General features: G+C 42.8%; 2 protein-coding genes and 1 non-coding gene across 7 annotated transcripts; 1 reads left to right on the forward strand and 2 right to left on the reverse strand.

Moving 5' to 3' along the window:
- Positions 1-8,054: 8,054 nt before the first annotated feature.
- On the reverse strand, positions 8,055-84,254 carry ubap2a (ubiquitin associated protein 2a). Of its 4 annotated transcripts, none has more exons than XM_078431337.1 (28): positions 84,095-84,254; positions 68,003-68,126; positions 66,717-66,794; positions 66,250-66,360; positions 61,875-62,031; positions 61,715-61,786; positions 59,375-59,432; positions 58,196-58,290; positions 58,041-58,093; positions 55,627-55,697; positions 54,147-54,330; positions 48,003-48,183; positions 47,466-47,716; positions 42,645-42,811; positions 40,396-40,567; positions 39,967-40,006; positions 34,855-34,924; positions 33,275-33,344; positions 29,262-29,448; positions 28,172-28,263; positions 27,957-28,004; positions 26,566-26,647; positions 25,983-26,197; positions 24,020-24,116; positions 21,577-21,684; positions 19,463-19,527; positions 11,681-11,869; positions 8,055-9,596 (listed from the first exon to the last, which is right to left on the reverse strand). In XM_078431337.1, the coding sequence occupies exons 2-28, from the start codon at positions 68,090-68,092 to the stop codon at positions 9,501-9,503; spliced, it is 3,099 nt and encodes a 1,032-aa protein (XP_078287463.1). In that variant the 5' UTR covers positions 68,093-68,126; positions 84,095-84,254; the 3' UTR covers positions 8,055-9,500. The 4 variants fall into 4 exon arrangements, with proteins under 4 accessions (XP_078287463.1, XP_078287306.1, XP_078287226.1 ...); XM_078431180.1 differs by having other exon boundaries at positions 21,577-21,687; XM_078431100.1 differs by having other exon boundaries at positions 21,577-21,687; positions 55,627-55,700.
- LOC144601349 (small nucleolar RNA SNORD121A) lies at positions 46,934-47,014 on the reverse strand. Its single transcript, XR_013548300.1, has one exon. It is a non-coding gene; the product is annotated as a small nucleolar RNA SNORD121A (small nucleolar RNA).
- On the forward strand, positions 83,921-96,505 carry LOC144612005 (tigger transposable element-derived protein 7). 2 transcript variants are annotated; one of them, XM_078431476.1, is made up of 2 exons: positions 83,921-86,800; positions 90,972-91,032. In XM_078431476.1, the coding sequence occupies exons 1-2, from the start codon at positions 85,195-85,197 to the stop codon at positions 91,004-91,006; spliced, it is 1,641 nt and encodes a 546-aa protein (XP_078287602.1). In that variant the 5' UTR covers positions 83,921-85,194; the 3' UTR covers positions 91,007-91,032. The 2 variants fall into 2 exon arrangements, with proteins under 2 accessions (XP_078287602.1, XP_078287694.1); XM_078431568.1 differs by lacking the exon at positions 90,972-91,032 and adding an exon at positions 95,024-96,505 and having other exon boundaries at positions 83,922-86,800.
- Positions 96,506-116,716: the final 20,211 nt, after the last annotated feature.

A 116,716-nucleotide genomic window follows, 5' to 3' on the forward strand; every position in this document is an offset into this window, starting at 1 on the left:
AGGGCATTGTTGCACACCTGATGGCCATTTATTCTTAGCCCGTGAATTGCTTTCACAAGAATTATAGAATCATAGAGCTATTGTTACAAACTAATTAAAATGGTTTTTTTTAATTGCCTACATCAGCTGCAAAAACAAGAAACAAGCTTTTGGGTGTGATGAAACATTCCACATCCCCACTCCTTCCAAAAAAAATCAAACTGTCTGAAAATCACAGTTCCAAGTAACCTTTCAATTGTTCTTGTCTATGTGCTGCTTCACCAGAGCATAATAATTGAGAATAATAGGTCTGAATAATTTGAGAATTGGTCAGCTTGAGTGGAGACCGTTGGAATTTTTTTCGGCCAAGATAATTTTCTCTTTCACTTTTCACTTTTTACTTTTTAAAGATCTAGGCATAATTGGCAATGCCAACATTGATTGTCCACACCTAACTTTGTTTGTGAAGGATGATTTGCCACCTTGAAACACAGTCCTTCTGGTGAAGGTCCTCACTATGTTAGGTGCAAAGTGCTGGAGGGACTCAGCTGGTCAGGCAGCATCTCTGAAGAACATGGATAGGTGATGTTTCAGGTCAGAACCCTTCACTGATGGAGAAAGAGAAATCAAGGGGAGAGAAGTGCCAGCAAATTTGAGGACATGGTGGAAGTTGGTGGTAATGTTAATGAAACCAACGAGTTCTGCACAAGTGCAGGATGCAGCCATCAATGTAGCGGAGGAACAGTTGGAGGATGACGCCAGTATATGTTTGGAATAAGGAGTGTGTGTTGTAACCAAGAAAAAGGCAGGGACAGCTGAGGCCCATGACTACACCTTTAACATGAAGAAAGTGAGAGGAGTCAAAAAAGGTGTAGAGGGTGAGGACAAGTTCCAGCAGGCAGAGGAGAGTATTGCTAGATGAAAATTAATTGGGTCTCTGTTCAAGGACAAACCAGAAGGCCTTGAGACCTTTCTGGTGGAGGACGGCGGTATAAAGGGACTGGCCATCCATGATAAAGATGAGGGAATGGAGGCCTAGAAATGAAAAGATATTGAAGAGTTGAAGGGGTGTGTATGATGTCTCAGATGTAAGTCAGAGGTATTGGACAGGGGGGGGGGAATAGAATGGAATTAAGGTATTTGAAAACGTGTTCGTTGGGGCAGGAGCAGGCAGAAACAATGGGTCGACCAGGGCAGTCCTATTTGTGGATTTTGGAAAGGAGATAGAAGCAGTCAGTGCAGGGATAAGGAACAATAAGGTTGGAGGCTGTGGAAGGGAGCTGGCCAGAGGCAATGAGGTTGGAAAAAGTCCAGGAGATGATGGCCTGGTGTTCATCTGTGGGGTGATGGTCAAGGAGTAGGTATGAGGTGCCCAAGAGCTGGGGCCTGGCCTCAGCATGGTAGAATTCAGCCTGCCAGACAATGGCACCTCCCCATACCTACTCATTGTATGATCCCACAGATGAACAACAGGCCATCATCTCCCAGACTATTTTATGATCTCATCACCTCTGGCAATCTTCCCTCCGCAGCCTCCAACCTTACTGTTCACCTCCTCGTACATCCCCCTTGACCATATACAAACACCAGTTGTTGAGGGCGAGGAAAGTTCCTCTGCCTGGTGGAACTTGCCTTCTCCCTCAACTACTTCTCTTTTGACTTTATTTCACCATGTTCAAGCTGGGCTCTCACAAGGGCCCCAGTTGTGCCAGCATTTTTGTTGATAACATGGCACACTCCACATGTCTGCTTGCACCATCCCCCAATACTGTCTGCTACATCAACTAATGCATTGGGGCTGCTTCCCGCACCCACATACAACTCAGATTTTGTTAACTTAATCACTAACTTCCACCCAATCCCTCTTCGACTATCTCCTCTTTCTTCATCTCTCAATCTGTCCTATGATGGAAATAATGGATATATGTCTACTATAAACCCATAAACTCCCAGTTATCTGAACTACACCTCTTCCATCCCATCTCTTGCAAAGACACCATTCTCTATCTCAATTTCTCTGTCTCAGCCACATCTGCTCCCAAGATGAGGCTTTCTATTCGAGGATATCCAAGATCCTATATTTGTTCTGTGATCAGACCTAGAGTTGTCCTGGGGTTTACTGCCCCTCCCTTCACAAATCACTTTCCCAATTCATTTTTATCCAAATGATTTTTTTTTTAAATGCCTGAATCTACAAATAAAAGCAAAACCTAGAAATGTTCAAATTCTTTCAGAACACTTTAAATCACTCAATGTTTTAGGCTTTTAAAGTATTGCACCATTCCATATTCAAAATCAATTTTTTTAAAAAGGAATAAAAGCTATTTCCACAGTGACAAGAGACAGAATGGAAGCAAAATGCTGACAAGAACCATAGGGTATACTTGGAAGTTAAATTTGTATCTGGAACGCAAGGTCTAGAAGTAGATTCAATAAAATAATAGAATGGGATACAAACCAGAAAGGAAAATATTTTACAGTAATATGGAGAAAAAGCAGAAGAATTTAACAAGTTAGTACAATGTTGCACATTCCTCCTTTGAAATACTGATCTGGTTGCCTGTTCAAAGGCAGATTCAAATCTACCTCAACTATCAGGTAATTATTCACATATTACCCACACCCGTAAGAGATTTAGATTAGATTAGATTTTTGTCATACACATCAGTATGCAAGGAAATTCCTTGTTCACATGAAGCTGGCAGAAGAAACAGTGTACAGAGTAATTTTAAAAATATACTAGTTTCAAAACAGCAGAATGGTGCAAGATTGTAATGCAAAATCCATTTAGTTCAAAAGAATAAAGTACAATAACAGTTGTGCATGGCAAAGCCAGTAAAGTCGAGACAGGTAAGCGTACTGGGCAGCACAACGAAATCAGGTGAGAAAGAGGTGATTGGTTCAGGGAAAAAAGACAAAGTACTGGAGTAACTCAGCAGATCAGATGCAACTCTTGTGAACATAGATAGGCGGTGTTTTGGATCCAGAGCCTTCTTCAGACTCTTGCTTCAGAAGTTGGATAGCAGTGGAGAAAGCTGTTCCTACCTCTCGATGTTTGAGCTTTTAAGCTGCTGCATATTCTTCCGGAAGATAGAAGAGAAAAAAGGGAATGGTCAAGGTGATAGGCATCCTTGACAATACTTCCAGCCTTCCCAATGCAATGCCTCGCAACGATGGAAGAATGTGATGGGATGGGTAGCTCCATCCAAGACCGCAAAAAAATTGCAACAAATTGTGGACGCAGCCCAGACCATCACACAAACCAACCTCCTATTGATTCCATTTCTACCTCACGCTGCCCTGGCAAGGCCAACAGCATAATCAAGGCAAAAGGCATAGAAGTGTGAAAAGGCACGCCTCTAGATTCAATGAGTTTCTTCCCAGTTGTTATCAGGCAACTAAATCATCCTAACAACCAGAGCAGTACTAAACTACTATCTGCTTCTTTGGTGACCCTCAGACCCTTGATCGGACTTTGCTGGCTTTACCATGCACTAAAGGTTATTCCCTTATCATGTATATATACATTGTAAATGGCTCGATTGTAATCATGTATCATCTTACTGCTGACTGGATAGCAGGCAACAAAACCGTTTCACTGTACCTCGGTACACGTGACAATAAACTAAACTGAAAGTGACAAGCCGTGATGAACTGGGCTATGTTTACCATTCCCATCACATTCAGGTAGGCAAGGGCGGCACGGTAGCGCAGCGGTAGAGTTGCTGCTTTACAGCGAATGCAGCGTCGGAGACTCGGGTTCGATCCTGACTACGGGTGCTGTACTGTAAGGAGTTTGAACATTCTCCCCGTGACCTGCGTGGGTTTTCTCCGAGATCTTCGGTTTCCTCCCACACTCCAAAGACGTACAGGTATGTAGGTTAATTGACTGGGTAAATGTAAAAATTGTCCCTAGTGTGTGTAGGATAGTGTTAATGTGCGGGGATCACTGGGCGGTGCGGACTTGGTGGGTCGAAAAGGCCTGTTTCCGCGCTGTATCTGAAATATGAAAAATAAAATAAGAGTAGAGCAGTTGCCATATTAGGCTGTGACGCATCTCAGAATACTTTCTGTAGTGCCTCTAGAAGTTTGAGAAAATCGTAGACATGCTAAATCTTATCAGATGCCTAAGATAGTAAATACCTTACGTGTTTTCTTGATCACTGCATCAGTGTGATGGGCCTTGTATGTTGTAGAGCAGAGGGATCTGGGAATGTAGGTACATAGTTCCCTGAAATTGGCATTTACAGGTAGATAGATGTTGATGGTACATTGACCTTCATCAGTCAGGGTATTGAGTAAAGAAATTGTGATGTTATGTTACAGTTGTACAAAACCTTGGTGAGACCAGATTTGGATATTGCCTTCAGTTTAGGTTACCCTGCTATAGGAATGATATTGTTAATCTGGAAAGAACACAAGACAAGATTGATGAGGATGTTACCAGGACTTGAATTTTAGGGGGAGGTTGGGCAGGCTAGAACTTCATTCCTTGGAATCCACATGGTTGAGTGGTCATCTTATAGAGGTGTATAAAATCATGGGACGAATAGATAGGATGAATTCAGTGTCTTTTATGCAGAGTAGGGGGAATCAAGAACAGACAACAAATGTTTAAGGTGAGAGGGGGAAAGGCTTAATTGGAACCTGGGGGGCAACTTTTACATTTAGAGTGGTGGCTAAATAGAACAAGCGTCTCCATACGGTCGTCTACTTGTGGGTCTGCAGATGTCTGTAGAGGCCGATCTGTGATCCACACACCTCGGTGCAACGTGGGCGGGGAGACTGGTGGTGCTTGGTTGTGGTTGAGCCCCTTTCTCTCCTAGCGCTGCTGTCACTTTGTCTCTGCGGCACAGCAAAGTTCCGTTTCATGGCGTGCAGCTCCTTCCTGCACGGATTTCCTCCAGGACCGCCTGTCCAGTGCAATGTACTCCCTGTTGCTCGATGAGAAGTGAAATTTCTTGACTGTTCTTGAAGCGTTTCTTTGGCCCGCCGGGGGCTCACTGACCTTTCTTCAGTTGGGAGTACAGGATCTGTTTAGGGAGACGTGTGTTGGACATGCGGATGACAGGGCCTGTCCATCGGAGTTGGTGCTGCATTATTGTGGTGGTGGTCATGTTGGCTTCCTCCAGAACGCTGATGTTGGTGTGTTTGTGCTCCCAGCTGATCCTCAGAATTTTTCGTAAAGATCTTTGATGGTGTTGCTCTTGGCCTTTAACCTATTTTGGTTGAAGAGCCCACCGTCAGTTCTGTAGAGGATTGGGATCCCCGTGGCAGCTCTTCGCCAATGAGGTGGAGTATGGCAGCAATGAAGACGGCAAACAGGGTGGGTGCGATGCTGCATGCCTGTTTGACCCCCGTTTCCACAGTGAAGGGCTTGGTCTCAGAGCCGCTGTTCTGAGCACTGTGACAGACATGCCATCATGTAGAAGCCTCAATATTCTGATGTACTTGTCGTGGCAGCCATTCCTTGATAGTATGCTCCAAAGAGCCTGGCGGTCTAAGATGTCAAAGGTCTTTGTAAGGTCTATGAAGCCAGGTACAAAGACTGATTTTGTCCACGGCATTTTTCCTGGAGTTGGCGTGCTGAGAATATCATGTCTGCTGTACCTCTGGATGGGTGGAAGCCACACTGTGATTCTGGGAGTACTTCCTCAGTCAGTGATAGGAGTCGGTTTGCGAGGACACGAGCAAGGACTTTGCCTGTTGACAGGAGCGAGATCCCCCTGTAGTTTCCACATTCGGCCTTGTCCCCCTTCTTGAAAATGGTCACTATTAGAGCATCGCTGAGCTCTGAGGGAAGTTCTTTTTTTCCCCAGACCTTGAGGAGCAGGGCGTGGATGTGGTACAGGAGCTCTGGTCCACCTTCCTTTAAGGTCTCAGCTGCGATCCCATCTGGACCGGTGGCCTTGTCGTTCTTCAAGCTCTTGATGGCATATTGAACCTCTGTCATTGTGGGGTGTTCCTCCATGTCTTCTCTGATGGGACTCTGGGGGACGTGGCTGGTAATGTCTGGTTCAGTTGTGCTGTCACGGTTGAGGAGTTCCTGGAAGTGCTCCTTCCATCGGGCGTTAATGGACTCATTGTCCGTCAGCACTTCCTGCCCGTCCTTTGAGTGCAGGGGGTTTAAGCTGCAGTAGTTTGGACCATAGATGTCTTTAGTAGCGCTGAAAAAGCCTCTGGTGTCACCTGAGTCTACCAGTCTCCGAATTTCCAGAGCCTTTTCTGTCCACCAAGAGTTCTTAAGCTCCCTCACCCGGCTCTGGACATCCGCCTTGGCTCTGGACTGAGCTTCTCTTTTGGCCTTGCAGGTTACATCATTTTGCCAGGCACAAAAGGCTTTCCTTTTCTTGGAGATGAGCTGTCCTAGCTCTGTGTCGTTCTCGTCAAACCAGTCCTGGTGTTTTTTGGACTTGGACCCAAGGATGGTGGATTTGAGCAGGCTCCAGTGCTCTTCAATGTCATCAGGATATTACTGTTGGATGTTTTCCCCAAGAGTTTCATCCAGGCTTTCAAGGTTCAGTTTTGGCCGGATCTGCTTCTTTTGAATCCTCCTCTTCGAGTTTGATGGACATCATGGAGCGGATGAGGCGATGATCTGTCCAGCAATCATCTGCTTCGATCATGGCCCTTGTGATGTTCACGTCACGGCGCTTCCTGGCTCGTACAATGACATAGTCAATGAGATGCCACTGTTTGGAGCGGGGGTGTCTCCAAGATGCCTTAAGTTTATTTTTCAGGCGAAAGAGGGTGTTAGTGATGGTGAGGTCATGCTGAGCACATTTGCTGAGAAGCAGAACTCCATTGGAGTTGATGTTTCCGATGGTGCCCTGCCAGAGGTGTTGGTCCCGGCCGACCCTGGCGTTGATGTCTCCTAGGAGAATAATCTTATCCTCCCTGGGGAGTCTAGACAGTGTCTCCTCAAAGCAGGCATAGGTCTCTTTTACTTCCTCCTCAGAGTCTAAAGTAGGGACATAGGCACTCACAACTGTTGCCATCTGGAGGTAGTTGAGGCTGGTACTATAACAGCATTAAGAGACATTTGGACATGTACATGGTTAGGAAAAGTTTAGAGGGATATGGGCCATACACAGGCAGATGGGATAGCATAGATAGGGGGCATCTTAGTTGGCATGAGCAAGTTGGGCCAAAGGACTGTTTCCATGCTGCACGACTCTAACATCTAATATTCTGGTTGCTCCCTTACAGGAAGGATGGGGAGACTTTGGAAAGGGTGCACCGGATGTTTACTAGAATGATGCCTGGATTAGGGGGTAATAGCTACAGGGAGAGGTGGGACAGACTTGGATTGTTTTCTCTGGAACATCAGAGGTTGTGGGGAGACCTGAGAGGAGTACATAAAATTGAGAGGCAGAGATAGGGTAAACTGTCGGAATCTTTCCCCAGGATGGAAAGAAATTCAAATATCAGAGAGCACAACTTTAAGAGAGGGATAAAACAAAAATGATAACCCATACGAGGTGGTGGAGTGCCTGGAACGCACTGCTGGAGTTGGTGGTTGAGGCAGATACAATAGTGGTATTGAAGAGACTTTCAGATATGCAAATGATTATGATTTAAAATCCATACGATTATGCAGGAAATGGAGGGATATCGATTATGTGCAGGTACATAAGAATTGGGCTTGGCACAGGTATTGGTGTCAAACGTTATCGGGAGAAGGCAGGGGAATGGGGTCAAAAGGGACACAAAGATCAGCTATGATTGAATGGCAGAGTAAACTTGATGGGCCGAATGGCCTAATTCTTCTGCTATGACTTATGATATTGTTCGGCAGTTATTGTGGGGTGAAGTGCCTGCTCCTGTGCAGTACTGTTCTAAGTTTTATGACTCTTCTCCAAGTCATCTACAACCCTCATTATGTTCAGCATATCTATCAAAACTTTTCAAACTTCTCACCTATAAGGACAAGTCCGGCCTCTACTACCTTAAGTCTCTTGCTTCTGTAACTTGTTTGTCTTTTTGTGACACTTCCTTAAAATGTGGGGAGCGAGACTGGATCAAATACTTCACAGGATTCATCATACCTCAGTCGAGTATCATATACCTTCACTGATATCACACACGGGTGGGGATCACTGGTATGTGCAGCGAGTTTAAACTTTATATATGTATAAATAAGTTCAAAGTATGTGGACATAACCACTAATATCATTATTTCTAAACAAAATCAAAGTTTCAACCAATAAAAAGATTAACATCTCAGAGGCAAAAGGAGCAGCTGCCACATTTCAGAAGATTGCCATGAGAGCAGCCCCTCATGTCTGTATCGCCATTCAATGAGATCATGGCAGACGTGTAGGTTTGTAGGTTAATTGGCCTGTGTAAACTCCCCCTGGGGTGTAGAGAATGTGAAAATGGGATAGCATAAAATTAGTGTGAAGGGGTGATCGATGGTCGGCATGCACTGTGGGCCAAAGGGGCTGTTTTCATGCCATATCTCTAAACTAAGAGAACTTTTAAAATTGCATAACCTTTCAACCACTGATTTGTGGCCTTTCTTCATTTGATGGTTGGTTCCCAGTTTTCACCTCTCCACACTATTTTCATGATTATTTTAAAGTAATTTAACTTTTTCATACAGTTCCAGTTCAAGTTTTTTTGGCGTTTTTTCACCCACAGGAATATTCCCCTCATTCACTCCCAATTTATGGAGAATTAATCACCTTCTAACAATTAAAAACATGCATGAATAAATGTTCCACAAACTTATATTGCTCAGAGCTTTTATTAGGTTGTGCCGGGGCTAATTGTAAATTAAAGTAAAATATTCACCCTACCGTTTCAGGATGGTAAGATCCAAACTGCTGATTTGGGTATCAATTTTGAGGTGAAAATCTTTGAAATTACCAGCTCTGGTTATCATAGACAAGAAGGGAAAGATACCAAAGAAACATTCATGGTTCAGAATACTGGGGCCTGTGCACATTGAAATATTAAATAAATACTACTAAAGATAAATACGCAAGTTATCAGGACACCAAAATTTAAAAAAATGTTTCTGCTTATGAACAGCGTTTTGAAAATCATTCACAGAGTCAGATGGAAGGTAAATGAACAGACTGCCCAAATTTGATACAATTACAAAATTAATGAGGTATGGTCACGTAATGTTATGCACAGATTCTGGATTTCTACATTGGCTTTGCCCTTTTCTTGGGATTTTCCATAAAGTTCTAGCTAAATCAGAATGAAGGGGACCCTATTTTCAAGAATGCAAAACACAGTCCATTTATAAAGCCCACAGAGCTTAAACAAGTATGCACTGTTGCTGATGGAGTAATCGTCCCCTGTGAAGAAAGGCTTCAAGTGCAGAAACCACGTCAAAACTCTACTATTACATATACAAATACATACATAAATATATTACATACAATAGCAAATCAAAAGCGAGCAACCGTCACATTTACTGTATGTTCAGATTTTCTTTTGCCCCTGCAGACATTTGGCCAGAGTTTTCTTCCTTCTTGTTTTACAAAGAGCGGGCAACAGATTTCAATTTAATTCCCCCAGTATGGAGAACTACCATAGTTGGGTTTGTTAACCTGAGACTTCTGTGGCATGCTGTTCTGTTGATTACGCTGCCCAGAACCACCCTGCAAATCAAAATGCAGAAATTAGGAAAATGTGTGAAAGATGTTAACTTTGTTGTTTGTCTCAATTGTCCAATTCCCCTCTCACCCAAAGACACCACGTTCTATTGAGTAATCATTTTATGGGGTTTATCATCACCATCTACACAAAATGGTGAAGCAAGTAAGGATAGTTAAAATGGAAGGGTGCAACAAACCATCTTTGGTTTAAAGAAAGCACAGCAACACACCAATCTCAATTCCTATCTATGCAAGTGATTAATTAGCATGCAAAAGATCCCCAGCAAAAGTTTGCTCCTATCTTAGATTAACCCTTCAGCAACTGCTCCACCACCTATTGTCATCATAAACTAGGAATCAAATCTTTGGTTGAAGGGATAAATTTCAATTCACGAAGTACAATTACAATAAAACAATTTCAGATGAACAGTTCGGTCTTAAGATAAAAATTTAATGGCTCTAGTTTTGAATGTATGCCCCATTCCTGCCAATTTGTCCATGATAACCTCATCTCCACACTCAAGCAACTCAAAAGGGGCCAATGAATAGTAATCAGGAGTGGGAAGCTAGGCGAACTGACGTCTTTCTAGGTCAAATTGTTGTGCTTCTCATTATATTTGTGATCTGATTTGGAAGCAGTGACAGGATCGGTCAAGGTCAGCATGGATTTATGATGGGGAAATCATGCTTGACTAATCTAGAATTTTTCGTGGATGTTACAAGTCGAATGGATAAGGGAAAGCCAATGGATGTGGTGTATCTGGACTTTCAAAAAGCCTTTGACAAGGTCCCACACAAGCGATTAGTGTGCAAAATTACAGCACATGATATTGGGGGGGGGGGGGGGGGGTAGGATATTGACAAGGATAGAGAACTGGTTGGTAGATAGGAAGCAGAGAATAGGAATTATCAGGTCCTTTTTAGAATGGCAGGCAGTGACTAGTGGGGTGCTGGGGCGCAATTATTTACAATATATATTGACGATTTAGACAAAGGAATTAAATGTAACATCTCCAAGTTTGCAGATGACACAAAGCTGGGTGGCAGTGTAAGCTACGAGGAGGATGCCATGAGGCTGTAGGGTGTCTTGGATAGGTTAGGTGAGTGGGCAGAAGCAGAATAATGTGGATAAATGTGAGGTTATCCACTTTGGTGGCAGATTATTATCTGAAAAGTGTCAGATCGGGAAAAGGGGAGGTGCAACCAGACCTGGGTGTCCTTGTACATCAGTCACTGTAAGTAAGCATGCAGGTACAGTAGGCAGTGAAGAAAGCTAATGGCATGTTGGCATTCGTAGCGAGAGGATTTGAGTATAGGAGCAAGGAGGTCCTACTGCAGTTGTACCACACCCGGAATATTATGAGAAGTATAAGAAAATAACTGCAGATGCTGGTACAAATCGATTTATTCACAAAATGCTGCAGTAACTCAGCAGGTCAGGCAGCATCTCGTTTAAATGGAGGCACTGGGGGGTAGATCGCCAGAGATGATCATCGGAGACGTCACCCATTCCTTCTCTCCCGAGATGCTGCCTGACCTGCTGAGTTACCCCGGAGTATTATGTGCAGTTTTGGTCTCCTAATTTGAAAAAGGACATCATTGCGATTGAGGTTAATTCCCGGGATGGCAGGACTGACATATGATTAAAGAATGGATCGACTGCAGGGTTTCGACCCAAAACATCAAACATTCCTTTCCACCCACAGGTGTTGCTCAACCCATAATTCCTCCAGAAAACTTTTTCAGTCCAGAACCAGGGGCCACCGTTTAAGAATAAGGGGTAGGCCATTTAGAACTGAGATGAGGAAATTCTCTGATTACATTCAAGAAAGAGCTAGATAGAGCTCTTAAGGATAGCAGAGTCAGGGGGTATGGGGAGAAGCCAGGAATGGGGTACTGATTGAGAATGATCAGCCATGAATGGCGGTGCTGGCTCGAAGGGCCGAATGGCCTACTCCTGCACCTATTGTCTATAAAACGTATAACTTTCAAATCAAATCCACTTTCAAAAATGAGTTTCTTTAATGTATAGAAATTATGTGGTTTGCACTTTAAAATAATGTTTTTTAAAACACAAGGTCGTTTACCTGATTATCCTGCTGCAGGTGATGATGCAGCATTTGAGAGTGAGCCTGCTGGTGAGCTGACACAATGTGCAGAAAAGGTGGTGCAAACCCTGTAGCTGCACTAGGATTTAGAGCACCTGTTCCACCAAGAGCCGACGGCAGATTGAATGGAGGTGGTGTACCAGCGTGAAATCCCTGCTTATCAAAAGACTATGGAGAAAGGAAAAACAACTCTCAATTAAAGGTTTGTGGCAGTTCAAAGTAAGTGCAATATAATAAAAATTTAGAAATCAAAAATGTTGAATCCTGTGGTATTTTAAACCACCTTCAACAATATAAAATAAAGTTTGTTACATGCAAAGTATTCTGATTAAAAACTAGTCATGAACAGGAGTGACTGTTTCCACATTGCTTCAGGTGATCTCAAAACTGTTTTTATTTCTATCTTATGCAATCAAATACTAACAGGATAGAGAAAGCAGTTATACTTAACAGCCTATAAATGGCTGAGGAAAACAGACTCAATTTAAGAGCAACTAGACAGTAAATCATGGCCTTGCCAAAGATGCCCACAAATCAGTAAAAGTTAGTTTCTCTTATCAGTATGCTCCTTATTCTGGAAGTTTGAATCAGCAGTTAAGTGTCATAGTCATCGGGTCACAGTTATACAGCACGGAAACAGGTCCTTCAACCCACCTTGTCCTGGCCGACCAAGTTGGCATAGTGAGCCATGTTCATTTGCCTGCATTTAGACAATACCTCTCTAAACCATTCCTTTCCATATATCTGTCCAAATGTCTTTTGAAACTCAATTGTATTCACTTCCATAGCTTCCTCTGGCAGCTCATTCCAGATTTAGATGGCCCTTTGAGTGGAAAACTTTTCCTTAGATTCTCTTACATCTCTCCTATCTCAAGCTTACGCCCTCTGGTTTTAGAATCCTCTATTCTGGGGAAAAATCTAGGAGCATTCACAATATCCCTGTCCCTTATGAACTTCTACTCCTCAATAAGGTCACCCCTCAGTCTCTTAGCTCCAAAGCAAAAAATCCCAGCCTATCCAGCCTCTCCCTACAGTTCAGGTAACAATCTGGAAAATCTTTTCTGCACCCTTTCCAACTATAGCTGAGCGTCCAGAAGCACCCATGTAGTCTCACCAATGACTTGTATAGCTGCACCATGATGTCCCAACAGTTGTGCTCAATACTATAACCAATGAAGACAAGCATGCAAAATGCCTTCTTCACCATTCTGTCCATCTGACCCGCCACTTTCAGGAACCATGCACCTGTAACCCAGATGTTTTTGTTCTGAAACACTCTCCAAGGCTTCTCCATTTAATACACGTCCTACCTCATACCAACATACCAAAGTACAACACCTCATACTTGTCAGAGGTTATGGGGAGAAGACAAGAGAATGGGGTTGGGGGGAGAGATAGATCAGCCATGATAGAATGGTGGAGTAAAATTAATAGGCCAAATGGCCTAATTCTGCTCCTATCTCATGATCTTATGATGTAAATCAGTTGGGAAGGTTGGCCGAGGAATGGCAAATGGAATTTAACTTTGACAAGTATACGGCACATCACCAACTATAATAACAACACCAACTCTTCGACCAGCTGCAGTGCCTCATTGGTAGAGCAGCTCAACCACTTTTTTGGCCTCCATGAGGTGGAGAGAACAGCGACTGTCATGCCCACTGCTCCAGCTTCCAACAGTCAGACACTCATCAAACAGACTGCTGTCACACGCATGTCAACATACGGAAACCAGCTGGTCCGGACGGAGTTCCAGGACGGGTTCTCAGAGACTGTGCTGCTGAGTTAAGCTGACGTACTCACAAACATCTTCAATCTATCCCTGGCACAGTGCATTGTCACCACATGCCTAAAAACATCCACAATAGTGCCAGTTCTGAAGCAGCCAGCCATAACCTGCCTCAACAACTACAGGCTGGTCGCACTAACACCAATAATCATGAAGTGCCTGGAGAGACTGGTCCTTAAACACATCAAGGCTGTTCTCCCACCCACCCTGGATCCACACCAATATGCATACAGAGCCAACAGATGACGCTATTGCCACTGCCCTCCGTACTGTATTGCTCCACCTAGAACAATGAGGGGCATATGCGCGGCTGCTATTTGTTGATAACAGCTCTGCATTTAATACAATCATACCCAGCAGACTGGTCTCCAAGCTGTCCGACGTAGGCTTCGAACACAACATCTGCCTTCGGATAAAAGACTTCCTAACAGACCGGCAGTCAGTTAGGATGGGCCCCCACCACTCTCCCACTCTGTCACTCAGCACAGGGGTTCCACAAGGCTGTGTGCTGAGCCCCCTCCTCTACTCTCTCTATAGAGTGACTGCATGGCAAGCGAGGTCACGGCCCCTGACCCTACTGTTGCCACGCAACACCTACTGGAGGGCACGCCATGTACTGCAGTTCAATGTTGCGGCCGCACTTTGCTGCAGCTCGGCTTTCCACGGACCCCCCGGCTGGTCTTCTCCCATCAGCGCGTCTCCAGCTCCCTCCCGGTTCCCGCGATCCTCACTCTCTCACCCCGTTCCCGTGCTCCTCACTCCTCCAGGCTTGGCGCCCTGCTCCGCGCCTCGCTTCCTGCGGTTCTTCGGCCCCTCGCCGCTCCTGCTGGCCCGCCAGCCCTTCTCCCACTCGCCCTCTCCGTCAGCCGGGGTCCGCTTCCACTTGGCCGGCGCTCAACACCTCGTTGCTTGGGCTGCCGAGCAGAGCCGTGGCCTTGTCCTCCGCCTACCGCCTCGGCTCCCAGCGCCCAGCTCAGCTCTCGCTGCTGCTCGGCCTCTGCTGCCGATCGGTTTCTCCCCGGTCCTCTTCCTCCTCCTCTTCGGGCTCGACACTCCGCTCCTCATCTTCCACCGCCTCCTCCAAGGCCGTCAAGCGCGACTCCCTGGGCCCTTCGCCCTCAGGCCCCGGCGGGTCGCCAAATTCCAGCGCTCGCTGCTTCTGCCCCTGCAGACCCTCCAGGCCCCTTGGCTCGGGTTCTTCCCTCTGCTCCTCTCCCAGCTCGCTCAACCCAGTCCTTTCCTCCACCTCCTCTTCTTCTTCTGCCCCCGGTTGGCAGCCCTCTGCTTCTCGGCCTTGCTCTCCTGGCTCCCTTCCCAGCCGCGTTTCCTCTTCTCCCGCCGGCTGGCCAGACGTCTTCCCAGCTGCTTCTTGCATCCACGGGCTTGGCAGCAGTTCTGATTCCTCTTCCTCTGCCAGATCCTCCAGCATTTTTTACAGCACAAAAATTGGCCTTTTGGTGGCTTTTTAAAGGTAAGAATGTCTGTGTTGCATGTATTGGTAGTGTAAAATAATAATAGTAATGCATTTTATTTATATAGCGCTTTTCATATACTCAAAGACACTTTACAGAGATTTAGAGAACATAGGGAAATGAATAAATAGATAAATAAGTAAACGAACAGAGAAAGGAGACAGAAGGTGAGGTGACCTTCAGTGGTTGAAGGCAGTACTGAACAGGTGAGACTTCAGCGATGTTTTGAATGTGGTGAGTGTGGAGGAGTCTCTAACGGTTTGGGGTAGTGAGTTCCATAGGGTGGGAGCAGCGATGGAGAAAGCCCTGTCCCCCCAGGATCTGAGTTTGGTCCAGATGTGAGGGGATAGGAGATTGGCAGCAGCAGAGCGGAGGGTGCAGGTGGGAGTGTGCCTGTGGAGGAGGTCGGTCAGGTAGGATGGGGTAAGGTTATGGAGGGCTTTGTAGGTTATGAGGAGGATTTTGTACTGGATTCTCTGGGGGATGGGGAGCCAGTGGAGTTTGTAAAGGACGGGGGTGATATGGTCACGGATCGGGGTGTGGGTGAGTAGACGGGCAGCGGAGTTTTGAATGTATTGAAGTTTACTGATGATTTTTGAGGGTGCGCCATAGAGGAGGCTGTTGCAGTAGTCCAGACGGGAGGTGATGAAGGCGTGGATGAGGGTTTCTGCAGCTGTGGAGGAGAGGGATGGACGGAGACGGGCAATGTTTTTGAGGTGGAAGAAGGCTGTCTTTGTGATGTGTTTGATGTGTTTGTCGAAGGAGAGGGTTTGATCAAGGATGATTCCAAGATTCCGGATGTGAGGGGAGGTGGATACTGGGAGACCATCAATGTTGAGGATGAAGTTTTGGGTGGATTTGGTGAGCGTTTTTGGACCAATGATGATGATTTCAGATTTGTTGCAATTGAGTTTGAGGAAATTTGATTGAAGCCAAGATTTTATTTCAGTGATGCAGTTTGTCAGTGTAGAGTGTGTGGTGGGGGAGATTGACTTGGTGGAGATGAGGAGCTGGATATCATCGGCGAAGCAGTGGAAGTTGAGACCATGACGGCGGATTAATTGACCAAGGGGGAACAGGTAGAGGATGAAGAGGAGGGGGCCAAGGACTGAGCCTTGGGGGACACCTTGGGGGAGGGGAGCGGTGGGGGATTTACAGTTGTTAATGGAGATGAACTGGTGTCTGTCAGAGAGGTAAGATTTGAACCAGGATAGGGCTGTGCCGGTGATGTTAAGGGAGGTTTCAAGTCGGGTGAGGAGAATGGAGTGATTTATGGTGTCAAAGGCGGCGCTGAGGTCAAGTAGGATGAGGATGTTGAGGTTGCCAGCGTCGGAGGAGAGGAGAATGTCGTTTGTGATTTTGAGGAGCGCAGTTTCAGTACAGTGGTTTGAGCGGAATCCGGATTGGAAAGTTTCATACAGGTTATTGGTAGAGAGGTGGTATTTGAGTTGGGAAGCTACAGCACGTTCCAAAACTTTGGACAGAAAGGATAGGTTGGAGATTGGTCTGAAGTTGTTTGGGGTGTCAGGGTTTAGACCAGGTTTTTTCAGAATGGGGGTGACAGCAGCAATTTTGAGGGATGGCGGGACGATGCCAGTGGACAGGGAGGAGTTTATTGTTGCAGTGATAAGTGGAGAGAGAGCAGGAAGGCAGGCCTTGACAAAGCTGGAGGGGATGGGGTCCAGAGAGCAGGTGGCAGTTTTTATTCCTGTGAAGAGGTCAGAGAGGTCGGTGGTGGAGATTGGGGAGAACTGAGGCAGGGGCTGACAGGATAAGGGGGGGCAGGTGGTTTGAGGGGGAGCAGGTGCGTTGGTGGTTAAGGTGCTGTAGATGTTGTCTATTTTGCTTTGGAAGAATGAAAGGAAAGTGGTGCATTTGTCAACTGTGAATGATTGGGAGATGGTGTCCAGGGGGCTGAGGAGTTTGTTTATTGTAGAGAAGAGTGTTTTTGAGTTTCCGGAGCCAGAGTGAATTATTTGAGAGTAGTAGGTGGAGTGGGCGCGGGAAAGGGCATCTTTGTAGTGCTGCAGGTGGTCTTTGTAGGCTTGGGAGTGAATTGTGAGACCTGTTTTGTTGCGGAGTCTTTCAAGTTGGCGGGCATGAGTTTTCATCACGCGGAGTTCAGGGGTAAACCAGGGAGCAGAGTGGGTGAAGGAAACTGTTTTGGTTTTTATAGGTGCAAGCTGGTCGAGGCAGGAGGAGAGAGTGCGGTTGTAGTAGTCAGTGAGGTCAGAGGGGCTGTGGAGGTCAAGGAAGGGAGAGGCGGACATTATTTCAGAGAGGGAGGATGAGAGCGAGGTAGGTGAAACAGAGTTCAGCTTACGGAAGTTGATTTTGCGTTTTTGCTTTGGAGCTGGGGTGGGAATGTTGACAGACATGGTGATGGCTAAGTGATCAGAGAGGGTGGGGTCGGAGCCAGAGAGGTGATGTAGATTTAGTCCAGTGGAGCAGACAAGGTCCAGAATGTGCCCACGGTTATGGGTGGGAAAATTGACGTGTTGAGTGAGGTTAAAGCAGTTGAGTATTTCAGTGAAGTCAGCGGTTATTGTGGAGTCAGTGGAGTCCATATGGATGTTGAAATCACCGATTTATGCTGTAAGCTGCCATGTCCTCCAGTTGCCTTGAGCGACTCCGTGCGTCACGCACTTTAACCTTACGTGCAATCCCCTAATACCCATGACTGTATACCAACCCACAACACGAACACAATCATTAAACTTACAGACGACACGACATCACTGAGGCTGATCACTGAGGACGATGAGTCAGCTTACAGGGAGGAGGCACAGAGGCTAACAGGCTGGTGTTCACAAAACAACTTGGCACTCAATACCAAAAAAACAAAAGAGCTCATCATCGACTTCAAGAAGCAGGGTGACCATCCCCCACTGCACATATACGGAGAAAGAGTGGATAGTCTCCAGTTTCAAGCTCCTAGGCACCCACATCTCAGAAGATCCTCACGTGGTCAACCAACATAAACTCTGGTTAAGAAGGCACAACGGCTTCACTTCCTAAGAACACTCAGGAAAGTCAACCTGCCACAACAGTTGCTAGTGTCCTACCGCTGCTCCATTGAGTGTCCTGACACATGGGACCTTGGTGTGGTATGGCAACAGTTCTGTGGCTGACAAGCGCACCCCCCATAGACAATATTTATATTGTACAATACCTACCTCTGTGCAATACTAATATATTCATTTATAATATTTATTTTTATACTACTATTCTGTGCAATATCTTATATTCTGACAAGGTGCAATATCTTATATTCTGACAAGGTGCAATATCTTATCTTCTGATAAAAGTGCATACGTAGGCATAATGTGTATGTGTACCTGTGAGTGTGTGTCACAGTGTGTGCATGTGAGTGTATGAAGTTTTTATTTTCCTCACTCTTTTACTGTTTTGTTAAAAATCTTGTACATTTGAGCTCCGCTCAGGTAGTGCGCCTGAATTTCATTGTATGCACCACTACAATGACAATTAAGAAATTCTATCTATTCTATATTTCATTGTTTGACAAATAAAAGTAGTGCATTTCTTGAGGCACCGAGAATATCAATTCCAAGAAAGCAGGCCCACACAAAATGCAAAACACAATCTTCCTTAATTGTATGTAGGATTCACATTCGCAGGCTTGATTAAAAATTAACATGTTTTAAATGTACAGCCTCATTCTTACCCAATTATTCAACACAGCTCTAACCTTTTACCGTACAACTTTTTAAATACACTGCACTGGCACTCCATCAACTAAACTGTTGGTTACATCCTCTAAAACATATGTAAACCACGACCCTTTCATAAAATCGTTAATTCTGCGTGATATAATTCACCACACCAACTTGCAATAATTTCCTTGTTCTCCTTGGATTACCAATTTCTAATATATTCAAGCACCTTCTCGAAGAAAAAAACCAGTCCAAACAAATATGTGCTTGGCATCTTCTTTCTTCCCATCATCACTATTTCTACCACTAAGGAACATATTTTTGAGGAGACCGCCTACATTTTCATCCAAATTAATACATATTACAGAGGTCCCAGTACCATCTGATTAGCAAGTTTCCAGACAACAATTGGTAGAGTTGTGAATAGCGAGGTAAGTTTAAAAACAAAAGTAGGATGTAGATGAGCTGGTATTTTGGGTGTTGAAAAGCAGATATTATTTAGTCCGCACGAGCTCCAGGTCATGCATTTTGGGAGGTCAAGTGCAACAAAAAAATAAACTGTGGCATAACCCATAGGAACATTGATTGTAGTGGGATGTTGGTGTGCAAGTTGTTTAGTTTATTGTCACGTGTAGAATGCAAAGCTTTTGTTGCGTGCTATCCAAGTCCATGGCTCTTTGAGAAATTAGTGCCAATTCCAAATCACCTAATTTATGTCATAGATGAAGAGCTTCCCTCTAAATGAAAGCAAGTTTTTAACTTCCCAATGAAAAAAACAGCCAAAGGGCTGAGAAACCATGCAATAGAACAATCTTAAGTTATTTACCTGAGTCTTGTACACTGAGCCAGTCAGATCAGGCACACCAATGTTAGTGGAGTTCACTGAAATACCTGCAACATAAAATGCAGCCATAAGTGAAAACTGCAATCTTCACAGGACTAAATTGAAGCAAAATCATTAAATAATGTATTTTCATGTAGTTATCAAGTTAGTTGACAAAGATATATTTCAAAAGAAAAATCCTCTTCACAGTCTGTAAATAAGCCAAGAAATTATAAAGCACACATCTTATTACTATTTTTGCATTACAAAAATGATCATTAGAATAGGAAACTGTTGCCCATCTGCCTGTAAATGTTCATCTTCAGCACTCTCCCTACTTGAAGTCAGAAATCCTCTAAAGATCAGATGTCAGCATGTTGCTGGTCTCAGTTCGGTGGCAATGCTGCATTGTATTGATTCAAGGAATCGGATGCACTGATATCTGGCTCCCCAACAGCCCAATTTATTCAAAGGTTAGTGACCTCTTTAACCTGTTCACTGCCAAGTTTTTTTTCACTGTTGGCCATGACCCGTGTATACTCGGCGATGGCACTGAACAGGTTAAAATGGGACAATTACATTTTCAACCATAAGTACACGAACGAGTGCCCCAGAGAGTGAAAATTGCAAACATCACCTCATGAGCCAGATGCCAAACCAGGGAGATTTCTGAACTATTTGATAGCAGATTAATGGAGCTTTGTTCTTAAAACAGTGGAAAAACCTGAAGCCAGTGAGCTGCCAAAGGCCTACGGGGATGGTTTTGAGAGTTAGGTTTCACTACCAGAGACCCGCTTGGCATTTTACAGCTCTCTCCTACCTTGTGGCAGGGCCACGAAGTAGTGATCGTCAGTATAATGAATTCCATGAGGGCTGCAGTGAGTAAATGAGACCATGAGATTATTGGGGGCAGAGCTGGGATGTATATATGTTTGGAGAGAGGGCATGGGTTGGGTCAAGCACAACCCAACTCAATGTCATGTACGTGTGCAGATTAAAAAAAAAGGTTATGACAATGTGGAAATCAATATCCTACCTCAAACCATTAAAGGCAGTGTTGATTTCAGTTAAGTAAACTAGTCTGAGGAAGGGTCTCGACCCGAAGCGTCACCCATTCCTTCTCTCCCGAGATGCTGCCTGACCTGCTGAGTTACTCCAGCATTTTGTGAATAAGTAAACTAAGAGTTTGTCCATCCTACTGTACAACGTAGATTGCCACATGTTCCTTGAAGATTGGTGCTCTGCACAACTGTTCAATACTTGGTAAACAGAATAACTGACTCAAGAATAAACGAATATTTTCCTTCTCTTTCCATTATCTTTCTTTTTACACCTATTGAAAAAAATCTCTCACCACAGTACATTATCAAGGCAACGTAGGACACTACAATAGCCTTCTCTGCCATGATGTGATCTTCAACCAATTTTTAAATATCAGATCCGTAAGAATGGCCAGCTGAACCCCAATTAAGCCCCATGGCTTATTTTCCTTTTTCTTAGTCAACAGTTGCATTTTATACACTTTCCTTCCCCACAACTCCAAGCTGACTGCTGGCTATGATGAAATGTGGCACGCCTGATGTAGGTGGCACAGCCTAATGATACTGCATTAGTTGTCAGAGGCACATAAATAATCTTGGTTTTGACAAGAACTAGCATATAAAGATATGCTGAAAAGCAACATCAATTGGTCCTCACGTTCAAGTACATTTTGGGCTCCCAGAGCTTTATTCATGACAAAAGAATGTTAGTTTTGTTAACTAAAACCTAACTAAAATAGCAAATAACCTCAATATCACCTATTACTTCGGGATGCAGGGAATGGTGATGGCCAGGCCATTCTCTAATCATCAGAGCAAAACTATTCCCAAGGAGTGGAAAGTACCTGGAATGTACTGCTGGAGTCGCTAACATTTAAATTAGACAAGCACTGAAATTACCTTGGCACAGAATGCTATGGGCCTAGTGTGAGAAAATGAGATTAATATGGATGGGTGCCCACTGGTCAGTGTGGAAGAGGTGGGCCAAAAGGCCTGTACGACTCTGTGATGTATAGCACATTACTTAAGTATGAAGGAGCCTTACTACACTCAATGGAACTGACCCAAAGCTCTTACCTTTCCCTGGTCCAGCTGTGGATGATTTGGTTTGTGCTTGAGTAGACCCGCTATAGGCACCTTTGCTGTAATCTCCAGCTCCAGACCCTTGGTTTAATTCATCATAACCTGCTAGAACAAAGTTAGACTATAGAATCCCTGCTGTTACAGCCTTTCTTGCTGCGTTTCTATATATTTTTTGTTCTTCCCCTGTACATAGTACCACTGCAGATATATGGATGCCAAATATTCTCTAATCCCACATGCGTCCTTTTTTGAAAATGGACAATTCTGAAAATGTTATAAAAATAAACTTGAATTCAAGAATTAAACTACTTGTAAATGTTCAAACAACAGATACCGAGCAGAAGAAAAACGACCTTATTCATACACAAAACGACATTTTAACCGTTAGAATTTCAAGCAAAATCCAACACAAACACCACAGGAATAGATTTGAGTTTTGATCAGTCCATATATTCACTTAGCAATAATCAAATCAGGCTGAAGCTATGTTATGAAGCTCCCATGAACATTTTAATAATAACTAACAGGTCATGACGGTTAAATAAAGTAGAAAGATATTTTAATGTTGCCACTAAATTCAAATCTGCCTCATTTATTGTAATCACAGTTTTCCAGCTCCTTTATATTTGTTATAATATGCCATTATTTCCTAGATGACATTAAGCACTCCTTAACAAGGGCTAAAGTATATTAAATATAGGACATGGAAATATGCTGTCACTTAAATCAGATCTCACATTACAAAATGACAAACTGCTTTTAACAACATGGAGTCAACACGGCTTGGTCTAAAAATCTTCAAGTATCAAACTAAATCTCCTTTCATTATCCTCAGACTCAAATGGATTGTCCATTCCACTGAGTATATTGCTGTAGATGAGCTTTAGCTATTATCTTGTATTGTTTAAAACAAGATATCACAAAAGCTCAACCACCAGCGTTATACTTAGATTCCCAAAGTTACTTTGCCAAAAGTTAGTTCTGGAAAAAAAAGCCCACAAAATACTAATCCGATGGCAAGTGTGTAAAAACAATAAATGCTTCGGGTTTTCATATCAAATTTCCGCATCTTATCATGCACACTGAGGCAGCTGCCCAGCATCCTTTTGAAATCTATTTGGTTACAGCATAGAGGGGAGCTATTCCACCCAGTTCAATGCAAAACAATCCAGCTAGTTCCACCCCACTTACCATAGCCCAACAAATCCCATTTATAAATGTTTATCCAGCAACATCTCCAAAATTAATTCTGCCCCCACAAATGTGTGTGATGGTGCAATGGAACCTCTAATCACTCCCTTCCTACGCCAATCGTCATCATCCTGTATTATCATTATAGGTGCTGAGGTTTTTGATACCCCTGCCAATGAGAACAGTTCCTCCACAACATCCATAATTTTCAATTCTTCTATCAGATCCCTTCCATCCTCCTCTATTCCAAGGAGGTCAACTCCAGGTTCATCATTTACACAACTGAAGTTCCTCATCATTGCAGTAAATTTCACCTCTACTCCCTTTCCGATCTTTTCCAAAGCGTGGCACCAGAATTCAATAACAGTGATCAAAATAGGTGTTTATAAAGGCTCACCATGACTTCCTCGCCGCCATATTTACAAAGTTTTAAATATATGAATTCTATGCTCAAATTTATGATTATGCTCCTTTTGGAATGTGCTCTTGTTTACATTGTATCTTCTCACTCTTGCTACCAAAATGCAAGAGCCTACACTTTGCAGCATTAACTTTTACCTTCCATTTGTCTGCTCATCCTATCAGTCTGACCACATTATCATATCATCTATATTATTCTCCTCGCACTTCATTACACCGTTAGCAATTTCCTACGCTCTTCTGTCCTCCTGTACACCTGGCATATGCGTAAATATGATTTCACAAGCAGCATCTATCTATCCTCCAAAATCATGACCAAATGAATATTTTTCATGAGATAATGGGACATTAATAGAGAGAATGCCATTCCAATTATGAAGTATATTTAGCCTTACAAAATATGCTCTCAATTTTCACACCTTCAGAGCTACAGGACCAAAACTTTTTTTTCAAACATTTTAGAACTTCAGCCTCAGAACAGACCTGAAGCACAAGATCGAAAGGTAGAACACATGGAATATTCTCCAAATGCTCTATTGGATGAAACATTAAATAAGGATAGGCCTTACCCTCTCAGGTGGGTATAAAAGGTAATACTTTATGAAGCTCTACATTTCTGCGGGTGTACTTTCTAACATTTATCCTAAGATGACAAATTATCAGGTTATTTATCTCAATGCCATTGAGAAATGCAGTAGGAATAGGCTTCAATATTCTTGGTCAATAGAGAAAGTTGGGAAATTGGAGAATAGTGTGCAGCAATCATGCTGCTCCAGCTATGAGACCAAGTAATTTGTCTTCCATTAGTCTAAACATCTTGAATTACCTGTTCCATATCCATGCTGTCCATAGCTGGATGCTTGTTGAAAAGGCGCTGAAGCTGTGTTCATATTCATACTCTGTTTAGCCGATGCTGGAGGAACCTATGAAAGCATTTAAGACATTTTCAGTCCCTTAAATTAAAAATGCAACAGCAAGAGCTTTAACAATACTACAAAAGAAACACATTTTTAAGAAAATGTACAGAAACAAATTTGGTTATTTTTGTTACCTGAGAGAACTCAAATTACACTCGCCAAAAATATTAGTTTATTTATATCATTCGTTTAGGCTATCTTTTACAGTAACATTAATTCAATTTTACAAGTTAGGAGTACTCCAGAAAACGAGCAGGACCTTTCTAAAAATATAGCTTGTATTTGAAAAGCAACTCCATAGATTCCCAACAAAAAAATACTTTGCAGGTCTTCACAAGGGCCATTGATCTAAATGTAGCAAACTCATCTCAATGAATTTTATGTGACAATATTTACATGGACTGTGTCCTCTGTCTCCCTTACAGCAAAGAGGGGATTCCACCCAGACTGCTGGCTCTGGAGAGGTTTCAAGAATGATCACAGGAATGAGTGGGTTAACATATGATGAGCGTTTGGCAACACTGGGCCTGTACTCGCAGGAGTTTAGGTCATGGCCTCAGAATTAAAGGACGTTCCTGTAGGGAGGAGATGAGGAGGAATTTCTTTAGTCAGAAGGTGGTGAATGTGGAATTCTTTGCCACAGAAGGCTGTGGAAGCCAAGTCAATGGATATTTTTACGGCAGAGATAGATATTTTCTTGATTATGACGGGTGTCAGGAGTTATGGGGAGACAGCAGAATGGGGTTAGGAGGGAGAGATAGATCAGCCATGATTGAATGGCAGAGCACACTTGATGGGGCAAATGGCCTAATTCTGCTCCTATCACTTGACCGTATGAGCTCTTTTCAAAAACCACAACTTTCTCACCTCTTAACTTAAAGTTGTGTCCTCTAGTTTCCCCTGCCCTCGGAAAAAGACTGACCAGATAGTCACATCCACCATTGTCTTTGTCAATTTTCTTAGTTACCAGCATATTGCATTCAGTGATCACAGTGTCATGCTTTGTAAGAACAAACACAAACTGCCTGAATGCGTTGTGGATTGTCCACTTTCAGTCTGCGGGGGCAGTTTCCCGTTACTTGCCACTTGAATTCGCCATCAGTTTGTGGCCTTCCGCACGGTTATAATGAGTTATAATTATTGCGATGTAATCTTGAGGAAGAGCACCACTGCTTCCATCTGGCAATATTGCAGTCTTCTAGACTTGAAATCAATTTGTACAATTACAGGCAACTCACTTCATCTCAATTTGCATATCACTGTACCTTAATTGGTACACGTGACAATAAAAGACCTTTGAAACCGTTATCTGTTTCTACTGTGGGTCCTGTTACAATAGTTCAAGTCTACACCTGCAGTCTGACCGGCTGTCCATTTCCCACAGATGGGCATTTTGCAGATTTTACATTCCTGGTTTTCTCTAACTGCCCCAATTTCACACCTTTTATGTTCCTTTGTTTCTGCTTTGTCTCCCTGTAATTGTCCCCATTAACCTATCAAACAGATTCCATCTGAAGCCTATCCCCATGGCAATCCTGGATACGCTAACACACGAATGGAAAGAAAAAGGTTATGCTGAACAAACAACACAGACTGGACTATAAGTCCAGGTTTTGTAGTGTATACTCTACTACAAATCAAATTGGATTGTAAAATATTCCAGCTGCAGATGATCAACATATAAAAGTAAAAAATATATTTTCTCTTTCCTACTCATGCTCTGTATTTCCTGCAACTACATTCAAATCCAATGATCTATTCTTACATAAAGAGAGACAAAAAACAGAATTACACATGATTATTAAACATTCAAACATTTTAGGATACTGAATGGGATAATAAACTATGATACTTAAGTAACAAATCACTTACAAACATAGCAGGCCCATATTGGAAAGTGCTAGGTATTCCAGGCATTCCGGCAAAATACGGTAACCCTGTGTAACTGTAGCCCGGTGGCAAAGCTGGGTTTAAGAAGGCCTGTTGAGTGGTGTGATGACTTTGCGTCTGATTTTGCTGAGGCTGGGCTAAGGTTGTTGCTGGAGCAGGTGAAGCAGAGTCACCCCTGCCAAACTTTGCGAGGTCACCTAAAATGTGTGATCATATTTCATTTAATATGGTTCTGTAAAAAATCAACCTCTATTTTTTATTGGTCTACTATTAACTTGTTACCATAGTTACATTAGAAAGTAACTTGCATGATCGCATTTATGCCTGAACTATTAACTGAATACAATGAACTTAAGAAAAGCAGTTTAAAATTAGAGCAACAGAATCAAGGTTTAAATAAATACTTTTAGAAATGAGAAATACAAATTATTTTTGCTCATGCACATTGAGGTTATATGCTCCACTACTATCAATGGAAGCAATTAACATACTGTACTGACAAAAATTACTCAAAAGGCAAAATGTACAAAAAGAATGTGATGCAAAAGAATCTTTAAAAACACACCCGAGTATGGGTTACTTGAAAGATTTCCATCTCTGCTTGCAAGTGCCGTAGCTGGAGCAGGAAACGCCATTCCATAATAATCCTACGAGTAGGAGTTGTTTGGGGTGGGGAAGGAGGAAGGGGAGATGGAAGAAAGAGGGAAGTAGGAGGAGAGAAAAATACATGCTGGGTTTACAATAGCAAGTAGAATTATCAGGTTTGCAGCCATTCATGTTTGCTCTGCAATTTAATAAACAACATGGCTGATCCTCTGCCAGGCCCACTTTCCCATCCGATAGCCTATTCCTTTATACAAAATATCTACCGATCTTGATTTCAATCTACTCAGCAATTCGGTATCTACACACATCTGCAATAAAAAAATCCAACTGTTTATGAATATGTTCTTTAAGGTGAGAGGGGAAGAGTTAAAGGGGTCCTGAGGAGCATATTTTTCACACAGAGATGGGTATATTGAACAAGCTACCAAGGGAAGTGGTAGGGGCAGGTACATTTACAATGTTTAAAAAAATATTTGGCATGTATACAAATAGGAAAGGTTTAGAGGAATATTGGCCAAACATAGGCAAGTGGCATTAGCTCATGTAGCCACCTCAGTCGGCACGGACAAGTTGTGCTGAACTGACCGTTTCTATGTTGTGTAACTCAATGGCCATAACGGGTACAGATCTTGCTCATTTCAGCCTCTTTGATTACAGTTAATCAAAGCAGAAAAATGTTTTTAAAAAAATACACAGGTTTAATAATAAAGAAACTCAAGCAAGCCATCACAGCTGAAAATTCACATTAGGAATAATAATGGTAAGCTGACTTGGAAACATTCTGCTGCAAATCATAAGTTCTTGGCATGTATTTTTACACATTCTACAAGAGCACAAAAATGAGCTCAGACTCTCGTAGAGTTATGATGGAGAGCAGTATTTTTAAAAATAGTCTTTTAAAATAAATCAAGTAAACCAAGGACACTAAGGCCTCTCGTGTGGTTGCAATAGTGCTAGTTTAGAAAAAAGCAAGAGAATAACGCCCAGTGCCCTTTCATGCACAATCTGCAATTTTCTACATCAAAATGGTGACCACACTTCATCATTTGTAACATTTTGGAATGATCCCAGGCAGTGGGAGGCTCTGGAAATTGAAGTTCATTTTGTGTCTGCAGTCCGTTTAAAAGAATGGAGGCAAGCATGCTATGAAACATGAAAATGAATCTTTATTTGTATGTTCCTATCAACCTCTGAACACAATTAGTTGTGTGAAAATGACACCCCCATGGATAGCACAGATGAATTGGTCTCTACAAACAGTAAATGTCTCACTGACCTCACAGAGAACATCAAAAAAAATAAAATATAATTCAACCAATGCTCAACCAATCTACACCAGATCATACTAACCATTGGTAGCCTTGACTGAAGGACCTGAAGGTCATCATAGCCATATATCTATTTCAAAAAAGAAAATCACATCAAAATCCTTAAATAATCTAATTTGTTAACTAGTAAACATTTTTTTCCTAACTAAAGCATATTTGAAAATAGCACAACAATTTCTGCAAGGGCAAAATTATAAATTCATCTACATTCAACGAATTAAGTTTATGCATTCTTACCGGGTATGCAGGCAGCAGACCACCTGGTCCAAAAATGTATTGATTGTGTAAAATAGGAGGCACACCTTGAGGAAGATTAGGCGGAGCCTTTCCTGCAATGGAAAAACCAGTGTTAAAAATACATAGAAAAAAATGGAATCTGTACATGAAGTTCGTTGAGACTCATTTTGTATAACATACAAAAGCTCCAGTCATGTCACCCTATATCCTTAACAAACATAGCTCTCTCTCTCTATATATATATATATAAATATATATATATATATATATAGAGCTTGTCATCCTTTTACTATATTTCTGCTCCATGTCTGGCAGGCAGAGATCAAATAAATTCTACGTTCCTTCTAACTGGGGCTCCCCTTCATGCATTGATAAACCCTGGTTGGACATTATGAATGTTCAGTTTGTTCTCTTTAGGCAAATGATACTGTCTGCTCATCTCCCATCTTTCAAGGAATATATTTCAATTTCTGAAGTCAAGGAATGGTATTCTTCAGCTTCAAATGCTGCGAGGAGGCATGAGAGCTGTTAGGGGAGATCGGTGTATGTTCACATTAACGAAAGTGAGGGGCAAGGGTCTGAGAGTGCTGCATTGTTGGAAGTTCAGTCTTTGGAATGAGATGTTCTCTTCCCTCTTCAGTGGGCATTAAAAGATCCCAACAAAAGAAAGTAGGGAATTTATCTCCAGTGTGCTGCCCAAACTTATTCAATCAACATTTTAAACCAAAAATATTCTGAACATTACCATAATGTTGGTTCAAAAACTTCTTGCATTCTGGTGCATTTGCTACATTAATGACTATTCTTTGAAGTATTTAATTGGTGGTAAATCACTTTGGTATAAGCTAAGATCACAAAAGGCACTACACAGTTGGCGTCTTTCGTCCAGAAACGGTTGAGCAACGGACAAAATGTGATTAAAGGAGAGGAACAAGTTAATGAAAGGAGAAGGAACAAAAATGAAGAGATGAACAAGGAGAGATTCTTGGGTCCTGGTCGAAGTTTGAGAACCTCTAATTTCAAGCTTAAAATTGAAAACAATCAAAACAACCCATTACAGAGTAGGTACTCAAGAAAAACAGCCCTCTACCTGAAGATACAGGATGAACTGTTCTTGTGGCAGCAGCTGCCATAGATGGACTACAGACACTCAGTCCAAGGCTGTTAGTTGTGCTTAAGCTGTTGGAGACATTAACTGATGATGTGGTAATCGTAGCAAATGTCAAAGGGGAAGGGAAGGTTGTAGAAGTCTGCAAACTGCTGTCAACATTTGTGTGCTGGAAGAAAGAATAAAAAAAGTGTAAGTAGCATAACATTAAGAAATGCGATGTGCAGTAGGCTATATGTCCCTCAAGCCTGCTCTGTCATTCAATATGAATGTGGCTGATCCTGCCATAGACTTCACTTCATTTTCCTGACTGCTGTTTGTAATAACTCTCAATTTCCCCTCATCTTTTTAGCATGAATATATACAAGGCAGCCACAGACGTTAACTACCTCCTCAGCTCCAGGCAAAGAATTTCCAAAAATTCAAGAAATGAAGATTTCAGTTAAACCGTATTTGGAATATGGAGTGCAATTCTGGTTGCCTCATATACATGAAGGGTCATGTTGGCTCCGGTGAGGGTGCAGAGCAGGTTTACCAGAATACTGACTAGATTAGAGGGTTTCAGCTACGAGGAGAGGTTGGATGTACTTGAATTATTTTCTCTGGAACATCGGAGGTTGAGTGAAAACTTGATAGAAGTGTATAAAATGAGAGGATGTACAATTAGAACCTTGTCCACCAGGGTGAAAATCTCCATTCAGAGAGTGACGGGTCCCTGGACCGAATTGTCAGCGGTGAGGGTGGAGGCAGACGCACTCGTGGCATTTAACAGGCCTTTAGATAGGCACATGGATGTGCAAGGAAGAGGGATATAGATTATGCACAGGCAGACAAGATCAGCTTAACATGGTCTCATGTTCGGTGCAAACATTGTGTTCCTGTGCTGTACTGTTCTATATTCTATGAATATCTCCCATCTCCTTTTTAAATGGACAACTACACCTCCCTGCTCTAGACAAAGGGGAAATATCCTCTCAACATCTGCCCTATCAAGCAAGGTCACTTCTCATTCTTCCAAACTCCAAAAAGTACAAACGCAACATCTTTTGATGCAACTCTTTCATCCCAGAAACAATCTTGTGAATCTTTTGAATTGCCTCCATTGCTAATATAATCTTAACTAAATAAGGCAACATTTCAGGTTTGGTCTAAACAATACTTTGTACAGCTCCAACAAAACTTCCCGACTTCTATATTCCATCTTACAAAAAGGCTAATATACTACAGCCATCCCAACTGCTTGTGGTCACTGCTGCCTAACTTTGTTTTTCATAAAGATCTCTATGCAGCTGTATTCTATATATTTCCCCACTAATGTATAGTTTTTATACTCTTCCCAGGAAAGGGGGCAACGTCTCATTTCTGCTTGAAGACAGAAGCTGGGGAACAAGGAAATGGCAGACGAGTTGAACCGGTACTTTGGATCTGTCTTCACTAAGGAAGATACAAGCAATCTCCCAGATATTCTAGTGGCAAGAGATCCTAGGGTGACAGAGGAATTGAAGGAAATCCACATTAGGCAGGAAATAGTGTTGGGTAGACTGATGGGACTCCAGGGCCTGATGGTCTGCATCCGAGTACTTAAGGAGGTGGCGTTAGAAATTGTGGACGCATTGGTGATCATTTTCCAATGTTCTATAGATTCAGGATCAGTTCCTGTGGATTGGAGGGTAGCTAATGTTGTCCCACTTTTTAAGAAAGGAGGGAGAGAGAAAACAGGAAATTATAGACCAGTTAGTCTTACATCAGTGGTGGGGAAGATGCTGGAGTCAATTATAAAAGACGGAATTGCGGAGCATTTGGATAGTAGTAACAGGATCATTCCGAGTCAGCATGGATTTACGAAGGGGAAATCATGCTTGACTAATCTTCTCGAATTCTTTGAGGATGTAACTAGGAAAATTGACAGGGGAGAGCCAGTGGATGTGGTGTACCTTGACTTTCAGAAAGCCTTCGACAAGGTTCCACATAGGAGATTAGTGGGCAAAATTAGAGCACATGGTATTGGAGGTAGGGTACTGACATGGATAGAAAATTGGTTTACAGGCAGAAAGCAAAGAATGGGGATAAATGGGTCCCTTTCAGAATGGCAGGCAGTAACTAGTGGGGTACCGCAAGGTTCGGTGCTGGGACCGCAGCTATTTATAATATATATTAATGACTTGGATGAAGGGATTAAAAGTACCATTAGCAAATTTGCAGATGATACAAAGCTGGATGGTAGTGTGAACTGTGAGGAAGATGCTATGAGGTTGCAGGGTGACTTGGACAGGTTGTGTGAGTGGGCAGATGCATGGCAGATGCAGTTTAATGTGGATAAGTGTGAGGTTATCCACTTTGGTGGTAAGAATAGGAAGGCAGAGTATTATCTGAATGGTGTCAAGGAAAAGGGGACGTACAACGAGATCTGGGTGTCCTAGTGCATCAGTCACTGAAAAGAAGCAGGCAGTGAAGAAAGCCAATAGAATGTTGGCCTCATTACAAGGGGAGTTGAGTATAGGAGCAAAGAGGTCCCTCTGCAGTTGTACAGGGCCCTAGTGAGACCGCACCTGGAGTACTGTGTGCAGTTTTGGTCTCCAAATTTGAGGAAGAATATTCTTGCTATTGAGGGCGTGCAGCGTAGGTTTACTAGGTTAATTCCCGGAATGGCGGGACTATCATATGTTGAAAGACAGGAGAGACTAGGCTTGTATACACTGGAATTTAGAAGGATGAGAGGGGATCTTATCGAAGCGTATAAGATTATTAAGGGGTTGGACACGTTAGAGGCAGGAAACATGTTCCCAATGTTGGGGGAAGTCCAGAACAAGGAGCCACAGTTTAAGAATAAGGGGTAGGCCATTTAGAACTGAGATGAGGAAAAACTTTTTCAGTCAGAGTTGTGAATCTGTGGAATTCTCTGCCTCAGAAGGCAGTGGAGGCCAATTCTCTGAATGCATTCAAGAGAGAGCGAGATAGAGCTCTTAAGGATAGCGGAGTCAGGGGGTATGGGGAGAAGGCAGGAACGGGGTACTGATTGAGATTGATCAGCCATGATCACATTGACTCGAAGGGCCGAATGGCCTCCTCCTGCACCTATTGTCTATTGTCTATTTCCCTTCTTTATAATGCATCTTCCAAATTTTTGCCCACTTTCTTAATTTTACCTATTTCTCTTTGTTCGTTGTGCCTTCTTCCCAACTTGCTTTCTCACCTTTATTAATGGTAAATTTGGCTACAGTATGGTACATTGTGCTTTCCTCCAAGTCAATAATATAGATTGTAGTCAAGGATCCAGCACAGATCCCCATGGCAACAAACTAATCAGTTCGTCAACCTGAAAAACTCAACTCTAGCCAGCCTCTATTCTTGTGTATACATTACAGCAATGCCTCAAGTTCATGACCTCAAGTCAGACACAGCTCCAGTGTCATCTTTAAATTCACCGTTGATACCGCTGTTGTTTACAAATAACAGGTAATGATGAGTTGAAGTACAAGAGGGAGATTGATAAATCTGATTGAATAGTACCAGGATAATAATCTTGCTGTCAACATTAGCAAGACTAAAGAGCTAATTGTTGACTTCAAGAGAAAACAGAATCCAGGTGGGCCGAAAAGGCCTGTTTTCGGCTGTATATATATGATATGATATGATGAACTGTCTTCATCAACAGGATGGCAGTTGGTAAGAGTCAAAATGCATCACAGCCTGGTTCAACAACTCAAACAGCCAGAAATGAAGGAGACTTAGAAAGTTGTAGACATTGCACAGGTGGCGCAACAGATGCATCGCTGCCTTGCCAGGCCAGGGTTCGATCCTGACTACGAGTGCCGCCTAAATGGAGTTTGTACGTTCGCCACGTGGGTTTTTCCCGAGTGTACCAGTTTCCTCCCACATTCAAAGACGTACAGGATTGTAGATTAATTGGCTTTAATGTAACCCACAGTTCACATACAGTAAAGGGGAATTTTAATTCATGCACTCACACGACTCAAAATATTTAGAATACTTACTGCATGTGATGAGCATGTGGTCAGTGGCGAGACAGAGGAAAGACTGCTGGTTTGGTGGTTTGGCAAAGAACTGCATAAAACAAAGTTAAGGATAAAACAAAATGAGCTTAGAGAACTTAAATACTAAAGATGCATTAAAAAAAGCCATCATTGCTGGTTTACAAACCAAATAAAAAAACCCAGAGCTGGTGAGAACGCAGAAAAGATTAAACAAGATTTATATACTTGTCAAAGTTTTTACGTTTTGGGGTAGGCCACAAGTTTTATCCCCAAGTGAAGTCGGTAGTGTAGGCACAACCATACCTCACCATTCTGGAGCATCATCTAAAATTTAAAAAAAGCATAGCAATTGCTCGATGATTTGGAGTAGATATTCAGCTTTTGCTAGAACCAACCAAGCCAAAAGTTATTTTACTCCTATTTAAAATTCGTAATTTGGTAAATTATAATTAATGGATCTAAACAAACCCCCAGCATTTATTGACAATTTCTAAAAATGCAAGATACCTGAAATAAAATCAGAAAATGCCAGAAAGCTTCCAACAGGTCAGGAAAAAGAAAGTGAACTGTTCAGGTTTGTGACTCATCATCAGAAATGAAGATCTGATGAACAATTGCAGCACTAAAATGTTGACCATTTTCCTTTTCACAGGGGCTGTGAGGACTTGCTGATTTATTCCAGTATTTCTCTCTTTTATTTCATTTTGATTTATTGTTTGCCAATTACCTTCAAGTATCCTAAATATAAATGCACTATTATCTCACTTAGCACCAGGGATCGTATCTCAGGAATGAAAACACTAACAGTGTTAAAAGTGAAGCAATTTATATAGGAGAAATATGTTTTACTATCAGCAGTTCTGTATAAGGATCTAGATAGTGACTGCCTACCCTCTTTGCTGCTACAAACGGCTGAGATGGAAAACTGGTGCTTCAATTAATCACCCCATTGTTCGCTGTGAAGTGGCTACCCATGAGAACTGTTGTTGGGTGAGCTGGAGTGAGTGGTGCAGCAACCTATCCCTCCAGCACCTCCTGCATCTGTCCAGCACCTGCTCATCATCAACAGTTGGATTTGATGGAAGCTGCTGACTCCCATCTCTTTGTTTGGCTGCACAGCTGTCCCCAGCCGAGATTTCTCTGCGGCAACAAATTCAACTGAAAGGTGAAAACAGTCATTTCCATCACATCTAGCAGTGATGAGAGACTGTAGAATCGACGCATCTACCGCCAGACCCCAGGAATAGCCAGTCCCCAGCAATGGCATACATTCACCAACCAGGCCAAGATGCACCCTAAGCTTTGCACCTCAATACTGAATGAAGGGCAACAGTTAATACCAGGTTCCCATCAGAATAGCACTGTAGTAATATCAGATACTAAAATCAACCCAAAGCAACGTCTTTCCTTTGTAATAGGTGCTTTAATATTCCCTTGCAGTCCAAGCTGCATCTTTGTATTCAGTTTCTCATTATCACTATTTCTGCTCAAGATGTTTCCCTCAACCCCCTTTCAATTTTTTTATATTAAACTGTATATTTGTCAGAACAAAGAGTTGACTAAAATAAACAGATCCATACCTGCTATGTTGTGATAGCGAACTGCTGGGCAAGTCAATGGTCTGGTTCAAGTTAGAAGAATGTTGTGGCACTGTAGGCAGAAGTGAACATTGATCACACCAATAAATACTGAAATTACTTGCTAAAAGACTGACTTCTACTGAATAAACACTTTAACAGAATCATTTTACTCTTGCAACTTAAGGCTACTTGAATAACACAGATCAATTGAAGAATAACTAGTCCTGATCAGCAATGGACAATAGAAAGACATTTTCCAAATTAATTTAGATGGCAAATTACTAGTTTAAACTCAGTTTTGATGGGTCTAATGATTAACTGCTGATGTGCAACACATTCCCATTAACGATGAAATTGACTTGAATAATGTAATTTGAGCTTCTTTTCACATTCAACTGAGCTATTCGCCGCAGCATTTAAAAAAGAATAACTATGAAAAGTTTAAGCAATGCCTCCTCTCTCCTAAAGATATTAGGACAGTTTTAAAATGAAGCTTATCCCACTGTTGCAATTCCATACAAGTTGATTGTAATCGCACAACCTCAAAAACACCAGTGCAAATAAAAAAATCAAGAGAGGTCAACTCAGTGCACTGCAAGGGAATACAAAACAGTGGCATAGCTGACAGAGCTAATGCCTCACAGCACCAGAGACCCGGGTTCAATCCTGACCTCAGGTACTGTCTGTCTGGAGTTTGCATGTTCTCCCCGTGACCGTAATGGTTTCCTCCCACATCCCAAAGATGTGTGGGTTTGTAAGTTAATTGGCCTGTGTCAAATTGCCCGTAATATGTAGGGAGTGGATGAGAAAGTGGGATAACATGGATCTAGTGTAAACAGATGATCGATGATTGGAGTTGACTTGTAGGCTGAAGAGTCTGTTTCCTCTCTATCTCTAAACTCAAAACACAGCAACAATATCTCGTAAACAACCGTGGCGTGCGATGTGGCCAAAGTACTTCACCACCAATGATGGTAATAGTCAAATAATTCCTGGCAAAAACCCTAGAAACTTGATAGCACTGAAAATGTCTCAAATATGTGCAAGACCAAATTGTGCGAATTATGTCAGAATACTACAAATACTCCACAGCTGTGGATGATCTATTAAGTGCTCAGCTCAATTAAAAAATGCATCAGAGGCCCGATCATGAAAATATCAAGGCGCATCTAAACCATTTTAAATATTAATCATCAAAAGATTGATTAATCAGGATGTATCATGCAGAATAATTGCTGCTGACACTTGTGAAGCTTTTCATGATTGTACCGCTCTATGCATATCATAAATAAGGATTGCATAAAGTATACCACATGCATTATTTTCGAAATTAATTGAAACATGGACTGATTTTGCTATTTGTTTCCATATGATGAGTTTCTATCTCCACCATTTTTTTCTTACATTTTTCTGAAACACCATAAATATCACAGAAAAAGTTCTACTGGTCATTTTGTATTCTCCAGGTATTCATTTCCAGTGATTTCTGTGAAATCTGCCTTCAGTGGATGGATAGACATAAAAAGCTGGAACAACTCAGTGGATAGATATTGTATCATCCCAGTGTTGCATAGAAAAAAGTTATGTGCAGTACAGCAACAAATCAGAACACAGGGAATGGAAAAATCTAACAGAAATAGATGTCTAAGAGGGCAGACAGGTGCGGCCGTAAAAGGAAAACTATTTCAAGAGATGAGGCCTTGCTGATTGGAAAAGTAAGAAGAATCAAAGACAAGCGATGTCCTGAAGATTTGGAGGCGGGAGTCTCAACAAGCTCAAGTGCCGTGCGCCAACGCCTCGTTGAAGTTGGTCATACAACTAGAAAATAACTTTCAACTGCTGTGATGATAAAAAAAATGATTCCAGTGGGCCTTTAAATATAAAAGATCGGACATGTGAAGACTGGAGATGTTCAGTGATGCAAGTTCCGGCCAAAGATATTTGGAGATCAGTAAAACCAGTGAGAAAATGCCACATTGACCAGTTTTCTGCTGACTGGATAGCATGCAACAAAAGTTTTTTCCACAGTACCTCGGTACATGTGACAATAAACTAACTGTAACTGTTAAACATTCTGAAAAGATTACATTGTGGGGTAGTTTCAAACCATATTGTTTCGCTGCACCCAGTTGATAGAATGATGCGATTGCTGCAAGATATCAATCAATGTATTTCAGAGAAGAATGGTGCTGTAGATGACATATGTTCATAAATTCTAGGAGCAGAATTGGCCTTTCAGCCAATCCAACATCTCCGCCATCCAACATGGCTGATCTATCTTTCACTCAACCCCATTCTTTACCTTCTCCCCATTATCTCTGACATCCTTACTAATCACGAATTTGTCAATTTCTGCCTTTAAAATATTTAATGACGGCCTCCACAGCCGTCTGTGGCAAGGAATTCTACAGATTCACCACCCTCTGAAGAAATTTGCTCCCCATCTCCTTTATAAAGGTACGTCATTTTTTCTGAGGCTACGGCCTCTGGTCCTAGACTCTGCCACTAGTGAAAACATCTTCTCCACATTCACTCTACCCAGGCCTTTCACTATTCAGTAAGTTTCAATGAGGTCCCCCCAAGTCCGAGGAAGGGTCCCAACCTGAAAGGTCACCTGTCCATGTTCTCTATGAATGCTGCCCGACTCACTGAGTTACTCCAACCTTTACCTGAGCAAAATATCTGAGTGTCCTGAGTGTCTTTACCTGAGCAAAATATGCCTCTTCTAATGCTTTCCACTAAAGGGAATTCTACATAATTTATCAAAAGGTAAAAAGTTTGCCCAAAAAATGGAAACGATTTAGCCCTTGGGTTTAAGCTGGTGAAAAGGGCATTTCTAAGAGAACTGTCCAAAAGGCACCTCCGCAGGGAACAAGGACTGTAGAGAGCCATCCAAGGAGAGGGATGATGGTTCGGGGGATGACCGGAATGGAGGTGACAGCTGCGACAGTCCTTTGTGGCCCGCTGCACGTGGGACAGTAAAATGGCACCTCTTGCATATCGACTCAGTGGGTTATACTGTACAAACCAGAAGATGGTGCTTTAGGCATGGTAATAGTCTTGCTGAGCTGTATGCAAAAAAAGTATTTCACTGCACCTTGGTAAAGGTGATAATATAGTAATCTAAACTCCAACGAGTACAGGCCCAATGCCTTCAAACGCTCATACATTAACCCAATCATACCTGGGATCATTCTCGTAAACTTCCTCTGGACCCTCTCCAACGCCAGCACATCCTTCCTCAGATATGGGGCCCAAAAGGGCTCATAATACTCCAAATGCAGTCTGTCCTGTGCCTTATAAAGCCTCAGCATTACATTCGTTTTTGTATTCCAGCCCTCTCGAAATACTTCCTTATTACCGATATGTGTGATGGACTAGGCTGGTAACTTGCCTGACCTAAATACGATTGAGTATTTGTCATCAATTATCATGGCTGAAAGGGGTGTACCATGAGTCATTGGCCATAATTCACTTGTGGCATCGAGATGAAAAAATTTGATCGATACCATGCCAAATCGCGTCAAAGACTTGATAAAGAACCATTGTTCTAATGTACTAAATACATAATGGTGTGATGATAAAAGGTAGCTCTGCGACATGTATATTGACATTATATCCAAATGTATTCTTGAATCAACAAATTTGCACAAGGATGCACGTGGTGAGGAGTATATGTCCCAAAGAACTTTACTATGCTTCATATAGTGTTTTTTTTAAATATAAACATTTTTTTAAATGTCACGTCGCTGGCAATATTTACAGATGCAGACACATGCAGGATCTAGATTGGGTGTGCCAAAATACTATCATCATAGTGTCTATCAACAGCTGCTGCAATTTTATCTCCAGAATTATTATGTTCCAAGGTAGATGCACTTGCAAGTGGAAGAGTCTCTAAATGTTCAATGCCTATCTAAAATAAAATTAAAATATTGAAAAAATTGAAAGGGCATACCATAAAATGTATGGCAGAATAATTGCTGCAAATATTTATTATTAGGCTTTTAAAAAAATTAGCAGCAAATTATGATTTTTATATTCCAATTTACCATCGCTCAATAGTTTCATGAAAAATCACAATTGTCTCATTTAACAGGCAAGTAGATACAAAACAAGGTTAGGGCCAATGCCTGATTAACCAAGGGAAGTGTTAAAATTAGTTTTTGTTGTGCAATCTACCAAAAAAAATACATTAAATATGGCTGCAAGGGTGAACTTCAATTGCAGTTAAAAAATGAAACATGATGCTAGATCGCATCAATATACCAGTATTTAATCAAAAGAAGAATTAAGCAATGTTTCCCAAAAGTTTAAGCATTTTGCAAAGTGCCAAAATAATGAGTGGGGCAGACATGTAGCTTATCGAAAATGCCAGGAAATTGAACTGTTAAAAGTTACAATCTTTACAATTTTGAAATAATTATTTTGGTATAAATTGGAATAAAACACAGGACCAGAAAGAATTTAGCAGGAATTATAACTTGGTACACCATTAAAATTAAACAAGTGAAATTTATTGAGAATTTTTAGGCAATGAATATTTCATAAAGTGAAACTGCTTTGGTGAATTACTGGTCGCAAATTCTGAATTTCTGCACTTGATTACGCTCAAACATACTCCGCAAGTTGCTGTCAGGCTTCCTCCGGTATGACAACTAGCGCTGAAAGCCTGTGATTATTTTCCTTCGCAAATTCTGAGCCAAAGACACAGGAAATTAATTTGAAATGGTCTCAAAGATTAAGAGGAAAGACAGTATTATTTAGAAGCTGTGTTGTTGCCAACAAATTCATTACAAAATCTAGTTATCAGTGTACACTTATACAGAATATTGTTACAATAGGTTAAAATGATCATCATCCATGTATTTTCGAACTGTGTCTCAATTTACTCAAAAAAGTAGTAGAATCAAGATGGTGAAATAATCTTACACAAGAAAATGCATTCGAAAAAATTTGAACTTTAAATCTTAGCTCCGGATTGCCTTAAATAAGATATCTACCCAACTCTGATTTATGAGTCCAGTCACTCTGCATAAATTAAATACAAATTTTAACATTCTAGTCAAATGACAAACATACACTGGTAATGTTGACTTTTTGACAACTCACCTTCTAGTGCCTGTTGTGCCCCAAGACCATTGTAGCTGTTCTGTAAATGCAAGATAGAAATGTCTGACTGCTATTAAGGATCTCTTAGTCATGGAACAAACTATCTGCTGTTCATCTAAAACAAAAGCAAAGTACTGCAGATGATGGCACTCTGAAATTAAAACAGAAGGTAGAATACACTCAGGTTGGGCAGAATTAGTTTCTTACCTGTCCCACTACCACCCTCTTTTGTCTTGCTTGTACTATCAATTACCCCATTTCATCACACCTTTGACATGCAGATGCCACAGGCTCACTGGCCTATCGGCCTTTTCTAATATCCTCACCTTTCACACCATCATCTAATTTGTAACTACATTTCTGCCAAGAACAAAGAGCTTTACAGCCCATAAAAGACCATGAATGCACATTTGTACTTAAAATGCTTACTTTAATACTCGCCTGTAAAGAAGCGTTCTTTTGAGGAGTTGTATCCAAGGAGTTTTGATATGGCATTCCATGTGCAGAATTCTGATCCAATGTTGAATCCTCTGGAGTGCTCTGGGCAACTGTTGAACTGGGAGAGGTGATGACAGATGGATTTATTGATTCTTGAACTGCACTGGATATCAATAAAAATTGCAACATTGAATCAATATAAATAGGGCGGAATATAACACAGCAATTTACAATTACATTCATAAACATAGCCATTTCTGAAAGTGAACTGATCAAGAGATTTAAGTAGTGTAGGAAAATAACTGCAGATGCTGGTACAAATCGAAGGTATCACAAAATGCTGGAGTAACTCAGCAGGTCAGGCAGCATCTCAGGAGAGAAGGAATGGGTGATGTTTCGGGTCGAGACCCTTCTTCAGACTGATGTCAGGGGGGGCGGGACAAAGGAAGGATATAGGTGGAGACAGGAAGATAGAGGGAGAACTGGGAAGGGGGAGGGGAGTGGAGGGACAGAGGAATTATCTAAAGTTGGAGAAGTCAATGTTCACACCGCTGGGCTGCAAGCTGCCCAAGCGAAATATGAGGTGCTGTTCCTCCAATTTCCGGTGGGCTTCTGCTGTTCCTCCACCGGAAATTAGAATCTTTCCTCCTCTTTGGGATAAATTGATCCTGCAAATACTGCATTGTTCCTAGGAATACCTGCCATTGCTGTTCCACCGTCTTCCCTGCAAGGGCCTCCTTCCAGTTAAATCTGGCCAGCTCCTGCCTCTGTAATCCCCTTTGCTATGCTGTAATACTGACACTTCCGATTTTCCCTTCTCCCTCTCAATATGTAGAGTTAATGGTCAGATATGACCAGATCAGGTTCATTAAACAACACTAAATCCAGAATTGCCTTCTCCCTGGTAGGCTCCAGTACAAGCTGTTCGAAGAATCCATCTTGGAGGCACTCCACAAACCCCCTTTCCTGGGGTCCAGTACCAACCTGATTTTCCCAGTCTACCTGCATGTTGAAATCTCCCATAACCATCGTAGCATTACATTTGCGACATGCCAATTTTAGCTCTTGATTCAACTTGCACCCTATGTCGAGGCTACTGTTTGAGGGCCTGTAGATAACTCCCATTAGGGTCTTTTTACCCTTACAATTCCTCATTTCTATCCATACTGATTCTACATCTCCTGATTCTATGTCACCCCTTGCAAGGGAGTGAATATCATTCCTTACCAACAGAGCGACCCCCCACCCCCTCTGCCCACCTGTCAGTCTTTTCTATACGTTGTGTACCAGACCATCAGGGAGGCAACAGACCATCCTCAAGTCCCGCCTGCCGCCACAGAATCTACTGTCCATATCTCGGACAATGGAGTCACCCACTACTATGGCTCTTCCTGACTTCGGTCTACCCGGTCGAGTTTCCTTGCCTGGATTAGAGCCGCCAACCTGTCCGCCACTTGGACTGGAAGCGTCTTCTGCCCCGACAGCTCCCAAGAGGGTGAACCTGTTTGCAATAGGCACAGCCACCGGGGGCTCCTGTAGTCCACGTTCACTCCCCCCTGAAACGGTCTCCCACCTGCGCTCGACCCGGACCCTTGGTGTGACAGCCTCACAGTAGGTCCTGTCCAGGAAACTCTCGCATTCCTGGAGCTTTTCCAACTCCACCACACGTCCATTCAGGAGCTGCACTTGGACACAGTTCTTGCAGATGTAGCTCCCAGAAGCTCCAGCAGTGCCCCTACCATCGCACATCCTGCAGGAAACACACTGCACCAACTTATCCGCCATTACTTTAGTGTCTAAAAACAAGTGTAACCTCCTCACCTCAGCCAGACAGGGCCGCACCCCTTGTGCAAGCCTTGTTTATATCAGTCACTAAATTGCCTAAGTAGCCAATTTACCAAACTTCTAATTTAATTGATCAACCAATCCACTTACTCACTTCTATCCTGCCTTCCTCTGACGAGCTTGGAGGTAAGCGCTTCACTGATTGCTTGCTAGCGTCCTTTTGCCGCTCTTTTTAAACGGTTAAACCTGCAATTAACACTTGCTTTCTCTCAGCCAACGGTCTTCTTTGCTCCTGCACTCCCGACCGTTACTGACTCACCAAGTGCCTAGAATGCAGCGGTAGGATGACTTTTATCTAATGTTTTTTTACACAGAAAGATCCAAGTGATGCTTTCAATGAAAGCAACTGTGACATTGATATCTGTGATAGTTGAAGCTGGGGAAGGAGAGCTTACGTTGCAGAATTCGAGAATAAATGGCTTTGTGTTTGACTGATGGCCTCTGTGCTTCCCGTTTGAAACTCTGTCAGAGATGGTTCTGATCCAAATTCCAAGGCTCCAAACTGAACATTCAATCCAGAGATTTCAGTTGATCCTGGCATTTCAACAGCCGATGCAGGAATCTAAACAGAAACAGAAAATGCAGGATTTCAAACGCAAGTGCTTTTGGAACCAAAAATGGGAATGCCTGTGTGAACACATGCATTGTTTAGTTAAATATGAGAAATGAAGGAAAGATTTAAAGATATGGATTTATATTAATGATATGATAGTTAGGTGGTATGGTTAGTACGTTTGCAGATCACATTAAAATTGGTGGCATAGTTGATAGCAAAGGCGATTATCTACGGTTACAACAGGATATTCATCAACTGAGCCAATGGCATGAGGAATGGCAGATGGGAGTTTAAGTCAAATAAATGCAAGGTGTTACATTTTTGTAGGACAAACTAGGGCACAATAAATGGCAGGGCCCTGGGGTGTGTTGTGGAACAGAGAGACCCAGTGGTGCAGATACATAGTTCCAAGAAGGTGGCAGCACAGTTGGACAACTTGGGTCTCATGGTTTCAAAAAGTTAAATTCTGTCAGAAATTGATTATTGGGCCTACTACATCCGCAACAACCTTTTGCACTATATCTGCTCTAATCCCATTTTCCCTTATTAGGACTGTATCCTTCTACGCCGTACCTATTTAACTGTCTATTATGGTGAAGGTGTTTGGCATGTTTACCTTCATCGGTCAGTGCATTAAGTAGAGAAATTGGGACGTCATATTGCAACTGTACAAGCTGTTGGTAAGGCAACATTTGGAGTACTGTGTGCGGTCCTGGTTACCCTGCTATAGGAAGAATGTAATTAAGCTGGAAAGTTTGCACAAACAGATTTATGAGGATGTTACCAGGCCTGGAAGGTTTGAGTTATGGGAGACTAGATAGGCTGTGTCTTTTTTTACCCCCTGGAGAAAAGGAGGCAGAGGGCTACTCTATATATTAAATATTACGTTGTATTTAATATCACAAGGGGCAGCGATAACATGATTAGCTAGTTTTTCCCAGGGTAGGCGAATCTAAAACTAGACGGCTTGGTTTTAAGACGAGAGAGGAAAGATTTAAAAGTGACCCAAAGGTTAACGTTTTTTTTGTACACAGAAGTTGGTGCGTAGCTAGAATTAGCTGAGAGAATGATGGAGGCTGGTATAATAACATTTAAAATATACAAATAGGTATTGGATAGGAAAGGCTTGGATGGATATGGGCCAGGCACACGCAAGTGGGACTAGCTCAATTAGGCATACTGGTCTAATTAGTGGGAGAGTCTAGAACTAGAGGTCATAGCCTCAGAATTAAAGGACGTTCTTTTAGGAACGAGATGAGGGGAACTTTTTTTAGTCAGAGGGTGATGAATCTGTGGAATTTGCCACAGAAGGCTGTAGCGGCCAAGTCAGTGGATATTTTTAAGGCAGAGATAGATTATTGATTAGTACAGGTGTCAGAGGTTATGGGGATAAGGCAGGAGAATGGGGTTAGGAGGGAGAGATAGATCAGCCATGATTGAATGGCGAAGTAGACTTGATGGGCCGAATGGCTTAATTTGACTCCTATTCCTTATGACTGTACCATTGAAATATTGTTCAACCATCAATTCCATCTAGGCCGGGATTAGAAATTAATAGGCTGTGGCAGCTCAGACCAAATAAGGATGCGCTGCCATACTCTTTATGCTAAATTCACACTTTTATAAGAGGCACAGTTACCTTTATTCCAGCTCCTGGGTACAAAGACAAAGTAAGCATTCACATGTTGCACAGTAAAGTGAAGACAAATGTAGGTTCCTTACAATCAGAGACAAGTGAATTTATAATGGCGAAACTAGGAAATGGCAGAAGTTAAACAGGTACTTTGTTTCTGCCTTCACTAAGGAAGACGCAAACAATTTCCCAGAAATACTCACCGAGGATCTAGTGGGAGGGAGGAACTGAAGGGAATCCACATTAGTCAGGAAATGGCATTAGGTAAACTGTTGGGACTGAAGGCAGATAAATCCCCAGGGCCTGATGGTCTGCATCCCAGAGTACTCAAGGAGGTGGCCCTAGAAATCGTGGATGCACTGGTGATCATTTTCCAATGTTCTCTCGACTCTGCATCAGTTCCTGTGGACTGGAGGGTAGCCAATGTAATCCCACTTTTTAAGCAAGGAGGGAGAGAGAAAACGGGGAATTATAGACCAGTTAGTGGGGAAGATGCTTGAGTCGATTATTAAAGATGTTTTTGCAGCACATTTGGAAAGCAGTGACAGGATCAGTCAAAGTCAGCATGGATTTATGAAAAGGAAATCATGCTTGACTAATCTTCTGCAATTTTTTGAAGATGTAACAAGCAGAATGGATAAGGGAGAGCCAGTGGATGTGGTATATCTGGACTTTCATAGCCTGACAAGATCCCACCCAAGAGATTAGTGTGCAAAATTAGACCACATGGTATTGGGGGTAGGGTATTGACATGGATCGAGAACTGGTTGGCAGACAGGAAGCAAAGAGTAGGAATTAACAGGTTCTTTTCAGAAATGGCAGGCAGTGACGAGTGGGGTGCAGTAAGGCTCAGTGCTGGGACCCCAGTTATTTACAATATATATTAATGACTTATTGGGAATTAAATGTGACCTCTCCAAGTTTGCAGATGACACAAAGCTGGGTGGCAGTGTGAGCTGCGAGGAGGATGCCATGAGGCTGCTGGTTGACTTGGATAGGTTGGGTGAGTGGGCAGATGCAGTATAACGTGGATAAATGTGAGGTTATCCACACTTTGGTGGCAAGAACAAGGCGGCCAATTATTATCTGAATGGGGTCAGATTAGGAAAAGGGGAGGTGCAACGAGACTTGGGTATCCTTGTACATCAGTCACCAAAAGTAAGCAAGAGATATAAGAAAATAACTGCAGATGCTGGTACAAATCGATTTATTCACAAAATGCTGGAGTAACTCAGCAGGTCAGGCAGCATCTCGGGAGAGAAGGAATGGGTGACGTTTCGGGTCGAGACCCTTCTTCAGACTGAAGAAGGGTCTCGACCCGAAACGTCACCCATTCCTTCTCTCCCGAGATGCTGCCTGACCTGCTGAGTTACTCCAGCATTTTGTGAATAAACCAAAAGTAAGCATGCAGGTACAGTAGGCAGTGAAGAAAGCAAATAGCACGTTAGCCTTCATAGCAAGAGGATTTGAGTATAGGAGCAAGGAGATCCTACTGCAGTGTACAGGGCCCTGGTGCGATCGCACCTGGAGTATTGTGTGCAATTTTGGTCTCCTAATTTGAGGTTGGACATTATTGCTATTGAGGGATTGCAGCATAGGTTCACCAGGTTAATTCCCGGGATGGCGGGACTGACATATGATGAAAGAATGGATCGAATGGGCTTGTATTCACTGAAATTTAGAAATATGAGACGATCTTATAGAAACATATAAAATTCTTAAAGGATTAGGCAGGCTAGATGTAGGAAACATGTTCCTGATGTTGGGGGAGTCCAGAACCAAGGGGTCACAGTTTAAGAATAAGGGGTAAGCCATTTAGGACTGAGATGAGGAAAAACTTCTTCACACAGTGTTGTGAATCTGTGGAATTTTCTGGCACAGAAGGCAGTGGAGGCCAATTCACTGGATGTTTTCACGAGAGTTAGATTTAGCTCTTAGGGCTAAAGAAATTAAAGGATATGGGGAAAAAGGAGCAGGGTACTGATTTTTGATGATCAGCCATGATCACATTGAATGGGGGTGCTGGCTCGAGGGGGCGAATGGCCTACTCCTGCACCTATTTTTATATTTTTCTATACTGCCCATCCAGGACTTGTAGTATTCAGCATTAGTCAAATTCCAGCGTTATGGGATTTCCTAGGACCTTTGGGCCCAGTTCTCATGGACTCGGGTTCAAAAAGTTAAATCCTGTCAGAATCCCACAGCACTGAAATGGATTGTCGGGCCTGCTAAGTCCACACCAGTCTTTTGTTTTATATCTTCTCTAATCCTATTTGCCCTCATTGGGACTGTATCCTTCTATGCCGTGCCTATTTAACTGTCTGTCCAAACGCTTCACCGTCTCCTAATTACTGGTACTGAAGCAATCCATACAAATACATACAATTGTGTCAAGTCCTTCAAAGATGGCCTAGAGTTTCAACCATCTGATATGGAAACAAGTACTACCACCTGACCCACAAATGATTTCACCGTGACACTGTGATCCACAAGGTAACCAAGAAACTCAGAAAACAGTGATTCACATCAGGATGTTCAGATATGTGCTTGAACTTGGACATCATTGTTTCTTGGTTACTCCCATTACATAATAATTCACTAAATTCTTGCTTTCTACATCTTCGAGTCTTAGAGTGATAGCACTGAGCAGAGATGATGAAACTGTATTGTTCCCTCCAGGTAGCAACTACAAGAACTTTGAAGATACAAGAACTGTGTTGTGGCAATAGAGCTCCAGTACCTGCTACTACCTTTTTGCAAACATAACCTACACTTAGGAAAACACTTTTCTAAATTTTGCTCAAACACTTAAAGAATCTTGAGGTTGACAAATGGGACATAGGAAGATTTGCTGCAAGACATAGGATATAGCTAATAATATTCCCTGTGTATTATTGAAAGCACAATAGACGTTCTAATATTTTGCTTCTTCACAAAATGTTTATTTGTCTAAAAAGTGACTGAGATGAAGATTTTTTTTGTGGCAACGCAGTCAAATACAGCACTCACAAATGGTCCTCAACTTACTTTAGAAGGTGGTATCTTCCGCTTTTGTGTTTTAAGTTGTTTTTGCTGTGTCTGTGGCACATTGGGTATCCGATTATCTGTAGACATTGGCAACAGTTGCATCGCTTTAGCCGCAGAACAATCAACTGAAGGTGGCTCTCTTAATTTGATTTGGGAAGGAAAGGAATCCAATACAGACTGAACAGGGGATTGCTCTTGTTGTTGGGTTATCTGGCTCAGAATAGGTGATGGATCAGGTTGTATTTTCAAGTCTGAAAGATGTCCAAAATATTACTTTAAAATACATTTCATGAACTTATTATGTTACAGTTTGACTTCAATGACCATTTTTCTCAAATGCACATTTACATAATTCTCAGATCAATCTTTCATCTAAATGGTAACATTTTTGCAGTGAAGACTATTTTTAGCTTTAGCACCGACAACCATAAACAACGGAAATTTTAAGAATGTACACAAATTAAAAACAAACAAGAATGCACTAAACAATATTATAAAACACTTCATCATGATTTGTTAATGATTTAGAATACTGACCAAAATGGTTTAGGACTGTTGACTGTGATGTTGATTTTGCTTCCCAAGAATGCTTCTTATTACTTTGTTCTGTGCTTTGTGCAGCCAATTCCACCACTCCAGGGGGCTTCAATTGGTCAATTAATTGTAATCCTGAAGAGTTACCAGTCTTTGTAACAGAAAGCTCTCCAAACTTGTGTGTCTATATATAAAAAGTGAAATACTTCAAGAATCATGAAATACAAAGAATGTTAATAGTCTACACGTGCAATTCTTAATTTTTGCCAGATATTTAAGGTAACAAGAACTTTCTTTACAAGCTATTCCAAAAGATTTCTTTGCAACATTTAACTTATCCAGTTATCATGTCATTTTAGTTCATTCGACTTTGTGTGCTTAATTACAATTTAATAAAAATGTACTGTACAAGTACAATAGTCATATCCAGTAGTTTCTCACTGAAAATCACTGCAGATGAGAGAAAAATTGAACACTAAACCAGGTTAAGTATTCAAATTCTTGTTGGATATTTCCATAAAATATCCAAAAAAGAAAAATCTCTACAAATGTCAGGATAAATGCAAAACATGAATTAAGACTGGCACAGATTAGTTTAGTTATTGCTGAACAACAAAATGCACTGGCCTGGATAAATAATTGATTACAAACTTTCTCCCACACAATTTAAATGCACAAAAAAAAGTCCACATCAATGTTAAAATTCAAATATTAAGAATTATGTTTCCACTCCCAGAATGGTACTTCAATTGCACTTGGATTTGACTTCAGAGAAATTATTTTTCCCTCCTTCAAAGTTGCCCCAAAACTAACTACTCATAATAGGGCATTTAACTCAGCGATTGCTTTAACTGATTAAAATGTTACATTTTGCTGGAGTACTATAACCCTCAGGTGACAGAGAATCCAAACGCCGCTCTCGGCAGTAGAAAAAGGGACAATTTCAAAACATTTTTTTTTAAAAGAGGTCCAAAACTACTGCTTGTTTTGTTAATAAAAACAAGAAAAAGTTTAAGCCAATGCTGGTGTTCAAATAACATTCAAATTTAACCTCACCATTGTAAAATAGAGGTAGCTTAGCTTCAAAGAGTTCTCAAAATGTTTCATGACCTTCAAACAATCAGTTTATACATCTAATTGAGAATTCAGTTTCAACATGTTTTTTTCATATTTCTTTTTGTTTCCCAAACTCAAAATTTGCAGTTAAATATACTGAACAAATTATCAAAGAATTTCCCATCAATTGCCTGAGAGAATTAAAACAAATGATTCCCAAGACGATTGTCAAGTACATCAACTGTTTACTTTGTAGAACCCTGTTACCAAGTGGGTAGGGGTAAAAAATGACAACCCCTTCACCTCAAACATTTACGGTATAAAAAGGTACAAACATTGAAGTGCCCATTTCCCATTTAAAGTTAGTTCCCTCAGTAAATTAAATCTTTTATCAGGATCTGCTCAGGAAAGAAAGTTCATTGTTTTGAAAGGTAAATTAGTTTGCCCTGGGTAGTTTATTTTCATTGTCATTGGAAGGCCTTACATGATTCTCCATTTGGAGGTGGTAAAAAAAAAAAGCGTAAATAAGGAACTTTCAGGCAAGCTGGTGGATGGAATTTTTCAGGAAACAGAACTACAATGGAGTCTGTTATGGAATTACTGTTCAACTAAAGAAACTTACAGTTCAACTAAGCTTCATTTACTGAGCCTCCAGTGGTTAATCATTTTTTTCTTCTTCATACCTGCCAAATGACCAGATTTTTTTTCAAATGTGTTGTACATAGATTAGCAGTCTTACATTGAGATCATAAAAGGAAAGCAGTGAGTTATGAGTATGAACACACTGAGTCACAAGACTGAAAGCGCAAAGAGAAAAAGTGAGCATACATGCACAATTTCATTGGGAAGAGTCCTATAACTACCTCAACTGCAAATTAATTACTTTCATATTTAGGAATCTGTTCCAATTTACCAAAGTATTTTTAAGTTATAAAAGGATTTCCAGAAGTCTTCAATACAGAATATTAGACAACCTGAATAAATTAAACAAGTATTTATGTCCAGAAGCCTAAAATATTAATTAGTATTAGTATTTTTGGTAGACAACTGGTCTGATCACCCAAATTCTACCTGCACATACATAGAAAACATTGCCTCCTGAAGAAAATATATTGTGAGCTTCTAATAAAATGGGCATCATGAATTTAAGAATTAATAACTAAATTCAAAGGATCAACTTAAAATTTGCAAATTCTACAATTAACTATTCTTTCAATAGGTATTTTAATAGCTTCTTATACTACCAGTTTGAACTTTCGAAATTAAGACTGGACTGCACCTTTGAATTCCATCACAATCTCAGAAACAGCAAAAAATATCCATGTTATCAAAGCTTTCAGGTTAACCATTTCATGTCTGAAAAAGTTAACTGAAGTTACATTAAATGGCATTATTACAGAATAAACAGTAACATTTTTAAAAAGAATCTAAATTATTAGATACTTTGACGAAACCCCAGGAAAGTCAAATAAAATTTAATAAAATCAATTTATTTGCTTTATGCTTTAGCACAAATAATATATACCACGGATATAACATAATGCTTTCAGGAAATCTCAAATTCACATGAATAAGGAATTGGGTTATTATTGACATGTGTATCGAGATAGTGAAAAACTTTGTTTTGCATTCTACCAAGGCAGATCAGACGATAGAAGTACAATTATACCATACAGGAGTACAACTGGTGGTGCAAAAAGAAAGAAAATAGTGCAGAAAAAGAGCATTACAGCTACAGAGAAAATTCAAATAAAAAAAGTACAAGGGCCGCAGTGAGGTAAATCGGCCATACACCCGTAGCATACTAGAGGTTCATTCAAGAGTTTGATAACAGCAAGGAAGAAGCTATTCTTGCAGTTGGTGGTAACAAAGAGGAAGAGGATTGGACTTTTTTGCCTTCCATCACAGTGAGGAATCCGCTGTGGTGGATGTTTATGTTAACTTATGTATTTGTGTGACTTGTTCCTTTTTTTTCGTATGGCTATATGGTAATTTGCATATCACTGTACCTTAATTGGTACATGTGACAATAAAAGACCTTTGAAACATGCTTTCAAGCTTTTTACCTTTTGCCTGTCAGGAAAAGTGAAGAGAGAATGATCAGTGGGAGTGTTACTTGATTATGCTTGCAGCATCGTGTAGATTGGGGTGGGGGTTAAAACTGATCTGCGTTATCGACTGGACTGCATCCACAAATCTCTGCAATTTCTTGCACTCTTGGGCAAGGCAGTTGCCATACCAAGCCTTAATGCACCCTGATAGGGTACATTCTATAGTGCATCTGTAGAAATTGGTAAGAATCGTTAGATGTGCCAAAATTTCCTTAGCTTTCTGAAGAATGAGGGACAATAGCATGCTTTCTTGGAATGTAGCTTTAATATGATTCAACTAGGTCAAATTATTGGTGATATTTATGCCTAGGAACTTGATTCTTTTCACCATCTCCACCAGCATCTGCGATGCAGACTGCTACATGTATTCCACCCCACTGCCTGAAGTTAATAATCAGTTCCTTCATTTTGCTGACAATGACAGTGCTTTGAAACCACATGACTAAGCTCTTTATCACCTTCCTGCCACCAACTTGTTATTGTTTGAGATCTGGTCTCCTAGGTAGTGTCATCTGCATTCTTGTAAATGTAAGCTAGAGCAAAATTTGGTCAAACAGTCATTTATGTAATGGGAATTTGGCCACACAGTCATCAGAATATCAGTTATGACATTCTGTCATCTACTGCAAAGATTGCTTGTTGAACGCAAATTGTTGTAACAAATTAGCTTTCATGGTAAGTCATTGAATGTTTTTAATAATAAAATTAATGATGGATGCTCAAAGATAATGAGATATCACTCACATATATCTCATTACATAGTTAGCCAGACGAGTCAAAAAGCCCTGTAAATAGGGAAATCAATTCTTATTGACAACTGTGTTATGTATAAAATAATAACAAATGCTCAAAGTATATCTTGCTGCCTAGAATTATTATGAATACATGTTATTACTCAATAGCTAAATATAATTCTCTTAAACATCTCAACAATGCTGCAAATAATCTGCATTCTCATTAGATGTCAGATTATCTGAGCAGCACAAATTAGCCTGTTGGGAATAAACTACTTTGCCATTGTTTAAAAAAAAGATGCTGGAGGAACTCAACAGGTCAGGCAGCTTCGGCGAAGACAACGGGATATTTGCCAGGTCTTAACCTGAAACACTAACTATATCTCTGCCTCCCAAGATGCTGCTTGACCCAATGAGTTGCTCAAGCAACTTATATTTTACCTCGTTTCCAGCATGTGCTTTCCCTTTGACTCCTGCTTTATCATTGGATTAAGTCACATACACTATTCAATTAATATTAAAACCTACGACGGCATTCCCGTACCAAAAGCTTATAAATACGACTAACATGGCTTGGAACTTTTCTGTTCCAAATGCCTTCTTACAATACGATTTGGGCCAAAAGTAGAGTTTACTTCCCCATATAACATCCCTTGTAATAAAGTATTGGCATTCTCTGCTAAATGAAGGGCACTCATTTGCAAGATAATTTGTGAACAAAAGGCTAATTCATCCGAAAGACTAAGGAGGCATTGCTGTAACCACAATGCCAAGCTGACTGAACACATGCACTAAACAGCAAACTCTACATCAGAATAAAGTAAAACTAACTTTCCAGCGAGGAAATAAAGGATAACAGCGACAGAAATATATTTCCTTCCCTCCTTTTTGTCCTCCATTCTGACAGCCATTTCTCTGGTCCTTAATATAATCTGCAATTATGTCATTCAAACAAATCCATCTTTCAAAGTTTTTCAACTAATTTTCTACATTCGCACCTGGAGCTTAGAATGTTAAAATTCATTTTTTGAAAAATACCAAATACAATATTAGCAAATTAAGTTCAAAGTTCGCTTAATGACTTAAATATTCTAGCCAATTTGAAAACTGAATAGTGACTTTGGAAGTCAAAATATAGTGACATGATTATCAGTGTTTGCAAATAATTTGAATTTTACTCCCTATCTATGTAAATCTGTGTTTCAGCTTTCTCCTTAAATATCTGATTCAATCTACAGCAACTTTTAAAATCCAGTGCATGGCAATTTGCAATCATTCTAATATATTCATTAAAAGTGTTTCTTAAATTAAGAACATGAACTACACCAAAGCTTGACTGAACATTTAGCTACAAAAAAAGTGTTGGGTTATGCAGTTTACCTTCAAGTTGTCAGCTTACAAAATACATGAATGTGCTTGAATTTGCTTGGTTTTCTGAGCCAGGTTTATCAAATACAGGCCCTTTTAATTAACAGTAACACATATGAACTAAAAATAGCAATGGAAGCATGCTTGAAGCACCCTAAATGATACTCACAGGAATAAACTAATTAAACATATATGTTTCCACAAGCCTTAGTCCAATTGACACAGGATAATCACCGCTTCAAATGCCTTGGGAAATACTCAAATGAAATGGACCAAATGATGATGCTCAAGTTCCCTTTGCTTAGGATGGAGCACCTTGTATCCTTGAGGAAGCGTCCCTCAAGAACAATCTCTCCCCATGTCCAGGACTGACTTCTCTCAATTCTCCAATTGAGCAGCCTACTCCAAGTTACTCAGGTTCAGGACAAAGGCATTGCACCAATTCAGTCGTGGAAAATTAGCATCACAGGATTAGCAACCTTTGAATCCTTAGCTTCTTAGTAGAAGATAAAAACAAAAGAAATATTTCTGCTATAGATCTACAAATCTTATCAGATAAAACTAACAGGATGAAAACCACCCACAATTAGGAATGCAAAACGATAGTGGAACAAAAAAAATTTAAAACAGCATTCTGCTCCAATTATTAAGGGGAATTGGTGTACAGATTCCACACAAGGGAACACGTTTTACTTTATTTTCTAATTGGAAGAATATAGAAGGTCAAACCCAAGTGCTGCAGAAGACCTGTTCTGAATGAGAAAACAACTCCAACAGAACATACAACAGAAAAGTCTATCATGCCATTTTAGAAGTTGTTTTAATTTACACAGAAAATATTAAAATGTATAGCAATTTTGCCTTTTCTTTTGGTTTACCAGATTCTGAGTGTAGGAATTCACAGCATTGGAGTTTCCTTCCACCGATGAAATTGGATCATCATGTTGGGAATTAGTGAACACCAGTGACTGAGAGAGGTTTGCCTGCTGGGGTGCTTCACTCGAGTTGTTTTCTGTTACAGTACCAGTTGAGGGCTTTTGAAGCAATGTTGCTAGATCAGTGCTTAAAAAAAGATAAGTGTATATTCAGAACTTTTAACAGGTTCTGTAAGGACTTCAAATGGATTCAGGAAGCACTTGTAACATTTCAGATTCGAGATTTTTCTAAAATTAAAGCCTGACTTTATAAACCTGACACAGATCATCCAAAAGGAAAGTCAGTACTTTTTTTTTGAAAAGGGGAACGAACTTTCAAAATGTGAAAAGATTACCAACCAACTTAAGTTTAGTATAAATTCTTGTTCAATCACATGCCAATCAGCATAGTACCCTATAAAGATACAAGCAAGAAAAGGCAAAAGGGAAGTGGGCACTCTTCAGGACTGCTTGATTTTGTTGTTAAAACAAGACATGACTCCAGATATAGCTGATGAGGTAAAGAGGAGAATGAAGAGCTGTGGCTACACAAAATTAACCTATTGTCTTTAAAATACAGTAAAATGAAAACTTAAACAAAATATTGGGAGGAGGGCGGACAAGAAGCAAAGCTGTATGATATTACTATTATATTGGTACAGAAACAGATAAACTGAGCTGCAGAAAGGCAAGCGGTAGGCATGATTGAAAAATTATTCTATCAAAAGTAAGCAATAATTGGAATAGAAATGCTTTTGTAGGTTTACTGTGAAGTTCATAAACATTGGGTTAATTATATAATTGATTAAATAGTAGATAAAAAGTATCTTTTGCAACCCACTCAAGAGCATACATCATTCTTCTGTTAAGTCTGACCTTAGATGAGCAACTACCAAGGATTTATTTTATCTAAACTTGCAAACAAGATAATTCAAAATCTCAATTTCAGAAGTGATAATCCTGAACAATTCCGAGTCATTACAAAATTCAAAAATGAGCCAAATGCAACAAGTTATCCAAAAAGATTATTGCTTGGACATGGATAAAATCAACTTAGTCCAAAGTAGTTCCAAATTCCACCAATATATCAGCTGAAAATTGTTGCAAGATGAATAGCAAAAAACGAATGTATTCAGTTTGAATCAGTTTTGTTTTAAATTCGGGTTCAAAAGCAAATAACATTTTTAGTCAAAGAAACAATTTTTTTTGCTTTAATAAAAAAAATTACTTCCATTACGTTGCTTCAAATCATAATAATATTCAGATCATTCGGCTAGAAATATGTGACCATAACTATCAATTCCCATTTTGTATTGCATCCCCATTTTACATTTCAGTGGGTCATCTTAAAATATACCTGCAGCAATAGCTTACACAATATCAAAATTCAGGAATATACATATTAACTGATTAAACAATGCCTATAAGAGACTGCATTCCATACCTTGATCCAGGCACAATTTGGTTGTCCATTCTTGCAACAGTGGAGGCTGTAAAAACCTTTGTTTCAGCAAGCTGCTTAAAAAATCAAGTTAAAAAGAATAATGCATGCCAATTTCAAATATCTTAAAACAGTTTCAGCTGTTTTCAAAACACACCAACAAATAAATACCCTAAACAGGCCAATTTAGCGACCAACCTAAATGAAGCGCATGGATTAGAAGTATTTTGGATTCAAATTCTTGCTTAAACTGAGTGAGCTAATTTCAACAAAGGCATTTGAAATAGCACTACAATCAGCTAAGGGAAAAACAAAAGTTGTCTGGCCTCAAAGTAATCAGGCAAAGTGGACATAAATGGGTCTATTTCTGGTTGTCGAGATATAACATGTAGTGCATCAGAAGATTCAGTGCTCAAACCTCACCGTTTTACAATTTATGTACGTTTTGAATGAACCGACTAAAGACATCAGTGGTAAAACTAATCATGATATAATACGAGGTGGAATATTCGGGTATGAAAAGGATACGAGGAGATTACAAAGAGCAAAGATGAATGGGCAAAGATCAGGAAAAGCAAGAATGTGGGAATGTGTAAAATTGTCCATGTTGGCAAGAATAATGAAACAGCATTATCTACATCAAACATTCCCTCTATGTCAGCAAGAAAAGGAACTAGTTGTCAACTTCACAAAGCGTGGTAGAGTACGCCCCAATCAACATCAATGGTGCCAAAATGGTAATGGTTGAGTGCTTCAAGTTCGTTGGTGTTAATATGACCAATGATCTGTTGTTGAACAACCACACTGAAATGACAGCCAAGTAAGCACATCAACATCTCTACTTCCTTGGGAGACTGAGAAGATTCGGCATGTCTCCAATGACTCGTACAAACCTCTACAGATGCACTATAGAGAGCGTACTGCCAGGTTGCATCACAGGTTGGTTTGGGAACAGTTCTCTCCAAAACTGCAAGAAATTGCCGAGTTGTGGTTGTAGCCCAGTTCATCACACAGACCAGACTCCCCACCATTGACTTGGTCTACGCTGTTTTAGAAAAGCAGCCAACATAATCAGAGACTTGTCCCATCCCAGTCATTCCTTCTTCTCCCCACTCCCGGAGAGAGCAGAAGCTTGAAAGCGTGCACCAGAGTCAGGAACAACTTCTTCCTTTCCCATATTAGGCTTTGGAACCGCCCATTTTCAGTTAGGGTACTGTCCAATTCGCCTTTGCCCCATTGCAAACATTGGACTTTAACTAAGGAATTGGTGCACTACACTGCTGAGTACTACATTCTGCACTCTGTATATTCTCATTACCTCTAATAATTATGCTTGAGTTTGATGATTGTATTTATGTATAGTATTATCTGTTCGCATTTGATACCATGCCAAACTAAGCTTTTCACTGTACCTCAGTGCACGTGACAATAACAAATCTAAATGGCGAGATATTGCCTGAGCTCCGACAAGCAGAGGGATCTGGTGACCCTAGTGCTGAACTCAATGAGCTAATATATAAAAACAGCAAACAATCAAGAAAGCCAATAGTATTAATACAAGGTTAGGGAAGTTAGGCCAAATTCTTTTTCTTGAATTATGCAATTGTTAGTTTTCAGAATTTGTTTTTTATATACTGCCGAGCACAAATTACTAATCATTTGTCATGCTTTGGGAGAACTTGGCCACATTTACCAAATAAACACTGAAATAACCCTTCAAAATTATTCACGAAATATTAAACTGTCATCTTTACTACAACCAACTTATCCTTTATTTACAGAACAATGCATCTACTGCTGAGAAAACCACACATCAAGTCTACAAGTTAAAATAAATTAATAGTTTCTTTAGTTTAAAATCACTAAACCGATTCAATGAGTTAAGACTGCAGGAACGAAACTGTGTCATGCTACTTAATTAGTTTTGTCATTCCCCTGGAAAGGCAACTCTGCCACAGATCAGTAATACATTGGCTGAATACCATGTGTAATACAGTCATTTAATATCTAGACTAGAGATAGTGTTGCTGTACCTATATGGACTATATTGGTGATAATCCAAATCATAGGATACTTGCAACAGCTGTAATGGATCAAATGGCACATTTTCAACCTAAGTAAATTTACTCCTGCACAAATCTGGCTACAAGATGGAATTGCATTCTCAAAAACCTTGCGCATTTTCTGGATGCAATAAAAAAGCCAATTCATTCACTCAAAATCTATGATTGATTGCCAAACATAATTAACCCCTTTACTAATGTGTACAAACTGCAATACAACCATATCAACAAAAAAACAAAACCAGATTCACACTGACTGTGATAATACGAGTTAAAACTGCAGAATAGATGTGCACCTGCTGCAGAGATGTTCATTGGCATTGACTATTTTTTATGGACGTGGCTCATACTTACATCTTCATTCCAGTCTTCTGTGACCCACTCCTCCGTGGAATTTTGCCAAGTACCTGAAAATCATTCAGAAATAATAAATGCACATAATTCAGCAATTAACCCAGAAAATTAAGTGATATTTGAAATAAAAAATGTTTAAACAAATATTACCCTACCCGTTCCATTGTTTTGACCAGACTCCCAATTTTCGGATGTTGTTCCTAAACCACCAGTTGTTGTTGAATCTGGGTAGTCTGCAGGGTTGAAGATTCTGTATATTTGAAACACACCAAGTGAATAAAATCATTTAACAATTTAAATGTTTTCCAACCAATTTTATTGCGGTCATCCTCTGTAACCATTTTGTTTAATCATTTACAAAAACTGGCATTATTTACTAAAGATAAGCAAACATATTGTACTCTCTGAAGTAGATGTACAAATCTAATAATGTAAGTTCTTGGTCTTTAAGTTATATGCAAATAGCTGAATTTATTTCTTGGTGGTTTGGGAAGAAATCCAGTCTTTCAACTTAATATATTCATTTCAGCTTAGAAAGCTGAATACACATTGCTCAAATTAACAAGCTGATCCTCAATGCCTATGATGTAACAATTAATACGTTCAAACTATTTGAAAATAAAAGCAGATTAAACAGAACCAGAATGTTCTCTCTGTTTTCATTCATACTGTTTGTAATGAAATGTTGCTGAATATATATTTTTTAAAGGACAAAATGATTCGAACATATTGACAAATATCCAGACATTAAAAATGCATTTAATAATCGGAATGTTTTTGCAAACAGGAGGGATCTGCTCTGATGCTAGCAAAGGAGTTCAGTGTTTGGCCCAGAATTTTTTCAGTAATGACCAGCACTTCAGTACAGCCGAGATATGGACTCAAGCATTAATTAGGCAGGGAAAGTTAATTAGGTCATATGCTCAGTTAAAATGAACCTTTTTCAATACAGCACCACCCAAACAACAACCATCCATAAACGAATATGATGAATCTAACTTAATTTGATCTAAATAATTTAACCAAGAAATAAATCACAGCAACGAACTAAGGGTTAAAAAGAATACTGAATACCACTTCCTAGTTTTTAACTCAAAGTGCTCCTTTAGTTTTCCCTTAACCAGTTTTCCTCCATTCCATGGAGGTCTGCCTGCAACTTGAGGCACCTGTTACCCTTCCAATAAGATTTTAATTACAATTAATTATACTAGAATTAACCAAAATTTTTGAAAAGTGCAGTCAATTCTGTTGTAAAGGTCTACATAAATGGCATAATCAATTTTAGTAATCTAGGTTATAAACAATTCAGAATCCTACTTCAGTGAGATGCTTACCCCATTCCTTGTGCTGAAAATCTTGCTGCTCCCCTACCTCTGCTACGCCCACTATATCCTGCAAATTTAACAATATGGCAATTAAATGTACAAATTTAACTTGTTGCTCTAGATTAACAAACTGTAATCCAACAAAAATACTGGGACTACACTCATTGGAGCACACAGAATTTGAGGCAGCAGCTAACTGGCCAATTTTATCCTTAGTTTGGGAGCTGTTAGGGCCGCAAAAATATTCATGTATAAACTGGATGAAACATGACATTTGGAGATATAAATCTCCAGGATGCTAGGCCTTTCCTGGGCTTGGACAGCAGTCTGCACTTCAAATTACAGCAACACCAACTTAAAAGTGTACCAATTCACAATTCCTAATTAATTTGCTCTATGTCCTTGCACCCATCTAACATGTGGTTTTCCCATATTTTTGTTATTTATTTTTCCCATATTCACACTGTTTTTACCTTGCACCATCAGTCCAGCCTTTCACTTTTTGATCTTTGTATCCCCTCCCATTTGTCCTTGCATCACAAAACTAATTTCAACATTTTCTCCCAAATTCAGAAAAGAAAATCACTGTTTAAGTGATACTAGGTCATCGTTATCAGCTGATATGTTATCCACAGACTCACATACTCTGGAAGTCAACTCTAGGCCTATCAAAATTTCTAATATATTTATGTACAAACGGAACATAAACAAAAAGGGGACAATCACTTTGCTAGAAGTGTCTTACTGGCCTTGTAGCAGTCAACAAGCCAGAAAAATGGGCAAATCACAAAAAGGTACAAAGGTAACAGTTATACTAGTAGAAGATTTCAGCTTCTGGGATTAATTTAGATTGCTTTGTTGGAGAGGCTTCGAGGCAATTTAATTTTTAATGTGCATCCAAAAAATCTTTTTGAGCCAGTAAGCCGAGGGCCCTCTGGAGAAGGGGCATACTGGATTTAATCTTATGGAATGTAGTCAGGCAAATGGCCGGAGTGTCAGTGGAAGAGATTTCTCGAGAAGAAATGCATGGGGGTTATGGAACGAGATAAAATGGAGTAGAAATTAAGGTCCTAATCTGAGAAATACAGATTTCAATATACTAAAATAGGACGTGGCATGAGTAGATCATGAGCATCTACATCTAACAAGTGGAAGCCATTCAAAATTGGGAGAGTTCAGGGTTCACATGTTCTTATCAGGGTGAAAAGGAAGAAGCAGTACAAGGAACTTTGGATGCCATGGATGTGGCAGAGATAGTGAACTGGAAACAGGAGAAACTAAAGAGTACACTAATACTTAAAGAAATTAGGCGGACAAAGAGGGAACATCAAAATAATGCCGGCAGTCAAGATTAAAAACATTAATCCTACAGCTGAGTATAATTTAGGAAAAAGGATAACCAGGGAAAGGATAACCATTAGGCACCAAAGGAGTAAATATGCATGGAGATAATGTGGATAGGGTTTTAAAAGAAAACTTTAGACATCTTCACCCAAGGATGACATTGTGGCTGGAAAATTCAGGAAGTTATGGGGGCAATGGAGGGAAATTATGGAACAAGTTACCAGTTAAAGAGTTACCAGTTAAAGAGGAGCAGATACATGATGCCGAAGCAAGTTTTCTCCAGGGCGTGACGAGATGTTTCTGAGTCGGATAGGCAAGACAGAGAAAGAGATTGTTGGGGCTCTTTCAGAGATTTCTAATGTTGGCCAAGATGAAGTTAAATTAATGGAAAAATGTAAATGTGACACCTTTATTCAAGAAGGCAATGGGGGTAAATAAAGCAATAACAGGCCTGTGAGTCTAACAACAATTGAAAGGAAGATAGTGGGGGGGAAAATGATAATGGGGAGGAATTAATCAAATAATTGTCAACATGGCTTTTATTAGGGTAAGATTTGATCCAAACAATTTAATTGAAAATCTTCAAGTAGAAAGGAAATGTGGTGAGAGCAGCCTGGTTTGATGTTGTCAACAAGAACTTCAGTAAAGCTTTTGGGAAAGTCTCACGTAGGTCTTAAAGGTTGAAACCCATGAGATCCAAGGCAGGTTGGCAAAATTGATTCTAACTCCAACTTAGTTTAAAAAGGGAGGTAGAGAACTTGTCATCTACAGTTGAATTCCCCAACTAGTTTGGGTTTCAAACCCTGATTTTACTTTTCTCAGGAATTACAATTTCAGAAATGGGTGGGAGGGTGCACACACGGAGATAGAAGATGTTGAAGACTGTTATTTTTTAGTCTGTTATTATCATTGTACATATTAACACTTCACTAACACTAGTTACAGCATGGCAATACAAAGAAAAAGAAGAAAATCATGAAGCATCGAGTTATAAGTTAGTCTCACCTCGGCCACGCCTGCCTCGTTCCAAGTGCCGATCACCTGGGCCAACGTCCATTCCATTTTCCTCAACAATGTCTGCAATTTAAACATTGAAAGATTCAATAATAGTAAAAGTATGCAAAAGTGAATCAGTCAATGAGCAAGTAATCCATGTCATACTTACATTCCCTACCACGACTTCCTTTTCCTCGTCTGGAGGAGCTTCCACGAACCTGACTAGTTTCTTTCTCTCCTCGCTTATCTCTATTTTCCTTATTTTCCAGGAGACTATCCTTTCCTGTTCCAAGACCCTTCTTTTTACCAACAGTCTCCCACGTGTTCTGCATGAAAACACACCTATAAGTTACTAGTGAAACATTCCCTCACCGTAAGTCATAAAAAGAAATTCCTTAGTGAAAAGATCATTAGTGTAGCTAAAGTCAAAATAGAAATGCATATACAAACCTAAAAGTTTCAATTAACCCACTTCAATTTAGTGATTCAGAGTTTGAACAATCAAGTAACATTCCTGATAAAATTGTTACACTTTTCTTTCGTGGACTATGGATAAAAAATAAGAAACTCCCATGATACGTTCCAAAAATTACATCCAGAATACTTTCCAAAAAATTACAGGGTACAAGTGAAAACAATCAACGAATTAGTGTACACCAATTGGAGCATGTGCGTGCGCGCGAGCGCATGTGTGAAAAACTTTTTTTGTTTTCTTAGAGTACTATGTTGTGCTGGAAGGAATTGCAGATGCTGGTTTAAACCGAAGATAGACACAAAATGCTGGAGTAACTCAGCGGGACTGGCAGCATCTCTGGAGAGAAGGAATGGGTGACGTATCGGGTCGGGACCCTTCTTCAGACTGATGTCAGGAGAGAGGGAGATACATTAAAAAGTACGGTGTGAAAACAGGACAAAGGGAGTGGAGATCAAGAAAAATGTAGAATAGATCATATAGCTGAGAGAAAGTAACGACAAAGCAAACAGAGATAAAATGTAGTCGGAGATAATAAGACTGGTCGGAGAACTGGGAAGGGAGAGGGATGGAGAGAGAGGGAAAGCAAGGGTTACTTGGTTAGATAAGTCAGTGTTCATACCGCTGGGGTGCTACTCAAGCGAAATATGAGGTGTTGTTCCTCCAATTTGCGCTGGGCCTCACTCTGACAACAGAGGAGGCCCAGGACAGAAAGGTCAGTGTGGGAATGAGAGTGTTTAGCAACCGAGAGATCACGTAGCTTTAGGCGGACTGAGCGGAGGTGTTCAGCCAAACAATTGCCGAGCCTGCACTTGGTCTCGCCGATATATAGGAGTCCATACCTGGAACAGCAGACACAGTAAATGAGGTTGGAGGTGGTGCAAGTGAACCTCTGCCTCACCTGAAAAGACTGTTGGGGTCCTTGGACGGAGTCAAGGGGGGAGGTATAGGGACGGGTGTTGCATCTCCTGCAGTTGCAGGGAAAGGTACCCGGGGAGGGAGTGGTTTGGGTGGGAAGGGACATGTTGACCAGGGAGTTGATGAGAGAATGGTCTCTGCGGAAAGCAGAAATGGGAAGGTGTGGCTAGTAGTTGGAGGTGGCAAAGGTGTTGGAGGATTATGTGCTGTATGCGACGACTGATGGGCTGGAAGGTGAGTACTAGGGGGACTCTGTCCCTGTTGCGACTGGGGGGAGGGGGAGCAAGAGTGGAGCTGTGGGATATCGCGGAGACTCTAGTGAGGGCCTCATTTATGATGGAAGAGAGGAACCCCGTTCCCTAAAGAATGAGGACATCTCCGATGTCCTTGTATGGAATACCTCATCTTGGGCGCAGATGCAGCGTAGACGGAGGAATTGGGAGTGTGGGATAGAGTCTTTACAGGAAGCAGGGTGGGAAGAAGTGTAGTCTAGATAGTTATGGGAGTCAGTGGGTTTATAATAAATATCAGCCGATAGTCTGTCTCCTGTGATGGAGACGGTGAGATCAAGAAACGGTAGGGAGATGTCAGAGATGGTCCAAGTGAATGTTGCGCTGTTGTGCTGCTGCAAGTAAGAATTTCATTGTTCTGTTCGGGACATGACAATAAAACATTCTTTAGTCTTGGTAAAGAGTACAGTGGAAAGCGTTCTAATTAAAATTGATTCAAAATTTTCAAGAGAATGTAATTGTATCTGCCACAATACATCATTTAAGTATGTAGAGTCATAAATTCATAGAGTGAAATAGTGTGGAACAGAGAGTGATACAGCGCCCAACCTGCCTAAACCGGCCAACATGTCCCAGCTACTAGTCCCACCTGCCTGCATTTAGTTCATATCCCTCCAAACCTGTCCTATCCATGTACTTGTCTATTTACTTCTTAAATGTTGGGGTAGTCCCTGCCTCGACGACCTTCTCTGGCAACGTGTTCCATACAACCACCATCCTTTGTGTGAAAAAGCTACCCCTCAGATTCCCATCAAATCTTTTCCTCTTCACCTTAAACCTATGTCCTCTGGTCCTTGATTCACCTACTCTGGGCAAGACTGTGCATCTACCCGATCTATTCCTCTCATGATTTTATACACCTCTATAAGATCACCCCTCATCCTCCTGCACTCCAAGGAATAGAGTCCCAGCCTACTTAACCTCTACCTATAACTCAGACCCTCTAGTCCTGGCAACATCCTTGTAAATCTTCTCTGTAACCTTTCCAGCTTGACATCTTTCCTATAACATAATGCTCAGAACTGAACACAATACTCTAAATGCAGTCTCACCAACGTCCTATGTAACTGCAACATGACCTCCCAACTTCTATACTCAATACTCTGATGAAGGCCAATGTGCCAAAAGCCTTTTTGATTACCTTACCTACATGTGACTCGACCTTCAAGGAACCATGCACTCCTAGATCTCTCTGCTGTACAACACTTCCCAGAGCCCTACTGCGTAGGTCCTGCCCATGTTAGACTTCCAAAAATGCAAAACCTCACATTTCACTGTATTAAATTCCATCAACCATTCCTCAGCTCGATCGATCAAGATCCTGCTGCACTTTTTCGCAACCATGTTCACTATCTGGATACGTAGTACCAAAATATTTGCAGTCGACCGTTATGTGAAGCAATAGAATGACTTATACAATGCTATTAAGTCAAACATGGAAGAGCTCTATTAGTTGTAAAAGAGAGAGTAGGTTCAGTCACATTACCTGTGTGGTCCATACACTCGCCCTGATTATACAAAGCATGACATTTTAACACACATTTGGGGCCATGGTAAAACAGTTTCACCAAACACAAGCATTCAACTGATGCCTCCTGACCAAAGGAGTACATGATCAGTAGCTTCTGACATCAGTTTCTCTGCAGGAGCCTCTTGTACTGTAGGCCCATGTTCTGTCAGTCCCATACCCAAAATATCTCTGCTCAGTTAACCCCATGGGTACTCATGCAACAGTACTGAGATCAGATCAGTGTCCATCATTTCCAAATTGCACAGCCCTTCAGAGGCCTTCTTATATTTCTTATATCATGCTCTGATTACCTCCCAATATGTTGTTACTAAATATTGTGCCTATGTATCCTTCATCAAATACTCACCTTAATTCACCCACGGTTACTATAGCAACAACCTTTTATCACACAGAGGGTGGCATATATGTGCGACCAGCTTCCAGATTAAGTGGTTGAGGCAGGTACAATACAACATTTAAAAATATATTTGAACAGGTACAATCAGTAGCCATGGTTTACTGGAATATGGGTCAAACACAGGCAAATGAGACAAACTAAGGCAGGTTGGCACGAAGGAGTTGGGCCAATTGGCCCGTTTCTGTGATCTATGCCTCTGCCTTTGAAAATGTGCCTTGGCTCCTATACCCTTCAGAGAAAATAAATTAGCTCTGGATGTGTTACTTATTTGAATCAGGTTGTTCCATTACACTAACCAGGTATAACCTTTCTACCTGGGCAGAGATCCACTTCAACAACATGCTTTTATCATGAAAACCCTTCAACTGCCACTCCCAACATTGAAATGTTAAGCCATCAAACAGAAGAGTCAGATGAAATCATACGATAGAAATAAGCTCTTCAACCCACCAAGGGCATGTTGACCATCAAATCATCATTGATACTAATCTCATTCACCAATTTTCGTGCCTGGGTGAATTAAGTGCTTGACTTGAACACGTTAATGTTGTGAACGTCTCTGCCTCCATCACCTCGTCACAAAGTGGGTTAGAGGTTCGAACCACGTGCTGGATGGAAAAAAATCTTTGTTGGTCCCCTCTAGATCTCTTCTAAACATAGGCTCTCTTATGACTTGTTGCTGTGCTGTGACTTTCAGGGATCCTTGGACCCATCAATTACTGATTCAAGGCCTCGCAATATGATTATCAGCTTTGTTCTTTGGCAAAACAATTTCAATATTCACATTATTTCAATCCTTTTCCAACTTACACTGTATTAACCTATTTAGATACATATTCAAAGCTTCTTTAAACGGTAGCAAAATAATCTAGTATAAAACTGTTCCATCAAAGAATAAAGACATTACAGATGAACAGCAAAAAACTCATACCCTACCGTATCTGAATTTCCTTCCAGTAGAATGTTGATGGCTCTGTTTACATCTCCATTGCAATCATGAAGTGCAACGACACTCTCATCTGGATTCTTTCCAGTAACTTCCATCAACTAGAATAAAGTGCCATCAAATAAACTAGTTTTTAAAAATATTACAACTACAACTTTCATAAAGACTGGCCCCCAACAGACTAATCGTCCCAACCACCATCAGCCATTTATTCCAGGATAGGATTTCATAGATCAACACTTATATAATCAATATAATTTATTTCAATACACATGCAATTCTTAGATTCAGTTAATACTTCAAAAATCAACAGATTAAACGTTATGTCCTTCCAAATGATTTAGCTATTTGATACATCAAATGAAAAGACATGTTGCCAGGCAAATGGAGAGAAAAAGGAGGAAGCATCGTTTTCAGCAAAGTTCATATGTTATTTCACAATTGGGTTATCACTTACTTGTTTGACTTTCTCTTCAAAATCTACATCATTCTTATCATAGATCATTTGGGCAAGTCGCATTTGCTCTGCTGTTGGCTAAAAGTAATTACATTAATTAATTTAAGCCTTTTAGATCAAAAATCAATTTTCACTAAAACACTATTTCTATTATAACCATTATGTCTTTAAACAAAGACTGCACTTGGGCAGAAGAAATATGAAGGTGAAACTGGAACAAAGACCCGATCAAATAGAAAGATCCTGATGCTTTCAAATACAGAACTGAAGTGACAAGATTGTTATAAAATTGCAATACCAGGGGAAGAAGTCTGGTCAAAACAGGCTTACTTAGCCAAGATCAAAGGAACCCATACATCACCTAGGAGAAGACAAAGGAGGAAAATGGCTAGGTATGATGGGAAAATATAATTGAAGGTACCAATTGTTGAAGAACAAGTGAAAAAGGTTCCCTAAGGTTAAAACAAGATGAAGCTCAACTCATAAATAGAGCACGGAATGGAATTTAACTCAGACAAGTGAAAAATCATGTATTTTGGGAAGCTATACCAGGCCAAAACAGAGAGTGAATGGGGGGTGTTACTGAACAGCAAATCTTTAGGGTTGCTGCATAGTTCCCTGAAAGCAACATCACCAGTAGACAGATTGGTGAAGACAGCATATCGGCATGCTTAGAAAAGATGGGTATGTATGGGATTAGGAAAGTATGAGTATGCTTGCTTTCATCAGCTGACGCAATGGGAACTGAAGCCCTCTGTCAACGCTAAAACTCTCAATGTCAAGCGGTCGACTAATCCAAAGAAATGTGGTTGGTTGTCTGCTCTAGTCCCCGTTTACCAAACATCTGCTGCCTATCTTATATAGGTTTAATTTATCCATAACCCATACCTATCTATATCATGGTTTTACCTCTAGCAATATCATTGTTTCCTAATCTTAATAATATTTGTTCTACAAGTCAAATGTCTTACATAACTGCATGAAATCATCAGTAAGTCAGAAGTTATTTTAGAAACAACCCAATGAAAAATATATAGCAAATTTTGTTGCAATAATTATTTTATGCTGAATTAGAAACATTCGTGCTCATTACAGGGCATTCAATCAAATAGCTAATAATCTCATTGATCATCCCCCTCCCCCCCATCCACTGTGTGTCCTTTTTAAAATAAAAGCACACATACATATGCTATTACAGAAGAATATTTGCAGATCTGAGAACACAAACTTGAAGAATGGCCTGGACCATATTTGCATTGGAAACTATGATATTTTCAGCCACTTACCTGTACTGGTTTCTGTATCTGTGCTTGTGTTTGACCTGGCGTCTTATCCCGAGTTCCCCGAGATCGGTCACCGCCCACCGAAGTCATCATATACAGTATATACAGAATGTACAAAATAGAAAATCTGAAAAAGAAAAAACTTCAAAATTTTAGAGATTATAAAGCAACATGTAAAAGGAAAACAAGTCACGGCGCAACGCAAGGGTTAAACTGGCTTTTCAGCTAAAATCTGTTAACAGCCCCCAGGTCAAACAAACAGGCTATCATTGGAAAACAATTAGTTGCTTAGAAAAATATTTTTTTCTCACTTAGAACTGGTACTCATGTCTCATGCAGCTACAAGGGTATATAGTAATACGATAAGACAAACTTTTCTTCCCAGAGACATCTGAGATTTGCTTGACTTCTGATATATCAGATTCAGCATCAGGGAGGACAGCTAGTTTTAAAACAGAGTTGCCTGTTGTTTATAGATTATGGAAGAAGCGCAGGCTTATTGAGAATATAAATGCATGCGTTCATTGAACCACTCCTCAGGTTGGGATCCAGAACAGTGCCAGGACTTCCATGCTCTCCAGGCCAACTCATCACCAAGAGTTCCTGACATGAAGTTGAAGGGCGCGAGACTCATTATTTTATTGCTTTTTATTGTTGGTTTAATAAATGTTTCATGTTTAATCTTAGACGACTGAAGCATTTTTTCTTCATCCTTAAAATCTGTTTATTTCATTACATTTTGGCATAGTCAACAGGATTTGAACTTACGCGGGGAAACCCCATTGCATTTCAGGTGACAGTGGGGGAGGGCAATGCTAAATGGCAACCTGGCCTGATTTCGACACCTGCGAGCATCTTGTGCACAAAGCAGTACTGTACACCAGGTGGTCAGGAAAAAAATTGAGAAACTATGGACTATTTTACTAAGGGAGAGTTCATCTGACCTGTCCTTTCCAGATAGGGTAGGAATGCTAATGGCAGCTGGAGAATGATAATTGACTATCGTCAGTTAAATAATCACACACCCACTCTAACAGCTGCAGTGTTCGAAAGCCTGCTTCAGCAACAGATCTCTGAAACTGCCATGAAAGTTGTCTTTCAGGCTCTGCTGCTTCATGTATGCCTGGTGCCCATTTGAACGGCAAGCCATGATAAACTCAGAAGTTGCTGTCTGGAGTTCATGGCAGCAACAAAATGGCCGGTAAGTGTCCCTGGGCTTCTGATCATGAAGTTTCCAGATGCAGCTACTCATTACATACTGTACAAACTGGTAGAACAAAAGGACAATGGACAACAAGGTCCTGACCAGACCATCCTTTGATAACATTGCCAAGACCTCGTTGAGCATGGTTTCTTGCCTCTCTCACCTTAAACGTATGCCCTCTGGTTCTTGATTCCCCTGGCCTGAGTAAAAGACTGATATATAGACATAGATATTCACTCCATCCATTCCCCTCAAAACTTTATACACCTTTATAAGATCATCCCTCAGCCTCCTGCACCAAGGAATAAGATCCTTTACAAACTAAATGGCAACAGGTAGAGAGGATTGTTTTCTGTTCATACCCTACATAAGCTAATGAACAAGATCTGAGTGGATTTAGGGCAAAAGGAAATTTAAATTGTGTTATGGAAGCTAGGATCCTCAGTTGACATCACCAAGGTCACATATAAAGGAAAAGGGGAATACCCAACCACTCCTTCATGAAATGAATACCAGTATGGTAAATGTAGTGTCCTGTTACTAATATGACATTCTGTATTATGGTCATGTGAAGAGATTGATAAGGGTAATAAAGAAAAATAAATGAAGGAAACCAGTTGGTAAGATGATATTGGAATTAGGATACAAATGTATACATTCACTCAAGGATTTGCATCATATCATGTGATTGTGATACTTCTTTGTATTGCAGTTATATTACAATGTAATGTTCTTTTTGATGACAACTTAAAAAAGCACTTATCCAATCGGTAAGATTTGTAAATTAGGAAGACTGAGGAGCGAGCCATCCTAATTATGTCGCTAGGCTACTCAGTAACACATGACTGCTACAAGGCTTGGAATATAATACAAGGGTTAAACAAGCTTTTCAGCTAAAGTGGAGTTTTCTGCTAACAGGCCATATGTCAAAAAGACCTGTTTAGGAAAACAATCAGGCGTTTAAAGTAATTTTGCTCTCTTGCAATATCTAGTCCTCACATCATGCAGCTGCAAGGCCATAAAACAGTAAATGGAGACAAACTTTTCTTCCTAAAGACACCCAAGATTATTTGAATTTCTGATACAATAAGTAACTTTTGTTTTGAGTATTAGGCAGGATAGCTGGTTTTAAAATATTGTTGACTTGTTTGTTGTTTAGTGAAGAAGTGCGGGTTTGTTGGGTATATAAGTGCATGCTGCGCGTTAACTCAATGAACTTCTCCTTGGACAAGATTAGGAATGGTGCCAGGACCCTCAAGCTCTCCAGCCTAAACCAATGTCAGGAGTTCCCAACATGCCGCTGAATGGCGTGCAAGACTCATTATTTTATTGCTTTTAATTATAATCAATGTTTCATTTTCAATCTTATGGTCGAAGTCTTTCTTCAAAATTGATCTAAATCTTCAAAACTCATTTATATGTTTACAAACAGTAAGATTTGGATATGACAGAACCACACCAATCAGATCAGCAGTCACAACCAAGTTCTCCCCCTGCCATGTCCTCTCCAGTCTGAGGAAATGTGAACATATGTCTCAAAGCATAGCGCTGCCACAATCTTCATCTACAAGGCATTCTCCCTGACATGCTGCATTGTGGGGAGCTGGAGTAACCATGGCCAGCTGCTTGAAGTAATCTCTTGGCCGATTCTTCAAATCCCACTTTCCCTGATATTCTCATTGCAAACCTTTTCTGATCAATGAGCCTTATGCAGATGTGTCTCAATTCCTTCCATTAACTTTCTTACCACTGATGGCAAGGCTCTCCTGCCTGAGGTAACACAGGCGTAACCCTAGCTTACCTATGGCTAATGAAGATACAAAGCTTTCTGCCAAGGCTGCAGCAACCCTTGTTCCATTTTATTCTAGAATACATCTGATCAGACTGGGAATTATCTACTTTAATATATCTCAAGACCTCCAACACATCCTCCTTCACAATGCCAATATGCTCCAAGTTATCACTTAATCATACCCTTCCATGTCTTTCTCCATAGTCAATACTGAGACTAGGCAAGAAGGTTGCTGTTAAGAAAACAGACAAGAGTTCACCCTGCTGAATGGCCCGTGCCAGTATAATTACTATTGATTCACCCAGGACAATATTAGATGTGTCCACTCTACAAAATAGTTGAGATGAAGGTCTGAAGAAGGGTCACGACTCAAAACGTGTGTGAAGAAGGGTCTCGACCCAAAACGTCACCCATTCCTTCTTTCCTAAGATGCTGCCTGACCTGCTGAGTTACTCCAGCATTTTGTGAATAAATACCTTCGATTTGTACCTGCATCTGCAGTTATTTTCCTACAGAGATGAAGCCTAGAAGATTATAGGGAATTATTTGATCAGAGACTTGCATGGAAGCAAAACAGTGACAAGAGCAGCCACGGACTGGGAATTCTGTATCAAATGAGATTTGCTGAATTATATTTTACTATTATTACCAGGAACACAACAGAACATTCTCAAATTATTTTCTGTATAACTTGAAATCCACAAGCCAGGATGCAGCTGTTCACTTCATTATCACTCAATTTGCCACCATGAACATGCATCAAGAAATTGCACTGCAGCAAATACCTACATGTTTGTTTGCAAAATTTCATAATCCTATGGCATCTACCACCTAGAAGTACAAGAGCAGTTATCACATAGGTACACCGCAAGTTCCAAATTGAACAATACTTGGATATGTGTCACAGACCTGGAATTTCCTTACTTATTGCTGTATGGTGTCCTTTAACAAATATAAGAAAATTACACAAAGGAACAAGCCCTTCAGCCCACAATGTCTGTGATAGAAACATAGAAAATAGGTGCAGGAGTAGGCCACTCAGCCCTTCGAGCCAGCTGATCATCCTAAATCAGTACCCCATTCCTGTTTTTCCCCCCATATCCCGATTCCGTTCATGAACATGATAGCAACTTAAACCAATGGCTTCTGCCTGCACCTGATCCACATCCCTGTTTCCTGCATATTCATGTACTGATCTAAAAGCCTCTTAAACACAATTATCATATCTGTTTCCACTACCACCCCAGGCAGTACGATCCAGGCACCTAGCATTCTACATTTGCACTAGTGATTCAAATAGCAACTCACCACTGCTAAATACTTGGCAGTTAACAATTGAGAATAAGCTGTATTTAGTTTTAAAAAAACAGGGTAATTTGCAAATAAATCAGGCACAGTTAAACATAAAACAGTACAACACAGGCCCTATGGCCCACAATGTCTGTGCCGAACATGATGCCAAGACTAACTTTTACCTGCCTACACATAATCCATATCCCTATGTTCCCTACACATCCATGTGCCCATCTAAAACTCTCTTAAATGCCACTATTTTCTCTGTCTGTTAAAACACTGCCTAATGTCCTCCAAACTCAAGAGGAAATTCGCATGTGTGACATTCCAGAAGAGGCAGAAACAAGGCGTGGATTCTGGAGGCTTTACCAACAATGTTCTCCAATGTTTGAATGCATTGCGGGTAGACTAAGATATTGAGGGGCGATAAACTTGGGATTGGATTTTTTAAAACCCAGGGAACCAAACGGCTGGATTTAGATGCAGTTTTCATGATTGTGAATGCAGATTGTGATTTTTTTTTTTTGAAGGGTAAAACACTATTGGGTTTGAAATGAAACACTATTGGGTTTGATATGAATGAAAATCTAAATCTAATGGTGAATTGTACATTTAAAATGATGTTGGGTGACAAAACAAAGGGAAGCAGAAAGTTCTAAAAGGAACAGAAACAAATTAAATTTATGATAGAAGTCTACGTATCATCAAATCTGTGGTCATCTGCATCAAAACAGAAGAAAAGCATCTGTTTCAGAGGAACTAAGGGCTTCGGAGCTAATGAGCAGACAACAAAGTTCATCAAGAGGCACAGTAGAATGGTTGGAAATAAGAAAATCGATTTAGTTCTTAAAAATCCTTATCAGAGTATGGAAATGCATTTGGTTTTGAGAATCACCAGAATAATACCGCGATGTAGAAGTTTAAATTAAAATGGCATGCTTCAGCTCAGCTGTATTCTTGAAGTGTGACTCCACGCAGAACTTAACTGCAGCATTTAAATGATAAAGGGATGGGATTTTGTACAATCAGGACCTGAATGTTTAAAGTTGAAGTTGGAGCAAAGGAACTTTGGAAAGGAATCAGTAACCACCGAACCACTTTCCCTATACATACTGTCATCAAAATATGAAACTTCACTCCAAGAGGTTATATCAGGAGCAAGTACATTTTAAGACTTACCTAAAGATTTAAGCAGGTTAATTTAGTGCAAATTTAATTAAATGCGAGAGCAAACTTAAGGGGCTTAATAACCTACTTCTATTGCTGAATCAGGTAAACATCGTCCATGCAATTCAGTCAAACATTAAAAATACAAGAGAAAGAAAAAAAATGACATCAAAGCGTAACTGAGCAAATATATATCAAATCTGATCTAATTTTAATTCGTAGTTAAAATTCTGCTTTGGAAATGTTGAAAGTGTTTCCACAACACGTACAGCAATGATCCTCAGAAAAATCAGGAATGTGTTTTGGAAGTGACAATCCAAAGCATTAATGGAACATTAATCTAGTTTTAGTTTTACAGATCCAGTGCGGAAATAGGCCCTTCGGCCCACCGAGTCCATGCCGACCAGCGATCCCCACATACTTACACTATCCTACACACAACTAGGGTCAATTTACAAGTATACCAAGCTAATTACCTGCAAGCCTGTATGTCTTTGGAGTGTCGGAAGAAACCGGAGGTCTCGTTGAAAACCCATATAGGTCATGGGTAGAATGTCCGTACAGACATGCAGCCATAGTCAGTATAAGGTAATAACTGCAGATGCTGGTGCAAATCGAGGATATTTATTCACAAAATGCTGGAGTAACTCCATAGTCAGGATCGAACACGGGTCTCTGGCGCTCTAAGGCAGCAACTCTTTATGATTCAATTATATCATTTTAGATAGAAGCAACTACTTGCTCTATGATAGATGTCAAGGCTTCTACATGCCAAAAGCGGCAACACCCTTTAGTTCTAGGATATCATCCACTCAACTATCATGGTTAATAATTCTAAAACAAGCATCTGCAAAGAACAGCAGATGCTGGTTAATACACAAAGGAATAAACCATTTGCATTAGTTTTTTTATAAAGTGTTATTGGATTTGTAAGTTTATGTTTCACTTTGCATCCTACTTGGGTCAGCTGTCTTATGTTTTTGCTGATGCAAATGTTTTTGCTTTGGGAGAAATTTGGCTCTGTCCCAAGTGAATCTGCCAACACTGAACTCAGCTGTGCATTATTCACATTTGCAACAATCTGACCTATGACAGTGTAAGCTGTTGCAGAATCTGAAGGGCAGGATTTATGCTCACCTGTAAAGGCAGAGAATGATTAGCAGTTGCCAGTGTTATGCAGGTGAGATAATGTTTCACAAATCTAATTGAATTCATTGATGAGATAATAAAAAAGATCAATTAAGGTAGAACAGATGTTGTCTCTATGGACTTTAGCAAGTCTTCTGACAAGCTCCTGCATGGCAAGCTAGACCAAAAGGTTACGGGACAAGGAATATGGGCATTGATGAATTGAATCCAACATTGGCTGACTTCTTAGACAATAGGTGCAGGAGGAGGCCATTCGGCCCTTCGAGCCAGCACCGCCATTCAATGTGATCATGGCTGATCATTCTCAATCAGTACCCCGTTCCTGCCTTCTCCCCATACCCCCTGACTCCGCTATCCTTAAGAGCTCAATCTAGCTCTCTCTTGAATGCATTCACAGAATTGGCCTCCACTGCCTTCTGAGGAAGAGAATTCCACAGATTTACAACTCTCTGAGTGAAGAAGTTTTTCCTCATCTCCGTTCTATTCTTAAACTGTGGCCCCTGGTTCTGGACTCCCCCAACATTGGGAACATGTTTCCTGCCTCTAACGTGTCCAACCCCTTAATATTATATGTTTCGATAAGATCCCCTCTCATCCTTCTAAATTCCAGTGTATACAAGCTTAGTTGCTCGAGTCTTTCAACATACGACAGTCCCGCCATTCCTGGAATTAACCTAGTAAACCTACGCTGCACGCCCTCAATAGCAAGAATATCCTTCCTTAAATTTGGAGACCAAAACTGCACAATACTCCAGGTGCGGTCTCACTAGGGCCCTGTACAACTGCAGGACCTCTTTGCTCCTATACTCAACTCCTCTTGTTATGAAGGCCAACATTCCATTGGCTTTCTTCACTGCCTGCTGTACCTGCATGCTTCCTTTCAGTGTCTTAGGACACGAAGGGTACTGGTGGATGGTGTTCTTCAGATTGAAAATCTGTAACTGGTGATGTACTAGAGAGATCAGTGCTGGGTCTATAGTTGTTTGGAATTTAAAAAACGACTTGGATGAGATTGGAGAGAGCTCACGATCAGTGTTTTTATAAAAAATTGATGGCAATGAAAGTTGTTTTAAGATACAGGACATAGATCAGCGATAGGGCACAGCAGTGAAATATGGAATTTAATCCAGGTAAATGTGAGGTAATGAATTTGGAAGATCAAATTCTGCAGGGGCGTACACTGTAAATGGCAAGGACTTTGGAAACATTGATGCACAGACACATATCTTGGGACGCAAGTCTACAACTCCCTGAAAGTGATGACACGGGTGAATAGGGCAGTGAAACGGGTTTTTGGCAAATTTGCCTTTATAGACTAAGACATCAGTATATTAAAAAAAAGACAAAGTGCTAGAGTAATTCAGTGAATCAGGCAGCATCTCTGGAAAACATGGATAGGCGATATTTTGAGTCGGAACACTTCTTCAAACTGAAGAAAGCCTCCGACCCAAAATGTCACCGATCCATGTTCTCCAGAGATGCTGCCTGACCAGTTGAGTTAGTCCAGGACTTTGTATCTCTTTTAGTAAAGCAGCATCACATTATCTCACATTAAATGTGGTAGTTAGGATAGATTATGCTGTACAAAACATTGGTTAGAAAGCTCTTGAAATATTGTATACAACGAGTACAGAAAAGATATACCAGGAAGTTGCATGGATTGTAGGGCTGCGATTACAAGGAAACTGGATAGGCTGGGTTTATTATCACTGAAATATAGACACCCAAGGTTAAATGTTTACATAATTGAGAGGCATAATCAGAATCATATTTTTTTCTATGATATGGGGAATCGAGAACTAGAAGGCACATTTTAAAAGAAATTTAACAGAGGGATATGTTTTTCAGAGGGTGGTGACTATCTAGAAAGGAGCTGCCAGAGGGAGATACTGTTACAACATTTAAAAGGCATTTGGATTGAAAAGCAGAGCGATAGCGACCTATCACAGGCAATGGGATATGTAGGTAGGCGTCACAATAAGGATGGACGAATGGGCTGCATGGGTTCTTTTCCATGCTGTGTTTCACAACACTCTCCACCACTGGAAACCAGGGACTACTTAATTAACCTCAGGAGCAACTCACCAGAAAAGGTAATCATCCATTATGAAATTCACCAATGGTTTCAGAGCTCAAGCAAAGCTATCTGAGAAAAAAAAGTCTTCTAAGACCCAAAGGCATGGTAGTGCAGCGGTAGAGTTGCTGCTTTACAGCGAATGCAGCGCCGGAGACTCAGGTTCGATCCTGACTACGGGTGCTGCACTGTAAGGAATTTGTACGTTCTCCCCGTGACCTGCGTGGGTTTTCTCCGAGATCTTCGGTTTCCTCCCACACTCCAAAGACGCACAGGTATGTAGGTTAATTGGCTGGGTAAATGTAAAAATTGTCCCTAGTGGGGGTAGGATAGTGTTAATGTACGGGGATCACTGGGCGGCACGGACTTGGAGGGCCGAAAAGGCCTGTTTCCGGCTGTATATATATGATATGATATGAAAGACAGGATTGAACCTAGGTCTCTGATGCAGTGAGGCAGCAACTCTACAAGCTGCACCACTCGGCCACCCTTTCAATCTTTTTTGCTCCAAAAGTAAATCCAGCTTCTCCATTCTCACCATAAAAATTAAATGCTCATCCTTGGAACCATTCTGATAATTTTCCCTGGGACAATCTCTTTCTAGAGACAATCAGAATCAGATGAAATTCATCAGCTGTGGCTTGACCATTATTTTATAGAGGTTTAATAAAACTTAGCTTTTCAATTCATATATTCATTTACTACTGTCCAATATCATTTGCATTTTTAACCCCTCCCTCGAGGAGCTTTGCTATCTTCAATGATGTATCTGCATGGGCAGCCAATGTGGCCCAATGTTCCATTGATAATAGACAATAGACAATAGGTGCAGGAGTAGGCCATTCAGCCCTTCGAGCCAGCACCGCCATTCAATGCAATCATGGCTGATCACTCTCAATCAGTACCCCGTTCCTGCCTTCTCCCCATACCCCCTCACTCCGCCATCCTTAAGAGCTCTATCCAGCTCTCTCTTGAAAGCATCCAACGAACTGGCCTCCACTGCCTTCTGAGGCAGAGAATTCCACACCTTCACCACTCTCTGACTGAAAAAGTTCTTCCTCATCTCCGTTCTAAATGGCCTACCCCTTATTCTTAAACTGTGGCCCCTTGTTCTGGACTCCCCCATAGGTGCAGGAGTAGGCCCTTCGAGCCAGCACCGCTGGACGTATCATTTAATCAATATGGCTCTCTTTACTCTTTCTGCCACAGCATATCAACTGACACTTCTGAATTAATTTTCATCTGCCACTTGTCTGCCCATTCTGCTAATTTATGTCTTCCTGCATTCTAATACTTTACTCCTCACTCTGCTGCATTTGCAAACTATGTGCCTGCAAATTTTACTTTGTGCACCATTGTCAAACTCATGTTTGCAGCACTGGCCTGGTGGAAAAAGTAAGGATGCTAGAAGCTGGCAGCTTTACTCTGAACTGTTCTGACTTTGATATTAATGGATAAGCATTCATAGTTACAGTGCCCTCCATAATGTTTGGGACAAACACCCATCATTTATTTATTTGCCTCTGTACTCCACAATTTAAGATTTGTAGTAGAAAAAAATCACATGTGGTTAAAGTGCACATTGTCAGATTTTATCAAAGGCCATTTGAAACATTTTGGTTTCACCATGTAGAAATTGCGGCTGTGTTTATACATAGTCCCCCCCATTTCAGGGCACCATAATGTTTGGGACAAATGGCTTCACAGGCATTTGTAATTGCTCAGGTGTATTTAATTGCCTCCTTCATGCAGGTATAAGAGATCTCTCAGCACCTAGTCTTTCCTCCAGTCTTTCTATCACCGTTGGAAATTTTTATTGCTGTTTATCAACATGAGGACCAAAGTTGAAAAAAAATTCGAGTCTATGACTATAAATCGGTCAGAATAAAATGGATGGATGATTAATGCGGCTTTTGCCTTCTATTATAAGATTATCCTCTCCGAGGAGAAAAGCAAAGAAGCCATTATGAGACTGAGAAACAAGAATAAAACTGTTAGAGACATCAGGCAAACCTTAGGCATAACGTATCAGAGTGATGGCGAGATCAAAGTATAAAGGAGAGAAGGAACTGCCCAAGATCCAAAGCATACCATCTCATCTGTGAAACACAGTGGTGGGGGTGTTATGGCTTGGGCATGTATGGCTGTTGAAGGTACTGGTTCAGTTATCTTCATTGATGATACAACTGCTGATGGTAGCAGTATAATGAATTCTGAAGTGTATAGACACATCCTATCTGCTCAAGTTCAAACAAATGCCTCAACATTCATTGGCCTGCAGTTCATTCTACAGCAAGACAATGATCCCAAACATACTGCTAAAGCAACAAAGGAGTTTTTCAAAGCTCAAAAATGGTCAATTCTTGAGTGACCAAAAGTCAATCACCCGATCTGAACCCAATTGAGCATGCCTTTTATATGCTGAAGAGAAAACTGAAGGGGACTAGCCCCCAAAACATAAGCTAAAGATGGCTGCAATATAGGCCTGGCAGAGCATCACCAGAGAAGACACCCAGCAACTGGTGATGTCCATGAATCACAGACTTCAAGCAGCCATTGCGTGCAGATATGGAACAAAATACTAAACATGACATAGTGAAACCAAAATGTATAAAAGTACCCTTTAATAAAATCTGACAATGTGCACTCTAACCACATGTGATTTTTTTCTATTACAAATCTCAAATTGTGGAGTACAGAGGCAAATAAATAAATGATGGGTCTTTGTCCCAAACATTATGGAGGGCTCTGTGAAATGTATTCAATTCCATTTCTAATTTGAATCTTGAAGATAGGGAAATGCTTTGGAGAGTCAGGCAAGTTTGTCAGGAAGCAAAAGTTACCATGAGTTTTTTTTAAACTGCAAAAATGACCTGAATAGCAAGTAGCAGAATATAGATACTCTGATAATAGAATAGCTATCTATATTAAAAAGTCTGGATGATTTTTGGCTTGGAAGATGTTGAACTTGGAGGTAGTTACAACTGTCTCCATCCTTCTTAGTGGTTGACGCATTGGGAATGGAAAAGAAACCTTGGAAGTACCTTTAACTTGTCTGAAACCAGTGTCCACGTCAATAGTTTCCTAAATAACTGTAAATTCTATTATCACCACCAAAAAGAGGCATGGGAATACATGGAAACACCACTGAAAATTCCTCTCCAACTTTTATACCACATGGTGGTAAACTAGTGGCTTCCATGTTAACAGTGGGACCATATCCTGGAATTCCTTATCCAATTGCATTGCAAGCATTTCTTTTGCATGGACTGCAGCCATTCACCATCTAGGTCAGTTGGAGGAAGAGGTGGAGTTGGGAGATAGAGATAGAAGGAGTCAGGTTGGGGGAGAGGTTTGGGTGGAAGGGGAGAATAAAGGTGAAAACAGCTTGGTAGGTGATAAGCGGAAACACAAAGGCTACCTTTACTGGAATCTGATAAGGAAGGAGATAAGGGAGTGATGAATGGTAGATGGAATCCATGAGGCCCAACACAAACAAGAGGAATTGAGCTATCAGTTACAACATACCTAAAGAGAAAATGAGTGGGACGAAAGACTAAAGTGAGAGTGCTGCAAACTCAGAAGCATCTGCAAATGAAAAAGGATTCCGCAGTCATCCAATCAGCAATTGATTCCTCTAAAGTAGAGAAGACCACAACACAAATGCCAAAGGAAAGAAACTGGATGTGGAAGAAATTCAATTGAATTACTACTTCATCCTGATCGCTTGGGTCCCTGGAATGTAAAACAGGGTAGAAGAGCATGGTTACATTCCTTGCATGGGAGAAAGTCAAATAGAGTGGATGGTGGAGATGGAATAACATCTAAAGAATTGTGAAGGAAAGGACTATTCAGATTCTGGGGGGGGGGGGAGGGTGAATGCAGCACATTGTAGAATATCATCAAAAGTGTCAGAAAGTATTGAGGAAGTCGCATTGATTGTGGATATTGGTGCAGTGAAAAACAAGGACAATGAATACTTTCTCTCTGCTGTCAAGAAGAGGTGTGGTTAGACCAGAATGTGGGGAAAAAGATGTGATGGAGAGCATTATGAATACAAAGCTTAACATGACCCACTTGATATTAAAATCATATTTGTACAACACAGAAATTGGTGCTCAGCCCAACATACCCATGCCAACCACGATGCCCATCTTTTCTAATCCCTTTTGTCTACATTAGGCTGGTATCCCTCTTTCCTCTCCAAGTACCTGTCCAGATACCTTTTAAACATGGTCATTATGTCTGCCTCAATCATTTCCCCTGGCAGTTGAGAAAAAAATTATTTCTGAAATTTCTCCCCGTCCACCCTTACTTATGTCCTATGTCCTCTATTTTCTGTCTCCCCTACCGCAGAAAAAAGACAAACTGGCCCATCTTTGACACCCAGAATTGCATAAAATAGAGGTTTATTTACAGTTTGAAATCTGCAACACCGAGAGTTCTGCAAAATATCATCTATTAGTAATTTGATATTTGTAATGTGCTTCTATTTATAAACCCCAGTAACACAAACAAAAGATTATGTAATCACACGAGCACTGGAAAAAAGTGCTTTCTTTCACACATACAAGTTCAACAAAATCTTTACTTCATGGTATCTGGGTTCAGTGGTTAATCTTCTCCTTAATCCATCTAGCCTGAGATGAAGCATATTAATCTCTACCACCATTACCAAGATGGAAAATATCTTTCTGTTCCTAGCTGCTGAACCCATGTATATGGCTGCAGAAAAGATATATATAAGAGCGGAAAGCCAAATATGAATGAGAGTGAAAATGATTTTGGGACAAGTTTTATTAGAATACACGACAAAACGTCAGCATCTAAAAGAGAATGGACTAATTAATGACAGTTTGCATAGGGAAAGGTCATGTCTTACAAACTTGTTTGAGCTTTTTTGAGGAGGTGATGAAGGTTCTACGGGAAGGGGCATGGATGTTCATAAGTTCCAAGAGCAGAATTAGACCATTCATCAATAGTGTGAAAACAGGCCCTTCAGCCAAACTTGCCCACACTGGCCAACATGTCCCAGCTACACTAGTCCCACCTGCCTGCGCGTCGTCCATATCCCTCCAAACACCCCCCTCCCTCCAAATACACATAGAAAAGTGGATAGTAGTGGAGAAAGACACAAAGGCTGGAGTAACAGTTGGACAGACAGCATCTCTGGAGAGAAAGAATGGGTGACATTTTGTGTCGAGGCCCTTCTTCAGACCCTCCAGAGATGCTGCCTGCCCACTGAGTTACTCCAGCATTTGTGTGCAACTTCGGTGTAAACCAGCATCTGCAGTTCATTCCTACATGGATAGTAGGGGATGGGGTATTGCTTGGCCTGGAGATCTGTAACTGACATCTTGCAGGATTTTGTGAAATGTGATGTATATAATTGACTTAGATAAAAATGTAGATAGTTTGCTTATTCAGTTTGGAGATGCAACAAACATTTCTGGAGTTGCAGACAGTGACAGAGGCTGTCAAGTGATTTAGCAGGATATCGATCACTTACAGACGTGGGCAGAGAGATACCAGAGGTAGTGTAATCCAGCCGAGTGTGAGATTTTTCTTTGAGGGATCAAATACAAGGAGAATGTTAACAGTTAATGGCAAGACCCTTAACAGTGTTAATGTACTTGGTAACCAAGTACATAGCTGCCAGAAAGTAGCAGCACAAGTAAATAGAGCGGTAAAGAAGCCATATGGTACACTTGACTTCATTAATCAGGGCATTGACTTAAAAGAATCAGGAGTAATGTGGTAGCTTTATAAAACTTTGGTTAGAGTGCATTTGAAGTGCTTTGGTCGTCCCATTAGAGGGATGCTGTGGAGGTGTTTCAGGGGAGGAAGACGTTGTTTATCATAACACTGCCTGGATTAGAACATATTAGATAGAGAGGTTGGACAAATTTGGATCATTTTCTCCAGAGCAATGGAGGTTTAGGGAGACCTGTTTGAAGTTCATAAAATTATGCAAGGCATTGATAGGGTGGTTGAAAGGCAGAAACTTTATCACTGGGTGGAAATGTAAAATATTAGAGGGCATATCTTTACAGTTATAAGGACAAGTTTAATGATGCACAGGGCAAGTTTTAAAAAAAAACACAAAGTGGTGGGTGCCTGGGATGCATTACCAGGAATGGTTGTGGAAGCAGAAACGATAGTGGCTTTTAGATAGGAACATCAATATATAGTCAATAGTGTCTTATTGCCCTGTCACAAAATGGAACAAATTAATTTATTTCTTCTAACAGCACATGGAAGTATATGGAGCACATGCAGACAGAAAAGATCAGATTAATTTGGCATAACGTAAGTCAATAGGTCTGCACTGTGCTGTATATAAAACATATAATTATACTATCAAACAAATGGCTAAAATTCCAATACCTAGGTGTAAAATTTAGAGTGGAGGCTTAGATATTTTGTGAACATTATATGGTTCACCATTTCCTTGGAAATATTGTTTTTCGCCTCGGAGAGGATAATCTTATAATAGAAGGCAAAAGCCACATTAATCATCCGTCCATTTTATTCTGACCGATTTATTGGCATAGACTCGAAGTTTTAGATGTTAAAATATAAAACTAAGATTTAAAACGGGTAACGCGATTGTTTAAGCAAATTAGTTTAAAAAAAACATAAATGTTGGAAGTATTCTGCAGATGCGTCACCATTTGTGGAAAGAAACGGAGTTAACGCTCCAGATCGAAGATTTCGTCAGAAATCTGTCTACAAGACTTAAATAATTTTCAAAGAAACAAACACCCGTTCATAAATGACACTATAAAACATTTCGATGAAAGGCCATCGACCCGAACGTTAAGTTTCCTTCCTGCTCCACAGACGTTGCCGAGCGCTTCTGGCATTTTCTGCTGCCTCCAGCATTTGCAGTGTTTTCTCGTCCGTTACTGTGACACCGTCAGCCTCTTCCGTTTCATGCACCGGAAGGGTTCGTTAAAAACCCAGTGGGGGGGGGGGGAGCGGAAAAAAAACATACCCTAACACGATTTTGGAATAAAGTTATTCTTCGACAATCACACGGGAATACCAGCCGGGCCACGCCGCCCCCGCTCCGGTGCAGTGGCCCCCCGGGGCCCCAGACGCCGCCGCCGCCAACAACAACGTGACGCCATGCAAGTGAGGGGCGTCGCGCCAACACGCGGTGGGCAGAGTGAACAGGAGGTCGTTCCCCGCTGCCGCCCGATCGGCGACTAACCCGTTCGGTCGGTCGGTGCAGCTGACCCATCACCCCATCAACCCTCCTCCTCCCCCCTCCTCCCCCCTCCTCCTCCTCTCAACGGACCACTCCCGCGCCATTAAAAGTAAAAATCACCACCGTTGATCTCCTGGAAACAGAAAGCTGAGACTGTGAGGGTGGACGGGCGGTCAAGGAGTGGGCAGGCGACGGGCGCTCACCTGTGCGGACGATGCGATGCGGTGCAGCGCAGTGAAGTGAACGGACGGCCCAGCGGACACGGTCGCGGCCAGCGCTCGGCTACCGGCCAATGTGCTCACAAAGGCCCGCGGCTCACGTGACCGCCTCAACCCTGCGCCGCCGCCTCAACCCGCCGTGCGTCATCCGCCTCGTTAGCATAACCCCCAGGATTCATTGCGTAAAACCACCTCAGTCAACAGGAATTATGTTGAGTTAATGGCGTCTACAAAGCGGGTAAAGGAAACAAAATCTTATGGTCCGTTTTGGCTTTAAAGCCGTATGTCTCCGAAGTCATCTTGATGATTTTCTTGCAGTGGTTGGTGAGTTATTTGGACACAACAGCGATTTGTCAAAAAGGAAAAAAAATCTCTTCTATCATCGTGCAGAAGATGCAGTGCACATGTTGGTTGTCTCTTCGTAAAGGAACCATTTCGACTGTTTCACATAACCGATGCTGAGGTCAAATGATGAAGGTGCATTGAGATTGAGTACTGTTTATCGGCATAATTTCGATAATTGATTATTTTTTATAATAAAGGAACAGACTGGGATATTTATAACTACTAGAAGAAAAAGACATGGATGGCATTTCTACCAATTAAAGTCGTTCACTCAGTCAACAGTTCAGGCTGCTAACCTTTTAACTGAACCAAAGGGTCATCCCAAAACATCACCTATCCATGTTTTCCAGGGACACTGCCTGGCCCTTTGACTTACTCCAACACTTTGTATCTTCTAACCTTCCTCCAGAACTGGTCTCACTTTCCCAGCCTAATGCAAGGGCACGATCCTGAAACTATAACACTTTTCTCTCACCATTGCCGTGCTCTGGCACAGTATCTTCAGCAGTTACTGTCTATACAGTACACCCTCTATTATGGAACTCTTTATAATAGATTTCAGTTATAGCAGATCAAATCGGTCGTAGACCAAGTTCATTGTTTCATGGAATGGCCGCCACGCGGTTGGAGCAAATCTTGTCTCGGTCTGCGTTTCCCGCCACTCAGTATCAGAGCATTGTGCACTCACCCTGTTTACAGTGTTTGGTCACTGCTTTAAATTATCATTGCGGTGATTGACCATGGCTTCCAGAGAGAACGGTGGTGTAAAAAGAAAACGTGTCAGCCTAAGTGTAAACCAGAAACTAGAACTCATAAAGAAGTTAGAGGCTGGCGCTACAGTAGCGCACGTATGTGAAGAATATGGTGTGAAAAAACAAACTGTGTCAGACATACGAAAAGCAAAGGACAAGCTTACTGCATTTTCACTAAAGTTTGGAGTACCTTCCACATCTAATACTTCCTCTGTTGGTGGAAGGAAGCATATGAGAGTTGCACAAGATAAAGATCTTGAGGAAGCAGTCTACACGTGGATCACGCAAGAACGTTCCTGTGGTGTAAACGTCCGAGGTTCAGAGATCCAAAATGCAGCAGCCAAACTAGCCAAGCATATGGGAGTGGAGAAGTTTCAGGCTACTGCTGGGTGGCTATGGCGATTTAGAAATCGCCATGGCATGGTTAAAACAGTTATTCATAGTGAAGCTGCCAGTGCACCAACAGAAGTAGAAACTTTCAGGACGAGGCTGAATGATGTAATCAAGAAGGAAGGTTTTCTACATTCCCAAGTGTATAATGCAGTTGAAACGTGTCTGTTTTGGCGGTCACTCCCCCGAAATACCCGAGCATTTAAACGTGAAACTGCCATACATGGCCACAAATTGAACAAAGAGAGATTTTCAGTGTTGTGTTGTGCAAATGCAGATGGTATGCATCGTCTACAATTAGCTGTCGTGGGGAGATCAGCACGCCCACGGGGCTTAGAAGACATAATGTGCCAGCTGCCAGTGCATTATTACAACTCCAAGAAAGCTTGGTTTAATTTGCACATTTTTAGTAATTGGTTTTTCTCTCATTTCATTCCTGCTGTGCGTAAGTATCAGGAAGATGTCCTCAAACTTCCTGCAGATGAAGTTAAGGCGCTACTGATTTTGGATAACACACCTGCTCACCCAAATGTTTACAAGGCTGTCAGTAATGATGGGAAAATTAGGTGCATGTACCTGCCACCTGATACAACGCTGATCCAGCCAATGGATCAGGGTGTAGTTGTAGCTTGCAAAAGACTATACCAGTGGTGGTATTTACATGAAGTTCTCGGGGTCATAAAAGAGGAGGAAGATTTTGTTGATGATACCCGAGGGAAACCAAGACTCACTAACGTCAAGAATTACAATCTGAAATCAGCAATATTCAACTTAGCAGCATCGTGGAAGGCTATGAAAAGTACAACACTAGCTATTGCATGGAAAAAACTTCTGTATAATGTGGATGCAGAATATGACTTTGAAGGGTTAGAAGTCAGGGATTTTCATTGTATCCTTCAAAGGGCAGGAGAGACTGAAGTTACAGAAGATGATGTTAGCACCTGGCTAGAAGATACAGAGGGTGATCCCAGGTACCAGGTTTTGCCAGAAGATGAAATAGTGAATGAAGTTCTCATTGGCGATAACAGAGATAACAGTGATGATGATAAAAAAACTGTGAATAATAAACCAAAACTCTCTACTGTACGAGATTCAATTGATACAATTATCTCCTACATTGACTTATCATCCCAACCTGATGTGCAGCCTTTTTATGAACATTTTAGAGCATTCAGAGAGATTATTGCAAAGAAGCATCAGCAGGGTAAGCAAATGAAACTTGACAATGAAACTGTTGCTTAAGCTGCTGACCCAATCCCTCCTCATTCTTTCAAGTGTGTGGGCCACAGCCAGTGGGTACAATGTTATAAGTTTATTCACAATGTTTAAAGTTTATTCACAATGTTTATAGTTTAGCATGGAAGCCCACCCAGTCTGCGCCACCAAAGATCACCCATACACTAGTTCTTTCCGACAAACCACGTCTTTGGAAAGTGGGAAGAAACCAGTGCACCCAGAGGAAATCCACGTGTCCACAGGGAGAATGTGCAAACTCCCTACAGACAGGACCCAAGGTCAGGATTGTACCTTGGTCTCTGGGGCTGTAAGACCACAACTCGTAACACTGCGCCATTGTGAGGGGAGGGGAGGGGCAGTACAAAGCCTGGCGTGACAAGTGGATGTGGGGGGGGGGGGGGGGTTAATATGCAGATGGTTGGGCACAGGTCAGAGATGAACAGACATAAGGTGTGTTAAAGATGGAAAAAGTGAGAATTGTGAAGCCAGAGAAAGAAATATAGGTGGAAGGCGAGGGAGAAATGGCTGTGAATCCAGGTGTGCCAGTGGGAAGATGGTTGTCTGTAGGTTAGTTACCTAAAATTGGATAATTCAATGTTCATACTGTTAGGTTGTAAACTACCCAAGTGGAATATGTGGTGTCCTCGTCAGAGCCCAGGTCGGATCCCTGCCTGCCCTTACCCCTATTGGGTTTTCTCCATCCCCCCCAGCATCCTCCTATCTAAGGCAGAATGGTCAGTTCTCAACAGAGACCTTGTCTTTGTAGCCCTGAGCACACACCACAAGGTCTGAACCCGCCGTGAGTTGAGTTCTTCCGTTGCCTCTATCTACAGTTTATTTCCTCTGGGAAGGAGTTCACTGCTTAGTGACAGCCTTCTCTCATCACCAACATCCCTCCTCCTCAAGCATTCCGCCCCCTCTCCTTCCAGTAATCCACCCTCCCTGGATCTTTTTATTTCCATATGCCGGCACGACATCAACTGTCTTGACTTCTCCACTCCACTAACCTTCTCCAATCTCACCTCTGAACGCACACCCATATGTTTACTCAGTAACAATCTAAACATTGTTATTAAACCCGCCAGTGAAAGGGGTGCCATTGTGGACGGGCGAGCTGACCTCTACGGGGTGCTGATGCCAGGCCCCATCTCCTCATGCCTCGGCCCTTGACCATGACCCCACAGACGCACACCAGACCATCATTTCCCAGAAAGTTACCAATCTGACGATATTCCCTCCACTGCTTCCTATCTTATCATTCCCCAGCTTCTCACTGCCTGCTCTTATCTCCTCCACAAAATCCATAAACTGGACTCCTGTCAGATCCATACTTTTGGCGTACACCTGCTCCACTGATCTTATCTCCAAATCCCTTTATTCCATCCTATTTCCCCCCAGGCCAGGTTCTTCCAACCTACATCTGAGACACCTCTCACGCCTTTCAATCCTTCAGTAACTTGCCATTTTCAGGCCCCCTCTGTCTCATCTTTACCATGGGACATCCTGTCCCTTTACACCTTCACCCCCCCATGTCGGGAAGGTCTTGAGGCCCTCTGGTTCTTCCTTGAACAGAGACCCAATCAGCTTCCCCTATCTAGACTCTCTGGCTGGTGGGACCTAGTCTCACCCTCAAAAACATCAGACTCCTCTCACTTTCTTCAAGTTACAGGTGTAGCCTCACAAGGGGCCCAACTTTGCCTGCATTTTGTTGGTGACATCAATCAATCCTTATTCTAAATGTACACTGGCACCAAATCATTCTCTGCTACCTTGACGACCGATTTGTGGCTGCCTCCTGCAACTGTGCAGAACACGTTGCTTTCATTAATGTTCCCACTAACTTCCATCCTGCCCTCAAATTCACTTGGACCATCTCTGACACCTCTGCCCTTTCTTGATCAACATCACAGTTCAGGCTATCAACTGACATTTATTACATACCCATCGAGTCGGTATCTGGACTACACTTCCTCCCAACCTGCCTCTTGCAAAGAAGCAATCCCCTACTTTCAATTTCTCCATGTCCACCGAGATGCTCCCTAGATGAGGCTCTCACTTGCAGGGCATCCAAGGTGTCCCTTTTCTTTAGTAAGCGTAGTTTCCCCTCTTCTGTCTTAGATGGGAACCCCGTGGAATCTTCTCCTCTGTGTCCCGTAGTTCTGGTCTCGCTCCTCCTCCCCTGAGACGGAATAAGGATATAGTTTCCCTGGTCTTTGCCATTCACCCCACCAGCCTCCGCACCCAACTCTTCATTCTCCAACATTTCTGCCATCTTCAATGTGATCCCAACCCCTCCCCAGATATTTTCCCCTACAACTGTGGGAGATGTATAACTTGGATGTGAGGGAGATATACCCTCCCTCGCATCCATCCAAGGACCCAAGAAGTCCTTCCAGGTGAGGCAGAGGGTCACGTGCACTTTCTCTAACCTCATCTGTGTTTCCGATGTGGCCTCCTTTACATCAGCGAAACTAAGTTTAGACTTGTCAGTCCGAACATGTTCGGTCCACCAAGACCTACTGGATCTCGCAGGTGCTAACCATTTTAACTCCTCTTTCCATTCCCATACTGACCTTTCTGTCCTGGATCTCCTGCATTGCCAGACTGTTCCTTGTGTCTAGAGCTTTTATGTGGCTTTTCTGGCATCTTCACATTCTCACTTTAACCTGTCCAGGTGTTCCACTACTTTTAAAGGTTTCTTCAAATACATAACCCACTTCTCTATTTCTGTTCTGCCTGTTCAATTTTACCCTTAAAAATACATTGCTATTGCTTGTTTAATCGAATGTAAACTATGCAATCATTTTGCGGAAGAACTGTGCCCTGTCCACAGTCAATATTCCAAGCTTTTAGAAACATAGAAAATAGGTGCAGGAGTAGGCCATTCGGCCCTTCGAGCCTGCACCGCCATTCAATATGATCATGGCTGATCATCCAGCTCAGTAGCCTGTACCTGCCTTCTCTCCATACCCCCTGATCCCTTTAGCAAAAAGGGCCACATCTAACTCCCTCTTGAATATAGCCAATGAACTGGCCTCAACTACCTTCTGTGGCAGAGAATTCCACAGACTCACCACTCTGTGTGAAGAAATGTTTTCTCATCTCGGTCCTAAAAGATTTCCCCCTTATCCTTAAGCTGTGACCCCTGGTTCTGGACTCCCCCAACATCGGGAACAATCTTCCCGCATCTAGCCTCTCCAACCCCTTAAGAATTTTATATGTTTCTTTAAGATCCCCCCTCAGTCTTCTAAATTCCAGCGAGTGCAAGCCCAGTCTATCCAGTCTTTCCTCATATGAAAGTCCCGCCATCCCAGGGATCAATCTGGTGAACCTTCTCTGTACTCCCTCTAAGGCAAGAACGTCTTTCCTCAGGTTAGGAGACCAAAACTGCACACAATACTCCAGGTGCGGTCTCACCAAGGTCCTGTACAACTGCAGCAGAACCTCCCTGCTCCTAAACTCAAATCCTCTTGCTATGAATGCCAACATACCATTCGCTTTCTTCACTGCCTGCTGCACCTGCATGCTTCCTTTCAATGACTGGTGCACCATGACACCCAGGTCACGTTGCATCTCCCCTTCTCCCAATCGGTCACCATTCAGGTAATACTCTGCTTTCCTGTTCTTGCCGCCAAAGTGGATAACCTCACATTTATCCACATTATATTGCATCTGCCATGCATTTGCCCACTCGTCTAATCTATCCAAGTCACTCTGCAGCCTCCTAGCATCCTCCTCGCAGCTAACACTGCCACCCAGCAGTCTTTTTAACACACCTTCTCTTTTCCACCTGTCCATTCTTGGTCTTTTCCATTGCTGAAGAGGCCACACTCAAATTGGATGAACAACATTTCATATTCTGTTTGGGGTGCTTACAACTCAATGGTATGAAAATTGAATTTTCCATTTTCAGGTGTAACACCTGCTGTTTTTGTCTCCCTTTGTTCTTCACTCCCAATCCCTCCCTCATCGGTTTCCTTCTGCCCATTATCTCTCCCCATCTGGCTCCACTTATCACTTATGCTTCTATACAAACTCCTCCACCTGGTTCCATTTGCCCATTATCTCTCCCCATCTTGTTTCACCTATCACCAACCCGTCTCCATCTCACCCCATACATATTGTTATGTACTGTCCAGTGACTCACATTCACTATCATGGCGTGCTTCAATAAGAGGCTGGTCATGGCACACATCAACACCAAGATGCCGCAGCTATCCCCATCATCGGCCGAGCCTGGCCCCTGCTCATCCCCGAGAATCGTCGAGGAGGGTAGAGGGAGTCTGCGGCAGCGGATCCAAGAACAAAGTGTAGTCCAGATACCGACTCGATGGGTAAGCAGGAAGCTGTATGGTGGCCAGGCGAGTAGCATGATGACAGTTCACTGGCCGATCTGGATTGAGGCAATAGCTGAAGGCTCTTCAGTGGCCTGGGACTTCACTAGATTGGTTGCCATTCCAGGAGACAGAGCACCTGCAGTGACACAGAGCAGTGAAGCAGCAGTGAAGGACGCGCCTACAGCTTCACCTTGCCAGGCCGACCCTGCAACAGGCCCAGGACAACGGGCCTTTATAACCAGCTGCACTTAAAGCAACTTGGACTTTGAAAATGGCGCCAAAACCTGGCGACTCATATATGATCTCAGTGGACTATTTCTATACACTTTGTACTTATCTGGCATTGTGCATAGTGATAATTTTCTGATCTGTATGCAAACAAAAATCACTCTACCTTGGTACATATGATATTAAAGAACCATTGAACCCAGCCTCCCAAGCAGCCTTGGTCCTCTACCTCTTGTCCTTTACCTACTGCAGGGACCATCTTCCTAGCCTAATATCTAGATCACAAGGCCATCAGGCTTTCATTTATTGACTATGGCTCTGCCTTCAACGCCATAATCCCAAATAATCTTATCTCCAAACTCCCAGATCTGAATCAGCACCCTCTTCTGCAAATGGATCTTCAACTAGCTGACCTTCAGACCACAATCAGTGAGGATAGGTGATAAAACAACTCCATGTTAATTCCCAACGGTGCCCCACAAGGATGCATTCTCAATCCCCTACTATACTCCCTACACACACACAACAGTATGGCCAAATTTTGCTCTAACTCAATTTACAAGTTTGCAATGATGTGTCAGAGAATAAGATTGATAATTTGAATGCATGGTGCCAGAACAAGCTTGCTCTAAACGTCAGTAAGACAAAATGCTTTAGAAGAGGAAAAACCAAGGAATCACAAGCCTATCTTCATCAATGTCAGCGGTGGAGAGAATTCTTGATTAGTATGGGTGTCAGGGATTATGGGGCAAAAGGAGGCGAATGGGGTTAGGAGGAAAGATAGATCAGTCATGATTGAATGGTGGCGTAGACTTGATGGGCCAGTTCTACTATCACTTATGAGAGAGTCAACAAATTCCTGGGTGCGCACATCTCTGAAGATCTGTCCTGGGCGCAGCACATTGAGAAATCATGAGAAAGCCCATCAACCGTCAGTGTTAAGGTCGAAGTGCTGAAGACACTGTCGTATATGATGGCGGACAAATCTTCAGGACCTGATCAGATATATCCGAGGACATTGTGGGAAACAAGAGGAAATTGCGGGAGCCCTGGTTGAAATTTACGAGTCTTTAAGTACAGGTGAGGAGCCGGAAGACTGGAAGGTGGCAAATGTTGTGCCTCTAGTCAAGAACGGCTGTAGGGAAAATGCTGGGAACAAAAGGCCAGTGAGCTTAACATCTGTCATTGGAAAGTTACTAGAGAATTCTGAGGGACAGGATATACAGGCATTTAGACGGGCATGGGCTGATTAGGGATGGTCAGCATGGGTTTGTCCGTGGGAGGTCGTGTCTCACAAATCTGATTTGAGTTTTTTTGAAGACGTGACCAAAAAGGTTGATGAGGGCAGAGCTGTAGATGTATATATGGATTTCAGCAAAGCATTCAACAAGGTTTTGCATGGTAGGTTGCTCTGGAAGGTTAGATCGCATGGGATCCAAGGAGAGATAGCTGAATAGATTTTAAAAAATTGGCTTCATGGTAGGAAGCAGAGGGCGATGGTTGAAAGTTGCTTCTCGGGCTGGAAGCCTGTGACTAGTAGTGGGCCTCAGTGTTCGGTGTTGGGCCTGTTACTGTTTGTCATCTATATCAATAATTTGATGAGAACATACATGGAAAGATTAGCAAGTTTGCAGATGACAAAAGTAGGTGGTTTTGCAGATAGTGAAGATGTCTGAAAAATTGCAGCAGGATCTTGATCGATTGGCCAGGTGGGTGAGGAATGGTTGATGGAATTTAATACAGAGAAGTGTGAGGTGTTGGATTTTGGGAAATCAAACATGGGCAGGACCTACGCAGTGAATGGTAGGGCTTTATGTATGTAACAAATAAACGACTATTGATATTGACTATTGACTTTGGGGACTGTTGTAGAGGGATCCAGGAGTGCATGTGCATAGCTCCAGAAGGTGGAGTCGCAGGTAGATGGGGCAGTCAAAAAGGCATTTGGCACATTGGCCTTCGTCAATATAGAAGTTAGGAGGTCATGTTGCAGTTGTATAAAACATTGGTGAGGCTGCATTTAGAGTATTGTGTTCAGCTCCTCATCTCCACCAAGTCAATCTCCCCCACCACACACTCTACACTGACAAACTGCATCACTGAAATAAAATCTTGGCTTCAATCAAATTTCCTCAAACTCAATTGCAACAAATCTGAAATCATCATCATTGGTCCAAAAACGCTCACCAAATCCACCCAAAACTTCATCCTCAACATTGATGGTCTCCCAGTATCCACCTCCCCTCACATCCGGAATCTTGGAATCATCTTTGATCAAACCCTCTCCTTCGACAAACACATCAAACACATCACAAAGACATCCTTCTTCCACCTCAAAAACATTGTCCGTCTCCGTCCATCCCTCTCCTCCACAGCTGCAGAAACCCTCATCCACGCTTTCATCACCTCCCGTCTGGACTACTGCAACAGCCTCCTCTATGGCGCACCCTCAAAAATCATCAGTAAACTTCAATACATTCAAAACTCCGCTGCCCGTCTACTCACCCACACCCCGATCCGTGACCATATCACCCCCGTCCTTTACAAACCACTGGCTCCCCATCCCCCAGAGAATCCAGTACAAAATCCTCCTCATAACCTACAAAGCCCTCCATAACCTGGCCCCATCCTACCTGACCGACCTCCTCCACAGGCACACTCCCACCTGCACCCTCCGCTCTGCTGCTGCCAATCTCCTATCTCCCCACATCCGGACCAAACTCAGATCCTGGGGGGACAGGGCTTTCTCCATCGCTGCTCCCACCCTATGGAACTCACTACCCCAAACCGTTAGAGACTCCTCCACACTCACCACATTCAAAACATCGCTGAAGTCTCACCTGTTCAGTACTGCCTTCAACCACTGAAGGTCACCTCACCTTCTGTCTCCTTTCTCTGTTTGTTTACTTATTTACTTATTTATCTATTTATTCATTTCCCTATGTTCTCTAAATCTCTGTAAAGTGTCTTTGAGTATATGAAAAGCGCTATATAAATAAAATGCATTATTATTATTATTATTAGTTCTGGACACCATGTTATAGGAAAAATATTGTCAAATCTGAATGGGTTCAGCGAAGATTTGCGAGGATGTTGCCAGGACTAGAGGCTGTGTGGATAGGGAGAGGTTAGGTATGCTGGGACTCTATTCCTTGGAGCGCAGGAGGATGAGGGGTGATCTTATTGAGCTGTATAAAATCATGAGAGGAATAGATCAGGTAGGTACACAGAGTCTCTTGCCCAGAATCGGTGACACGAGGACCAGAGGACATAGGTTTAAGGTGATGGGGAAAAGATTTAATAGGAATCTGAATCTGAGGGGGTAACCTTTTTCATGCAAAGGGAGGTCAGTGTATGGAACAAGATGCCAGAGGAGGTAGTTGTGGCAGGGACTATACCAACATTTAAGAAGCAGTTAGACAGGTAAATGGATGACAGGTTTGGAGGGATATGGATCAAACGCGGGCAGGTGGGACAAGTGTAGCTGGGACATTTTTGGTCGGTGTGGACAAGTTGGGCCAAAGGGCCTGTTTTCACACTATATCACTATGACTCTAACACATGTACTTCCTTCAACGATTAAGGAGATTAATTATGGTGATGAATAATCTCTTGAACTTCTACAGGTGTGTACAGCAGAGAGCATATTGACTGATGGCATCACGGATGCCCAGGAACAAAGGAGATTACAAAAAGAGGTGGGTACTGCAAGTCCATCACAGCTATTGACCTCCCCACCAAAGGGATCTAAAGGGGGCTCTGCCTCTAAAAGACAGCCAGCATCAACAAAGACCCACATCACCCTGGTCACACACTCATTTAGTTCCTACCACATGGAAAAGTGGTACAGGAATCTGAAAACTGACCTCCAGGTTCAAGAACAGCTTCTTCCCAATATCCTTTACTCTTGTACACTACAAAACACTAACTAAGAACTGTGTTGGTGGCACACTAAGGACTGTTGGTGGCACTGAGGACTTCAGGCATTTTACACTAGTAATGGGTTTTTTCTCTTTTGTTATGTTATTTATTAGTACTGTGTTTGCAGGCCTGTTGTGCTACGGCAAGAACAAATTTAATTGTTCCATTGTCAGAACATATGACAATTAAGCATTCTTGATACCCAGTAATGGTGGGCCGGTCATGGAACAATGACAGTACGGAGTGCAGGAAGGAGAAAGAGTCTATAAACACGGTGTCGAGACAATAACCTCTCCCTCAATGTCAACAACATGTAGGAGCTAGTTATTGACTTCAGGAAACAAAGCATCAATGGTGTCTAGGAAATGGTTGAGAGCTTCAAGTTCCTAGACGTAACTATTACCAACAACTTGTCCTAGACCAACCATGTTGAAGCTACAGCCAAGAAAGCACACCACCTCTACATCTTCAGAAGATCGAGGAAGTTAAGCATGTCTCCACGACTTTTATTAACTTCAATCGATGTACTGTGGAAAGTACAGTAAACCCATGTTATAACAGACCATGGAGGGGGGAGGGGAAATGGTGTCCATTGTTGCCAATTGTCTGCTATAACCGGGTACGGTAATATTGTGTAGTAGAAATAAACAACAGCAGGTACTGGTTAATACAGATAAGGACACAAAGGGTGTCAGGGGTTATGGGGACAATGCAGGAGAATGGGGTTAGGAGAGATATATCAGCCATTATTGAATGGCGGAGTAGACTTGATGGGCCGAATGACCTAATTCTGCTCCTATGACTTATGACCTCATGAAGTGCATCTCTGGAGAACATGGATACTTGACGTTTCAGGTCGGCACCCTTCAGATCGATTCAATCTGCTGAGTTACTCCAGCACTTTGTCATTTCACCTTAAAAGCAGGCGCCGCTATTGATGGTCTGCACCAGCGAGCCCTTCTTTACTAGCTGCTGACCATCTGGTTGACCCACCCGTTGTTGATGCTCACTTTGTAACCCCTGGCCAACAGCACGTTCTTCAGGCTGTGGCCATCGGCAGGATACGCTCGTTCACCACGGGCTCCCTCCTCTCACCAGCTGCTTCCTGTCGACCGTCACTTTGTCTTTTGCCAGAGTAGTAGCGAAGCACTCACTACTTCCCTCGCCGCCGCCGCCTCCTCCTACTTCACCAGTCGCTGACATCTTCCAATGTGGAGTATGTCGGCGACTCTGGGAGGGAAGTGGGGCGGGGTTAGAAAGAGGCTGAGTGGACAAAGTGACAGGAGGAAGAGGAGGGGGGGGGGGAAGAGGTAGAGCAGACAAGGCAACACGAGGAGATGGAGGTGGAGAAGGCGAGTGGCCAAAGTGATAGCTATCAGAAAGAGGCAGGTGGGGAGGGGTACGGTGCCCCATGGTCATCGATCGCATCCTGTAGTGGCAGCTGCTTGAAGAAACACTGTTGGCTAGGGGCTATGACGTGAGCCGCAACATCAGTCGCGTCAACCGGACAGTGTGGCAGCTGGTGAAGGCCGTGCACCTTGAGAGCCAGGGAGGTCCATCTGCTATAACCATATTCTATTATAAACAGGTCCATTAAAACGCGGGTTTATCGTATATTAATAGAATGTATCACAGTTCGGTTTGGCAACGGCTCGACCCAAGACTGCAAGAAATTGCAAAGAACTGTGGATGTAACCCAGTCCATCATACAAACCACCCTGTCCCTATCGATTTCATGTACACTTCATGGTGCCTTAGGAAAGCGGCCAACATCATCAAGGACTATTTTGACCGTGGTCATTCCCTCGTCTACCTTTTCCCGTTTGGCGGAAAATACAAATGCTTAAAAGCACATACAACTGGATTCAGGAACAGTTTCTTCCCCGGTTGTCAAGACTATTAAACAGTTCTTTAATAAGGTATGATGTAGTCCTGACCTTCCAACCTAGCTCATTGTTGACCTTGCAATTATATTTTTTAATCTGCACTTTCTCTGTAACAGTAACGCTTTAATGCTAGAACACCAGATTCCAGCCTTGTACTTTTCTCTTTACACTATCAGTTGTACTTGTGCATGGGTTGATTGTACTCAAGTATATGATTTTTGACAGGATGGCATGCAAACACCCTTCTCTGTATCTCAATGCACATGACAATAGTAAACCAATACCAATATTTCTTGTGTAGGAAGGAACTGCAGATGCTGGCTTAAACCGAAGATACAAAAAGCTGGAGTAACTCAGCGGGTTGCCTGTCCCGCTGAGTTACTCCAGCTTTTTGTGTCTATCTTCTAATATTTCTTGTACCCTCTCAGCCCCAATGCAAACCTAATGGTTTGGGAACAGCTCCATCCAGGACCGAAAGAAATTGCAGTGAATAGTGGACGTAGCCCAGACCATCACACAATCCAACCTCCCTTCCAATGACACCACTTATACCTCACACCACCTGGCCACTCCCTCTTCTCCCGTCTCCCATCAGGCAAACGGTATAGAAGTGTGAAAACGCACACCTCCAGATTCAAGGACTGTTTCATTCCAACTGTTATCAGGCAACTGAATCAGCCTACCACAACCAGAGAGCAGTGATGAACGACTACCTCATTGGTGACCCCCAAATATCCTTGATCGGACTTTGCTAGCGTAACATTGCACTAAACATTATTCCCGTATCATGTATTCATTCACTAACAGTTCGATAGTAATCATGTATTGTCTTTCTGCTGACTGGATAGCACGCATCAAAAGCTTTTCACTACCTCGGTACGCGTGACAATAAACTAAACTGAAACAGGGTCAAATTGTTGGCTTACGCATTTTGCCTCCACTGCTGCCTCTGCACACGCTGAGCTCTAGTGCTTTTGTTCTAGATTCTGACATCTTCAGTATTTTGTCTGCTATATATCCAAGTCAAGAAAATAAAAGAAAATCTTGAGTAAATATCTTGAAAAACTGTGGTTCAAACCTTGGGCATAGCATTTTTCACCCCAAAAAATAATTGTTCACCATTTCCCATTCCGTGCATTAATCGATTCCACTTTTGTTGACAAGTTTATGAAGAAAATTTGTATGCAAATCTACATGTAACATCAACATCTTTGCTGTTCTTCAAAAATATCACTTGCTGGTTAAACACAATTTCCTTGCAGCAAATCTGTCTGTTTACATTTGCCCAAATTAATAATATTTTATTAACAATTGTATTTTCTAATAGCTTCCACAGCACCAAGGTTAAACTACCAGCTTCTACTTGCTGTGCTTCTAAATATGTACTTTAGAAATGAAAGTACAACATTCAAATTCCTGCACTTCATAAGTTCATGAATCGGAGGAGCAGAATTAGGCCATTCAGCCCATCGAGTCTACCCCGCCATTCGATCATAGCTGATCTGTCTTTCACACTCATCCCCATTCTCCTGCCTTCTTCCTATAACCTTTGACACCTTTACTAATCAAGAACCTGTCAATCTTTGCTTTAAAAATACCCAATGATGGCCTCCACTGCCGTTTGCTGCAATGAATTCCACAGATTCACCATTGACTAAAAAAAATCCTCATCTCCTTTCTAAAGATACGTCCTTTTATTCTGAGACTGTGCCCTCTGGTCCAAGACATTGGGCCCATAGAGTCTGCTCCGCCATTTGATCATGGCTGATCTATTTTTCCCTCAACCCCAATCTCCTGCCTTCTCCCCATAACCTTTGAGTATACACACAAAAGTTGTGTGCAGCACATCAAAACAAACGTGACATTTACCGACCCAGCTTTTATTTTGGGATAGTACAAGCACAATGTGTCTGATTCTGCAAATAAAGCAATTCTGCAGATTCCTGAAAGATTAATTAGAAACAGATAATATTGTTGACAATCAGCAGCTTGGGCAGCAACTGTGGAGAGGAGAAAGAAAGAGTTAACATTTCCTGTCATAAAGCTCTGAAGCCCGACAGCAAAGAAACAGAAACCTGCCTTTCACTGCACCGGACCTCTCATCATAAGTAACTTTTTATTGATATTTTTTAAAATTGCATGTTTGAGATTCTTGCAGGAACATGTGACAGAATCAGCAGCTAGTCTGAAGGTCATTGTTATAGAAAGTTGCATGGCAGGTCTCCTTGTAAATGCCATATGTTCCATGATGAAAGACCATTACAGAAGACACTAAACATTTAACCCGTGTTATCCTTCACACAAACTGTCAGACCCAACATATTAGAGAGAGCTGGCCAAATGAATGAATGAATACGTTTATTGGCCAAGTATGTGCATATACAAGGAATGTGTCTTGGTGCTTCGCTCACAAATGACAACACAAACATACAGTTAACAATTAAGAATAAGGCATACACACATCTAAACAATAAGGATACAACATTACGGTCTAAACATGTGGGTGAAAATAAACCAGAACAAAAAAGAGACCACAGACTTTGGTTATTGAGTAGAACTACTCATGGAAAAAAAGCTATTTCTATGTCTGGCTGTGGCTGCTTTGACAGTCTGGAGGCGCCTTCCAGTGCTTCAAATATTTTGTGGCCAGGGTGAGAGGGGTGAGAGATGATCTTGTCCAGTCGCTTCATGGCCCTTGCAGTGTATAGTTCGTCAATGGCGGGGAAGGTTGCAGCCAACAACCTTCTCAGCTGATCAAACAATCTGTTGCATTCTCCAGATATCGTGCTTGGTGGCTGAGCCAAACCAGACCATGATGGAGAAGGTGAGGATGGACAATGATAGCAGTACAGAATTGGACCATCATTGCCTGTGGCAGATTGTGTTTCCTAAGTTGCCGCAGGAAGTACATCCTATGTTGGGCCTTTCTGACTGTGGAGTTGATGGTGGCCCCCCATTTAAGGTCCCTGGAGATGATGGTTCCAATGAACTTAAATAACTCCACAGATGTGACTGGTGGTGTTGATGATGAGTGGGGGGAGGGGAGGGAGAGCTCTTCGAAAGTCTACAATTAGTTCCACTGTCTTAGGAGCATTGAACTCCAGGTTGTTGCGATGTCACCAGGATGCAAGTTGTGTCTCTTCCCGTCTGCAGGCAGATTCCTCCCCATCCTGGATCAGTCCAATCAGGGTTGTGTCATCCACAAACTTGAAGGGCATGACAGAGGAGTTTGTGGAGGTGCAGTCGCTGGTGATGAGAGAGTAAAGGAGAGGGAAGAGTACACAGCCTTGCGGTGCTCCTCTGCTGAGGGTCTGTGGGTCCGAGATGTGCTTTCCCAGCCTCACATGCTGCTTCTGTCAGGAAGTTGATGATCCACTGACAGAGGGGATCAGGCACAGTCAACTGGGAGAGTTTGGAGTGTAGTAGCTCTGGCACAATGGTGTTAAATGCAGAGCTAAAGTCCACAAACAGAATCCTGGCATAGGTCCCCTTGCAGTCGAGGTGCTGGAGGATGAAGTACAGGCCTAGGTTGACTGCGTCATCCACCGATCTATTGGCCCTGTATGTAAACTGCAGAGGGTTCAGCAGGGGGTTAAAAACTCTCCACAATTTCTTATGGATTTAAAAAATATATATATAGCATCCAGATGCATCAACCCAACAGGGGGGAAGCCGCTGAGAACAGTGGGGTGACTCTCCGGGGGAAGGGTTTGCCGAGAATGAAGGGGGACTCGGGCGGAGGCCAATTGCTGCCACTTGCGGAGATAGGACTGTTCGGTGAACTTATGTAACTTTGTCAGTGCCTGAAATGTGGTAACACTTGTATACTGCCTAGGTGATATATGCTGTATGATTTTACCAGGCTGCAAAACAAAGCATTTCACTGTACATGTGACAATAAAGAGTCATAGAATCATTGATTCCAGTCTCTCATCTGCCTTGGTCTTGAACAAGATCCCACTCCCCTGCCAATCTAGTTTAAACCCACCCATGTGGCATGAGCCTGCCAGAATATTAGTTCCCTTCCCAGAGTTAGGTGCAACCCTCTTGCACACATCACCTCTGCCCTAGAAGAGATCCCAATGGTCCAGAAATCGGAATCGCTGCCTTCTGCACCAACTCCTCAGCCACACATTCATCTCCTCTATCTTCCTGGGAGAAAAAGATGCACGGAATACAAGGAGTAAAGATGATTGATATATGAAGCCAGAGAAAGAAATGTAGGATGAAGGGTACTGAGGGAAGGGGAAAGGGAGAAATGGGTGTGCATCCAGGTGGGGCACAGTGAAGGGGGGGGGGGGGGGGGAGAAGGAGCAGGGGGTGTTGGTTGGTTTGCTAAAATGGGAGAATTTGATGTTCATGCTGTTGCTTTGTAAGCTACCCAAAGCTACCCAAGCAGAATACGAGGTGCTGTCCACAGATTTTGCGTGGCCTGTGCAGGGCAGAAAGGTCAGAACGGGAAGGGAAGTTAAAATGGTTAGTAACCGGAAGACCCAGCAGGCCCTGGCAGACCGAGCGCAAGTGTTCGGCTAAACAGCCACCTAGTCAATCCTTGGCATTGCCGATGTAAAGGAGGCCACGTCGGGAGCACCTAATGCTATAGAAGAGGTTTCAAGGAGGTGCATGTGAACTGTCTCACCTGGAATGGCTGCTGGCATCTCTTGATAGACGCAAGGTAGGAGATATAGGGACAGGTGTTACATCTGTGAATGGAGTGAAAAGTACCTGAGAAGGGTATAGAAACATATAAAATGGATCTTATATAAACATATAAAATGGATCTTATAGAAACATAAAATTCTTAAGGGGTTGGAGAGGCTAGATGCAGGAAGATTGTTCCCAATGTTGGGGGAGTCCAGAACCAGGGGTCACAGCTTAAGGATAAGGGGGAACCCCGAGATGAGAAAACATTTCTTCACACAGAGAGTGGTGAGTCTGTGGAATTCTCTGCCACAGAAGGTAGTTGAGGCCAGTTCATTGGCTATATTTAAGAGGGAGTTAGATGTGGCCCTTTTTGCTAAAGGGATCAGGGGGTATGGAGAGAAGGCAGGTACAGGCTACTGAGCTGGATGATCAGCCATGATCATATTGAATGGCGGTGCAGGCTCGAAGGGCCGAATGGCCTACTCCTGCACCTATTTTCTATGTCTATGTTTCTATGTAAGGGGGTGGTTTGTGTAAGAGGGGATAAATAAACCAAGGAGTTGCAGAAAGGACAGTCTCTGTGGAAAGGGTTGGGGTGGAAAATGTGACTGGTGGTAGGATCACTTTGAAAGTGGTGGAGTGAAGGTTACCTTGGCAACTTTGGTCCGCACCCTTTCAGATATTCCCTCTGTTCTCCCCCCTCTCTACAACTTAATTTGTCTAATTTGTTTACTGGTCTTCATGAAGAGTCCTTGACTCTAAATGTCAACTTTCGTTCCCTTAAAGGTATGGCTTGACCTGCAAATGCTTCCACTACTACCTGTTATTGTTAGCAATGTTCATTTATAGTTTTTGTTTTAATTCTATTGCCTGTACGTCGTTCAAGAAGACGTTAGAGCATAACAAGACTTTAAGCCAATGTTTTTGTTATACATCAAAACTCAAAATCATGATAGTGGAGTACTTCAATTTCAACATATATGCAAACAAGAGTAACAGCACTTCGATCAGAATTTTAAACCATAGCTGAAAGACCCATTCCCTCTGTGTTTATTCTTATCAACTCTTTAATTGCCGGGTTTGATGTACAGGGAAATCTCAAAGAAAATCTCCATCCTGAAGTCCAATGGCATGGTCCAAACAGCAACGGCACCATGAGTGAGAAAACCCTGGCACCACCCACAAATGATACCCAATGTCCCATGACCAGGTTTACTAATCGACTTGTCAAAGCTGCAATAATTTAAAATGCAACCAGCATATACAAACCTAAAATTTGAACATTTTAAAAATGATTTAAAATTAAATATCATTAAAACACTGTAGGGGTTTGCAGAGAATTGCTGGAATTAGTTTGTTATAAGTTGCTTACTCCTTGAAAAGAACAGTCCATGAACTTGAGCCCGGAGACAAAGAACAGCTTGTGAACGAGGTTATAATTGATTTTTAAAAAACTTAAGCAAAACTGCGAACAACAATCCCTTATTAGAATGAGAGTAAGTAATGCCAACCAGCCCCCTGGGTCCAGGAACAATAAGGGTGATTGGTTTTGAGCCAGTAAGGATCACCACAGAGATTGATAGCCTAATTATCTTCTTCAGATAAGAAAGCCTGCTCAGATGTACACTGTAAATATTCAGTTGTGTCCTGCAGATGTTTTAGTTGTGCCTTGGTGCATTCGTCTCCTCATTTCTGGATATGCAACAACTGGTCGCCGTGAATAAAGAAGCCTTGAAATCTACCATTTGACTCTGAACATTCTTGGAAGAAAAAGATATGTTCTAACAAACCCAAATGAAATTATTAACGTTGAAGCAAAATAATTTTTTTCATAAGCGACAAACAATCTACCTTTTAGTTTAACCTAGCTCAAAATCCAAGAAGTAGGTCTGGCTTCCCAAATCAATAAGTTGTGGAGGTCCACACATCAGGCAAACACTCTGTTTAATCATTAACTGAATACCGTTCATCGCTCACCCGCGCGTGGCCGAGTTCAAATCCCAACTGCCAAATCCTTTGTTCTCCTGGAACACGACGGCCGCTCCACTGACCACGTGATTGGTCGGCCCAGATCACACCCGGTCCACATGAGAGTTCGAGCCCGACAAACGAAGGTTCGATACCAAAGTGGCTCGGCCCGCCACATGACCCACCCCAAGAACCGAAATGGAGGCGGTTTGGCTGACGAGTAAGGCGGCCTAATCGTGTGTACGCATCTCCTGTGTTCAGGGTCGCAGCTGGCAGAGTTGAGGGCGGGTGCGGTCGTGACGGTGGATGCCCTCTGTAGCGGGGTTGTGCCATGTCCAAGAGTGCTGGCTTAATAAGGTCCACGGAGACAGTCTCGTGCCTGCCGCCCATATCGATGACAAAGGTCGTGGCACTGTGTTGCATTACCTGGAAGGGTCCCTCGTAAGGCCTTTGCAGTGGCATACGGTGGGAATCGCAGCGAACAAAAACATACTGGTAGTTTGTGAGGGCCAGTGGTTCGTATGTGGGGGCGAGTCCTTGGCGGGACATCGGGACTGCATAGTGCATGCCCACCTTCTCCCGGAGGCGCATGAGCATGGTTGAGGGTGGTTCCCGATGTCCACGTGCTACCGGGATGAAATCCCGTGGGACCGTAAGCGGGGCGCTGTACACCAGCTCGACAGAGCAAGTTGCCAGAACCTCCTTCGGGGCAATGCTTATTCCCAGCAGTGCCCACGGCAACTCGTCCATCCAGCCCGGGCCTGCGAGCCATGCCTTTAAGGACTCCTTCAGGTGACGGTGAAAACATTCCACTAGGTCGGTGGTAGGCCGTAGTGTTGTGCAGCTGAGCGCCAAACAGCTGGGCCAATGCTGACCACAACTTGGAGGTGAACTGCGCACCTCTGTCAGAGGAGATGTCCACCAAAACGGGTGATCCAGTGGGCAGTGAGGGCACGTGCACAGCAGCGGAGGTATCTGAGAGCGGGACGGCTTCCAGCCATCTCGTGAATCGGTCCACTATGGTGAGAGGGTGGGTGACACCTCTGGATGGAGGCAGCGGTCCCACGATGTCGATGTGGATATGGTCAAAACGCCAGTGTGGCAGGTCGAAATTCTGCAACGGCGCCTTGGTGTGAGGCTATACCTTTGGTCTGACAGGGGATGCACGCCCTTGCCCAGTTGCCGACCTGCTTGCGCAACCTGTGCCACATCGACTTGGCCACCACCAGAGCTGTTGTTGCCCATATGGAAGGGTGAGCCAAACCATGAATCATGTCAAAAATCCGGCGGCGCCAAGCTGCAGGGATGATGGGTCTCAGCTGTCCCATAGACACATTGCAAAGGAGCATGGTGTCAGCAGGCCCGAATTGCACATCCTCCAACAACAGGCCCGAGATGGCGGTGCAGTTGGCTAGCATCTCTTCATCGTTTAGCTGTGTGGCCGCCAGGGCCATGTAGTCGACACCTGGGACCAAAACGTGGATGGCACTGATGGCCATGTGGAACGACGCATCTGCGACCCAGATGCTCTTGCCTGCTGAACGCAATGTGCTGGAAGCAGTCGTGTACTCAGAGATGTAGGCCAAGTGACGCTGCTGCCGGGATGACCAGGGATCAGACCCTTCGCAAAGGCAAATGTAAGTGGCTTGTGATCGGTGAAAGCCATGAAATCTCTGCCCTCGAAGAAGTAGCGGAAATGCCGGATGGCCAAGTAGAGCGCAAGGCGCTCTTGGTCAAAGCGCTGTCCTTCTGCTCGGGAGCTCTTGGGTGACGACTGAAAAAGGCAAGGCTACCATTGATCAGCTGTTCCAGCACACAGCTGTGCCAGATGCGTCAACCATAAGAGCGGACGGCGCATTGGCCCGTGGATGGACCAACACCGTCGCCTTTACCAGCGCCTCTTTGGTGTCGTTGAAAGCGGTCGTGGCTGCATCGTCCCAAAGGAGGTCTCTCTGCTTGGTGGCTAGGACCTTGAACCGCGGTTGCATGATCCTGGCGGCGGCTGGCACAAAACGGTGATAGAAATTCACCATACCGACGAACTCTTGGAGTCCCCTCACCGCGGAGGGTTTGGGAAACTGGCGATTGGCCTCAACCTTGGTCAGGAGCGGGACCGCGCCATGCTGATTGATGTGGTGGCCGAGGAATCTGATCGAAGGGAGGCCAAACTGACTTAGCACGGTTAATGGCCAGGCCATGCTCACTTAGCCGCTGGCAGAGCAGCTGGAGGTGTGCGCGGGGCTCCTGGCGAGAGCGGCTAGCGACCAGGATGTCGTCAAGGTAAATGAACAGGAAATCCAGCCCGTGGCCAACCATGTCCATAAGCCGTTGGAAAACCTGAGTGGCGTTCTTGAGGCCGAAAGACATCCGCAGGAACTCGAAAAGCCTGAAGGGGGTGATGATAGCCATCAGGGTATATCATCCGGGTGGACTGGAATTTGATGGTAGCCACGAACCAGGTCGATTTTTTTTAAAATCGTGGCGCCGTCCAAATGGGCTGTAAAGTCTTGGATGTGAGGGACAGGGTACCGGTCGGCCGTTGTGACATCGTTGAGACAGCAGTAGTCCCCACAGGGCCTCCAGCCCCCAGACACTTTGGGGACCATATGAAGCAGAGATGCCCACGGGCTATCTGAGCGGTGCACAATGCCCATTTCCTTCATCCTGCGGAACTCGTCCTTGGCCGGTTGGCGTACGCGTGCATGGAGTGGCGGTCCGGTGGTGGGAATATGGTACTCTACACCATGCTTGGGGCTGGCCATTGTGAACTAGGGGTTTAGGATGTCGGGGAAATCGGCCAAGATGCGGGCCTTATTCATTATCGGAGGACGTCACGGAGCCGAGATGCGGCACAGTTGTCAGCGTGGCAATCGACTCGAACGTCTCAGAATGAACGAGACGTTGTCCCTTCCTGTCGACCAGCAGGGAGTGAGCCCGGAGGAAATCGGCGCCCAGCAACGGTTGGGAGACATCAGCGATAGTGAAAGGTCAGGTGAAGTGACAGAAGCCGAAAGTGAGTGGGATCATGCGGACTCCGTACGTCCTGATGTTGCTGCCATTGACGGCAGCCAGAGAAGTTCCCCTCTTGCCGGAACGAGTGTCGGCTCCCGATGGGGGCAAAATGCTGACCTCCGCTCCCATGTCCATCAGAAAATGCCGCCCTGAATGACGGTCCCAGGTGTGGAGGAGGCGATGCCTCTGGCTGGCCGCAGTAGCCATTATTGGCGGCTGGCCGAGGCGTTTCCTGGAATGTGCGCAGGGTGGTCGGCATCGGCAGGCCTCAGAACCCCACACCTTTGGTGGTAGTAGCACCACGTACCTTTGCTGGCATCGCTCGTGTCCAGCTTCACCGCCGCACCTTCAGTGGAGGCTGGGACCGGCCGCTTGACCCACCGAGGCCGCGCCACCATCTGGTTGATGGTCGCGCCACCCTGCTGTTTCGCCTGCCACAGTACGTCCGCATTCTGCTGGTCCAGGTTGCCGGCTGCAAACATGGTAAAAATCCAAAATAAGCTGTATTGGATCGTCGAGGTCACCACTGTGGAGGTCCACACGTCGTGTAAACACTGTTTAATCATTAACCAAATACAGTTCCCTTGCTCACCCACGCGTGCCAGAGTTCAAATACCAACTGCCAAATCCTTTGTTCTCCTTGCACATGATGGCCGCCCCCCGACCACTTGATTGATCGGCCCAGATCACGCATGGTATACATGAGAGTTTGAGCCTGACAAACAAATGTTCAATACCAAAGTGGCTCGGCCCACCACAAAGTTTGCATTTGAAAAGGTTGAATACTGGCATTGAAATTGGACCCCCTACTGAACTCAGCAAGATCCAGCTCAGTGTTCCAAGGTAAGCCCTTATAATGTCCAGTGCCTCCAAGACGTACTGTAATGCATTTTCTTGTGCAATGGTGCATATGAATTAGGAACTAGTCAGTTGGCCCTCAAATATGTCAGTAAGACTATGACTGGCCCAATTATAACCTCAACTCGTCATTCCGGCCTACCTGGGATAAAGTTTCACACCACTCACTGCTTGTTAATGATAACCTTAAAAATACATGGTTAACATAGACACACAAGAAACTGTAGGTGCTGAAACATTTAGCAAAAAAAAAACAAAGTGTTGGAGGAACTCAGTGGGTCAGGCAGCATCTGGGGAGGAAATGAACAGATGACGTTTTGGCTTGGGAGCCTTCTTCCCACTGATTGGAGTGGAGGGGAAAAAGCTGGAAAAGAGAACTGGGTTTTGACAAAGCCTGGTAAGTCATAGATGGATGCAAGTGGTGGTGGTGGGGGGAAATTATACAAATGATACAAAGGCTATAGGTGAAAAAAGATAAAAGGGTATCAGAGAATGAAAAAGTGAAGTGTAAAGTGAGAAGGAGGTATATGGCTGGAAGGGGATAGGGATAAAAGGGAAATGTGGGAGTTAGGATAGGAAGGTGTATGAAGGGAGAGAAAGGGGAAAGGGGGTAAAGAGCAAGATGACTGGGGTAGTAGAGGTATGTACCGTTCATCTCTTCCAACATTGTCTACTGTACTTGGAGCTTCCATTGTGGTCTTCCTTACACCAGCAAAACTAAGTGTAAACCAGGCAAATGATTCAATAATCACTTGTACTCTGTCCCGCTATTTTAAACCCCTTCCTATCCTTGGCCTCCTCCATTGCCAGAGTAAGGCTACAAGCAAACTGGAAGAACAGCTCTTCATATTTCATCGGAGTTGCTTACAAACCAATGGTATGAACATTGAAATCCCCAATTTAAAGTAATATTTTCCCTCTTTCCCCTGCCCTTCTACCCCAGTGCACACATTTCTTTCAGCCCCTCTCACTGCCCCAGTCACTGCTCTGATCCTCTCCTTCCTACACTCATCTCCAATCTTTTCACTGTACGGAAAGCTTTCCACCGTACCTCGGTACACATGACAATCAACTAAACTGAACTGAATATCTGAGAACCACATTTTCCTTTTATCAGCCCAGTCCCCCTTCCACCCATATTTTTACATTTCACCCCTCCTCTAAGAACAATACAGCGCAGGAATAGGCCCTTCATTCCACAATATCCGTGCCAAACATGATGCTGAGATAAATTAATCTCATGCACCTGCATAGAAACCATACCCCTACCCCTCCATTCCCTGCATATCTGTATTCCAATCTGTAAGCCTCTTAAATGCCAATATTAATATTAAATGTTTCTGCAAGTTTCTGCCTACTAAAATGGCGCCATGACCTACTACGGTTTTTAGGGTCGAGTGGTCTATCTTGCTCCTTTACTATCTTCGGTGCAAATGGATTTGATCAGTAGCCAGCTGTATCAGAGTCTGTAGGGCTGGGACTGTCTGTGACAACAGGCCATAGTCACATTCTGCCTCCTTCAGGCATCCTGGGGTACTACCTGATGGGGAATGGGGGCTGGAGTCAAACAGTCCCATTCTCCTCATGAACACCTCAGTCACCACCATCTCCACAATGCTAGCCATTGAAAATAAGTGGTTGTGAGTTAAGTGCTCCGGCACTTCATCACTGACTCTGTCCGTCACCTCTACATTTATCATGCTGGTCGTGGGTCTTCACCAGAAATTGTCCATACTATATATAGAAAATTATTAGGAACTCATCATTAGCAACTTAAATATATGCATTTATCTTTAGATGACAAGAACCCTGAAGATTTTGTCAGAAAGGACAAATGCCCACTCCCTGAATCCTCCACCAGGTTTTGAATCCTAGCCCAGCGTTCACATACAGAACACACAGACTGACGATTCCGAAAGGGTTCTTGCCGCGTATTTACATGTGGATCTGTAACAAATTGGGTGAAATAAATATGTAAACTTTATATGTACCAATTGATGGTGGCATGCAATAAAGTCTGCGTTATACTTAGTATAAGAAAATAACTGCAGATGCTGGTACAAATCGAAGGTATTTATTCACAAAATACTGGAGTAACTCAGCAGGTCAGGTAGCATCTCGGGATAGAAGGAATGGGTGATGTTTCGGGTCGAGACCCTTCTTCTACGCTATACTTAACCCTGAACCTCCAGGTGCTTTCTGTACATTATTATAGACGCAACTTACCAGCACTACAAGGCAGGCTCACTGATCTCACTCAAACACATTACAAATGGCAACAGTGGGGCAGCACAGTGGCACAGCGGTAGAGTTGTGGCCTTACAGCACAAGAGACCCGGGTTCGATCCTGACTATGGGTGCTGTCTGTACGGAGTTTGTACGTTCTCCCTGTAACCTCATGGGTTTTCCCCGGGTGCTCCGGTTTCCTTCCACACTCCAAAGATGTGCAGGTTTGTAGGTTAATTGGCTTCTGTAAAATTTGTAAATTGTCCCTAGTGTGCAGGATAGTGCTAGTGTATGGGGATCGCTGGTCGGCATGGTCTTGGTGGGCCACAGGGATGGTTTCCACGCCGTTTCTTTAAAAGTAAAACTAAAACTAAAGTATCCCATTTTCCATTTGGGCATGTTGCAGCTTCTGGACTCCATGTTGAACTCTGTAACTTTAGGGAACTTGATTTCCAAGTTTGTATCAATCATCCATCTTTAATATTAGCTCAGCGTGTTTATTTTTCCGTCTGTTTTTTTGCCTCTCTGGGAGTGAGGGACATTCCTAGCCTGACTGCGGGGATGTTCTTCTTGTCTGCATTTGGTAACTCTCAAAAATTTCTGTCTCGGTTCTTTTGTCCATGTCCTCACTCTCCACCTGCTTCACATTGACCAGATAGCCCTGATTTACATTTGGTTCCCATTGTAGCGACCATAGAGAATGGTCCAGGTCGTCGAACCCTCAGATTGGCCAGCAAGGTCACGTGTGAGCGCGACCGTAGGGATTGGTCCAGAGAGCGACATCGCTGATTGGACAGCGTTGTCATGTGCGCTTTTGGCGCCCGAAATGTTCAGTTCAGAGGAGTCTTCGAAGAAGACAGTGAGTTTTTGATGGTTGTCCTTTACCTTGTTGTTTAACCTTTGTATTCGAATATTGCTGCCGCAATAAACTTCTTCTACAACCAACAAGTTTCCGGACTCGCCATATTGGTGACCCCGACGTGATCTGGACGATCACCGACTATGCAGGAACACGACGCCCCATTGTTGGATGCCGCGCCTGGCACACCGGAGTTAAGCGCGGTAAGCGTTCACCTTCCGTTGTTTTGGACACATCAACCGCAATCTTGGTTTGTCCACACCGAAGCCCAATTTCATATAAAGAACATATCGGCCGACGCGACGAAGTATTACTATCTCGTCAGCGCTCTATCACCGGAGACGACCACACGCGTGATGCGGTTCATCGTTAATCCGCCTGCGGAAAGCAAGTACGAGGCAATGAAGAAATTGTTACTGCGAACCTTCGGGTTTAATAGGCATGATCGCGCTGAAAAACTTCTGCACCTACCGGACCTCGGAGATCGACGGCCGTCCGTTCTCATGGCCGAGATGATGATGCTAGCCGGTGAGCATACGGATTGCCTCATGTTCGAACAGGCATTCCGAGAGAAGCTTCCCGAGGATGTCCGACTGCTGCTCACGGATTGTTCTTTTAAGGACCCCGAAGCATATGCAGAGAGAGCGGACGCGCTCATAGCGGCTAAATCGAAGGCAAGCGGTTCGATCAACAAGGTCTCGACATCAGTGACCACGCCACAGCGACATCAAGATGGCGCCGCGTCTCCCGCCAGTTCTCCGAAAGCCCGCCAAAAAGATCCGCACAAGCGCGGCTGGTGCTATTATCACCTACGATGGGGTAGAGAATCCCGCAACTGCCGCTCACCTTGTACCTTCGCGGGAAATACCTCGGCCGATCGTACATAGGGGCAGTTGCGATTGGCCAGAACCGACGCCTCTACGTCCACGATCGATTCACGGACACAGAATTTTTGGTGGACACGGGAGCCTTTGTCAGTATAGTTCCGCCGACCGACCTCGAAACCAGAACGGGTAAGACAGGTCCCACCCTCATCGCGGTTAATGGCAGCCCCATTCGCACTTTCGGTATACGGAAGATGTCCCTTGTGTTAGGCCTCCGCACGTACGAATGGCCATTCATCATAGCAGACGTCAGACAAGCGATCCTAGGCGCAGATTTTCTCTGGGCTTTTTCACTGATCCCTGATGTCCGCGGTAACGACCTCCGACCCTCCACCAGCGAGGAGCCCGTCGCTCCAACAATCGCCTCCCCGCCCAGCCCTACTGTCCAGGTCGTCGTCGCGGCCCCTGACTCGTATGCTGAGATCCTGGCGGAGTTTCCAGAGCTGCTCATCCAACGTTTTGACACGCCTTCGGCCAAGCACGGCGTGGTCCATCACATCCGCACCGAGGGCCCTCCCGTTTTCGCTCGGGCCAGGAGACTACCGCCAGACAAACTGGTGGTGGCACGGGCGGAATTTAGGAAGATGGAGGAAATGGGCATTGTCCGTCAGTCCGACAGCCCATGGGCCTCGCCGTTGCATATGGTCTCCAAGGCATCTGGGGGGCGGAGACCATGTGGCGATTATCGGCGTCTCAATGCTGTCACCACGGCTGATCGCTACCCCATACCGCACCTACAGGACTTTTCGTCTGGGCTGGAAGGGGCGGTGGTGTTCTCCAAAATCGATTTGGTGCGAGGATACCACCAGATTCCGGTGCGGCCGGAGGACATACAGAAAACTGCCACGATTACTCCGTTCGGGTTGTTCGAATGGTTGCGTATGCCTTTCGGTTTAAAGAACGCGGCACAGGCTTTCCAACGACTGATGGACCGTGTGGGTCGGGGTTTACCCTTTTTGTTTATTTATTTAGACGACATCCTGGTCGCCAGCCCCTCAGTGCAGGAACACCAGGTCCACTTGCGGACTGTGTTCCAGCGGCTCCAAGACCACGGGCTCATTATCCAACCCTCTAAGTGTCAATTCGGCCTCCCTTCTCTTGATTTTCTAGGGCACAGAATTACCCCTGCCGGCGCCTCCCCTTTGCCCGAGAAGGTGGAGGCTATCCGGGCATTTCCCAGGCCCACCACAGTAAAAGGACTACAGGAGTTCGTAGGTATGGTTAACTTCTACCATAGGTTCGTTCCGGCAGCTGCGCGGGTCATGCGCCCGCTCTTCCAGTGCCTTGCGGGAAAACCGGTAGAGTTGATATGGTCCCCGGCCGCAGAGTCAGCTTTTACAGCAGCTAAGGCAGCTTTGGCAGACGCCACCATGTTGGTCCACCCGAGCCCCTCCGCCCCCACGGCCCTGACGGTTGACGCCTCTGACGTGGCGGTGGACGGGGTCTTGGAGCAGCAGGTCGGTGGCCGTTGGCAGCCCTTGGCGTTTTTCAGCCGGCAACTAAATTCGGCTGAGCTGAAGTATAGCGCATTTGACCGAGAGCTTCTGGCCCTCTATTTAGCTGTTCGTCATTTCAGGTACTTCCTTGAGGGCCGCCCATTTGTGGCCTTTACGGACCACAAACCATTAACATTTGCATTTTTCAAATTGTCTGACCCATGGTCGGCCCGCCAGCAGCGGCACCTGACTGCCATCTCCGAATTTACCACCGATGTCCGTCATGTCGCGGGTAAGCTTAATGCCGTTGCTGACGCCCTGTCTAGACCTGCTTTTTCCCCTATTTCGGCGGTGGACTGCGAGGTGGATCCCCAGGAGCTTGCGGAGGCACAGCTTCTAGCGGATACCGCCTCGGCATACCAGTCCGCCACTTCGGGATTGAAGTTGGCTCAGGTAGCCTGCGGGTCGGAAGGCACAAAAGTCTGGTGTGATGTTTCCCTTCCCCGTCCCAGGCCGGTGGTACCGCCCTCCCTTCAGCGCCGGGTTTTTGATGCCATTCACGGGCTGGCGCACCCGTCCATCCGCTCCACCTCTGCTTTAGTAGCAGCTCGGTTTGTCTGGCATGGCCTCCGGAAACAGGTAGCGGGTTGGGCACGTTCCTGCGTTCCCTGTCAGACCGCTAAAGTCCAGCGCCATGTCCAGCCCCCCGTACAGGAGTTCGAGGTCCCAGCAGTTCGTTTTTTCCACATCCACGTGGATTTAGTCGGGCCTTTGCCTTCCTCCCGGGGCTACACCCACCTCCTCACGGTGGTGGATCGGTTCACCCGGTGGCCAGAGGCTTTCCCATTGTCTGATATCTCGGCAGCCTCTTGTGCCAGGACTTTGGCCCTCCATTGGGTAGCACGTTTCGGGGTCCCGGCAGTTATTACCACTGACAGGGGGCCGCAGTTCACTTCGTCCCTCTGGGCCGCGCTCGCAGAACTGTACGGTTCCAAGTTACAACCCACTACTGCATACCACCCCCAGGCAAATGGACTTGTAGAAAGGTTCCACCGTCAACTTAAGGCGTCCCTCAGTGCAAGGCTTGAAGGCCCGGACTGGGTAGACCAACTCCCCTGGGTCCTTCTGGGCATCCGGACTGCTCCTAAGCAAGATCTTGGTGCGTCGTCCGCGGAGCTAGTGTATGGCTCGCCACTTCGAGTACCCGGGGATTTGTTTCCGGACCCCTCAGACCAGCTGCCTCCAGTCCCATCAGTCTTAGCATCGCTCCGGGCACGGGTGGGTTCCCTGGCTCCAGTTCCGACTTCACGTCATGGGTGTTCCATGGTACATGAACCGCCTTCCCTGAAGGACTGTGAGTTTGTGTTTTTGCGAAAAGATTCCCATCGTGCCCCGTTGCAGAGGGTCTATCAAGGGCCGTTCCGGGTTTTGCGTAAGGGGACGGCTACCTTCACCTTAGACATGTGCGGCAGGAGTGAGCTCGTCTCGGTGTCCCGGCTTAAACCTGCACACTTGGATCCGGATCAACCAGTCCTGGTCGGCCAAACCCCTAGGAGAGGCCGGCCTCCGTCAGTTCCGCTCAGTCCAGGACCCCCCGTTCCGGCAGTTCCTCCAAGTCCGGAATCCCCTGCTCCTGTGGTTCAGGCTGCCCCTCTCCTTACTCGTTATGGTCGCGAAATCCGGCTCCCTGCTAGGTTCCGTACCTCGGGTTCTGGGGGGGGGGTCATGTAGCGACCATAGAGAATGGTCCAGGTCGTCGAACCCTCAGATTGGCCAGCAAGGTCACGTGTGAGCGCGACCGTAGGGATTGGTCCAGAGAGCGACATCGCTGATTTGACAGCGTTGTCATGTGCGCTTTTGGCGCCCGAAATGTTCAGTTCAGAGGAGTCTTCGAAGAAGAGTGAGTTTTTGATGGTTGTCCTTTACCTTGTTGTTTAACCTTTGTATTCGAATATTGCTGCCGCAATAAACTTCTTCTACAACCAACAAGTTTCCGGACTCGCCATACCATGGTCATTCTGCTTTTACCCATCCCTCCACCCTCCCTGCAGCTTTACCAGCTTCTTTGGTCTCCTCTTCAGTTCTGGCGAAGGGTCCAGGCTTATACTCGCTGGAATTTAGAAGACTGAGGGGGGATCTTATAGAAACATATAAAATTCTTAAGGGGTTGGAGAGGCTAGATGCGGGAAGATTGTTCCCGATGTTGGGGGAGTCCAGAACCAGGGGTCACAGCTTAAGGATAAGGGGGAAGTCTTTTAGGACCGAGATGAGAAAACATTTCTTCACACAGAGAGTGGTGAGTCTGTGGAGTTGAGGCCAGTTCATTGGCTATATTTAAGAGGGAGTTAGATGTGGCCCTTGTGGCTAAAGGGATCAGGGGGGTATGGAGAGAAGGCAGGTACAGGTTACTGAGTTGGATGATCAGCCATGATCATATTGAATGGCGGTGCAGGCTCGAAGGGCCGAATGGCCTACTCCTGCAACTATTTTCTATGTTTCTATGTTTCTAATATTGTGCCTGCCTCCACCATCACTCCTGGTGGCACGGACCAGTCACCCACCACCAAAAACTTGCCCCACACATCGCCTTTAACCCTCTCACTGTAAAGCTCTGCCCGCTAGTCTTTGACACTTCTATCCTGGGCAAAAAGGTTCTGGTCATCTACACTATACCTCCCATAATTTTATACACTTCTATTGGGTCACCCCTCAACCTCCAGCATTCCAGAGTTTGTCCAACATCTCCTTGTAGCCAGTACCCTCTAATCCAGGCATCATTTTGGTAAACCTCTTCTGCACCCTCTCCAAAGCCTCCACATTCTCCCTATAATAGGGTAACAGACATCATGTTATACTCAAAATGCAGTCTAACCAAAGTCTTACAAAGCTGCATCACAACATTCTGACTCTCATACTCAATTCTTTGACCAATGAAGGCATACATACGACACACCTTTACCACTATCTACTTGTGTTGCCATTTTCTAGGAGCTATGAACCTAGATCCCGAAGCCGCTCTGTGCATCAATGCTGTTAAGGTTCTTGCCTTCGACCATATTTGACCTCTCAAAGTTCAACACCTCCTACTTGCTCAGATTAAACTTCATTTGCCATTTCTCTGCCCATTTATGTAGTTGATCTATATCTCACTGTACACTTTGATAGCCTCCATTACTGCCCACAGCTCCAACAATCTTGGCATCATCTGTAAATCTACAAAGCAACCCAAATACATTCCAGTCCAAATCATATATACACAAACAAGATTTCCCAGCACAGATCCCAATGGAACTAAAATGGTCAGAGACCTCTAACCAGAAAAAGGACTTTCCCCCACAACCCACTCTTCTTTGAGTAAACCTGGTCTGAATCCTTATGGCCAAGTCACCATGAATCCCATGTAACTTAATCTTCTGGATCAGCCCGGGGGATTTATCTCAAACAATCCTATCCGATAGCTTCCCCATCGCCCCACCAGTCTACAATTCCCTGAATTATCTCTACTTCCCTTCTTAAACAAAGGACCAATTGCTACTCTGCAGTCCTCCAATTCCTTGCTTTTGGCTAGAAATGCTGCAAAGATCTTTTCAAAGCCCCCATTCATCTCCTCTCTTGCATCTCTCAA

The sequence above is a fragment of the Rhinoraja longicauda genome, chromosome 1 (genome assembly GCF_053455715.1).
Source record: "Rhinoraja longicauda isolate Sanriku21f chromosome 1, sRhiLon1.1, whole genome shotgun sequence".
In the NCBI taxonomy this organism is placed as follows: domain Eukaryota; kingdom Metazoa; phylum Chordata; class Chondrichthyes; order Rajiformes; family Arhynchobatidae; genus Rhinoraja; species Rhinoraja longicauda.

Excerpts from the sequence above, each read along its gene's own strand:
- ubap2a (XM_078431100.1), bottom strand. The coding sequence starts at position 68,092 with ATGATGACTTCGGTGGGCGGTGACCGATCTCGGGGAACTCGGGATAAG. Across the intron at positions 33,345-34,854 it reads TCGCTATCACAACATAGCAG|TTCTTTGCCAAACCACCAAA; the intron begins GTATGGATCTGT and ends TGTTTTATGCAG. Across the intron at positions 19,528-21,576 it reads CACAGCTGGACCAGGGAAAG|GTATTTCAGTGAACTCCACT; the intron begins GTAAGAGCTTTG and ends TTTATGTTGCAG.
- LOC144612005 (XM_078431476.1), top strand. The coding sequence starts at position 85,195 with ATGGCTTCCAGAGAGAACGGTGGTGTAAAAAGAAAACGTGTCAGCCTA. Across the intron at positions 86,801-90,971 it reads TGCAAAGAAGCATCAGCAGG|TGACTCACATTCACTATCAT; the intron begins GTAAGCAAATGA and ends TGTACTGTCCAG.